Source organism: Perissodus microlepis, chromosome 19 (assembly GCF_051167445.1).
Source record: "Perissodus microlepis isolate ML-2025 ecotype Zambia chromosome 19, ASM5116744v1, whole genome shotgun sequence".
Taxonomy (NCBI): Eukaryota; Metazoa; Chordata; class Actinopteri; order Cichliformes; family Cichlidae; genus Perissodus; species Perissodus microlepis.
Window position 1 is genome coordinate 19,303,601 of NC_140479.1, and position 114,464 is coordinate 19,418,064.

At 40.2% G+C, this 114,464-nt stretch overlaps 10 protein-coding genes across 14 annotated transcripts; 5 read left to right on the forward strand and 5 right to left on the reverse strand.

The window, feature by feature from the left end:
• Positions 1–300: 300 nt before the first annotated feature.
• yju2 (YJU2 splicing factor homolog) lies at positions 301–4,367 on the forward strand. Its single transcript, XM_084914466.1, has 8 exons — positions 301–430; positions 697–797; positions 1,818–1,962; positions 2,074–2,208; positions 2,293–2,474; positions 2,650–2,800; positions 3,669–3,840; positions 4,024–4,367. Exons 1-8 carry the CDS (start codon positions 407–409, stop codon positions 4,134–4,136), a joined length of 1,023 nt encoding a protein of 340 aa, XP_084770592.1. The 5' UTR covers positions 301–406; the 3' UTR covers positions 4,137–4,367.
• A 1,963-nt stretch (positions 4,368–6,330) lies between these two features.
• Positions 6,331–12,606, forward strand: LOC146365867 (SH2 domain-containing adapter protein F-like). The gene is made up of 8 exons (XM_084914465.1): positions 6,331–6,558; positions 7,136–7,385; positions 7,583–7,684; positions 7,788–7,950; positions 8,125–8,361; positions 8,593–8,758; positions 9,547–9,666; positions 11,418–12,606. Exons 2-8 carry the CDS (start codon positions 7,140–7,142, stop codon positions 11,602–11,604), a joined length of 1,221 nt encoding a protein of 406 aa, XP_084770591.1. The 5' UTR covers positions 6,331–6,558; positions 7,136–7,139; the 3' UTR covers positions 11,605–12,606.
• A 73-nt stretch (positions 12,607–12,679) lies between these two features.
• On the forward strand, positions 12,680–18,541 carry spmap2 (sperm microtubule associated protein 2). Of its 2 annotated transcripts, XM_084914470.1 has the most exons (6): positions 12,680–15,833; positions 15,917–15,978; positions 16,078–16,135; positions 16,684–16,810; positions 17,320–17,473; positions 17,770–18,020. In XM_084914470.1, exons 1-6 carry the CDS (start codon positions 15,772–15,774, stop codon positions 18,009–18,011), a joined length of 705 nt encoding a protein of 234 aa, XP_084770596.1. In that variant the 5' UTR covers positions 12,680–15,771; the 3' UTR covers positions 18,012–18,020. The 2 variants fall into 2 exon arrangements, with proteins under 2 accessions (XP_084770596.1, XP_084770595.1); XM_084914469.1 differs by having other exon boundaries at positions 15,917–16,135; positions 17,770–18,541.
• A 2,216-nt stretch (positions 18,542–20,757) lies between these two features.
• On the forward strand, positions 20,758–38,299 carry LOC146365869 (interleukin-31 receptor subunit alpha). Its single transcript, XM_084914467.1, has 14 exons — positions 20,758–20,847; positions 22,389–22,536; positions 24,416–24,585; positions 24,663–24,823; positions 25,102–25,267; positions 26,607–26,689; positions 27,082–27,313; positions 28,921–29,109; positions 29,248–29,352; positions 30,709–30,855; positions 32,629–32,760; positions 32,857–32,953; positions 33,070–33,151; positions 35,056–38,299. The coding sequence occupies exons 1-14, from the start codon at positions 20,790–20,792 to the stop codon at positions 35,728–35,730; spliced, it is 2,445 nt and encodes an 814-aa protein (XP_084770593.1). The 5' UTR covers positions 20,758–20,789; the 3' UTR covers positions 35,731–38,299.
• Positions 38,300–39,397: 1,098 nt separating this feature from the next.
• LOC146365870 (phospholipid phosphatase 2-like) lies at positions 39,398–55,926 on the forward strand. The gene is made up of 6 exons (XM_084914650.1): positions 39,398–39,720; positions 51,726–51,877; positions 52,009–52,271; positions 53,250–53,307; positions 53,762–53,938; positions 55,054–55,926. The coding sequence occupies exons 1-6, from the start codon at positions 39,660–39,662 to the stop codon at positions 55,189–55,191; spliced, it is 849 nt and encodes a 282-aa protein (XP_084770776.1). The 5' UTR covers positions 39,398–39,659; the 3' UTR covers positions 55,192–55,926.
• A 1,367-nt stretch (positions 55,927–57,293) lies between these two features.
• On the reverse strand, positions 57,294–68,982 carry LOC146365871 (TLE family member 5-like). 2 transcript variants are annotated; one of them, XM_084914652.1, is made up of 8 exons: positions 68,568–68,982; positions 64,277–64,374; positions 63,578–63,641; positions 63,259–63,303; positions 63,101–63,163; positions 62,476–62,550; positions 61,758–62,015; positions 57,294–57,406 (listed from the first exon to the last, which is right to left on the reverse strand). In XM_084914652.1, the coding sequence occupies exons 1-7, from the start codon at positions 68,592–68,594 to the stop codon at positions 61,776–61,778; spliced, it is 612 nt and encodes a 203-aa protein (XP_084770778.1). In that variant the 5' UTR covers positions 68,595–68,982; the 3' UTR covers positions 57,294–57,406; positions 61,758–61,775. The 2 variants fall into 2 exon arrangements, with proteins under 2 accessions (XP_084770778.1, XP_084770777.1); XM_084914651.1 differs by lacking the exon at positions 57,294–57,406 and having other exon boundaries at positions 58,124–62,015.
• Positions 68,983–71,550: 2,568 nt separating this feature from the next.
• Positions 71,551–94,302, reverse strand: gna11b (guanine nucleotide binding protein (G protein), alpha 11b (Gq class)). 3 transcript variants are annotated; one of them, XM_084914127.1, is made up of 8 exons: positions 92,687–94,302; positions 82,611–82,795; positions 81,877–82,031; positions 80,441–80,569; positions 79,494–79,622; positions 77,117–77,246; positions 76,849–77,002; positions 71,551–76,505 (listed from the first exon to the last, which is right to left on the reverse strand). In XM_084914127.1, exons 1-8 carry the CDS (start codon positions 92,820–92,822, stop codon positions 76,315–76,317), a joined length of 1,209 nt encoding a protein of 402 aa, XP_084770253.1. In that variant the 5' UTR covers positions 92,823–94,302; the 3' UTR covers positions 71,551–76,314. The 3 variants fall into 3 exon arrangements, with proteins under 3 accessions (XP_084770253.1, XP_084770252.1, XP_084770254.1); XM_084914126.1 differs by lacking the exon at positions 80,441–80,569; XM_084914128.1 differs by lacking the exon at positions 79,494–79,622.
• Positions 94,303–95,141: 839 nt separating this feature from the next.
• LOC146365873 (uncharacterized) lies at positions 95,142–98,887 on the reverse strand. Its single transcript, XM_084914125.1, has 4 exons — positions 98,132–98,887; positions 96,401–96,949; positions 96,143–96,303; positions 95,142–95,730 (listed from the first exon to the last, which is right to left on the reverse strand). Exons 1-4 carry the CDS (start codon positions 98,294–98,296, stop codon positions 95,289–95,291), a joined length of 1,317 nt encoding a protein of 438 aa, XP_084770251.1. The 5' UTR covers positions 98,297–98,887; the 3' UTR covers positions 95,142–95,288.
• Positions 98,888–99,210: 323 nt separating this feature from the next.
• On the reverse strand, positions 99,211–101,727 carry tpgs1 (tubulin polyglutamylase complex subunit 1). The gene is made up of 2 exons (XM_084914129.1): positions 101,340–101,727; positions 99,211–100,233 (listed from the first exon to the last, which is right to left on the reverse strand). Exons 1-2 carry the CDS (start codon positions 101,675–101,677, stop codon positions 99,585–99,587), a joined length of 987 nt encoding a protein of 328 aa, XP_084770255.1. The 5' UTR covers positions 101,678–101,727; the 3' UTR covers positions 99,211–99,584.
• Positions 101,728–103,397: 1,670 nt separating this feature from the next.
• Positions 103,398–108,737, reverse strand: LOC146365875 (inositol-3-phosphate synthase 1-A-like). The gene is made up of 11 exons (XM_084915346.1): positions 108,549–108,737; positions 108,097–108,221; positions 107,854–108,015; positions 107,084–107,213; positions 106,474–106,667; positions 106,236–106,385; positions 105,455–105,673; positions 105,153–105,317; positions 104,947–105,060; positions 104,213–104,430; positions 103,398–104,085 (listed from the first exon to the last, which is right to left on the reverse strand). The coding sequence occupies exons 2-11, from the start codon at positions 108,208–108,210 to the stop codon at positions 103,890–103,892; spliced, it is 1,662 nt and encodes a 553-aa protein (XP_084771472.1). The 5' UTR covers positions 108,211–108,221; positions 108,549–108,737; the 3' UTR covers positions 103,398–103,889.
• Between the last annotated feature and the right edge of the window lie 5,727 nt (positions 108,738–114,464).

Genomic DNA, 114,464 nt, shown 5'->3' on the forward strand with positions numbered 1-114,464 from the left:
GTCATGATCCCTTTCACTATGTTGGAAAAAAAGACACAGCAGACAGCACCTGAGGGCCCCGTTCAATATATAAAGCTTATATGAGTCATTCAGGTAGAATGGCAGCAAAGGATAAAGGGATTTGGGGGTTTTTTGAAGGAGAGAACTGTAAAAATTCAAGTAATTCAAGTCGTTATACATGTATTTCCCTTGACAATGATTTTTTTAATAATAAATGTATTCGATATTCATTGTTAAAATATTTTGTTGTTGCTGTTGTTTCTCACTTATACCGCGCGGGGGCGAGCGCAATTTGGAGGAGGGAAGCAATTGAACAAGCAACCGGAAGCTTATCTTGCAGTTTACAAGAGGTGTTGCGACTTTCCAGCGTTTTTTTCTGTACGTCTGGGTAACAGCAACAGAAAAAATGTCCGAAAGAAAAGTATTGAATGTAAGTATATGAACTCTAAAACTGGTACTTCACTTCTGTTATTAAAAATACTATAGGACCAGAGCAGGTTGACGTTAGCATTGAAGCTAAGTGTGGCGTTTTTTATAGTTTCTGTTTAATTTAACTAAAAGCTGGTAGGTAGCGTTGCTTTTTCAACTACTGTTACTACGATAGTGTGTATCAAGACTATATTGTAATAAAATTAGATATTATTAGTCTAATGGCTACAAGTTTGTAAGCTAACCTATGTGTTTTACTATCCACAGAAATACTACCCTCCGGATTTCGATCCGTCCAAAATCCCGAAGCTAAAGCTCCCCAAAGATCGTCAGTATGTGGTCAGATTGATGGCTCCATTTAATATGAGGTATGCTTGTCTTACCCACGTATATCTAAGAAGTTGTTTCCTGGTTACACTACTGAAGTTTAACTTTCTTACAATGAAATGCAGCTGATATTGTAAAGAATGCTGTTATGAATACACAACCAAACAACATGCGAGAAGGCGAACAAAAACGCCCCCTGCAGCGTTATGAATGGACTGGTACCAACAGTTGTGGTCAGACATATACACTCATCATAGACATGACTGTCATGGTAATTTTGGGCTTTTAATGATTTAATTGAACCGTGCTTTTTTTTTCCAGGGTGGAATGATTTTCAAATTATATTTTTAATTATTTAAAAATTTTAAATTTTGTCTAATTTACAAAATTATAAATGCAGTAAAGGTGAGGCTGTCAAGCATGGCGGTGGTAGTGTCGTGCACTGCGGTTGTTTTTGCTGCCAGTGGTACTGGTACACTGCACAAAGTGGATGGAATAGTAAAAAAGGATGAGTACGCCCTAATTCATCGACTTCACCTCAGATCAACAGCTTGATATTTGAAACTTGGACACAGTTGGGGGTTCCAGCAGGACAATGACACCAAATAAACATCAAGATATTAAGCTTCTGGAATGGCCCCAGTTCTTCATCCAGCACATAATAATAATCTTTTAACATTTTTTCCAGTTTCAGAAAAAATGAGCGTATATCATGCTCTTGGAATGACTATATGACACAAACATTGTATTTTTCAAGTTGTTGGAGAAGGTAGAGCTGTTTTAGAGCTTTCTTTCCAAATAGAGACTTCCAGGTCCAGTTTAGTCATGGCCTTAATATATATTTCTGCTTTTTAGTGACTTAAGAGTACAGTGTTGCGGTTATTTCTGACTGTCAAAGCAGGAGTCTTGGTTTTTTTGTTTTATATGAATGTAAGAGTCTATTCATTGGATATAGGGCTTATTTGCAGTAAAACAGGGTTGCTGCTCACTTATAGGACCTTTTTTTGGCTTCTCTAAATTACTCCTGTCACTACAGTGTCATCATTTCTTCTACTTTGCAGGTGTAAAACATGCGGTGAGTACATTTACAAGGGGAAGAAGTTCAATGCACGCAAAGAGACCGTTCAGAATGAGACCTACATGGGACTGCCTATCTTTCGTTTCTACATCAAATGTACCCGCTGTCTTGCTGAAATTACATTTAAGGTAAGTGTGAATGATCTGATCATCAAAGTTGCAAGAGATATCTCAGAGATATCACTTATATTGGGCATAAAATACCCGTTGACAATGCTATATCTTATGATGACGTCATAGACTGACCCGGAGAACACAGACTACGCCATGGAGCACGGCGCAACGCGAAACTTCCAGGCAGAGAAACTCATGGAGGAGGAGGAGAAGAGAATCCAGCAGGAGAGGGAAGAAGAGGAACTGAACAACCCCATGAAGGTTAGTGTTTTAAAAGTCATCCTCTGTTCTTACTTAAATTGGCACATGAAACACAGAATGAATGGTTTCCCAATCCTCGACCAGGTGCTGGAGAACCGCACAAAGGATTCAAAGTTAGAGATGGAGGTTTTGGAGAACCTGCAGGAGTTGAAGGAGCTGAATCAGAGACAGGCTCTGGTGGACTTTGAGGGAATGATCGACCAGTACAGAGAGATGGAGAAGAGGGAGCGGGAACGGGAGAAAGAGGAGGATGAGCGTGAAATGAAGTGAGTTGTGCATGCTCAGAAAAATTGTCTGATTTTTTTTTTTTTTTTTTTTTTTTTTTTTGAACAATCTCAAGCATGTTTCATATTTAATTGAAAATGTTTTTTGCTATAATATCTAATACATAGTTAGATGTATATGTGGAAATTTAAAATTACACTGTGCTTTGTTCAACAGGGAGATGTTGGATCGTGCTCTCGTGAAAAGACTCAGAGAGTCTGACTCTGATTCAGAAACAGAAGAAGAGAGCAGCAGCAAACAGTCAAACAAGTCCAGCTCAGACAAACCAACAGACATCCTCACTGCTGACAAACCAACAGAGGCAGAGGTCTGTATAGCCACCCACATGTGACATATCGAAATATCTGTCAAGATTATTTAGTCATAATCCTCAAGGTTTCAGTGACTGCCTCTTCATTTTCCTGTTTTACCTCCAATGTTTCAAAGTTTGAATAAAGAACTATGATTTTCATTTTATAGTTTAGAGTCTGGAGATCAATATATTGAGCTGGGTTTTCATAAACCCAGTCACCTAACACAGACCTCTCATGACACATGTGAACGTGATCCAGAAATATGGCCATCTTCTGTGGCCCAAACCTAGCTTAAAATTGACTGAGGCAAAGTGAAAAGCAACAATGCTGAAAAGGTTTTAGAGTGAGCAACATATTCTTCCATCCAGACCGTGTCTTTCTGGGAGAGCTTTGCATATTTCAGCAAGACAATGCTGCATCTATTACAACAGCATGGCATTGTAGTAGAAAAGTTCAGGTGCGGAGCTGGGCTGCCTGCATTCATCAGTGGAAAACATCTGCACAATCATGAAATGAAAAATATGGCAAAGACTGCCAAGCAGCTAGAATCTCTTATCAGACGAGAACGAGAGAAAATTCCTCTCCTAAAAGTCCGTCAGCTGGTTGCTAACAAACTATTGTTAAAGACGAGGTGATGCTACACAGTGGTTTTCAGTTTAAATGTTAAATATGATGTTCTGTTTTCATTTACATTTTACACACTTTCTCAGCTTCTTTGGAAGAGGGTTTATATGTAAGGTTGTGGCAGTTAAGGCCAGTGACTTTCACAATGCTCATTGTCTTTAAATACAGAATTCCACAATCACAATGTACATAATGAGAATTTTCTATGTGTTGCTGACCGAAAAGCTTTGGGCTGTATTTTCCTCATCCTTTCTACAGGGAGCTTCAGCTGGAGGCGCAAAGAAGGCCAAGGTGGAGAGCTGGGAGAGGAGTGTCGGGACGCTGGGTGGTAAAGGAGCATTAGGTTCACTGGTTGTCCGAAAGAAACCAGCAATGACTGTGAGCAAACCCAGTTCAGTAACGGAAACTGCTGCTCCTATCTCACAGACAGGTAACACATCGGTATCCTACACACTTTGGCCTCTTTTATTTGAAGTCTCTGGCATTTTGTACTTGACTTTTGTTTTTCTCTCACCAAACTATGTCCTTCGTGTTGGTACTTGTTCACATCTTTAATCAAAAGTTAGCTTTTTCTTCATTGTAAGACACAGTCTTTGTTTGTCTTGTTTTTCAGATTCAAAGCCAGCGACGACAGGCGCTTCTAAACCCGTCACCACACAAAATGGGTCATCATCCCTCAGCCTGTTGGGGGCGTATTCAGACAGTGACAGCAATGACAGCGAATGAGAACAAGATGACTCAAGTGACTGACATACAATTATATGTATGGTGCAGAAAGGAATACAGTGCTTAAGCCCTGTTTGTAATGTTATACAGATATTGAAATCTCATATAAATCAGCTTAAGGATCTCCCCCCAGTTGTTTAAATCCAGTCAGATCCACAGAAAAATGGGTCTGTTTGTCCTGTGACTATACCACCTGTATATTTTAATGTTTATTAAAATGTCTGTACTGTTTGTATGTAGCATTTTTTTTAACTTGGTGTCTTAAAAGCATATTATAATGCTGGTGTTTCCAAGCCAGCAGAGACACATATGTGCATGTTTGGGTTATTTCTCAGCTTGTCCTTGGTCTTGAGGTCCATGCCCTAAACGCACCACCTAAGAGCCATCCAGGTCCAGGAGGTGGCATCCTAATCTAGTCCCCAAACCAATTCAACTGACGTCCTTCATTGTGGAACAGTAGAAGTTCTGCTCTTGTAAATGAACAAGCTCCCCACCTTGCCTCAAAGGGAGAGCCCAGACACCCTTCAAAGGAAGCTCATTTTCAACATTTGACCACAAAGCCAAGATAAGTCAGTAAATCAGTAATCCAAATTCATTTGTGTAGTTTTTTTCCCCTCCACAGACAGGATTAACTGGATTTAACTTTCATTTCATATACATAAGCTGGCTCCACCTCAGGCAGCCAGCATTATTAAAAATCAAAATACACACTGTAGTCTAACTCTCAGAGCCCAGAATAAATTAAGTAGTTGTGGAATTGTTCCAGGGTGGAATTATTGTACAGCATCTTTAATGATCTCTGCTAGCCATCAACAAGCTTCTGGCAAGATATTTGATCACTGTTTTTGGTAGAATTAGTGCAATGAAATTTGTTGATTTCCTCACACCAACCCCGCTTTTAAGCATAGTTCACAAATTTCCAGCAGGACTGAGGTTTACTTTGGGAAGGCCGTTCCAGAAGCTTAATTTTAGCCTGCTTTTTCCGTTCCCATAGGACCGTAGTCCTATTGGAACACCCAACTGTGTGTAGCTTTTGAGTTGAGGTGAAGTAGGAGAATGTGGAGGTAGGCCTAGTTCTTTGCACTTTGTGAAATGAACTAGTTCAACTGACAGCAAAACAGCTCCAGAGAATGAACCACCATCATTTACATTTGGTACCCTACAGTGTTTTTAGATTTGAAAGTCTCACCTCTGCTCCTCCAAACATACCTCTTGTATTTGTGGCCAAATCGGTCAGGCTTTCTCTTGCCTGACAATCCTTTTTTTTTTTTTTTTCAGAAGGCATTTGATTTGTTCATGTGGTCAGCTTCACATTTCAGTCAAGCTTGAAGGTGTTGATTTTGGAGTAGCTGCGTCTTTCTTAGTCAGCACCCTCTCCGTCTACAGATATGTAAAACTGTCTTCACTGTGGACCGTGACACTGTGTTTCAGCAGTTTCCAGTTCATGGCAGGCATGAGCCTAGGTGCTTCTTGGGTTGTTTCTAACATCTTAACCATTTTTTTTCTCATCTGAGGATGACAATTTTGGTCTTCCTCCAGTCCTTGGCGATTACGTACAGCTGTTTGAAGGGAAAATCTTGGAATATGCAGTTATTTTTAATTGGTTCCGAAATACCTTTGCCTCTTCTATGTAATTTTCTTTCTTATTTTCACTGAGTTCCTTGGACTTTTCTATTGTTATGAGAATTGATCAATCCAATGTGCGCTGTCAAATAAATCCTTTATATGCTGGCAAAGAGAAACTACCAGATGTAGTCGATTGTGATTACCAATGAGAACTTAATAGGCGAGTGTATTTATATATTTAAGGCTGTATGTATATTTTTGACCCAGTGTGGATTAGAAAAAGCAAAAATAGATTAAAAACTTTCACCCAATTTTTGTTTTTAAAAATAATTAAAGTTGTATGCAGTACAATCATTTAAAGCCCAATTCAAAGTTCAAAGATAATCTAAAATTTAGCATATGTGAACAATGTTGCAGGTTAAAGTTCACAGTGATACGTCGCACACTCTTCAGTGTAGAAAACAGATGAAAAGCAAAATATTCCACGATGGCGGGGATTATTTTTGAAAGAATGAGGATTATTCACAGCGCTGCAGCTTAAACAGTGGATTAGGCAGGGTTCGTATGACTTTAATGTCGACTCACAAAAATAATGAACAAATAAATAAATAAATAAATGTGTGTCCCCTCCCCTTTAATCCAGTCCGCCGTGGGTCTGAGTGGTGTGTCGGAGACGGTCTGCTCCAGTGTCTCCTCTGGTTCGGCTAGCATTAGCTGTCTGACCTGCTTGGCTCCGAAGCAAATTTTAGCGATTGCATATGTTTTACTTTGAGGCTGGACAGCATTAACACTAAAACCCGGATGGTAACCACAAAGACATAACTGGAACGGGTGACCGTCAATGCAAAGAAAAAGGGTGAGCCTAAAGAAGTAACGTTAGCAGAAACTGACGGTAGCTGCTACTCGGCTAACTTAGCTTAGACATGTTAACACTGCAGTGACTCATATTTAACTGCACAGCTCAATACTCCAACTCATAACTTCTTAAACTAAAAGACAGTAGGATTCGTTAGCTGTTAAGCTCTTTAAGAGTATTTTTTAGGAGGGAAATGCTACCCTTAATCCAGTGTTATGAGAAAGTGATTGATTGAACCCCTTTAATTTACAACCTAATGCTAACTAGCGATTGTCAGTGGACCCTGAGATCTGCTTTGCTGTTTATTAAACTAGAGGAAATCTTACGCAAGCTAACCACATGGGTTCAAGATTAGGGGTTAATCTTGCCTAACCTGTTGAGTATATTGTTGTAACAATAGCTCTCTGTTTTGGGGGTGACTTTGTCAGGGAATATAAAAACAAAGGTGGAAGAAATTTGTGCAGATTTGTGCATTTCTGTTAAGTAAGATGGTGTCCAAATGTAGCAGCTGAAATGGCCAATTTAATAATCACTAAACAGCCCCTATAATGTGATATTTACTACTTCATCCCCACAGATCCATGGCAAAGTGGCTGAAGGACTACCTGAACTTTGGCAGCAGGCGTGATCCTCCACAACCCCCGAGGCCAGATTACAGCGAGAGCGAGATTTTGAGGGCTTACAGAGCTCAGAAGGAGCTAGATTTTGAGGACCCGTACCAGCACACCGATAAGGAGCATCAGAATGGCGGTTTCAGCTCCTGTAATGCCACTGTGAGCCTTCCCTCTTTCCCTGCATTTGGTTCAGCGCTGCCTAATGGTGTAGAGGTATGACTTGGACTCCTTTTTTTACAGTCATGCGCACATGCAGCTTATGTTCCCTCCCCAAAAAAGCCTTGTGTCCCTACAGAAATTGTTTCCCAATGACCACTTTTAAATGCACATGCTCCAAAAAAGATATGCGCCTGTTTGGGTGATGTTCGATTCATTTTCTAATGTGTTCTCTATCCATGTCTTACATTTAGGTAAAACTTGTGTCTCCAAAACACAGACTGATTAAAGTGGACTCTCAGGAGTTTGGTCGCTGTAAAGTCCCTCTGAGCCCTGTGACTGTTCAGGAGGAACCTGTAAGCATTGTTATTTTAGACAATCACAATCTCAAAACACTGAGGTCCAATGTCATTGCATTTAATTTGTGTAATTCGCTTTGTTTCTATCCCCCCCACTAAGGTGGTTCCCTCTGCCCCAGCAGCGTCAGAGGCCGACGCAGATTACTCGGATCCTTTTGATGCACATCCACACCCAAGAGCCAGAACAAACTGGGAGCCCAAATCTGCACCAGCAGACTGCTGCAGTTACATGGAGCCATTTGAGGCCCAGCGAATCATTTCAGGTTTCCTCTACATAAAAGTTGATACTTGTATATGGTGAAATACTTACCGTACCATAAATAATTCACATTTATTGTGCATTTTATTGAGGTACAAGTGTTTTGGGAAGAATTACTTACCTAATTCTTAGGAGGGCTAAAGGTGAAAAGTTTTCACCTTCTATGTTTCCTGTGCAGAACTACAGCACAACATGATGGCCAACCGGTCTGGGAGTGGAGATGGCAGTCAGCTATATGACAACCCATATGAGGAGAGGACTCGGTACCACCATCGAGCTGGTCTGCCTCAGAAGGTTGAGGGTGGGGTGATAGACAGCAAGGAGAGCAGGCTGCCTCAGGATGACGAGAGGCCGGCTGATGAATACGACCAGCCGTGGGAGTGGAAGAAGGACAACATCTCTAAAGCCCTAGCAGGTAAATTGGGGATTTCCTGGTATCTGTCAGTGCGCCCCAGGGCGGCTGTGGCTACAATGTAGCTTGCCGTCACCAGTGTGTGAATGTGTGTGTGAATGGGTGGATGACTGGATGTGTAAAGCGCTTTGGGGTCCTTAGGGACTAGTAAAGCGCTATACAAATACAGGCCATTTATTACAGTTCTGTAGCTACTTGTCTTTGACTTATCATTTTCTCTCTGTGTGCCCATAGTTCAGTTTGAAGGGACTGAAAGAGAGCGATCACGAGGTCACACAGAACAGTCCAGGCTTACCATGACAGGCGCCACATCAGAGGCAACTACACTCCGTCTTGTAGGTGACACTCCTTCGCTCTTGGGAGAGAGGGTGGATCCATCTCTGCCGCTGGAGAAGCAAGTGTAAGTTGAGATTCACAGTCTGAACCTTTGATGTTGGCTCTACTAGTTTTTTTTTCTTTTTTTATTCTACTTCCAAAAAATAGCAGTCTTTCTTGCACAACATACCCTTCCACTTTCATCATGCTTCTAAGTAATTAATTGTCTTTTGTTTTTAAGTGAAGTTCCTCAAAATCTTTGTTTTTTTTGTTTTTCAAAATGGTAAAGGTCATTCAAATAAACCAAAACAAAAAACGGCCTTGTTTAAGTTCAAGTTCAAGGCCGTTGGTCCAGACATGCATCGTCTTGCATTTTTTTTTAAATGCAAGACGTGTGTGTGTGTGTGTGTGTGTGTGTGTGTGTGTGTGTGTGTGTGTGTGTGTGTGTGTGTGTGTGTGTGTGTGTGTGAGAGTGAGAAAGTAAAAGCTAAATCAGAAATGGAGGCTGGAGCTTTGCATTTCCTCTCGCATTTGCATCTGCAAAACACAACCAGCCGCACTCGGCTTGGCTTATTTTCTTTTTTTATTTGATTATAAAGAAATTGTGGCGATTACTGTCACATGTTTGGTGTTGTCTTGTCTTCTGCGTTTCACATCCTAAATGTGATGGGTTACCATCAGCAACAACAAAAGGAAAACAAATATTTTAAGTTCAAGCTGATATAAAGCTGGCTGATATGCACTTATGCCCATTGCTGTAAACAATGCTTGCTATGTATAAAATTTTGCAACTGGTTTATGAAAAGATTAATGCAGTTATGACTTTATAAAATGTTTAGCTTTGTGTTATGCTGTCCTGCTGCTTGCCTGCAGGTGGTACCATGGAGCCCTGAGCCGCGCAGAAGCAGAAAGTCTGCTGACTCTGTGCAAAGAGAGCTCCTACCTGGTGAGAAATAGCCAGACGTGCCGAAACGACTACTCTCTCTCCCTCAGGTAAACATGAGTGTCCCTGAATGCTTCGGTGTGGAGTGCATCAAAAAGAAGGAAAAAAACCCTTCATGTTGTCTTACTTCAATATTACCGCAGTCTGTTAAAGGGTAATTATTCCCTTGTGTACTACTTGGCTTTAGGCCCTTCCCAAATTTATGTGATCTGGTCCCCCACGCACCCACCCATTTGGGTATTGTTGCACATCATTTTTGTAGTTGCTCTGTTCTCACTTGGTTACAACAACCTTTTTTTCCGTCTTTTTTCTCTCAGCAAGTGTCTTTTTTTTTAGTCTCTTTAATAACCAACATGGAAACAGCTGCTTGGAAAAGATCATAGGCATGCTGGGAATTGCTCCCAATCTCACATCTGTATTATTTTGAAGCAGTGAGCTGAAAGAGCACAGGAATTTGTTTGGACTCCAGTGCAATGTTTTACCAAAATATTTGTGGATTCTCTGAGCATATGTGTGCTTAAACCACTGATCAAATTAGCAAAAGGGAAGAAAAAAAAAAGTGAAATGTAGCTGCAAAATGGAGGAAGGGAAACTTGAACAAACTGCTGCCAAAGCCATGTTTTGGTAATGTGATAGAATCTGATCTAAAATATTGTTTTGATGGAAGAAAGCCAGATGTGTAAAAGCTCAAGCTGAATTTTGCGTTCAGAATAAAAATGCATTTTTCAGATGCTTGAGTTTGCTTTCATACCACATGCTTGTTGGGTTAAGTAAGGGTATTTGTAGAAGGTGACGACATAACAAATACAAGGAAAACGAGAGGTGCAGGAAAGACCTGTTTGAACTCAAGATGTTATCTTTAATGATTGCTATCTTTACCACCAACGCACCAACAAAATTACAGGAAGACAAACCCAAGCTTCTCTAAGCGATGATTTTGGCCATTGTTTTTATCTTGGATCCCTGAACTTCACTTTGCAGAATGAATAAGTTGACATTAAAGTTAGTTCTGAGGGTGCATAGTGAGATTAATGGTACATTAATTATATCAATTAATAACCTATTCCCAATCAGATTTTCTGTTTCATAGACCCTTCACTAATACCACAGAAGGAAGCCGTGCAGTAAAAGTTACAGCAGTGTGTGTGTGACATAGTCCCAGAGACCTGAACACATTTGGATTAAATACCTATAAATGAGTTTAAAACACAGTATTTTTATACATCTAAGTTCGTCACGTGACTCTTTACGTTAGAGGAGGAAAAGTGAAGGATTTGTATTTATGTTTGACGCCAGTTTCAAAGTTTGACATTTAGAGATTGAGGCTCGGTTATATAAACAGTCAGCAGTGATTCACAGTGAGAAGGAATAAAACTGTCGGCAATTCATACCAAAATAATAGGCACAGATGCTGACTCCTGGTTGAATGACAACTCTCCAGTTCCCTTTACAGTTTTTTGTTGTTGTTGTTCCTGTTGAAACTTTTTAATTAAGCAAACCTGAATGGGCTGATTGTGTGCGGCCCACCCCAAGCAATGATGATAACACAATTGGTATGTTGATCTGAGACTGCAGGAATACTTTCATCACAGAAAGCTGTGTGGCGCTCCGATTGTTGTACGAAACATAACGTGACATATTTGTTGCAGGTGGCAGTTTTGATAATTATAAGGTCTTAAAACATTTTGTAATGCTCATGCACACACACAAACACACACTTTCATTCTCAGTCTTTCAGTGTACTAATTAACATTCCTGTCAGGCAAGTTGAGGCTCATCTGCACTGTCTCTTTATTGTCAGGAGCTGCAAAGGCTTCATGCATATGAAGTTCACCCAGTCCCCAGACGGCCGCTACGTCCTCGGAGAGAACAGCCCTCCATTCTTGACCATCCCCGAGGTCATCACCTACTACACGACACACAAGCTGCCAATCAGAGGAGCCGAGCATATGTCCCTGCTGTATCCTGTCCCAGTGCAGACCCTCTGACGGTGACATACACATCCTGATTTTCATGGTGCTACTGAATATATTCTTATATACATATATATTCTTAGTATTTACCTATTTCTACTTGTGTCCTACATGCTATGACACTGCCATTCTACCTGCACAGCTTGCAAGAGATTGGACCATCTGGTGCCATCTTTTCTGTTTTTACTTTAATCCCTGTATCTACACTGGCCGCTTACAAGAGAGCTCAGTGCTTAAGGAATCTGTGAAACAGTACATCACTGAAATCCCTCTATTTATCTGTCACGGACTCTTGAAAGTCAGCAATTGTTGATAATAGGATTGTTAGCTGAGTACTTTCACCTCACAGAGGAAAAAGACAAAATCTAGTCTTGAGACGGTAGAATTTATGTAATCTTGCATGGAGTTTTGTCTTTATTGCTGTCAAATGTGAAGCAGACTTAAAGAATATTATTGGTGGGGTCAGGGTGGCCTTAGCTTGTGCCAATAATCCAGTTTTTTGTTTGTTTGTTTTTTCTTGTCACATGAATTTCATGTTTTAAACTGACAAAAAAGTTCAAAGTGATTGGAGCTCTGGTGTGAGGATTGAGAACTAAGTTTAAAAGGTTGGAAATGCAGTTGAAATCATGCTGTGACTACAAGCAGTATTGTTGTTATATTTTTTTAAGTTTTAGTTACAATTATGAACCAAACACTACATATTTAAGTCGGACCATCTCTGCGCCCTGGGGTTTTCTCTCTGCGCGTTTCAGAGGCCCGCCAATGTCACTTGATGCTGTAGCCGTTTTGCCCTGCAGTGTTTTTGGCTCCTCTTGTTAATGTGTGAACAACACAAAGTTGACTGCGTCACACAATAACAGACACCTGCAATACTAGTTTAGAGAATATTAACTACAGTATTATACTGAAAGCTTGTGGCTTTGTGAACATGATTATCAAAGAAGCTTTGGTAGTTTAATTACTGTGCTTTTTTATAAAATTTTAAACCCTGTAAAAATAAAGGTTGTGGTGTTTTCAGTTTGTCTCTGCATTCTTTTTTTTTTTTTTTCCTTTTTTTTTTAATTTATTTATTTTTTTTTTTATATTTAATGTTTCATATGAGCTTCATAATGACTCCAGGTAAGGGGAGGTAAATTAAAATTTGGAATTGAATTAAAGGTAAGTTACTCCTCCAGCACACAGTTTAGCATAGAAAATTACACACGCTTCTTTTTTCTCAGATGGAATGATGGATTTAAAAAAAAAAAAAAAAAAAAAAAGAAGAAGAAGAAGAAGAATATGGTGCACAACTTCGAATTTATTTTGGATTTTTTTCTAATCCACACAGTGTCAAAATGAAACAAGTTTAAAATGGTAGGATTCCTTGAAGCTGAATTTTCTTTTTTCTTTTTTTTCCTTTTTTTTTAAAAAATTTATTTATTTTCTTATTTTAAGCAGTCCACAAATTGTCAACAAGGTTGAGGTTGTGGCTTTGGTAAGGAAATTCCGGATGTCCTGTGTTGGTCTGCTTTATCAATTTATGTGCAATTACAGTCACAGTCCTGTTGGAACCCCCAGTTGTTGGGGTTGGTTTTTTTTTGTTTTTGTTTTTTTAAGTGCCCTTTCTCACTTTCCTGTCCCCCAGCCCATGGCTGTCCCGTCTGTAACAACTGAAAATAAAATAAATAACAACAAAGGCTGATCCAATGGGCCAATATGGCAAGGCCATGATCAATTCTGGCGGCTAAAGAACCACAAGGGACAGGCAAAAAAAACAAAACCCACCACAATACCTGATAGCTGTTGATGTTTGTAGGTTTGACAGCCTCACCTTGTCATTCTAGTCAGCTCAATCTTTGTCTCGTCTGACCATCAAACATTTCTTTAGGAGGTTTTCGACTTCTTTATGTGGTCAGCTACAAATTTCAGTCGAGCTAGTGGACATTAACCGATTTCCTCTCATCTGACGATGACAGTTTGGGTCTTCCAGTCCTGTACAAAGTGGTGATACATCTGAATAACTTGTATTTATGCGCAATTGTTTGATAGTTGTACATAACTACAAAGCTTAACAATGTTTTACATGTTGGAATGTGCAGTTGTTTAGAAAGAGGCCTTTCCATCTTGTGCACAGTTTTCAGTCTTAGCTCTTCACAGAGTTCCTTGGAATTTCCCATTGTTGAGTATTGATCACTCCAGTGAGTGCTGTCAAACTTTTTATACCGATGATTTTGTTTATGACTGATAAGTCAGTCTCAATCACTGATGAGAAATTAATTTGCCTTGGCCAGGTCAGTTGTCTGGACTGGAGAAATGAATCCAAATTTGTGCATCTAATTCTTGTTTTTTTTAAAGTCTATGCTATACAGTCTTTCCAATATAGGGAAAAATGTTCAAAGGAATCATGATATTCATGCCCATTTGGAGTTTATGTAAATAAAAATATAGTAACTAAATCTTTAGTATTTTTGCAGTTGAAGAATGAATGAAGTATGAATGCTAGTTAAAGTTAAATGTAGGTCTTATCTCACATTGCAGCTGTTCACTGCCAATGACAAAGTGAGAAATTTATGCGAGCAGCAAGTGGGAGACGATCTCGCTTTGCCAAGCACATTCAACATAGGCAGGTGTACTGTCACCTGTTACTACAGCAACCAGCAGGTTTTGGTGTCAACACAGAAAGCTGCTACCTCAGCTGCAGGACAGGTAAGTATAGCTTTAAGGTAACTGAAAAAGTACTGTTATATGTTAAAGCTAATTGTGTGAATTGGTTTCTGCTATTTATAGTGTAAGCAGTTTTGGAAGGGTATAATGCACTTGGCTTTTATACCAATTATACAAAGGTATTAAAACTCTCTCGTTTTGCCTAGACAACTAATCAGGCTTGTTACACTACGTGGAAAAAGTCTTCAGTCATTCCTCATGCGTTATGTTTTGCTTCCAAACAGTCAGGCTTTTGGTTGTTTTTCAAAAGTGATTTCAAGCAATAGTTGATGCCAAGATTTTCATTGGGAGCGACAATCCCCACAATGGAGATGGAAGAAGAAGGATGAATGTGTGTTGTGGTTAAAAATATCAGACAACTTAACAAAAAACAATTTTAAATATTGTCTTTAGACACTTTCTATAAAAGCCGATCATTTGTTCCTATTTCTTTAGTTGGTTCTATGAAGAAAAAAAAAAAAAAAAAAAGCCAAAGAGAACATAGTTTGACAGGCATAAAATAACATTTATGCACCAACAAGGTGATTCCCAATGAAATATTGGCCAAAAACTTGGCATGTCTCAGCATGGTGTGTAATGTGTTCTTAAAAATGTTTAGGAAACTTGACAAGGGGAGGACAAACGACTATCTGACTATCTGCAGTAGATATACAGTATCTGAAAGTCATGTCCCTAATAGAAAAAGGGAAAAATCGATATGGATCTGACTCATGACCTATCAGAAACGGTCTTAGTGGAAAAGATGTCAAGAAGTTCTTTTTTTAGGAAGTGAAACGAGGAGAAAAGAATCTGAGTTTGGAATTTTTAAGCTGACAACATCAACTGTATGTACAGTAAAGGTCATCAGGGAGGTGCAACAGTTAGTGTCTACAGCATCAGTAAAACATCTGTAGAGCTCTGTCATTGTTTGGCGCCATTTCAGCCAGCGTTGTTGGAGATCTTTAAAAAAAACGACTCAATTATGAACACAGAAAAGTATTGTCAGGCTTTGATCCATCACGCATTATCATGGAAAGCATGTGATTGGCAACAGCTTGATTTTTCAAGATGATAGTGATCTCTGTCAGTGAAGTAAAAGCGTACCTGGATAGAAAAACATTATTAAAAACTATATTAACATTATTGAAGCATTGCAGGATCATCTTGATAGAAAATGGAGCAAAAGTTAGCCAACATCTAAAGACGAGCTTTGAATACCCTTCAAGAACACTGGAGAACTATACCAAAGTAACAATCATCCTAATGCTTTTATCCAGACATTGTGTCGTCATCTTTAGGCAACTAAAAGTTATGAATCCCAAGCCGCTCAAGCATTTCAGCTTTATCTAAGACTACCATTATGATAATGATCGACCAGAACTACTGACAAATGTGCTGTCTCAGATATAAAAGCATGTGGTTGTAATTGAGAAACTCTCTTTTGTTACAACTGAATCATTTTAGCAGCAAAGCGTTCTCCCAGTTGCATAAAGTGTTTCCATGGCGACTCGGATACAGCAGTTGGCTCAACCCAAACCAAACAGACTAAGATATCCAGACCGGTAGGTCTGAATCGCACCCTTTAACGAAGCTCTCTGTCTTTGTCGCCTTCTTTTTCACAAATGGGCTCTTTTCTGTTTTTCAGTCGGTCTGTTTACTGGCTGGATAAGCTTCCACCAGAAAGGAGCAGATTAACCACTAAAATTGGTCTGTGTACCAATCTTTTCCTTTTTTCTTCTCTTGGCAAACTTGATCTTTGCTGCCTTTTTGTAACACCGTGCATAATTGTTATTTTGTTTTCAACAGAGTTAACCCCCCGCTGGTCGGACTTGTGCATAAGTAGAAAGTTCTACAATCAAGTCACGTAAATATAATAGACTTCTAATAAATGCGCGACCCATTTTGGGCAGTTTCTTAATAACTTTGTTTTTTTTCAGAAACATTTATGTGCTCTTATACGTACGATATGAGTCAGTTTTCTAGTTTTTTGTTCCTTTTTTTAAAAGTTTTTAATGTTAGATTTTTCCACAGCTTTGTCACCCTGTCCCCATTAAGATATCTTATGTTGTACTAATATTATTAGCAAGATCCAGTAAACCAAGATAAGAAACTTGTTTGATTGGATTCAAGTGATGAAACTTTCATCATCAGTGTTTGCAATCAGACCTCTTAGAATTTTCTGTGTGCATATCTGCAGCAGAGTAAAGTGCAGACCTTCATGAAGCCTGAAGCTTCTGAAGCCTTCCCTTTAGAGGCCTTGGCCCTGACATAACGAGAAAACCTATTTATAGTAATTTTCTTGGCACTACACATGTCACAAACAAACACGTCAAATTAGGCAGTAGCTAAACTGTACCTGCAAGACCTTTTTTTTTTTTTTATAGCTCTCTCCATCTTTATGTCCTTCCTCAGAATTTCTCCCATATGGCAGGTCAGTGAATGGGCTCTTAAGGCCGTCCCATCCAAACGGGTGTGTCATCTGGCTCAACCTCGGGCGCCTGCAGCTGGTCGGCAGCCCGCCTGCCCGTTGTCGGTCCCTGTGAGTAACACAAACTATTTCCTGAGAGAAAATAAATGAATATGTGGTGCATTGTTAGATGACTGCTAGTTTACCATACCTGCCACAAAGTCTTTTAAACTCCACAGCCTACTGTGTTAGTTAGGCCAGAATGTCCGGTATTTAAAGCGCCAAAACTTTAAAATATATTATATAATTATATTATAACTTTCAACAGAGCCGTCTTGTGTTTTTTACTGGTTTTGTATTCTGAAAGCACGAATAGGTCCAGGTGTTTTGTGGTTGGCTTTGACTTTCCCTTCAAGGAAAGTTAGGATGATCGAAGTTAATAACTTCCCTAATCCTGAGACGTGTGATTGCCTGTACATCCTTTCAACTTAATTTATCTAATTAGGTGTGGTGTGATACATTTCAATTTAAAGTGTGTGACATGACTATAAATCCATGTTTCATATGGACAGGATGAAAAATACCTGACTGACACCATTCTTCTTTGTGTTTAATAGGCTTATTTACAAATTTGATTCCAGGTAAGCACACAGACAGCTGTTGCCACTTCACGGATCTGCCAGCTCGCCCAGCCAAAGCGAAGGCAGGTTCTGGAGAAATCCAGGCACGTATCTAAACATGTACAAGTAATCCACCTGCCCTCTAAAGCATCTGCACACATAGAGCTACTCGCCAGTAAGCCTATTTTTTTCCACCATGCAATTTTCACCTGCTTGCTTTTCTTTGCTTGTCTAGGCTCTCAGTCACCCAGGTAAAGGTTCTCTAGAGAGCTTGAAATAAAGGCAACTGGACTTCTTTAGGTTACTGAAGTGGTTCCACTTCTTGTCCGTGGGGGTTCGTCTGAATACAAATTTGTTTTTAGAATCGAGTTGCTTTTTTTTTTTTTTTTTCAAGCTGTCTAGACTTTTTTCATGTGTTTAAACTTGCATTGTATTGTCTGCTAGTTGACACAATCACCTTTGTTGCCCTAGCTCCGAAGAATGACCACCCCGAGTTCAAAGGAGACCGCCCAGTGTGCTGGTCCGTTTCCAAAGCTGCAAAGAGCTACATAACCAGCCAAAGACTTCTTGATCTGTCCAGTCCTAAAGAGAGGAAGGCTCTGTATGAGGGATATGACCCATACACGATCAGCCGGGGAGCCCGATCAGCCAGCCCCTCTCCCAGAATACAACAGCTCTGTTTGCCTCTGTCTCGCAAATGCAGCTCAGAGTAAGAGCAGTGACGGCAAACACCGGCCCCCAGAGAGCTGTTGATTGTTCCATTTTCCTTGCCGAAGACTGTAATCGTGATGAAGTGTTTTCCTTGTGAAATAATGACTAAGCGTTGTTATTTGTTCTGCTGCGTGAATAGCTATGCACATAGGTAAAAGACTACTGCAACATCTTAGTGTTTAAGCCCTTGGATATTTGCCACTGTGGACTTACTGTATTAACTGAAGATTTCCTGATTTTACCCGTCTAATTTTTGCCAGGATAAAGCTGCTGTTAAGCGTGATTATTCTCCTTATTTTCCTTAAAAACATGCTTGTGTGTGTGAAATATCTTTTTTTTAAAGACTATTGTTGTGCATCTTTGGTAATGATGAACAACATGCTTAATTGCAGGTTGATTAGACCAACTCGGGGGATATTCTTACCCACAGATGAAGTTTCTTTGTGACATTATGCAGCACATATCCTGTAGTACATCCTTCACGTCTTAATTGCTTTTATAGTTATTGTTAACACAAGCCCCATGCGTCAGTTTTACACACTGCAGACTAATTTCGAGGCTAAGAAAGGTAATAGCTGAAAGGAAGCGATTGTTATTATTATAGTGCAGATGCGCTTAATGGTTTTAGAGTAGTTTCTGTGTAAATTGGCCACAACATAGAATGCGGGAAAGTGAAACCTGTTTTTTTTTTTTTTTCTTTATAGAAAAAGTTATTATGAGTTATTTGTGACGTGTAAATGTCATGTAGGCTATATAAAAGTGACCGTTTGGGGGGACCTCGATCCGCAGTTAGGCAACAGCACGCCACACATTGGGCACGGAGTGGGGCGGCACTGGTGTGTTTACTTCGAGGTGACAGGCGGCAGATTTTGCGCAATCGCTGTAGATGAACTCTACGAGACGGGTATCGTTCGGCATAATCCGGTAAGAGGAGTTCGGATTTTGACATTTTGCAGCCGCTCGTTTCGTTTCATGAATTGCAACTTTGGTTGAAACTCACATAGTGCATGTTTGTTCTGCTGTTTAACGTGATTAACGCTTCAGTAAGCAAACAAAAAGACAACCTGTCAAGCTGCTCAAGTGTTAGCGGTTTATTGACGAGAAAATCTGCTACCACAATTCTTAATGAGTGATTAAAAGTGATTGTTGCTTGATTCCTTGAGCTCTCATTGGTGCTTTCGCGCATCGTTATTAGTGAGTTGGTTGAGAAGTTGGCTTTTTCAGTTCGAAAAAAAAATTATTTGCAAATTTCGAGTTCACTTCGTTGCGATGTTTTACCCAAATCTATTTTGATCAGCTGGTTAAAAACAAAGAATAAAAAGGAAAAACAAAAAGCATCGTAATCATTTCTCTATAACGCATTTTAAATTAAATTAAATAAATGTGGAAAGTGATCAAGAATGACCAGAAAGCCAAAGTACTCCAGCTGTTACTGTCCTGCTGAGAACCTGCTGAGTTACAATAGAAACAGATCGCGAGAGCCCATCAAATAAAAATTGAGTAACAGTGATCCAATAAAAAAAAAATGTATTGGGGTCATCCTGTAGTCCAGTGATTCGTTTATATGCATAATAATAAAAAAAGGAACACTTGAGCAATGTTTAACTCTAACTTCCAACCTTCAAAGATTTGATGATTTTGATTTCTACTGAACTTGTTTTATCATTTTGTTTTGATTAATAAAGATCCAGTGTGTGACTTAAGAATTTCCTGATTTTTTTTTTTTTCTTCAATATATTTAAAGCATTTTACGTTTGTTAATAATGCTATTCGTGCAAAGGTGGAATACTTGGAAAGCTATGCTACATCATTTCTGTGTTTAGAAGCACTAAACACAGTAAATCAGCGAATAGTTTATAATCTTCTATATATTACACACACTGTGCTTTAGCTGAAATTAAGCTTCCTTTAAATAATTAAATTAAATAATCAAACAGTTTTATGAACCCAAAACAAGTTGCATCTAAAACTCTCAGTCACTGTCTCCTCAATCTGAAAACTATGAATCTAGCACAAATGTAACTTTAGATTTCAGAGTGAAGTTTGTTATGGGCGATTCTGATTGGCACCTTTTTGCACATAAAAGTTCTGATATTAGTAAATCAATAAATGTATAAAGTTCATAATGTTTTTAAAGCTCAACATCTGGGCCATTGCTTACTTTGCTTGCAGTTTAGTTAGCAGTATCAGCATACTGCAACGACCCTTGACTCAGGCTGCTATGTATGCAGATACCAATATATCAGATTGTGAGAGATGTATTAGATGGGCTATAATGATAATCCATTTTAAAATGCTGTTTTCTATTCTGACTTTAAATAACCAAAAAATCTAGAGTGGCTTTGTATTGGTGTGCATCAACACACTGAGTAAGAGCTCCCACCCTGAGGGGAGCTTTGTTTTCTGTCAAGGGGAAAAGTCAGATGTCAAATTGTTTATTGTGATCGATCTAGTTACCACTTGCAAACTTTCACAAACTTTAGGAAGTCGCTTGCACAAACTGCTATGTGTCACATTGGTTGGTGCGTTTCCTATGGTGCAATGCCAAGGAACTCAAAGCAGTAAAAAATGTTGTAGTGAAACCGTTTTTAACTTACAGAAATGCATTCAATGGAAATGATGTAATCTAACCACTAAAGCTATTCATTATCAGGCATCCTGTGCTGACACTTCACAAATCTTTTTAGCAATTTTGCGGAACAGCGTGCAGAGTCCTTGAAGAGTCCTTGATTTGCATGTAGCATGATGGGAGTGAGTGGGTGAAAAAGCAGTTGGTCTTCATGGAGCGGAGTCCAGCTGTGATGTGGACCTGGCTGCTGGGGGCTGGACTCGTCCTGGGTAATGTTTAACTTTGTTATCTTTCTGCTGTTTGTTATCATCCAGAGCAAACTTTCAAACAATATGTGAGGATGTGCTGGTATTTCTGGAAGTGTCGTTAGTGGAACCGGGTAATAATTTGTTATTTAAATGACAGAATCTCACCAAGCATGAGAAAGTTACAACCACAACATGTCACACCACATCCCTCTACTTTCCTCCCAGGTTATTGTTTTTGGTTTTATACCACACCGTTTTGTTATTCTACTGTATAATACCCATAAAACACCAATTAGCAGACAAGCTTATCAACAAGTGAGTGAATGCAGTGGAGCACAACATTTTGTTATTTAAGCCTGTGAAGACCAAAACACGGAGTGCGTAATTCGGCAAGCATTTGTCGGATGACTAGAAGCATGTCATAAGTGGCACATTATTATCATTATTAACATAGGTGACAGGGGACTTCAATAGCAGTAAACCTCCTGTTGCAATGCAATGTTCCGCTTGCAAGAAATTCACGAAAGTGCTACTTGCACTAATGCGCACCCATCACACGAGCTCTGCCTATCAGCAGTGTCCTCCCCCAGCAGTGGAATGCATCCTGCCACTCCAGAAAAACAACTGAGGAACAGCTTGGAAACACAACTAAGAGCCCAAGGTGTTGAATCTCTCTGCAGTCTCCCCCTTAGCCCAGTCCACTCGACCATCTACACTGGAACTAGCCTGATCCATGCAGGCCCCAGTGTGTAACCCACTGGATTCAAAGGATCCCCGGTATACACCCTGAGGCCAGAAACTGCAGTTCAGCCCCAGATCCCCTATTTATGCATCATCGGTTTAAAGTTTTGCCTCTTTTTAGCTTTGATCTTGCAGTAGATTGGTGATTTTGAGACAGCTAAAAGTCCCCAAATGTCAGCATTATCATCATTCTGAAGAAATCAGTCCACCTGTACCAGCGTATGATTATATTGGCTTACGACAGGTATACCCAGCAGACAAAACAAGCTATGGCAGTAGGAGCCAAGAAAGGATATTGTTCCGTCTTGCCTGAACTACTGTTGTAACCTCAGGGAAAATAACTTATAAATGGCTCAAAGCTAATTAATTCCTCTCATCATCTCTATTTCACCATCCCAAATTTGAAAACAGTGAGTCAGACTTGGGCGGTGGAGGTTTTGCATACCTGAGTCACATGAAAGCCTTTCTCTGCACTGTGTTCAAACTCTGAGATGATAAAACAGTTGCGCTGATGCTTAAAATGTGCGTAGCCTCATTTTTTTTGAGCACACATAATCAATCGAAACTTCAAAAGAGACTGGCATCAGTATAAATCCTGCTAATAAGGATGAGTCTGCTTAATAAAGGTACCGCAAGGCACGAGTGCTGACATGCAACGACTGGCTCATAGATAAAAGGTCCTTATTTTATTTTATTTTTTTAAAATCCACTTTTACCCACCTACACCACACAATAAATTAAAAACCACACTCATCCTTATCAATGAACTGCAACATGTGCTTTTCCATGTCATTAACTCCAGCCACTCTCAATGCTTCCAGTGTTTTGCATTACAACATCCACGGCCTTCCCCCGACCCCCTCGGCTAATCGGCTGTGTGTTCATACATCGAGTTAATGTCACCTGCCACTGGGAGCCCGGAGACACGCCAACAACGAAATACACTCTGCAGGTTGAGAAGATATCTAGGTGAGACAAAATGTTCTTTTACATAAAAAGAAAGACAAAGACATTTGAATAATATGTAGATAAGGAAAGTGAAAAAGAAACAACGTAAAAATCTATTTTTGTGATCATGATTTTATAGATCCTAATCAGAGTATCTAATCAGAATCAGTTGTTAGGTTTAACACAATAGTTTGAAAAATGTTATAATACAGTATTTTAATTTTGGAAAGGCCATCACACACAAATCTTCAGTGTTGTTCTTTGGAGATCTAATGCCTGCAGCCTATAATTTACATCATTTTTCATATTCATCACCCTGTTGACTAGATCTTTTGTTTCCCATTTGTTTGTTTTTTTCTTGTTCTTTCATTCACTCAAGTTCTCCCTTTTGATGTATAACATTGGTAGATTAACAATGTCCACTAACCCCATGAAAAGTCCAAAGTGCCAGTCAGTCTTTTTGAAGATGTATCTTTTTAAAAAAAATGTTTGAAATTGATCATTTTCCGTGTCTAAAAAAACCCAGCTTTTCTCAATAAAAGAACTCGCTGTTGATGTCTTTTGGGGCAATGGCGGCAAAGATGAAAAACCCTTACAAGTATCAGCCTTTGGCTACACGGAAAACCTTTTGTATTTTTATTTTTTTAATCTTGCATCTTTATTCTACACTGCAACAAAACATTCAGTGTATAACAACATGAAAACATTGGGCATGTTATCATTAACCTCCAGGGGACTTAACACCTGAGCTCTGCTCAGCTTTACCGGGCTGTAAGGGAAAGTTTCAGGTCATTGTTTCACAGACTGACTCATAATTTTACTATTATGATGAACGCTTACTGCTCTTACCTGTCTTTCAGGCTACAACATGCAGCTGTTTGCAAAGAAAAAAAATGCCAGTTAAAGAAACAAAAACGTATAGCTAAAAGCAAACTTATACAAGTGTGAATGTTGCACTTTTGCCAGGAGACCAGTAACAGATCTACAAGTAAGCGATAAAGCTTGTCCATAACTGCTAATTGCGCTTGTCGGTGCGTTCAGCACTTGTGTGCGCTGTCTGTGAGTGGAAAAGACAGATCAGTTATTGCAGGTTTAATTTGTTAAAGATTTGTGCTACTAATCATTCTGTATGAGTTTGCGTCACCAGTGCCAAATCCTTTATCACTGTTATTATTAAAGAGAGGTCGTTATTAGAAAGAGTTTGACGAACGGCTTTAATTTAACGTTTTAATGACTGTGAAATTCAACTTGAGAAATGGCTTTAGGTCCTTTAAAAATTTCTCTACAGCTGCTGCTAAGCAGGAAGCAAACTGTCTGATACTGTCTTAGATGTAAGTTTGATATCTGTCATGGCAGGCTCAGTTTTGGGTTGTTGTTTTTTTCATTGCATTTTTCTTCTCAGTGAGATGTTGCGCATGCTGCTCGTCAACTTAACATTGATTTAGCAATCTGCAGTGTTTATCGGTGCCTGTGGTGGATTCAGAATTATCCATTTCAATGAGATTACCCAAGTCTCCGTTCAGCAGTGGTCCACCGTTGTGCTTTGGCACGCAGGCAGGTTTGCAAGTTGGAGCTGGTGTTGTTGTTTGATGGTAATTCATTGTGCCTATGCAAATCCTTTTGTGTGTAATCACCTTTGAAAATGACATTCGTGTGAGGCTTTGATGGGAGATTTGATATGCTTCGACACAGTTTCCACTTCCTCAGTGTTTTTTTTGTTCTAGGTTTTATAGCTGATATTACTGTTCAAGATGTATGCAAAACTGTGAATTTGAACCTGAGCCTGACACAACATGTTTCTGTGTGGGTTTGCGGTTTTATGCATTTTTTGGTACATCACTCTCTTTTCGTGTAGTAGCGCTCCGTTGACCTTGTAGGTGCATGTTTGTTTCTGTCAAAGTGCCAACAGGTTTGCAAAAAAGACATACACCTGCACCACGCATGAAACCACCTGCACAATAGGACTTAATGGTTCAACTTCAAGGATTGACTTTTGCATCACAGTCACAGCACACGGTGGAAGCGAGAGCTTTTCATCGCACCCTCGATGTCAGCCCGGCAGGACAGAAGGTACGGTAGTTTTGCTTTCCCTTTGCTTATCCCATCTCATCGCTCATGCCTCACGTCTCTCTTCCCATATTTCTCAGTGATGCTGCCTCCAGCCATCCTGAACAACGTAACAGAAGTTCGTGGTTCTCCTCAGTGTCTGAATGTAACTTGGAGTCGCGTATCATCGGACTTTCCTGTGTCTAACAATGAAATCCAGCAGGGAAATCTGAATTCACAAATTGAAACAGTGACTGAGCAGGTGAGCCGCTACTATAACTGCATGCACATGCAGAAATAAGATGTTCATTCATTTTCACACCTGCAGAAACCAAAACTTCACACATCCTGTTTTCTTCCTCTTCAGCACCACTTCTGTGTTTAGAATGTTACATTTTTAAGCAGCAGAACTTAGAAAAAAAAGTGCAAGACATAATAAGTCACTTTAAATATTTACTGATATTAAATTGTTTCACAGAACATCAGACTGTATGTATTGCTTCTTCGCAACCTCATTCTTTTTTTGTTTTTGCTATACAGCTTGATTTTCAGATCAGAAATGTGACAATGGAAGGCTACTCTGTCCTGGTTTGTCACCTTAGACCTGATACAGAATACACCATCAGGCTTCGCCACCGTTACCGTGGCCCTGCAAGTCCATGGAGCATGTGGAGCAAAGCACTTCAGGGAAGGACAGCAGAAGATGGTGAGAGGAAATGGTTGCTATGCTTCTGCTTAAATCCACTGTTGGATCCTAGTAATAATGATAACTAAAGGAAGATTATAAAAACAATCATAGGGGGAGGAAAAGACCCCTTTTAAATAATTATTTTCCATCTATTAACTACTCATCTTGGTTGTGGTAGCACGACAACTCCATCCCTACATATAATAATAATAATAATAATAATGGATTGCATTTATATAGCGCTTTGCGGGGCCCTCAAAGCGCTGTACAATTCCACTATTCATTCACTCTCACATTCACACACTGGTGGAGGCAAGCTACAGTTGTAGCCACAGCTGCCCTGGGGCAGACTGACAGAAGCGAGGCTGCCATATCGCGCCATCGGCCCCTCTGGCCATCACCAGTAGGCGGTAGGTGAAGTGTCTTGCCCAAGGACACAACGACTAATATATATATATATATATATATATATATATATATATATATATATATGGAGCACTCAAAGTGCTTTATACAACATGCACCCATTCAAGAAAGCACTTTTTCTATGCATTTTCTATCCATTCACACTCCGATGGATGGAGGTTAGTGGGGGTTAGTATCTTGCCAGCCAGGGATCAAACCACCAACCTTTCGATTAGTACATGACCTATTCTACCGAATGAGCTACAGCCACCCCACTCAGTCAGTCCAAAAACCAAATGTGGACCAGCTACACAAACCTAGATGAACCTTCTAGAATCTTTTCGTGTGTTCCTCATTTCAAATGCATTCATATGCTTTTTTACGCTCTAGTCTATTCTATGGACAGTGGGAAGCTGTCAGAAAACAAAGATGCAGAGAGACGGTTATTATTCATTTATTTATATTTGTCTTTCAGTACCAATTTCCAGGTCAGCGACGTGCAATCATTTTTTGAGATGTTTGACTCTACCTAACATGTAAATGGTGGACCAGCTGCCACTCAAATAAACCAACCAACCCTCAGTACCATGACCTAGAATGAATACTTGGACACCGCTGTCTATGCCAGCTTCCAGGCTCTGTTTCTGAACTAGATTTGATTATGTGGCAAAAATAACAGTGAAGACAGCTATGTGTTAAAGACATCATAGACACAGTTCAAATAAACTGTAGTATCACATCCGTCATGTCTCCCACCTGTGTTGTTATGTGTCAGCAATTGCTGACACAAATGGCAAAGAGCTAGATCATTCCTTAACAGGAAGCACCCCTGCTGTAGAAGACAAATCTGAAATTGTTCACTGCCAGCAGGTAGTTTCACTGTGTCCCTCGATGTTCTGGTGGATCTCATTCAAATTATTTTTGTATGTTTTCCCCTCTTTTCGCCTATCAGCTCCATCTGCAGCACCAGTATTCTGGAGACGAGTGAAACAAAATCACAGGAATGGATGGAGACTCGTCTCTCTGCTTTGGAAGGTGTGTGTGTGTGTGTGTGTGTGTGTGTGTGTGTGTGTGTGTGTGTGTGTGTGTGTGTGTGTGTGTGTGTGTGTTGAATTGCATGGGAGTTTGAGCTCGCTAGTTTAATATCTTATGACTATCACTCTGAGCTTTACTGTTTAATAATCTTTGGGATTCAATTTGTTTTTAATCACCATTCCACCCTTACGCTGTCTCTAATTTCTTTTATGTCTCCCTAAACTTACTCGTTTATTGCATTTAAGTTTGATTCAGGTTTAGAGTAAGACTGAGACAGCCCGAGAAAACGGAGAGAGAATTTAAAAATCTGTGTTTATATAACAGGATTGCTTAATTAAAATCTCAGTAATATTACATAGCTTTGAGTCACTGCTTTCTCTTTCTGTTTTTAGCCCTTACCTCATTTTCTGGCCAATGGCAAAATTATGTTTTACAACGTGACTTGCCAGACAGAAAGCACTCCGATCTTGAGTGATCATGGGAGCTGCAAATATTTGCACCATTTGAGTACATCCTGTAGCTTGCTCCTTCCTGCTGGGCGTTCCTTCTGCACTCTGACGGCCTCCACCTCTGCCGGCGTGTCACCAAAATCTAAGATTTTGCTGCATGGATCCTATGAAACAGGTAGGCATCGCTGTTTAGTAAAAGATGACTTTCTGCATTATTATCATTATCTGATAATTACAGAAGTTGCACACAGTGGACCAAATGCACTTCTAATACATTGTCTTTGAGGATTATACTAAAAGTAACTTGTTAATTATTGGTCTCTGACAAATTTTCCAATTAAACGTGACATGTTTATTGACATGCCATGGAAATGTCATGAATCTTACATGTTTCTAATAATGCGGTTCCTACTTATAATGACGACATTTGGCAGTTGGCTCCCACAAAAGGTTTTTGCGGAGTAGTTAAAAGATCTCTGTCCGTATTTTTATCTGTAACACAAAGCTGCCTGAGTTAGGAATGCCACCCCACCCATTATTTCTCTTTTCCCTATTCTTTCCAAGTTGTAGAGCAGAGTATTCATGTTTCACTCAAAAGAGGCAACCACATAATTCAGTCTAATTAAATGTTTATTTATATAGAGCAAATTCACAATGACAGTTGCCTCAAGGTGCATTGTATTGCAGGGTAAAGACCACCTGCTGCGACCGGTTAAGTGAGAGGAAAGAGAAGAGAGCAGAGGGGAGGACAAAAGACACATTCTGGAAGAGAGCAACAGAGTTTAACAATCGCCAACAATTAATGCAATTGTTGTGCGTAAACACGGAGGGGAGGGGGGGGGGCTTCAGTGCATCACTGGAGCAGCCTGAGCCTATTGAAGTATAACTAAGGGATTAGGCAGCTGTCAAAGACTTGACAATCTGATTCTCAGTTGCTGAAATTGGACTTGTATACATGGAATGTCCCTTCTTTAGCCTGAGCCTAGTACTTGAGGCCAAGTGATACCAGCTAGATATAGTTGGGCTCACCTCAACCCACAACTTGGGTTCAGGAACCAGTCTGCTAAAGAGGGGTTGGACTCTGGTGGGTATATAGAGTTCAACGACTGCACGTTGGGGTTTTCCCCACTAAACGAGAAGGTTGAATCCCTGCGCCTTTGGGTCAGTCGAGCAGAGTACCTGGCCTTCTTCAGGTCCCTGACTGGAGTGCTGAAATGTGCCACAGCCGGAGACTTACTTGTCCTACTTGGGGACTTCAGAGCCCATATGGACACTGACAGTGTAACCTGGAGGATGTGAGTGGGAGGAACAGCCTGCCTGACCTGAACCTGAATTCAGGAAACAAAAATACTTAATAAAGTGACACGCCAGATGTCATGTGGCTGATTCTTACTACAAAATAATAATAATAAAAATAATAACTATTTGTATAGGACTTTTAAAAAGACAGAGTTTATATAATATAAATATGACACAATATAAACAGTATAAAGGAAAGACTGAATAGTGTGTTATTATCCATGTTTAAAAGAAACAACAGACAAAGTTCTTTTGAGGAGCAAAGCATGACAGGGCCCAAAGAAGGTCTTTGAACCTTTCAAAGCCTTTTGGTGCATTTGTCATCCGCATTTGTTAAAAGTTAATTCGTTAATCTGACTTTTGGTAATTTATGACATTATAAAGGACCAATATCAAACAAGAGACGCCAGAAAAAAAATTTAATGCACTAACAATTGTTTTTTAAATCCCGTGGTAGTCATCTTGTTCCTCCTCGCTCCACAGAGCCACCATCCCCAAGCCACATTACTGCAACTCCTCTGAACGACAGTAGCTTGGAGGTTCGGTGGGTGGCTCTAAGTGATGCATCTGTGAGCAGCTATGTGGTGGAGTGGTTTGCGGTGAGAGAGAAAAATAGCAGCACGCTACACTGGGAAGAGCTGAATCGCTACCAGACATCGCTGGTTATCACAGGTAATCCTGTAAAATACAGCTCTGCCTGTTTAAAACTGCGGCGCCATCAATCTTAATATCCACTTATCAAGATGATGATTTATGAGGAAGACACAGAGCAGAGAAGTAAAGTGTATTTCACGTTTGATCTCTTTTCAGAGGGATTAAAGCCAATGGAGCGTTATGCTGTTTCTGTGAGAGCCGTGTATGGCGAACGAGGAGCGGGGAAAAACACAATGCTCTACACGTACACACGGCAAGGAAGTATGTAGTCTGTGCAACACTGCAGTTGTTTCATGCTGAGCTTTAAAGTAGCCTTTCAACCTCGATGTGATTGTTATTTGGCTTTTGAGGGTTGTGTATTTTTCTTACTGTGAAAAATACAGTAAGAAAAATAAAATACACAATGCTTCACAATTTCCCCATCGTGCGTGTGACTGCTACTCTCAAGGTCGTCTGTTAAAGATGAACTTTTTCTTTTTTTAAACGAATAATTTCGCAGATATAAGGGCGAATTTCAAGTTGGCTCAAGCTCCACCTCTTAAAAATGTTCTTGCAAATTAGTTCCTAATATTCAAAGTAATCCAACTAACAACTGAAGTAGTCTCTTTTACAAAATTGTGCAATTTGTGTGGACAATGAATGAATTGTAGAAATATATATAAATATTTTCTTTGAAGGTAAATCAGAAGTTGAATGGCAGCATTGATGCTTAAGATGAGTTGCACTATAATCTCTGTGCATTATGAAAGCCAATGACTTCGTGTTGTATGTCATGAAAACCATCATCACGCCATTGCTGATAAGGATGGTAAGGCTAATTGCAACACAAACAAGTCACTTTTAGCTGCTGTTTTAATTCTTGCTTTTGTTGGCTGAATCTGTGTTGGTGCTGATTAAGTTATGACAGTGATCTAGTGAGCTCAACACAGCATATTTTTCATTAAAAATAAATAAATAAAAATCTCCCAGTCCATCTTTACATATAGATAGGGTGACTAGACCCCAACAAACTAAATGTGTAGCAACAACAATGTGTAAACAGTTTGTGGATGTAGGCAGAATGTAGCTTTGGCTTACAATTTTATGGCATGCACACTTCATTTCACATTTTCCCTTGGTGCAAAATTAGAAAAATAACAATAGCAAAAAGGACAAAAACTCTGTTTTTCTGAAAATAGAGTTTCTGTCAGATTCATTAAAATCTGCAAAGCTTGTGACTTTATGGTAATTTGCAACTTTCACTGATTGGCTTCACATTAGATAGGCTAAAACTTGATTTCATTATAATAAAAAGGCAGACATTAGAAAAGTGCATGTTCTGCAGAGCCAGTCAAAATGAGGGACATTGTCTCAAGATGCTGAACAGGGGTAAATGGACTGGTTCTTATACTCTATCTGAACACTCAAAGAGCTTTAAAAGAATAGAAATGCTGCGCACTGTCACGGAAGGAGGTCACCTACTCGTGGGCAAGATGATATCATCTCAGTTTCCTGGTGCAAACAATTTAATCAGATTGGATGGTGTTGGGAAATAAGGGTATAGCCTTTTTCTTACAACATGTGGTTTAGTTATCATCGCCATCATCGCACTGCCTGCTTTCGTTTCTGTCCGCACAGCACCCTCAGCTGGTATTGACGTAAAAGTGCAGCAGATCTCAGGCGGCATGGTGGAGCTCACCTGGAGTCCTGTACCTGTGGAGCTTCTTCGTGGTTTCCTCCGTAACTACACTCTGTACTACAGAACCAGAGATCAGCCCGCAAGGAGTGAGTCCCTGACACACATATGAAGACACACCTTTACTTTATACACAGCCGCACAAAAGTGATCAGCAACAAGATGAAAATGGCCTTACATAGTATCTGATTTTTGTTTCATTTCACTCCAACAAGCTGCAATTGTGTTTCAGTTTAACATCCAGCATCTACTTGGAAAACATAGATTTACTGATAATGGCAGACTTTTTCATGAACTTGGCACATTTTTAGTGACATTTCCAAACTATAATAGTAAAAAATGTTGTGAAATGTAACAGCATATCAACCATCAGGGTGATTATTTTTGCATTACTTTGGTTTGTGCAAATACTAAACCTACTAAACATTGGGATGTTTTTATTGTCACCATTAGCACGTTAGCATGCAGACATTTAGTCAAATCACCGCTGTAGCAGACTCCAGCTTCACAGGTGCTTTATATTGTAAAGACCCTATACTTGTTATTTTTAACAACTTCATCCCTGTATAAATGAGTCAGCAGTTTATGAGTATTTCATTGTACAAAAAAAGAACGTGGTCCTGAGCAATAGTTCTCCATATTTGGCTGCAAATTGGCTGCTTTTTACAAATTTTAAGTTCGGTCCTTGTACATGATATGTTTTGTTTATATGAATTTTTTTTGGTATTGTTTCTCAAGCCATTTAATGCTTTTTTCCCCATTTCGTTATTTGAAAGTAAAAAAAATGCCAAAGATAACACAGTCATAAAATAATGTCTTTGCACCAACAAGGTGATCTCCTAAGAGGTATTAGCTGAAACTTTTGCATATTCTCAGAAAAAGGAGAGTGGGAGAGAAACCTTTGCATATTCTGGCATGATGTGCAGTGTGTCCTTAGGCATTTGAGGCAGCTGGACAAAGGAAGGACAAAAGAAGATGTGGCAGGCCAAAAAACCAAATGCTATCTACAGGAGATGAGCGGTATTAGTTTTGGTTCAACTGGTCATCAAAACATATGGAGAAGTTCAGGAGAGGTATAACAGTGAGTGTCAACAATCATCTGTAAAACACAGGAGGCTCTGTCACGGGTTGAGGCTGTATTTTAGCCCAATCTCAACGAGATTGATGAAATTACACAGAAACTTAAAGTCAGATTTTGATCTGCCTGGAAAGCATCTGATTAGGTGTCTTCATTTTGTCAATATGAGAAAAAAAAACCTCACACTGCCAGTGCAATATAAACATTCTTGGATAGAACCCTCCCCCCCCCCCCCCCTTCACAGTGGCTTCCCCAGAGCCCCGACCTCAACATTTACATAGATACTGTATTTCCATGTCTGTTTGCATATGTTTCAATAAATTGGTGCACCTGCTTCCCGTTTTGGTAGCAAATAAAAAGAAATGAGGGGTAAGACTTTTTCACAGTACTGTAAACTACCATAATCACGAAACAGCCACTCTCGGATTTACACAGCAGAAACACGACTAACAATACTAAACCTTTACTATGCAGCAGTCTGAGCCACTTCATGTCCTCAGACTCATAAAAAACACGCTACGATGCAAAAGGATATGTGAAGCATAGATGAAAAACTACAGATTAAAAACATCATGCATTTTTTTTTAAACACCACTTTATTAAAAACAATCCTTTTGGAAGTGCAAGGTTAAACCGACTTGTCTTTGTTTTCCTTTGAGGATGAAGTTAACCGAGAAAAAAGGGGTAAAAGGCTTGATGTTTGTTTTTCCTTCCATTTGTTATGACTTGATGGATCGCCTACCTTATCACATTTTGCCAATTATAGCTTCTCATGTTTATTTAGGTGTGTTTGTGCCTGGTCACGTTCGCAGCTACACGCTGCAGAATCTGTCACCCGGTAACTACGCCATCTTCATGCAGGCCAATACTGAGGCTGGTGCCGGAGAAACTGGGACCATGGCTAATGTGCACATACGTGAGGACAAACTTAAATGAACCTTAAAAGTAAAAAAAAAGAAAGCATAAAACACACACACACCTTTATCTTTAACAACTTTATGTGTTTTTGAAGGCTCTGAGGAAATCTCGGTAGTGATGTATGTGGTCGTTCCACTCGTGCTGACGATATTGGCACTGATACTGATGGCCTGCCTAGCACAGCATGGAATGTAAGATATCCATTTAAATATCTATCTTGTACAAACATATAGCTATTGCATGCAAAGCCTTGAGATGAATTTTTACGTTTTTTTATTTACTTATTTATATTTTCTGTGATGTTTAGTGTGAAAGAGAAGCTGTGTAAAGATGTCCCTGATCCTTCCAACAGTAGCTTGTCCCACTGGGCCCCTAAAACTACCTTGGAGGTAAATCAGGTTTTTTCAGCCAATCACAATAAAACCAATAATCAATTGATCCTTCTTTCATGTATTGTTTGAGTTGCAAAAGCCTGACATTTGTTCTGTTTGTTCTATGGAGCTTACCGCTATTCAAAAGGGCAGACTTTATTGTACCAATCTGTGGCTGGAAATACTGTAAAGCAAATCACTGCTGTTAAATAATGTTTGATGAGAAAAAAAATATGCTGCCCAATTAGTTGAAAGTGAAAATACCCGTTGTCGATCCATTTTAAGGCTACTGTCAGTGGGAACCAAGCCACATAATGCAAAGTGCCAAGAACTGCAATTCCTCAGATGGCCACTTGAGGCTGTCTCCCAAAGTGGGTCATTGGAGCCAAGCTGATAAACTCTCTCTGGCCTGTCACTTGTGTATTCAACTTTATAGATCAAAGGAGAGTAAAAAAAAAAGATTCTCTGGACAAATGCAGAGTTCATTGCAATGTTTATTGAGTTTCTACAAAAAGAGCAGAGTCAAATAAACGAAAAAACATCAGAACAGCGAAGCTAAACCCCAGGGTATCAACCTTTAAGCACATGCACATCAGCGGAAAAAGACAGAAAAGACCAGAGATAGACCAAAAACAAATTAAAAAAACAAAGACACACAGAGAGAGACAGACAGCTCTCCTGGGTGCTCACTTATACAGAGTCTTTGTTGTTACAGTAACATCCAGCATAGTCCAGCCTTTCCAGTGCACTCAGCATACCAACTACGCAACACCTGACACCGCCTCTGACTGTCATACAGTGTTGCCAACTTAGCGACTTTGTCGCTATATTTAGCGAGTTTTCAGACCCCTTAGCGACTTTTTTTTCTAAAAAAAAGTAGCTAAAAAAAGACGTGAAAGCGCGTATCGCTTTTACTCTCAACAAGCAGCGGGTGCTGTAATGCAGTCAGTTCTTCTTTTACTCGTTTACTCTTATGCTGTTTTGTGGATCACAAGGTTTAAAACTACTTATAAACACACACACACAAAGTAACTCCACCAGAGTGCCTATTTCGGGTCACTTTTGCCGGTCCAAGGAGCAGGGTTGGAATTGTGACATTAAAAAAAACAACATTAAAACATTAAAAAACATTAAAAAAAAACAATAATTGCTAAAAGAAATTTAATTTGTAGTTCTAAATAAACTCTAAATGCATTTAGGACGTTTTTTGCTCACTTTGTGTCTCTTCCACGATGTTATTTCTCTCTCCAACAACATAGGTTACAATTAGATTAGCATGACCAATTATGCAAATTAGGCGATGACGTCATTTAGCGACTTCTAGCGACTTTTAGGACAGCCAATAGCGATTTTCCTTACTGAGGAGTTGGCAACACTGCTGTCATACGGCCTCCCTTCAAGTCTAGTCTGCTGTGCTGGGGCCAACATATAATGATTACAACACAGCACAGCTTCCCAACATTATGCATTTTTACTGCATTTTACGTTAAACCTCGTTGTGACTAGCCAAAGTTAGCATCACAGCGATTATCACACTAGCTGATATTCGAGTTCTTTGGGATTTGATGTCAAAAAAGGAAATATAAGCATTAATACTTTTATTTGAACAATACACAACTACTCAGAGCCATTTTTTATGAAATTGCAGTTGTTTTGCCAGCTGAAATGACAACGACCCATTCAGATTAAAGAGTCTTTCAAAGTAGGTTAATTTCAGTTTGAATTTCTGTATTTCACATTTCAGCTGCCACATACGTGAACAGGAGACACAAGCAGACAGAGAAAGCAGTCTGTGCTTTTTCCATTTTTACAGTTCTTGTTCGTTCTGTTTTAAAATTCTAAAGTACGGTGCTTAGCAGTGGCAGTGCAAAGAGCTTGGAATAGAGATAGCATGTCTGACTTCATTGCTTTTTTTCCCACAGAGTATGAATCCTCTTGTGCTGCCGGAGAAGCCTGCAGTCAAATACTCTGAAGTCATTGTGCTTGGTGAGCTGGAGAACTCCAGCCTGGATCAGGACCACAGCTATCAGGGTGCCTGTAATCTGCGAACATATTCCAGTCTCCGGTCTCCACTTGACATTAGTAGATCAGGGAAAACATTAACCAGAAGGTCTGCAACTGATCTTTCCCCCTCCTGCTCAGATTACTCCAGCGTCATGTTATCCAGACCGCTCCAGAATACTCCCGGGCCTTTTGTGGACCTCTCCTGTGACCAATACAACTGGCAGACAGCTAACGTCAATGATGCTAAGTTGCAGCTAGGTGGAGCCAGCGAGCCATCTCAGTCACAGCCCAAGGATGAACAGAAAACCTTGCATCATTTTCTGCAGCACCATCAGATCCCCGCTTCCTTCTCTGACTTAAGCAGTATATCTTCTTCCGCTGTTTTACCTTCTCGCACAACAGAAATCAGTTCCCTCAAGCATCCTTTTTCTCAAAGCAGCTTTAACTCATTGCTGCAGTCTAACAACATCCGCCAGCCCAGTGATTCTTCAGATAATTTCACTACATCATTTTCACAGTTTCTCCCTTCTATCTTTGTGGATTTCTCCTACTGTCCTGTGGAGTGTGATCCTTACATTTCGTCAACGATTTAGTGTCACGGAAGGGAAGTACATAATATTTATTCATCAAAAATGTCATTATTATGTTTTATTTATATTTAAAGACACATTCATACATCCACCTTGTGCTTATCCAGTTGCCGGGGAGAGTGTTGGAACCTATTCCGGCTGTGTCATAGGGCAAAAAGGCAGAGTAAACCCAGTACAGGTCACCAGTCTAACCATTTACACTCATGGCAAGTTTAAAATCACCAATTAACCTAACCCCATACATATCTCTTGGAGTAAGCTGGAGTATCCAGAGAGAACATACAAGCTTCATACAGAAAGGGCCCAGGTAGCCAGTGGACTTTAATCCAAGGAACTTCTTTCTATGAGGCAAAAATGGAAACCACTGCACCACCTTGCTGCCTCCTAGTCATAAAATATGGAAAAAATGTTGTTGTTGTTTTTTTAATTTTTGTAGTCAAATGATTTCAAAGTCAGGATGTAGTAACTGTAATGAGTAAGGTCAGCTGACAAGGGTCCAGTTAACATTAGCCCCTTTCATGCAACTGGGAATTCTCCAATGATGGGAATGTTCTCAAGCTTTGGCTGGGGAATCTTTCCCATCAAAAAAGATGTGAACAGGAATCAGTTTCCATTGACATTTAGGGAAATGCACTTATACGAGTTCTTCCTAAGAAGGAGATGAGAATGTGGATACCACTTTTCTACAGTAAATGTGAAGCTATACTCTGCAGAAGCATAGAAAGTGAAAACAGAGGGTAACAGCTGGCCTGGCTCTGTAAAGAACATCTTTTTCATTTGACAAGATAAATATGAGCAGTCAAAGGGAGGATGGATTATTTTTATATATATGTAAACACACTCATTTGTGATTGGTTGGTTACTTTTTTGTATATGTTTTGAGGCATTATGAAGTTTTTTTTCTCATCTTACTAATATACACGCCGCATGTTTTGGCTGTCAGTGCTGAGGAATGTTAACGCAAACTACTCACTGTATTTTACTGATGTTTGACTTGGCTGTTATTTTTCTATTTTTAGTGAAGTGATTTATTCTTGTTGCTTATATAGTTGAAATCAGGTATCTGAAAGCTTTATGTGTGTGCCTATGAAGAAAAAAAAAAAGCATACACTCACTGGGCGCTCTTTTAGATACACAAGTTCAACTGGTTAGTCTATTTAGCCAGTTCGGTACATTTAGACACATAGATGATAATCTTCTGAAGCTCAAACTGAGCATTAAAATGGGGAAGAAGGGAGATTCAAATGACTTTAGTATGTATGGTTATTGGTTTTAGGGTTGGGCTGGTGTGAGTATTTCCAAAACTTCTGATCTATTGAGATTTACAGAGAATGGTCCAGAGAAAAAGAAAAGCAAAGAAAATATCCAGTGAGCAGCAGTTCTCTAGGTAAAAATGCCTTGTTGATGCCAGAAGTCAGAGGATACTGGTCAGACTGCTTTGAGCTGACAGGAAGGCAACAGCAACTCAAATAGCCACTAATTAGAACCAAAGTTTTCAGAAGCATATATCTGAACGCACAGACGTTACACCTTGAAGTATGCATCATACCTCAGCAGAAGACCACATGCCGTGCCAAAATGTTGCCTAATCTGATGAGTTTCGATTTCTTTTGTGAGATTCACATGGTAGCATCAGAATTTGGAGTAAGAAAGATAAAAACATGAATCATTCCTCCATTATATCAACAATTTAGCCTGGTCATGGTGGTCTTACGCTTTTTTTGGCACACTGCACATTGTTTAATTACCACCTGAATATTGCTACTGACGACATCCATCCTTTTATGGCCATATTCTGGTGGCTGTGTCCAGAAAATAACATGCCGTGTCAGAAAACTGAAATCATCTCAAACTGATTCCTTGAACATAACAATTAGTTCACTGTACTTAAATGCCCTCTGGTCACATTCCAGTAGAGAAGCTTTTGATGTAGTGGAATAAAAGATTAGCATCATTGGATGTGCAACCAACAAATCTGCAGCAGCTGTGTGATGCTCTCATGTCAGTATGGCCCAAAATGTTTCCAGCACTTTGTTGAATCTAAAGACCAAATGAGGCCTAACCCAGCACTAGCAAGGTCTATCTAATAAAGTGCCCAGTGAGTGTATATATCTATATCTGTCTATCTAAGTAGGAAGATATAGATTTAGTTATATATATATATATATATATATATATATATAAAGGACTTGAACTAGTTATAAATACTTATAAATACTGTGAACAAAGACTAACTAGACTGTCCATTAACAGCATTTCTTATCTTTCTGGTTTGTTACAGCTAGTCTAGACTCTTCTGCTACATGTTACCTATTTTCTGTTACACGCCTGCAGTTTGGAAAGTGGGCTCATGTTTTAAAAATGTACATGTCTCAGAGTCAGACCCCTCAAAATGCTGCTGCTGACTTGAGTTTATCGTTACAGTAGAATGAGCCATCTTTGTAACTGTGAATACTTCCGAGCTGAGTTTGTATTTGGTTTACATAATTTGTATGTTGTGAGAATTTAAATATCCACTTCAATGTATGAACCAGAATTTCAAGGGTAAAATATTAAATTTACTGTGTGCTAATTCTGTGTTTCGATTCATCACTCCAACAAAATATATATATATTCGTTTTCAGCAAACCACATTATAGTTACTGTAAAGGAATCTTTATTTAGTCTGTGTGTAAATTGTGTGTAAAATTAAAGAGACTAACTGAAATTCAGCCATTACGACAAGCAACGAAAGGCAAGAACATAAAAACAGAGATAAGAAAAACTTATTAGGGCCGAATTGTGAGATGGAAGCTTTTTCACATTAATGAAATTAATATTTAATTAGATACATTTTGATAATATAAATCACTCTCTGCAAGCAGCCTGCAAATCAAGCACGTGGTCAGAATTGTGCACTTGTAACTGTTTAAATAACAGCACTGTATCCTATTTTTGAAGCTGATTGTTGACAAGTACAATAGTACCGAGACAGCAGACACACCTCATCTGTGTCTTAAGGCTCAGGTGTGTGGAGACTTGAGCTGTTATAGTTTAAAGTCTAAGTGCTGATTGTGATTAAATGTGGACACCAAATGTCCCAAAACAACCAACATCTGGATCATACAGGGTGGTGTCTGTGTTCCAGTAGCCAGACCCACCTTGAGTTTAGTATAAATGTAATTTAACCTATAGAAAACTGCACATGTAGGCCATGTTTGGGCCAACCGTTCATCGTTATCCAACTTAGTTTACAGCACCTAGTGTTTGCCACTCATTTTAAGCGCAAAATAAAATAAATTTAAAAGAAATGCGTTGATTCCCTTACAACTGTGCGTCAGCAGGTCACAAATCCTCGGCAAATGTGGTATACTTCACCTAAGTGACTCTCTGTTAGTGCGAAACCAGGCCAAAGTTGGGTGAAATCGCTGCACTCTTTATTATTAGTTTGAAAAAAATAATAGGGTGTCATGATTTTACCCAAAAAAAGTCTCAGCACTGGAGAGAACATTGCCGAACTTTTAATTACCCTGCAAACTAAGCAGAGAAAGGAAAGCAGAGAAAAAGTCGGGGAATTTCCCTTTTTTCAACATCAAGCGTTTTGGGACGATAAATTATCTGTTAGCTTTCTCTTTTTTTCTGTAAAGACAGACGCGCCCCCCGTGCGTAAAAAAGGCAGGCTAAACCAAAACGTGCTTCCTCTGCGACTTACCTGCCAACAGCGAAGTGTATAGAAAGACAGACGGACAGATAGACAGGCATAAAGGGAGGCGGGCAGGTAAGGATCACTGGAGGCGGAAGAGCGAGCAGGTTATTCTTTCCTGTTAGTACTTTGTCCACAGTTTCTCCAGGTGTTCAGTTTACAACCTTCCTGCCTGCTTTTTCTTTTCTTTTTCCCCCCAAACGCGGTTTTTATTTATTATTTATAAAAGTGGCGAGCCGTCTGAAGAAGCATGGCAGAACATGGGAAGAAACTGATTCTGGTTGCGGTGGATATTCTGTGCGTCTTTGCCGGTAAGTGAAAACCCCCGTTCTGCCCTCCTCCTCCTGACAATATGGCTGAAAACGTGATTAGTTTCTGGACGTAGGTTATTGGCTGTGGTTTAATGTTCACTGGTGATTTTTGTATGGACGGAACAACAGCATAGTAAGTCCACATTAAAAGTTGAATGGCCTTCAAAGTGACGCACAGGGGATTGCACAACCGTACGCACAGGTCTGATTTATATATCTCTGGTAGATTACCCACATGTTGCTTCATGGGTCGCTGCAAGATTACAGAAACTTTTAACGCCCCTTTAAGATTTTACTCACGGATTCGGGAAAAACACCAGGACCATGACTGGCAGTGGTTTTAAAGTATGCAATACTGTTAAACTGTGCGAGTCGGTATCGGTCTCTACCTTGTTCGAACAAGCCAAGAATCTTTCCCAGGACTGAGTGTGAATGCTGCCTGGACTTCTGTTTATCTCTGGGTGTCACTGCACCGATTTCTTCACTGAAATGATCGGGGTTAAAATAAGACACGCGCTATCTCATATCACTGTCAGCCAGTTGGCGACAGTTCATGCACGTCAGTGTATGCGTGCGTGCATCTCTACCTTCCCTTGATTGCATTCATACTGCCAAGAAGTGCAGGGTTGTTCCTCCTTTTTTTTAAAAAAAAACAAAACTTAAGGTTAAGAGGAAAAGCAAAGATCAGTGTCACTGAATCTCTGTCTCTCTCTCTCTCTGACAGTTAAAATCCTGTCATGGGAACTGCTGAAAGGTGTGTTTATTTTTGCGTCTTCATGTGTGTATGTGAAGAGGGTGGGCTCCAGAGACTGAATATGCCAGTCTTGAAAGACTAGAACCAAAATGGCTTGTTGCAACTTGCTGTGATCTACCACAAGGGCACAAATCCATTAATGAAGCTGGTATCTTCCAGCTGTTGGTGTCACACCTCTCACAGTTTGTACCACATGGTGGAAGAAGAAATCTGGACACTGATGTTGAATTCTCATGATAGTAGATTTTTCTGGAGTGAAATATGAGGGAGCAACTGTGTGTGTGTGTGCGTGTGTGCGTGTGCTTTTTCAATGTATACATCCAATTGTGGACCCATCTGGTGGCTGAAAGGGAGGAATGATGATAATAATGATAACAACCATTCTGCATCCTGTGTGTGTGTGTGTTCGTGCGCGTGCCTTAAAGAAGTTCCTTGTAAAAAAAAAAAAAACCTGGTGGGGTGAGCTGGTGGATCTTATTTCATTATTTCGCCATAGTCTTTTTCTCTTTGGCTGAAGATCTTATAAACATGTAGAATGAACTTTTAAAACATTGAATCATTCTGTTGTGAAATCCCAGATGAAGCCTTTCTCAGGTCATAATTATTATGATTAATGCTGACCAAGGTTTCTATCATTTTCCCTTTTCTCCTGCTGACTAATCATGGTATAAGGATGATTAGTCAGGACTGTGAAAGTGATTATGAATTCACATGAAAACATGGTTATAAATCTGCAGTCGGTTCAGGACTAAATGCATATAAAATGTGGTGACTAAACTAATAACACACAAAGACTGTACTTCTCATGTATTTATTGAACACAAAATGAATAATCCCCCACCACAGTCCAGCCTGCAGAATATAAGTAAACCTTTAAAAACTAATTTATTAGAAACAACCTCAATTAGATATTTCCTCATAGGTGCTTGTGAGGCTCTCACAGTGAAGAGGAAGATTTTTTTTTTTTTCTTCCCACTACTCTCCTGAAAAAATAAACAGTGTTCAACATTCCTATGATTTACTGAGAAAAAGTCTTCCTTCAAATCAAGCCTCAACATTTTAGTAAAGGTCAGCATTCAGACTTGGTGTTCCCCATTCATTCATGTATTTCTTTTTAACCATTTTGTTGCTGCATTGACAGAAACCTGTAAATGGTGTTTATGCAATATTCAAAACAGCCTTAAAACATGATGCTCCCTCCACCATGCTTTAAAGCTAGGTTGAGGTATTGGTGTGTGTCAGATATTGTCTTGTGCATTTTCACCAAATAGTCCATCCTCCCTGTACTGCTTCATTTAACGTGCAAGTAGTAATTGGGACATGATTCAAACCAGAAAATGCGTTTATTTATACGGAAGGGAACCTTTCCAACATCAGTGTAATTCGACCTCAAATAGCCAGAAAAACAATGTTTTAAAATAATAATCAGTAAGATAGGATTCCCCGGCTCGCCTGTATTCATGTTTTCACAATAACAAAAATAGATAGTTTGTTCATCAAGATAACACTAACACTTGATCACCATGTCTTCAGTCTTCCATTCAAAAAAACAAAAATGTTTTTAAAATTACGTAATCTGCCATTGGTCTGCGAGTGACTGCAAGTGTAAACTACTATAATAAGGTTTCATCCTCTTAATTAACTTGATTATAGAGGGTTTTGAAGTGTGTGCATATGTGTAATAGCGTACATGTCCAAATTAACTGATAGGGGAGTAAACTAATCCATCTGAAGGAAATGCCTGAACTCACTGCTTTTATCACTGACACTGTTGTAATGTTGTCTCACTTAAAACACTGTTTGTACATGAAGAGGATCTCGAGTTGTAGCCTTTCCAGCTGCCCGTCAGCAAGACAGCAAGAGCTATCCCAGCTGTTGCTGACCAGCAGCTTTTAGCTATCTAGAAGTTGCTTCGGTGGTTCTAATCACTTTTCCCCCCTCTCTAAAACCAAAAGAATATCAAAACCCATTCACCGATTTCAGACTGAATCTGTTTCAGAAGCTTGAATACATCAATACACATCCAGTCAGTTCGCAAATAAAGGGGGAAAACCTAAGCTTTTGACCCCCTACAGTGAGGGGATCTGCTTTGTTATGCTGAGGAAGAATTTTGCTAGCATGATCTGGGTCCATCTAGTTGTCCCTTTTTAGAGGGAAAAGTCATTTCAAATCAATACGAAGATGTTCAGAGTGATCACCTTTACCCCATCATCAAACACTTCTGTCCTGCTGGGGGTGGACTCTTACTACTACTACTACAACAACAACAATGCCCCCACCCATCTGCTTAGTCATACTGATATCCTCCATATCGTTCAGCAGCTGAGAGGTTCTTAGCATCAAGAAGCTGATGAAAGCAGTTCATTTAAAAAAGTAGTTATTGCTGCCCATGAATTGGCAGTGGAATTTAAAGCCCATTATGCTATAGTGTGAAATGTGATTATTTGGGTTTGTTTTGCAGCAAAAGGATCTGGGCACCTTCAGTCATTGGGTCCACCATAAACCCCTCTGCATAGCAAAGTACTCTAGAGTCATCTATCACTATAGAAACTCTAGAGTGAGGCCATCTATCTGATAACTAAAGGCTTGCCCAAACTGGATCATTCAACAGGGCCCAAGCACAGCAGGAAAGCTACAACAGAGTGACTGAGCCATTGCAACACCTTGAGTCTTTTCCCTTTTCAAAGACCAGACCTTAACAAGACTGAAATACTGTGGGGAACCTTAAAATAGTGATGCACAGACTCCTCAAAAACCTCAAAGAACAGAAACAGCGTGGTAATAAAAAGTGTACCAAAATTCATACAGAAAATGATCACATCGCATTACTATGGCTAAAGGTGGTTTTACAAGTTACGTGGGGTGTACTTCACTTTTAAAATTTTGCTTCTGCATTTTAGCTCAGCTTTTGTTCAATAAGTAATCACCTAACATAAGTCGTGTATTGTTGTCTCATGTTGTTTGTTTGTTTTTTACCCAATTTTTAAATTATTCTTTTCGTAATGTCCAAGTATGTAAAACTTTACATTTGACAGAGGGTGTATTTTTCTTTTCTTTCAAAAACCATTGGAAACCCAAACTTATTCAGTTCCCTACCACATAAGACTTCAAGCAATGCAAAGACAGGGCAGATTTTTTAGTTTTTGTATCGATGACTTATGGTTTCATACCTAAATGTATCAGATGAAACTGAAAATGCTCATGTGATACCTTTAACACAAACTTACATTCTGTGTTTAATAAGCGTGAGCTATAAGGAACAGAAACTATACGTGCTTTTTGTTTCTAGGGTCCGAAGCATAGAAGAGCTGCAGTATTGCGGAAATGACAGCCAGTGACTGCCAACAGCTGTTTGGCTCGAGAGCTGTTATTTATATGCCATTTTTGACAATTTGTTGACATGTATGGGACACACACACAGTTGTGTTTTCATATCCTTGTGGGGACATCTAATTGACATAATGTGTTCCCTAGCCGCTTACCCTAACCATCAAAAATGAATGCCTAACCCTGACACTAAAACCACATTTTGAGTCTCAACCTGCCTTCAAACTCATGGGGACATGGATTTTGTCCCCATAAGAGCTGCCGGTCCCCACAAGTATAGTAAACTTCCAATTTTTGGTCCCCACAAAGATATGACAATGTTGTGTACAAAACACACACACACACACACACACACACACACACACACACACACACACACACACACTGTATCTGCTTCTGCCAAATGCATGTCAGAGTCAAGTGGGAAGTGCTGACCTCTGCTCTCTGACATTCCTGTGTGAAAATGGAAGCGAGATATGATTGTTGTGTTGGCATACATAGTACAGGCTGTGTGTGCGTAGTTACATTGTCCTCTGTGGTCGTTTCATAAAGGAAGAATTATTTCTGTGTGTGTGTGTGCGTGCGTGCGTGTGTGTGTGTGTGCAAGCATTCTATTAAAAGGTCAAAGCCACAGATCTGTAAGATGAGAGCTTTACGAGTGTGAACTAATAAACTATTGGCTTGGATATCATGCAAACTAAACTAAAAAGTGTAATGTAAATCAAACGCATGGTAAGAACAACCAATGGACAAAATTACCAGATTCTTATGAAGGTTTGTCCTATGGGCAACGAAATCTAATGGCGTAATTCATGCTCTGTACTCTTCTTTTTACAGACAAGTTTAAGCAAGAAAAGAGGTGATTTTTTTTTTTTTTTTTTTTTTTTTTTTTTTTAAAAAAAACAAAACGCTAAAAAAGCCACTAAAAACATGATCCAACATTATTGCACTTGAAATAACCCTATGAAGTGATATATTACAGGCTTTCCGTATGTGCTGTTCCTGGGAATTCAATCAGAAGATTAATCCCGCTTTTGTAGAAATGCACCGATTGTGAAATTGTGGGCTGATATCGATATGTTCAAATATTGGTATTTGGTACACATACAAGAGCCTGACTGATTTTTTTAAGACACCAATATTTGGTTATTTTAAAAATATAATATTCTGATATAGCCACTGATATATATCTTTTTTTCTTCTTTTTTTTTTTTTGTCTTTCAGGTGCAAACAGATATAACATGGCAATTGTTATGCGTGGTTATTTATTTACTTGTGTACCCTGTTGCTGTTGGTTTTTGGCCGGCAGGGAGCTGCAGAGCACCCTGTTTCACATGCCTCTTCTGCATGTTTACAATACATTTTCATTTATTGGCTGTTAAAAATGGCTAAAAGCAGACGATAATATTGGCCTGCTGATAAATCAGTTGGCTTCTAGTACATATTTTTTGTGTCTTTGAAGAATATCTGAAATATCTAAATGTGACTGAGCACAGGAAAAACTATATTTCAAACATTCAGCCAGCCAAAAACTGATAAATGATGTCCACTGACATTGTTGCAAATTAAACATTAATCAATCAGCCATATTGACCAATATCAGAATTTGGCCAATATGTATCATACATCCGTCACATGGCAGACAGTAAGTCTGGAGTCGATTTAATTTAGCACAAAGACTGGAAATGAGGGGAAACTGTCTAGCCTGACCCTGTCTAAAGGTAACAAAAGCAAAATTTTATCAGCTCTAAAACTCAAAACAGACAGTTTGCTATTTTCCTCTTCTTTTACAAAATAAAGCTTTTATCAGCCAGTGTTGTCTAGGACTTTCCCAGGAAAATCCCCAGCCTCACAGGAAGTGATCCACTTTCTCTGCAATTTCAGTTTTCCGGGTTTATGAAGAAAAAAAAACTGAATAATGCTGACTATTGCAGACAGAATGGATAAAAACATGAAAATGTTACAGCATTGGACTGCTGATTTCACACTGTTCTCTTGCTGTGCTGACTTCTTGGGAATGTATCGTAGAGAAAAGTAACAGCAATGAGAATTTGAAAAACTTGCCAATATAAACAAAAGTTAACAAGTTAAATATTGCTTTTAAGATCACCTCCACACAACCCCTGTTAGCTGACAAACCATGAGGTTACTCAGAAGGCTCACAGATCTCAGTCATCTGCTGAGATGTGCAGATACATGTTCACAAACGTTGCTGTTAGCTGTTAGCCGTTTGTGGTTCTGTTCCCAGCAAATGTCTCAGTAGTTCAGTTCTCAAGATGAGCCACAGTATGGGCTTCCGTCACTTATCTTGAATGCTAAATAACAGGAACATTTTCCCCTTCCTGCTGGGTCAGAGGTCAAGGGGAAGTTGTACTTGTGTCTGATCCCAAATTCCATTATGTTTATTTTCTCAAAGTAGAATCGGGGTGCATGCTCGCCAGAAGGGATTATGAAAGCCTAAAACAATACTGTCTCCTCTTCCTTTTTTTTGAATCTCCTGTGGTATTTTTTATTTTTTTTTTAACTAAAGGCAAAAGTTATCAGAAACTGTGTGTGTGTGTGTGTGTGTGTGTGTGTGTGTGTGTGTGTGTGTGTGTGTGTGTGCGCACCTCTTTTAGCAAAGAGATTTGAACAGTTATTACAGTGTTTGCAGCTGTAAAGGTTTATGGACAACATAAAACTCGACAGCTACATGTAAAATTTCGGAGTAGGATGATACAAACTTTCAGTCGACCAAATAACATTTTACTGCTATACTCAGATGGTTTCCTTTAGTTTAAAATAAAAAAGGAGGGAGAAGAGATCCAAAAAAAAGCAACGTTTTATGATCTTACATTCAAAACTGGGTACATTTTATGAGTAAAATGCTTTGTTTGCAGTTTAGTTTCACTTTCACATTAAAACAAAACAAAAACAAAACCTTGAGTTTACTTGAGTTTAAACATTAAAATAAAGAGGGAAATGGGTAACATGGAGATGAATGGAGGGGAAAAATTGAAGAAAAAACAAAAAAGCATAAAATGTTTAGGACAGCGCAACTTTATTGTTAAATATATGTTGCTGAAGTGCAACAAAACTGTACATAAAAGCTAACTTTTTTTGAAATGGGAGATGTTTGCGTTATGCTAAAATTAAATGGGGGATGTTTGATTATATAAAGTAGTAAGTAAGTAGAAGGAGCTAAAACCTGTATCTATTAAATTAACTGCTGGAATCGACGACGACCGCCCCAGTGCACGTTGGAGGTCACTGCCTGAAGAAGCCAACCATCATACACAAAAACCAGAGAGCTGATCCAGGGGCCACCAAAGTGGAGCATCTTCTCCACTTGACTATGCCAATGAAATTCTCTCCATAAGTTATGAACAGGAGTGACAAACAACAATCTTGATAGAGGCCAACTCCCACTGGGAACAAGTTTGACTAACATCTGAAAGCACCATATAATTTGTAAGGTATTTGCTTGAGAACCCTAATAGTCAGACAGTCTCCTATGAGCAAGCACTTTGCAACTGTAGGGAGGAATAACTCCCTTGTATGTCTGTTGGAACTGAGTCAGATATTTTTGTCCTCAAATACAGCTAAGCTATAAAATTAAGACTCAGGATCTCAAGATTTGCTGTGCATGTAAGAACAGAGTAGGTAATACTGTTGATTACTGGAAGTACATAAAGTGTATAAACCTCTTTACTAATGATTTCTCTTCCAAGTACCAAGAAAGGGGGGTTAAATTAAAGAAATGAGATTGGAACCAGTTACTGAAACTCCTTAAGACCGGTGTCATTTTTTTTTTATTGGACGCTAGAAGAAGCAGTGTATAAGGCCCAAGTGTAAATCAGTCTATAATGAGACGTTGCCTTGAAAGGGAGGCTCTCTTGGAGTCCTGAAAAGATCTCAAAATTGCACACAAAGAGGTGAAAAAGAACCCAGGAGTAAACACAAAACACTAATAAGCAGAAGCCTTTTTCACGTGTCCACTCTAAGAAAATTGTTGAAAATAATTACGTTAATTTAAAGACACCACAACCATTTAAATCCAAGAGTATCATATTTGATACATGGGTTTTTGAGACTTCTACATGAGTTTGCCCCCCCACCCCCTTTCCCCCACAAAAAAACCCCAAAAATTGCGACATGCTTTTATTTATTTATTTATTTTTAGAAATAAATTACAAAACAAATGCAGGATGCAGCAAACATGATGCAAATGAAAACTAATTTGCAAATTAATATAGGTCATCGGAAGAGTCGATAAACACACAAAAAAAAAGTGTTGCAAGGCATTTCAGGCTTGCAGCTGTGAAGCATGGTGGAGGCAGCATCATGGTTTGTGGGCATACTTTGCTTCCTTAGAGCTGGGATGCCTTGCAGTCATTGAGGAAACATCAATGACTTGAATTTCCAAGCTCTTTGATGGCATTTTAAAGGAAAAATTCAGGGAGGTAATCTATAGTCTGAAGCTTGGGAGAGGTTGGGTGAAGCAACAAGTAAATCAAGAGGCTGGAGTCCTGACGTCATGGTGCTGTCTTGAGGTATGTTCAAGCAAAACATACTGATGAATTGAAAGAGTTTTCTAGGCGTACTGGACAACAATTCATCTTTTTCACCGTGCTAGTTAAATAGGGAGCCAGAGGAAACGCCTACCGAAGGCATTCGCGTCTATAGAAGGTTCAACAAGTTATTCCAGACGGTTTAAATAAGACATTAAAAGCACATCTGTTTGGATTATTTTTCTAGTGACATTGTTTTTCTAACCACATTTTACGAGTAGCATTTCCTACCTCAAATGCAAGAGAAGCCATCTATGATGACAACCACACTCAATGTTGGTGCTTATTTTATTGAGGTTTAAAGTTTTGTGATAAGAATGTGGGTTGCTAAACCATACAAGTAACCATGTAATTAATAACTAGAAAGAAAACAAAAGGTTGTTAAGATCTTGAAGCGAGAAATGTCCTTTTACAGAATGAAGAATAAGAAATATAAAAATGTATTTAAACAATTCCTTTTAAGTATGCCTTACTTTTGCAAGTAGTTTTGGTGCATGAAAAATTGGATTTGGGATAAATTTGAGCTAGACTCTAGCATGGGAGGCCGCCCTGCCAGCACAAGCCTACAAAAACATGTCAGGCCTTCTGTAATAACAGAGCCAGTCCAGATAATAGTTTCACCCCCAGCAACTCGGAGCAAGTCTGACTTGGGTTTCCTCACCAAATCTGTTAAGCAAGCTGACCAGTGGTTTTAAAGATCATTGCTCAACACATCTCCACCCTGGCAATGCGTAAGCCACTGGAGATTTGTGTCAAACAAATAGTCTCTTATCTAAATGTTATCCTTATGCTCTGCAGAATAAACAGTGGCTTGGTTTGACTTCAAAGTGGAGCTGAAAGCATGCTTGACCTACAGGAACAATGAATATGAGCGAAGGGAGAACTTTCATGAAAATAATTTCTCCTTAATGAGGAAACTGCTTGTCATCAAATACTATTAGTGGCGCTTGTTCAGACTTGTAACAAATGACAAATCAGGCGTTAGGCTATTTAGCTCAGGGAGACTTAAAGTGTCCCTTATATGGTGACAAAGTAGGAGGCGTGGCAGACCAATAGGTGTTTAAAGAGATAGACAGAAGAACAAAACGTACATGGTGACATGAGCAATTCAGTGTTACGTTGTTAAAAATGGCCTACAAAAACAGTCACTTCAGTGACCTGCAATCGTTTTTTGTGTTACTAAACTGCAGCGGAGTTCGAGATTTGTCACAAAAAGCATAACTTAAATGGTCGAATTATCTTCACCCATATTTTTATAATCAGGTTAAAAGGTACTTTGACTTGTATGTGTTTGCTCTTTAAATTCCTTTTGTGTACTTTTCATTTATATATTTTAAGTCATATTTACTTGTACAGAACATGCCCCCCTGTGGTCTGTGTTTTCATCAACTGAATTGTACCTCATTTTGCGCAACCTTAGTATATATATTTACAGCTACAGATATGACGTTGTGGTGCCATGTAACAGGGTCCAGCAGCTTTATGGTATAATAGTAGTGATGCACCATAAGGATGTAGTTTTCCCTGGAAAAGGCACAGCCCAGTTTGGACAAACATTGTTCAAACTATGCATTTACTAGTAGAACAATAGCATCTTACCTGTTTTTTAAAATTTTCAGCTCTTCATCACACAATTCTTGAACATTTGGCCAACATATAATTGAAGTAATCACACAACACATAATACCTTCTTATCTGCAGACAGACCAATGTCCATCAGCAAGGCTGGTATTAGCCCATATATCAGTGTATCCCAGGGTTAATCTTATAAATAATGAAGATCTTAAAGTTTGTGGAAGTACCAAATCTGTCATGCTTTGGGGAAATGTGTATAAAAGATGCACAAAAATCATCACAAACAGAGCCACATTCAAGAACTGTATGAGCTGGCACCGGACAGGGGTAGTCGGGATGTGACACACATCCTCCCAAACAAGAATAAGACTACAACAAACAGCTGCAGAAGGGAGTCTAGATAATTTCCATCAAAGTTTATCTGTGCTTTTAATGTAATCTTATGTGAATTGTCAGGCCCATACAGTAGAGGAAGGAAGCAATCTGTCAGTGGCGAGCAGCTCCAAACCCATAAATATACAATAGTTTTTGAGCAAACAAACAGCATTTATCCATCTCTTGCTGTTATTATATTCAGCAGGAAGCTCTTGAAAACAGGAAAACGATTTAAGTGTTGTGGGGTAGAAAGTTTCTGACATTAGGCCTTTAAAGTGGGCTATTGTCCTGCTCTGATTTAGGAGACAGCTTTATGTCCTCCTGCAGATGCCCCACTCTTCGTCTTGTTTGCACAGACAGAAACTGCTGAAACCAGTTTTCTTTTTGTCCTTCGCAGCTCTTTATAGCTTTTATACATGTATGCATGGCTTGAAATAACCCATTTATATCTGTCGCTGGTGTGCATGAGCACGTGCGAATGTCTTGAAGTATGCAAGTGTGTGCCCCGCTCCAGTCGTCAGTTCCCAGGCCCCTCACATTGTGAACGCTGCCCTGGTGTCAAAGGTGTTGGCTGTGATGTCGCGTGTGTTGCCATGGTGACAGTCAGTTCCTCTAGTAAACGTGACTTGTAGAGGTGAAGCCGTTGCCACCGATGACAAATTCATTTACCACGTAGCGCCGCGGCTTGTGCGCAAAGCCAAAAGATGAGTCCGCCAGTGTGTTTTTAGCTGTTTCCTGAGTTGCACCTTCACTGTTCACACTTTAAGACTACAGTAGTAATTTTCCAGTCCCTGCAAGGGTTTGCAAAAGCTTGATGAAAACCCCTCTACAGCAACATGCATCACCCCAAACTAGCCACAGTTTCCATTTTTTTATTTTTGATATGGCTTTTTGATGTCCCCTATTTTCTTTTATCTGGCCAATGTGAAAACCATTTGTGTGACCGTAAGTCACCAGGAAATCATAATAACATGAGAAATTTCTCTTGTGGTGAGAAAAGTAATTGGATTTCTGGTGCAGATTTAGAACAACAGCAGACAATGGGGGATTTATTTCAGTATAAAAATGAGTGTGTGCTGTTCATACTTCCTGTTCTTTCTTGCAATTGCAAGGACATTTTCACTGGAGCAGTTTTCACACTTAAACTCAATACAATATCAGGAAAATGAAATTATTTAAAGTTATCCGTTTTCCACACGCAGCACCCAACAGGAAATGCGTCATTACTACTGGAAATACTTAAATGTGGTTTAAGTTCAGCACACGTGACTACAGATAATCACTGTGAATACAATGAACAAGTAATAGTGCTATCTCCACTGCATCATTTGAGTTAATACTGTTTTGAGCAGCAGAAAGCATACTGCAATTTTAAAACAAAGCTCAAGGTGTATTCTCTCTCTCCCCTTCCCCCCCTTTTCCAGCGGCTCTACCCTCAGCCATTCTCACATTGATGTTCAAGCCTTACCAGAGAGGAATCTACTGCGATGATCAGAGCATCCGTTATCCCTACAGGAGAGACACCATCTCTCATGGGACCATGGCTGCAGTCACCATCACCTGCTCCATAGTCATTGTAAGCCCATGTGTCTGATTTGGCTCAGCCCCTAGTTACTGAAAAATAAGACTAACCTCATGTCTTTCTACAGGCAATCTGCAAAGAATCTTATTTTCCAAATGATAAATCTTGGCCCCTTCCTTCCACAGATCACAACAGGAGAGGCCTACCTGGTGCACACCAATCGTCTGCGCTCCAATTCCCCATTCAACCAATACCTGTCAGCTCTCTACAAAGTGGTGGGCACCTACTTGTTTGGAGCTGCTATCAGCCAGTCGCTGACTGACTTGGCAAAGTTCACCATAGGCCGTCCTCGTCCAAACTTCATAGATGTGTGCAAGCCAGTGGTCTGTAATGGATACATGTTGGAGATCAAGTGCAACGGCAGCCACCGCAATGTGACTGAATCCAGGTGGACACTTTACGACACCTATCAGATTTGTTATACAGTGCAGTGCAAAGAGCTAGAAGTAAATGGATGATTTGAAAAATGCCATGAATTTTCATCCCTTTGGATGTGTGAGCTCCTCAACCTATTTCTAAGGCTGAGCCCAGCCACTGTACGGAGGAAACTCATTTTGTCAGCTTGTATTACTCTTTGAGTCATAACCGGGATTTCATTCTGGCTGGGAAGCAGATGGACTGGTAAATCGAAAGCTTTGCCTTTCGGCTTAGCTTATTATTTCTTTATTACTGCTGAGGCCGCTTCAGTCCTCAATCCATTTTCCCATCACTCATGAATAAGATCCCAAGATGCATCCTGGTTTGAGGCAGCCTCTCTCTCAAAACCCCAACTTACTGACAGCTTAGTTTAAAATCTTTGAGATCTGCTCTCTCCATGGCCTGATTTACCAAGTTTGACTTTATCAGTTTTATAGCTGAAAAACTATTTAGATTAGCAATAACAGGTTTAATTTCATCTCGTCAGTGAAATATAATATAATCAAGAGCCTAAGCTGACGTTTACAAACTAATTAACAAGGATATCGCTACGTCATGAAATTCATATTTGAAAATCTCTCATTTGTAATTCTTCTGCATTTAGTTTTTAATATAAAACTCGAATATCTCTTTGGTTTCTGCTGGAGTGTTGGAGTGTCCACACTAATGTATACATGAGGAAGTGGATGCTATCAGTTTTATCAGGTTATTTTAAATAGACTGCAACGTGCATGTTTCCATTTCCTGGATGACTGTTTATTTGTTTAGTTTGGACGTAATACCAGAAATAAAAATATTCAAAAATGTAGGCTGCAGATTGCCCAAACTGTTAAGATTGTTTTACCTTAGATTAAATGGTAAACAAACTGATAAGTAGGCCTAGTTTTAATGCTGGTTCCCATTCATATTCACTGAAAACCATTACTAATGCTGCCATTTTGCTCCCTAGGTTATCGTTCTACTCCGGACACTCGTCCTTCGGGATGTACTGCATGATCTTCCTGTCGGTGAGTGTGTCCTCATAGCGTGAGACTTTCTGCAGCTCTGAAATGGCTGTTTACCAAAAAACACACACACGACTAAGCCAAACAGGAGAATGTGGTCGACACAGACAACAAAACACCATTGTTGCTATACCACACGTGGCACAATGGCCGGAAGGTGACAGATTTAATGGTTTGATCCCTGTTAGGGGTTTTCAGGAGTGAATTATGAGCTGCTCAAACTCCACAGGAATCAGCATTCTGCATTGGGGGGGGGGGGCTGGATAAAGTGGGACAAATTTTAGATTTAAAAAAATTGTATAAATATTTTTTAAGGGGGGAAAGTCAGGATATTTGCTATAGGTAAATGGCTCCGATCTTAACCTTAATCTTGTATTCTTTTTTCCCACAAAAAAATTGGTTCTTTAATGTGCGCAACCTTCGAGCTGAATTCGAATCTGTACTTTTGTGTGTAAAGCTCTATGTCCAGGCCCGGATGCAGGGGAAATGGACGAGACTGGTTCGACCCACCATCCAGTTCTTCCTGGTGTCGTTCTCTCTGTATGTGGGATACACGCGCGTCTCTGACTACAAACACCACCCGGGCGACGTCGTGGTGGGACTGCTGCAGGGCGCTCTCATCGCTGTGCTCACAGTGAGTGCATTTCTGCGTCACGTTTATTGATGTTTATCATTAAAGCTGAGGACATTTATACGATTATATAAGGTGAAAACTGAAATCCTCTATTTTTAAAGTGTTGATAAACATATTTTTCCACTTTTGAATCATTACTTCTGAATCCAAAGGCTGGCTGAGCAGCCTCTTCCTAAAGTAAAATGGTGTAGATTGACAAGTACAAAGACCTAATGAGGGATTTTGGTGAGTTTTGCCAGCTTTCAGGTTGGCAAAGAAGTAGTGGGACCCACTTCTTAGAGCTTGACTGAGTTTCTTGGACTTTCCCACTGTTCTGAGTATTGATCAGTCCAATGCAGGGGTGGGCAACTCCAGGCCTCGATTGCCAGTGTCCTGCAGGTTTTAGATCTCACCCTGGATCAACACACCTGAATCAAATGATTAGTTCATTATCAGGCCTCTGGAGAACTTTAAGACATGTTGAGGAGGTAATTTAGCAATTTGAATCAGCTGTGTTGGATCAAGGACACATCTAAAACCTGCAGGACACTCGAGGCCTGGAGTTGTCTACCCCTGGTCCAATGAATGCAGCTGAATGCAGCAGAGCCTTTTAATGATGGCAGAGAGGAACAACCACTTGCAGTTAATCGTGATTGCCAGGGAGAGGCGAGAGCTCTTGACCTTGTTAAGACATTGTAGAACCAAGGGGGGAAAAAATCCAAACTAAAATTTAATTTCTGCAACCATCTTTAATGACTTTTTTAAAGCCATTAAAGATGTACCCTGGAAAAAGTTCAAGTAGCTTAGCTTGCACAACATCATGATCATCCCTGTAAGAATGGGCTGCAAATGACAATGGTTCATGCCATAAATGTGACTTACATTTGGAGGAGCCTCTGTACTTGGGAATAGCACCTGGCTATTGCAAAGAACACCTATTGGCGTTTTGAGGCTATAACTGTTAATTGTGTGTTTGTGACTTTACTCTGTGGTATAATATGAAGCTGAATACCAACATCTAAAAGGTATAATTTAGACTGACTGCTGAACTAGTCATTTACAGTGTAAAGCAGTAGCGTCAGCTGTAAGCAATGCTAACGCTTCTAGCCTATAATTGTTACTGTTTGTTCCCAAAGGTCCGATATGTGTCTGATTTCTTCAAGCAGCGCCCTCCAGTTTCTGAGCCGCAAACACCAGAGACTGAACAACTCGAATGTAAACCGAGGCCTTCAGATTCAGAACACAGAAATCACAGCTACAGCGGATCAGTATGAGCGCACCACCCTACAGCTACTCTCACCGGCCCGGCCCCCGCACTCTATAACAGCAGCTCCGTTATCAAAGAACGTGCACAGAAGAAAAAACAACGAAAGCAGCAGAGCACAGTCTGCTATTAGATCTCCCTAACACTTTCACAGCTATGAAAACTCCAGGGCCTCTATAAGTTTGTGTTTGTATGCTGCAAAGATGTGATTGAGTTGTTGTTTTTTTTATGTTTTATAATGAGTGGGTTTTGTGTGAGTTCATTTTTTTCATTATGTTCATTTTTTTAAATTTTCTTAATTATTTCTTGCAGAAAGATTCAGATTTGTCTGAGAAATTGATGCTGTGAGTCAAACTTAAGAGTGACTGACAGTTGAAGAGATCGGTCCGATTTCAATTCCAAAGATTTTGTTCTGCCCTTGAATGGAAGAACCGATCCTTGGAGGCTGAATAATGTTATACACTTTGCTACAGTCTGATAAGACTGTTGATGTTTTACCTACTCTCGAGCTCGACTGCCTCTTTGTGACACCCATTAGTTTTTTTTTTTTGTTTTTTTTCTACAGACATCTCTTTATTGTCTTTAAAAGATATGCAAGTGTAATTATGGAGTGCTTCCACTGACATAATATACATACAGGATGATTTGTAGCACTAACACTTTTTTTAAAAAAAAAAACTTCTATATCTAATAAATTGTGCAATTTTTTTTTTTTTTTTCAAGAATGTATGACCACTAATTTACTGAAGTTATGGCGATATTGTTCCTTCTGTCACTTTTTCTCAGACTTGAAAGGGACGGCCAAGGACAAATGGAGATGTTCCTGAGGCATCTTCATCCTATAACCTTCCTCTTTTGATACAAAGTAAATACACCTTCATGGACCTTTTCCTTCCCCATTTATAACAACGTGTGTAACCTATTGTGAAATTGTACATAATATAATCACTTACTTCCTTTAGCCTTCAGGGTGTTTTACAGTTTTCCATAAATACTTGCCAGCATATTCACCTTCCGTGTGTGATTATTTTATCAGCATGAAGAAAGACATGCAAAGCAGTCTTTTGTGTGGATTCCCACAGAGAGAATGCCTTCTTTTTCGTTATTTCCATTGAGCTATTCTCTGCTGCGTTCTTAGCGAAAGCTCTGTACAACACAGTGACGCAGGGTTCAAGTCAGAACCTGCAGCTCACGGCCCTTTCTACCAGAGGAATGAAGCTGGTGAGCCAGTGCATGAAACAGGAAGTTGTTTGGGTTTTTCCCCCCCTTTGTTAGCAATTATTCATAAATTGTCATAAGCAAAGAATCTTTATTACAAAACCATGTTTAGCGTCATTTCAGCTAAATTGTACAAAAGGTTCCCACTTGCCCTTAGAAGGTAGTCTGATAGTTTTGATTTCATTATCCCGGCTGAGCCGTTATGATTTCACATCCATGCCAGTACACTGTCAATTAGATTTATGGTGCACACAGTAATTAAAAATCCACAAATATTTCTCCAGAGACTGGTTAGGCTACATGATATGCTAAATCTACTTGTTCACTCAAATGCTGCTTTAAAGAGATTTGGGGGATTCTGATTAGAAACAAAAATCAGTTGTTTGGCATCAAACTCAGAAATGGCTCAACTACAGCTACAGGGGTACTAAGTCTGGATAGAGATGTTGCAGATTAACTTTCTAATACATTGTCTAAGTAGCTTGGAAAGGAAAAAAAAAAAAAAAAAAAAAGCATCTGGACTTCTTTAAGTTGTTTGAAGACATTTCACTTCTCATCTGAGAAGCTGCTTCAGTTCTAAGGTCAAATGGTGATGAGTCCCAGATTTAAGCCCTATGGGAGTGCCCCCCCCCCAAGAGGGACATGGACCCCCTATTGATCGTCTACCTAATCACACGAGCCAAGGTGTGAAAACGGGTGTAGGTCACCATCAGCCAAGGTTTCAGATGAACTCATTGTGAAACCTAGCCCCACCCTATCACGTGATTTCCTGAGGTCAAAGGACTCTTGTTTTATGGATTTCAAGTCTATTGTAATTGAATCATTTGCTCTTTTATACAACCAGCAACAAAAGCATTTCTTTTCTGTTTAATTCATTTTAACTTCAGGGAAAATGTTCACTTGGTCTGCTAGGCAAGAAGTTTCGGCAGCTTGCTCGTCTGGAGCATTCAGGTCCTGCCGCAATCTTCCCAGAAGCGGATGTTCCCACAAATTCATCCCAAGAGAAACTGACAAAAAAAAAAAAAAAGTAAAAATCAATATCAATAGGCCTCAGTTAGGATGGAAAATGTTAACATTCATGGTAATAATGGGTGATGATTTGGGCAGTAAGAAAAAGACACAAGTTTACTTGTTTAAAAGGGTTGCCAGGAGAAACATGGCAACACAGCTTAGGTTTGCAAAACTGCATCTGAAGAAACCACAAGACTTCTGGAACAATGTCCTCATATGTCCAACAACTAAAGTTCAGCTGAAATTGGGTCGTGAATGACCCCGAGCCAGGTTTGCTGCTAAAAGATGGTATAAAAGCTATTGAATGATGGCGTGTCCTGTGAAAACTTTTCCCCACAAAACTATAATTTGTTTTTTTTCTTCAAATAAGGAGGATCAGACTAACAGCACTGAACCATTTCAACAACTTTTCACATGAGAAATATTGATTAGACCAGCTTCAATCTGACCTGGTCAGTTATACCTTGACTCATCCAAGAGGAATTTTTAGTTGAGTCACTCCTCAAAACGCCAACATGTATCTCAGTGGACTGGGAGTACAAAACACTCATGCCTCAACTATTCCATCAAGCTGCAGAGGAGTTGACTATCAAGCAAAACACAAATGTTTCATTTCAGCGCTGACTTAATATGTATCAGCGCGATAACGACAGCGATGCCCTTTACTGTTTTTCCCTTCCCATGTGCGTTGCCACCAGAAGAAAAATGACCACTCTCAATCACATCTTTTATTTGTAAGGCACCAGAGACGCTTCCTTACTGCTAAAAGGTTGATTCATCCTCAGAGTACACAGTTGCTTGTTTACATCTTTTTTTTTTGTTTGTTTTTTTTTGTCCCGGGTATTTTGAAATGAGACTGTGTTTGTAGACACATTTAACAGTTTTTCATTTGCACAGAAAAAAAAGGATAAAACATTTACAAATCTAGAAAACAAAGTTAAGTGTTACAGCCTACTGAGAGAGAATGAATGGAAGAGAAAACAGGAGAAAAAAAAAAGACAGGATATACAACATTGTGCCTCTCGTAGCGTAGGCTTGTAATGCACGCGTACAACAACGAAGTCCTCCATGATACACACACATTAAAAAGCAGCTTTGAAACATACAAAAATGCTTTAAAAAATATGTATATTGATATATTCATATGTATACAAATTGGCCCTTCACAGCAAAACAAACACACATACCATTCACATGTCTGAGTTTTGCCAAGGGAGGATTTCTACAGAGGCTGACGTCAGTATAAAGAGTGCTAATGATTAAATGATCTGTTCTCGCACTCGATATAGTGAAGTCAGATCTCCAGGGAGGGAGATACTCCAGCTCCCCAACACTTGCACAGACAGGAAGAAGAAAAACAAAAGGAGCAGTGAGCCACAACTTAAGTGCTTTTCAAATTAAAACAGAGGGAAAAGGGTTATGCTTGGACATTAAAAGCTGGGTTATCAAAGCTCTGGAAAGCACTCACATTACAGGGGAGGGACAGCTGACACACCTGCAGTGTACCTGTGGTCAGCATACAATCATAAAAACGAAAAGAGAGGAAAGCAATAATGTGACTGAATACGACAGATAAACCTGGGGCTGTTTCCATGCTTTTTATAACCCATAATAAATCACTGGAAGAGCACTGCTGCCCTCTGCTGCCTAAAAAATGAACATTTCTCAGCCATAAACTTGAGCTGTTCACCAGTTTTATACCACATACCAACTGCAAACATTATGCATGCAAGTTTTGATATATAAGATCACAAAAATGGGAAATTATCAACACGCATATAACCTCCTGGGTAGCATTTTCGAAAACGGTCATCTTCATTTTCTTAGATGTCACTTGAATCATTTCCCTATTATTATCGGTTAAAGTTGAAAACATCTGTGTGCAGCTGCTCCTTTTCAGATATAACAACATAAAAATCCAACAGTCTGCTTTCTGCTTTTACCTCTAGGCCTGAACCTGCACTACTAAACTAGCAGGTTTGGAGTTGTTGAGTGTGTGTAGCCTGGATCGTATTTACTAAAGATTCATTTTACTGTTATTGTTTAACACTGATCAACTTTTAGTCTAAATTAGTCTAACATGGCTAAACTACCAAAGAATGCCTCCTGATGTTTCCAACATCAATACACTACATTTAAAACATATTATAGTAATTGTAAGCCACTTCAAATTACAGTCACCAGCCACCTTATTAGGTACACCTTACTAGTATTAGGTTGGAATACCTTTGGCTTTCAGAACATTTGTCATTGATTTAACAAAAAGCTGGAAACTTTGCTCACAGATTATGATCCACATCGACATGACAGCACCACACAACTGTTGCAGATTTGTCGGCTGCACTTCCATGACACGAACGTCCCGTCCCACTGCATCCCAAAGATGCTCTCTTGGATTGAGATCTGGTTTCTCTGGAGGGCGTTTGAATAAAGTAAACGCGCTGTACTCTGGGAAAAATCCCAGTAGAACAGCAGTTTTGGAAATACTCAGTTTAGCCCGTCTGACACCAACAACCGTGCCACGTTCACGGTCACCTTTCCTCCCCATTCTGATGCTTAGTTTGACCTTCATGTGACTGGTTGGAAGTGGTCAGCTGAACTGCTGCTCTTTAACACTGCAGATCCAATTAATTTTAATCATGCTTCTTTCAACAGTAACATTTTGATATCTTAATAATCTATATTAATGAATGAGTCAAACGGTTAATTGCTATTTGTACATAACATCCTTATTTATATTAAAGGTGATAAAGCTATTTAAAGCTATACTGCTCAACTTAATAATAATAATAATAATAATAATAATAATAATAATAATAATAATGAAAGTGAATTACAGCTCTGTTCAAAAATCACATTTGTCAAAATTCAAACAAAACTGGGAGGAAATGACTGTCCAACAACAAGAAATTATACGTGGGAGCTGATCACAGGTAGAAAAAGCCGAAAACAAAATCTCGCCACATCTCCATGATGGTAACAAAGCTAAAAGAAGTCACTCTCATTAATACAAAAACAGCATATTTAATTTTTTTGCACATTACCTACATGAAAAGCTTGCTACCCATAGTGTATAATGAAAACAGTAAGTATGTGGTTGGAATACAGCTCGTGTTTCAAAATGCTGAGAATGTCAGGTTCGTGTAGTCACAGATAAAAAGAAAGGTGGTACTTAACGCAATCTCAAAACTAAAAAGCTCTGCTAATCTATAAAAACACAACGCTTGGCTATATGTCAAAACCACACTGTTTTAACATTTAGATCCTATTTTGGGATCAATTTTATGGACCCGCAGGGGGAAAGGGCAGGAACAAAAGAGGGGGGGGGGGGGGGGGGGGGGCAAAGGAGAACACAAAAGGTGCTTAAAAGTAAAGTTAAAGTGTTTTCTTCTTTCCAATCACATTCACTCTAACACACAGGAATCTTTATGGTTTTATAAGAACCTGTCTCAGTTTACAAAAACAAGATGAGTTGGGGTTTTTTTTCAGAGCATCTATTCTTATCATTTAAAGACGCGGGGTCCATGATCTTATGTCACTGGTCCACATCCCATGTGGAGCTCACAGGAGCAGCTAGGCCTACCTACCACATATTAACTTCCAAGCTGGCTACTTTACCATTTGTACAAACTAAAGATCTTTCTAAAAAAAAAAAAAAAAAAAAAAAACTTGATTTATGTGGGACTAATGCACACAGCTCTGGTAATGCATCCAACGGTTGGGAATAATGAAGAACATAACACTTAACAGAGTAAATTAATGGAATTACTGACAAAACTGCTCCAGTTAACGTTTTGGAAAAAGATGATTTCATTTTAGCAAGTCGTGAGCAACAGTGAAGCAGTATGTGGGGAGTGGAGTTGTTAAAACTGCTTTTTATGACTGGCAGACTGCATTGAGACTCAATCAGAGGGACTACAGAGGACGTGGAAATAAACACTAAACAGATCTGATAACAAAAAGATGGAAGAGAAAATAAATCTGACGGTTATCTACCAGGGTACTGCTATTGTGTTTCCTTCTTAGCTCTCTCTCCAAATGGGAAAACATTTATCTTGATTAAGCCTAACAACAGCGGCTTGAACAAATTTTTTTTTTTTTAAAAAACCCCACACATCTATTAAAGTCTAGAAGCCTGAACCAAGTCTATTACCACTAAATAATAAGAACATTTACTCTCAGCCATTCAGGAGTTTCATCTTCAGCACTTACAAAAGTTTAAGCTCGGTCCTTTTGCTAATCATCCTTGCAATTAATCTTCTACATTGACACTCAGTAGACAGGCCTCCAGACACCCTTTCCTTTTTTTGTGACATTTATTACACCCCATACCATCCCTCTCCAAACCTCCTCGCTCTTTCTGCACTAGTCTGACTTGTCTCCATCGTCCCCTCTAGGTGCTCTCTCTGCGACATCTCTGGCCTTGTCCTCCTTCGCTACCGGGGGCTGGCCGTGGGAGTAGTTGGCCAGGATGGAGGAGAGGGACAGCAGGCCGGAGCTGGAGGAGACAGCGGGCAGAGTGGGTGGGGTGAGGCCCAGGGGAAGCGGGGCTACTGGCAAAGCCAGGCCCTGAAGCTGGGACAGGTGTTGCACCTGAAGCTGTTGCTGCAAAAACAACACATTAGATAATATAAGTTTACCATCTGTAAAAAAAAAAAAAAAAAAAAAAAAAAAGAAGTGTGAACACTATAAAACTAGTGTGATTAGTTATCACACTTGCAGCACAAACTCCAAGCACGCAGGACTGTGGTGATCATTATGCTAAAGAAACCCAATGTGGCATTTTGTCTCTGTTTCATATCTCTATTTCTCCAAATTTGCAGAAGGCAAACCCCACCACACCATTTATTCTCTTGCTATTAATACGGTTAAACAGAAGTGACACAAAAACAACAATGTGGTAAATGTTGTTCACACAGCCAATAGAAACCTGACAATTAGAAATAAGCGTTCACAGACAAATTTCCATCAATGAGGGAGCAAAACGGGCCCATCCCCAGTCAAAATTACCTAACCAGCATGCTACGAAGCAACATCTGGTGGACATTACAAAAGACAAACTCACACGTATGATGGAGTTCATCTCAGGAGGTGTGACCTGCTTGGCTCTTTCAATAGCGCCCATGACTTGTTGTTGATGCTAAAACAAAGATCACAAGTTCAGAGACAAATATGCACAAGGAAAGCTTGGACAAAAACAGATTTCCTCTTTAAAGTTGGAGTAAAAAAAAAAAAGAAAAGAAAAGAAAACTTTTTCATCAATATTATAAGAACATACACTCATTGACCACTTTGTTCCACACACTAGTTCAACTGCTTGCTAACACAGCCAATCACAAGGCAGCATTGGGCATTTAGTTATGTAGACATAACCAAGACAACCTGCTCGAGTTCAAACTGAGCATCATTTAGAGGAAAAAAGGCCACTTAAGTCATGATTGTCGGTCTGAGTATTTCAAAAACTGCTGATCTACTGGGATTCTCCCAAACAATCGTCTCTAGGGTTTACGGAGAATGGTGGGAAAAAGAGAAAATATCTAGTGAGCAGCAGTTCTCTGGGCCAAAATGCCTTGTTGATGCCAGAGAAGAATGACCAGACTGTTTCCAGATGGGTCCAATCTGGTACTCTCAACGTGTACCAAATAAAAGGGCCAGTGGGTGCAAAGTTTAAGTAAAAGGTGAATCATTACCTCCTGTGACAGGTAAGGCAGCACCTGAGCACAGATCCCATTTAGTCTCTTCACTATTTCAGCCTACAAAAGAAAAAGAAGAAAAACAAAAATGGTCAGACCAACACACAAAGAAAGCCGGGTTACTAGACGGATGGATGAATGAAGACGATGATTACCTGTTTGTGCATTTCAATGTTCAGCCCGTAGGACATTTCATAGTACTACAGTGCACAGAGGATGACAAGTAAAAGATTTAGAACACGCCTACACAAAGACACGCGCACACACAACAACCCTTTTTGATTAATTACTCTCTCTTTCATGTATGTATTTTAGACTCTATTTTGAGATGTGTAGTCATTTTTTATCTGTGCCTCATCATGCGGTGAGTAAACCTGAGGATTTCTGCGTATCTATTGCGACACTATGAGACTGTGGTGGGAGATTTAAAAACTAAATACGCAGCATACCACAGAAATGAGTTACCACACTTACCATGATATAGTGACGCTGCATCTCTGACTTTTCAGAAGCCAGCTTATCGCACTCCAGCTTCAAACTGGGTAAGAAGTATAGAAATATAATATGAGAAAGAGCAGCTCGAAAGCAATGTATGTATTCATCCTGTTTGGGGATAACTGCACTTTGGGGGAATTATACTAATTCCACAACTTGTCTTGTTTACTCTGAGCTAAGCTGACAGCCTGCTGGCTTAAGCTTCATGTTTAGAATACAGACATGAGAATTATATCAATCCTCTCATCTACTTTCCAGCAAAAAAAGGGCATTCAGCATTTACTGTAATATGAAACCATTTGTTTAAATAACCTTACAATAATAAAATGAACATTCCTTAAATATATTTATTTACCGGATACCCATATCTAGGACAAATTCATTTTGTTTCACCAAAATCTAGAAGGAGCAGCGGTTCTGAAAACAGAAGCATGCCTATAAAATGACAAAAATGACTTTGAGGATAGTTTGAGTGAAGAAAGTAAGTTCACTAAAAGCTGACTGACATTACAGGAGGTGAGGAAAGTCCAGCTCAAAATGAAATGCATTTCTGAATAATTAGCTGCCTTAAATAAAGCCATTTCACAAAAGACCGTAACAACAAAACACTGCAGGAAGAAAGTGTGTGACTTATATTAGAGATTAAATTAGGTGTGTATGGATGTGTTAAATGAATACCTGTGGTACTGTGCTTGGAGGAACTGGAACTCGTCCTTGATGCGGTCACAGGAATCAGAGGTGGTGAACTTGAGAGGTTGGCTGGACTGAGAGGATGCCTAAGAAACACAACAAGGTATCTGGTTGATTTTCAGCTTCGAGAAGGCGACTTAGAAATTCTAAGAAAAAAAGCTATCATCATCCTTTACATGAACATATGAGAGCTCCCTGCTGCAGAGCATGTGTGTTTTAATGAAGGTTTGTTTAGGTTTGTTTGAAAGCAGCAGTTTGACCTTGCAGATTAACCCTTTGAGAGGATAGCTAAAAGAAAGCTCAGACTTAGCCGTACCATGTACACACAGACATGCGTCCTACGATGTACACATGTCTGTGTGCACATCATAAAATGAGATAAAGAAAGAAGCCGGGTGTTTGATTAACAGCACACAACTGTGAATTGGCTACAGACAGTCACGGCTGTCTTAAAGGTACAGATACAGTGGGGCAAAAAAAGTATTTAGTCAGCCACCGATTGTGCAAGTTCCCCCACCTAAAATGATGACAGAGGTCAGTAATTTGCACCAGAGGTACACTTCAACTGTGAGAGACAGAATGTGAAAAAAAAAAAAAAAATCCATGAATCCACATGGTAGGATTTGTAAAGAATTTATTCGTAAATCAGGGTGGAAAATAAGTATTTGGTCAATAACAAAAATACAACTCAATACTTTGTAACATAACCTTTGTTGGCAATAACAGAGGTCAAACGTTTACTATAGGTCTTTACCAGGTTTGCACACACAGTAGCTGGTATTTTGGCCCATTCCTCCATGCAGATCTTCTCGAGAGCAGTGATGTTTTGGGGCTGTCGCCGAGCAACACGGACTTTCAACTCCCGCCACAGATTTTCTATGGGGTTGAGGTCTGGAGACTGGCTAGGCCACTCCAGGACTTTCAAATGCTTCTTACGGAGCCACTCCTTTGTTGCCCGGGCGGTGTGTTTTGGATCATTGTCATGTTGGAAGACCCAGCCTCGTTTCATCTTCAAAGTTCTCACTGATGGAAGGAGGTTTTGGCTCAAAATCTCACGATACATGGCCCCATTCATTCTGTCCTTAACACGGATCAGTCGTCCTGTCCCCTTGGCAGAAAAACAGCCCCATAGCATGATGTTTCCACCCCCATGCTTCACAGTAGGTATGGTGTTCTTGGGATGCAACTCAGTATTCTTCTTCCTCCAAACACGACGAGTTGAGTTTATACCAAAAAGTTCTACTTTGGTTTCATCTGACCACATGACATTCTCCCAATCCTCTGCTGTATCATCCATGTGCTCTCTGGCAAACTTCAGACGGGCCTGGACATGCATTGGCTTCAGCAGCGGAACACGTCTGGCACTGCGGGATTTGATTCCCTGCCGTTGTAGTGTTACTGATGGTGGCCTTTGTTACTGTGGTCCCAGCTCTCTGCAGGTCATTCACCAGGTCCCCCGTGTGGTTCTGGGATCTTTGCTCACCGTTCTCATGATCATTTTGACCCCACGGGATGAGATCTTGCGTGGAGCCCCAGATCGAGGGAGATTATCAGTGGTCTTGTATGTCTTCCATTTTCTGATGATTGCTCCCACAGTTGATTTTTTCACACCAAGCTGCTTGCCTATTGTAGATTCACTCTTCCCAGTCTGGTGCAGGTCTACAATACTTTTCCTGGTGTCCTTCGAAAGCTCTTTGGTCTTGGCCATGGCGGAGTTTGGAGTCTGACTGTTGGAGGCTGTGGACAGGTGTCTTTTATACAGATGATGAGTTCAAACAGGTGCCATTCATACAGGTAACGAGTGGGGGACAGAAAAGCTTCTTACAGAAGACGTTACAGGTCTGTGAGAGCCAGAGATTTTCCTTGTTTGAGGTGACCAAATACTTATTTTCCACCCTGATTTACGAATAAATTCTTTACAAATCCTACCATGTGGATTCATGGATTTTTTTTTTCACATTCTGTCTCTCACAGTTGGAGTGTACCTCTGGTGCAAATTACTGACCTCTGTCATCATTTTAAGTGGGGGAACTTGCACAATCGGTGGCTGACTAAATACTTTTTTGCCCCACTGTATGAAACATCTGTCTGGGCCACAAAGTGTGTTGATTGAGGAAATGTGTTTACAGAAGTGTGTCCATGCTGACCATATGTGAGAGGTATTTAGAGGCTGCATTAGAAGTCCGGTTATGTATAGACTACACTTAAACCAACAGTCCAAAGCTGTAATCCATGGTTTATCTGGTTCTCTAAACCTTATTACTCTCTAAATAAGTGGCACAAGAGCAAGAGGTTTCCAGCCGGATTATGGGATTGAAGAGAGAGGCCCGATGCAGCCGGTTACATGGAGATCACAGAAATCACAACTCTGCACGAATGCGACCAGTTTCAGGTGTGCAAAAATGAAGTGATGAAACTGGCTAGATCGGAAATGGGTGAACCTGCATGAAACGATCAGCATTAGCTCAACCTGTAGACATGAAACAATTAGTCAATTCACTGATTGAGCTACATTTTTTTGAATTTGAAAAAAATGGAAAAGCTCCAAACGTATGAGAATGTGTAACGGTAATTGAAGGAATCGCTAGGTGGGTCTGGAGAAGTAAAACAGAAGCACAGCATGCAAGTTGTTCCATGGTCACGTTCAGAGAGGAAGGACATATGACACAGCCCACCCCCCTCAGAAAGAGGAACAGCAAAGAGCAGTCACATGTTGAAACTAGCCAACAATCATGCACATGTTCTTTTTTTGAACAGAACTTGGCATATAAACATATATGAGGCTCTATGCCCGCTTTCTTAATTTGTACTTGTTTCACATTCACTAATAGCTATTGCTAACTATTAGTGAAAGTAGACACATCTGTCTACATTTAATATAACATTAAAAATATAGTTGACTAAAATGATTTGAAACTAACTGAATTTAGATTTTGTTTAAACAAAAATGCCAGGCACACTCTGGTTTGAGTTTCTCCAGTATCTTTGTTTTTAAATAAAATCTGCTCCCACCTGATTTTTTTTACAGTAACTTAAGCATATTTAATGAATTGGTGCATAATTTTACATTCATACTATGAATATTTTCAGACAATCGTGTACATGTACAATATCAAAGTACATAGGAGCATTTGAGCCATGAGAACCTCCAAAGTACTCAGAAGCTTTGAAGCCTTCGGTGCTTGTCTAAGAATTTCTCTTTTTCATAATGCCAAGCCCTTATCTGTTGACCTGCTTCTATCATCAGACTGTGAACAACAGCAATGACTGAAGATCTTAGTATCGGATACTTGTCATTTCTACAGGGCCAGGACAATGACTGGCACAGAATGTCTAGATGAATATCTTCATTCTCTTCTTTTCATATCTAAAACTGTGCATCATAATAGGCAGTGGTCACATACTGATCAGTGATACCTTTAACATCGCTGCTGTTTACGCAATAATGTTGCTCATGTGGACAATGGCTGTACATTCTTTTCAGCATTTCAGCTTTCATGTACTTCAGACGTTATGGGGGCTTAAAAGTGCCTTAAAAATGATAACTTATTTCAACCAATCTGTACGCACTTCAGGGGATTTAACTCAGAAAATATCGAGAGTATGAAAGTAAGATTTTGCATGGCTTCAGTTGAGGTTATTGAACAAACACAGGCACACAAAATCAGCTGATCCTGAGGAGGGTCAGGTGGGACATATTTTTTGTAAGAGTCTGACTCTACACAACAAGTAATGTGCCATTTAATCTAGAAAATAATCAGTACATTTGTAAATAATCACACTTTTATGTACTCACATATTTATGCACTTATTATTACACATTATTATACTAATAATAGCAATTGATCGTTTTAAATTAAAGTGTTAATTCCCCAAAGTCGCCAATAAACAAAGTCCTATAATAGTTAACAAGTGTTCAGTGAAAACCTGCCCTATTTTTGCAACATTTAAAATATATTTTCTCAAAATGAATGCATGCTTAAATGTGCGTTGTGGTTTGCTGCAAGTAGCAAAAGGGGTGTTAAAACCGTCTAAACAACGCACAACATCACTCCAACTTTCTCGGTCTTAAGAGAAGCTAACTAACGATAGACTGTGTCTGCACATAAGTGAGCCGTGTAGCTCGCCGTTTGTTCGAGGTAAAGAGCTAAGCTGCCACAGTGCCTGCACTATGACGATGACAGCTACCTGCAGGAAGCAGCGATATGTATCAGCTGTGTGTTGCTAGCTAGCGTTAGCTCAGTTTCCACCCGGGGAGAAGTTCAACCGGCCAACTTACCGAGTGCCTCGATTGAGGAAACATCATGTCAGCAGTGTGTTTCGCCGCCTTTCCTCTGTCTAATCGAACTACCAGGCTAGCTGGCTAAGCTAACGTTTCCCCAGATGTTATTAAATGACTGGAGACGCTATTCGCACTTTGTACTCTGTCATCCTTTAAAATAACGTTAGCTAACGTCAAAGCAGCAGGAGCCTTAGGTCGCCTTCTAGTCTTTGAAGTAAAAAAAAAAACCGATACTTCCGAGGAGTAATTTGTTAACAAAAATAAAAGGTTCTTCAAAGCAACATCAGGCGTTTTTGAGTTTTGTTTTGCTTTTCTTTATTTGGAATAACGCTAATGCTATTCCTCCCCGGGGAAACCCTGGATGTTGACACATGAGCCCCTGACTTTCCTCGGCTTTGAAGAGAAGAGCAGCATCACGCGGAAAACAAAGTGAGCCGCGGAGGAGCGGGCGCCCCGTGTGACACAGAGCTGAACTGACCGGCTCGTGGCTGCAGCCAGGGCCGGAGACAGGGGGGCTGGGGCCGGAAAATAAGGTCTTAGACCCGGGACTGGATTACTAAAAGGGCTCCCTAAAAGTCACAATTTGTCTATGTTTGTGTCAATAGATTTTTTTTAATTAAATTATTTTTTTAAAGAAACATTTGTGCTGAAATGTAGCATCTACAAAGTTGTTTTTTATTTCATCTGCAAAATGTACAGTACTATGCAAAGTCTTGATCCCATCTAACTCCTACGAAGATATATACATGTCAAACTGTTACATTTCTGGCTTGTTTCATTCAACTAAAGAAATATGAACAAATTGTGTTTTTGTGACAGGCTGCGAGTAGCAAAGCTGGTAGCCACTTGGTTATGGCATTCTATGCATGCCCTGCCTGCTGCTGGCATACAGCAATGCATAAAGTGATTCGTGTGTCTCACAGAAACAGCTTACCACTTGGGGGCGCCAATCTCTACACAAGGTGAAATTGTTAAATTAGAAATTACTGAATTTGACATCATTGCCCAGCCTTGACAGACAAATGTTGTTCCAGAGTTTTTGCTCAGTTTCATATTTCATACTACAGTGGTCTGATTTCATTCCTGGAAACTTTTAAAGGATGCAATTGTTGAATTATGCTAAAAATTGTGCAATTATGAATGTGTAATAAAACAACATAACTGCTTAGATCAATTATCCGAGATGGGTCTGGAGGCACTTTTTGGATCTTTGTAACTGACCTACTTCTGCTGATGACACGCAGCACTGACCCTGCAGGATTCCTCCTGATGTGGATGTGATTTGATTTGGGTCTGTTTTTTTTGGGAGCTTAAACATGCGCATACCACCTGGTAGTGGGTGTGATGCTGACATTCGGACAACTAGCCGTTTAATTAGAACATGTACATATTTGGACTTTGTACTAGAAAAACATCCTTACTGAGGACAGCTATGTGTAATGCTAGGGCCTATGGCCTATGAATAAAAATGTCTGTATTCCTAAACAGTTTTACCGAGTGTCTTGAGTTAAAGTTGAAAGTTTCCACTTTAATCACATCTTGACTGTATGATCCACTTCGTTGGTGGTGTACAGGGGCAAAATTACAAATCATCTGCCACTGTTCAAATACCTAAGGACATAACTGTATTTAAAAAATGCAAAATGTTTTTCTGAAGATGGAATGAAGCCTTTGGTTTATATCTGCAGCAGCTTTACTGCGACTACAGGTGGAATCCCATTTATCCCACCTTCCTCCCATTGGTCCTCAGGATTTTAACACAAGTTCTATGACTGCATGGACAGTCCCTCTGGAGGTTAGGAATGCGGCCTTTCACTGTGCACAGACTTCCTTAATATTACGCTGAACAGCTTTTGGCATCTTACAATGAAACCAGAATATGACATAGGAAGGTTTAAAAAAAGAAAAAAGAAACCACAAAGGTTTTAAAATCTAGAAAAAAGTGAATGTGGTCATTTCACTGTCCAACAAAATGTTCATTTTCATCCTAAAGAATAAATGAAGACATCTAAACTGGGATTTCTGCTACTACACTGTACAGGTTCCAGACTTAAATCATATAGAAAATCTGTAGAGAGAGTTGAAGCATCAAGTTGCCTTACAGCAGCTAAGAAAGCTAAAGGATTTAGAGTTTTTGTAAAGTATCTCAGGTTTGCACACATCTCTCTTGGGTGTTTGGAGGAAGAGCTCTCACCTGACATGTGTGCAAACCTCGTGAACAGCTACAAGAAAAGTCTTACCGCGGTACTTGTCAACAAGGGTTTTTCCACCAAGTACTAAGTTATATTTTGCTTTTTTTTTTTTTCCTGAAAATTTGTAGGCAACTAAAGCCACAACATTACTGTAACATCAGGCTGAATGATTTAACTCAGCGGTCACTGTTAGAATGTTACATTATTAGTTACATGTGACAAAGCCACTTTGCTGCCACAGTAACACACTTGCACATCATGAGGAAAATATTAATCAGCTGACCTGTCTAGTAGTAGTTGTGGTAAAAACACATTGCTTAAAGGCTTTTCCAAGTATGACATGGGTTTTCTCTTCTAAACCCTACATGTTAACATTGGGATGGTTTTCCTACAGGGAAGTCTTCAGTTGAATCAGGCTGAACATCTATCTTCTTCATCATCATCATCATCATCATCGTCGTCTTCTAGGGATGCACAGTCCCTAAAAACCTGTGACTGGTCAAAGACCCCAGGCAGGAAACCCATGTACCTATAATCCTGGGTAATAGTCTGGGTTCAAGTTTGTGACACTCACCTTCTCACGATCCCATTTAACCTACATAGTCTTGTCTAACAAAGCCTAATATGCCCCTAAAAATTAAGTAAGGAAGAAAAACGAACCCAGGTCATGCTCTTTCAGATCTCAAATAAATACTGACTACCCCGGCTTTAATCATCAACTTGACATTCCCAATCAGAATTAGATTTTTATTCAACTGAAGATATAAAATCCACGCAACACATCATCAGCAAGTATAGGAACAAATTTATTTCAATTTAAAACAGATACCTTGTCATTATGTTTCTCTCTTAGAAGGCGGCAATGATCATATGTCATGTTCATGTTTGAATGAGGATCAGGCAACAGTGGTTGAAACAAATACATGAAACACATAAAAAAAAAAAAAAAAAAAAAAAAAAAAAAAAATATGGCAAGAGTTATGTAAATCAATAAATCGATAATAACCAACTGATTGAAACCCCTTCGTAAAAGGGCTCTGCTTCAGTGAAAACATCCAAGCCCTCACTTCCAACACAAAATAAACAGCACATGCAATTATAATTACAGTTTCTTAGAAAACAGCAGATTATCTCCTAAATCTTCGATCTTAAATACAGAATAAAGTCTTCGTGTGTACTTAAATCATGGATCCTTTTAGTCTCTGGTGTGTTTTATTTAAAAAGGGGGACCATCTCGGGTGGTGGCCCTTTTGATAAATGACCACAGCGTTGGCACTTGGAGAGAGAGCCTGGCTCTAGAGAGAGTGGGGTTGGCACACTCAGTATAATACATAATTTACATTTGGTTTACATACAAAATAAAGAGAGAAAGAAAACAAACAAAAAACAAAACAGCATTTTATACACACACACACACACACACACACACACACACACACACACACACACCACTACACAATTGACCTTCAGGTTTCACTGGAGTGAGGGAAATTAAATCAAGTGGTCCTAAAATAGTGTTCTGGTAATGTCTTATCATACAGAGAAAGAGGAAGAAAAAAAATAAATCATCAAAAAAAAAAAAAAAAAAAAAAAAAAAAAAAAAAGGGAGGGGGAAACATTTGAGTATGCACCAACTTCACACTGATGTCCAAAAGATACGTTTGATGCCCCTTAGTCCAACAACGAGCCCATGGGAGGGGGCGCCACACAACCCTGATCGCCCAAACGTGGCAAAAGGAAAACCGCACAGGGCCAGGTTTACCATCTCTTGTTAATCAAGGCAATGAAAGGCAATAAATAAGTGTTGTAGTGAAAACAGTCCTTTTTTTTGTTTTAACAAGTTAATGCTAAAGACAGGAGAATTATTTATCATAACAACTGCCTTCCCCCTTTCCCGCTCATATGTTGAGAAAAAATGTGTCACAAAAATAACATGCTGTGCAACGCTGGCCTGCTAACAAGCTAACAAACCCACACCGACAGCCACGTGGCCCTTCGCCATGTGCCAGAGTTGAAGAGTCAAGTTTGAAATGGTTCGTCACCAATAAAGTGAGCTGTACTCCACACACAGTAAATAATAACACAACTACTGATAAATACTTGGGGATTTATACAGATTTAGTCATCCCACTTCATTTCCTCCTTAAGACAGCAGACCAAATAGTTGGCTGTCACCACAAAAGCAGGGTCATTTTCAGCAGACAGAAATGGCCATTAAGAACCACACTGGTGGTTTTTTTTTTTTTTCCTTTAAATATATATGTATACATTAATGTTCAGACATTATTTCACCACTTAGCACTTTTGAAGCATACCTACATTTTAAGTTGAACTACTGACTTGTGTAGCCTTTGGTTTCCGCTCATTTAAAAGAAAAAAAACAAAAAAAAAAGAAAAAAAACAAGTCACTTCAGAGAAACTGTAAATTTCCACAGACCTCTGCTCTTGGATAATGGATGAGGATTTCAAGAAACTTAAATGTTAAGGGGCTTTAAAAAAAAAAAAAAAAGTTCCCACTTCTCAGGGAATATTTAGTGTTGTCTATGTAATTACGTGATAACGCAGCCGAGTCTGACAATGCAGAAAAGTTGCCCAAGTTTATGTGCCCAAGTCCATGATTTAAGAGGTAGCTATCACACGGCAACAACTTCTACGCAAAGAAAGGCCAAATTCGGAGCAAATCAGACCCCTCTACTGGCTTCAGCTGACAGTAATGGCTGCCTAGAAAATCAACATCTAGATGTGGACAGGTGAAAATATGCACACGCGCACACACACACAAAAAAATAAAAATAAATTCCTGGCTATCATCTATAGCTCAATAGTTCAAATACTCTGGAAAACACACAATACTTGTCCTGGTAGTTGTGTCTTTACTGATAAGTGTTTCTATACTGCACAGGGCGTCACAGGTAACTCTGCGATACCAATGCAAACAAAACGTAGTGAAAATCAGGTTGGTCGTAGGGCCCGATACTTAAATGCATTAAGAAAACTGCTTAGTGGTGGTAAACTCTCTACACACACACACACAAACACCCTGCCTATACTTCTTAAAGCACATACTGCAAGTAATCTCCATTTATAAACACATTAATATTGGATGACTTGGTTCACTGTGGTCCTGTACTCCCACTCCCCACTGTCTGATGCCTTATGCACTGTGATAGCCCTTAATGAGGATGAAGGGTAAGTCACCTGTAGAAAAGGTCAAAGACACTGGAAGGGAAAAAAAAAGGAAGTATATCCATACTTCACTGGCACTACTCAAGAGCCAGACCCGCCCCCCCCAAAAAAAAAAAGAAAACACAGAAAAATATGAATTTCTTAAAAAAAAAAAAAAAATTAAAAAATTTAAATGTGAGGGCTCCTAAAGAAAAAGTTTCATCATGAATGGAGATGTCATCGCAAGTACAACTGGAAAGGTCTCAATAAGAAAGAGAAAGCAGAAATAAGATCCTTACTATACCAGACATTCATTTTTACAGCAGTTCAGACTCAAGTTAGGCTCCGCCAGGAGAGGAAAAACAAAACAAAACCCAAAAAGGAGCCTTTAAACTCAACAAAATCGAAAGCAGTCAAATTATCAACACCTTCAAACCTGGTCCATAAATTATATAAATAAAAAAAAAAAAAAATCTTTAATTACTTTTAAAATTATCTTGTCCCCATACTGTGAAGATTCTTTTTTTAAACCAGCCCTAGTTAGAATAACTCTGGAGACAGAGCTAATGCAGTAGTGAGGTGTTCTGAGGCTGGTTGGGAGAAAATCCCCCTTTCCTGCTCCCTTGCCGCTTGTTTCCTAAACACCAATCAGCTGCGTGTAGTCCTATTAATCAAGTGAACAAAAATCCATAATCACAGTATCAATACTACCATAAATTCATAGGAAAAACACAAAAGAAAAATATGTATGCTAATACTTTTTTTTGTACGTTTGGTTTTTTTTGGCCAAAGATGGTGTACCACAGAGCGTTTCTGTACAGGAGTGTTTTGTGTATATGTATTTACAAACAGATATACACAAACATTTGCAGACTTTAGTGTGTTTTCTGTGAAAGGTTCATAACCACCCCTTCCTCTAAATCACTCAACATTAAGCAATCTTTTTTTTCTTTTTATAAACAAAGTGACTATACAGTTTAAAAAAAACAAAACAAATTAAGGAAAGTAAACAGAAGCACCTCCCGTTATAGGAAGTGTGTCTGATTGGACGGCTGAGTGATGTCATCAGATGTTACCGCATGGATTCTACTCGTGCCTTAGAGTGCGGGCACTGCAGCTTTTTTTGTTTTTGTGGAATTAAGCTACTCGCAGCCCGAGCTGCAGATGTGCTCTGAACACTGATGACATCAGCTCCCCTCCGCATCCGCTTCCACCAATCAGAGCAGAGCCTCATTGAAAGCAGCTGTCCTCTCACCCGCTACTTAGTGTTTCATAATGGGGCATTGGGTGTGTACCAGTGGAGTCAGATTCACTGATGATACTTTGGAAGATTGTTCCTGTGAATCCATATAGATAACATCTGGAGGAGGGAAGCATGTGATCAACTTAAACATAAAAAAGAAAAAGATCTTAAAAGGATAGCTATTGTCAAGTAAATTTCTGGTTGCTTCTTTAAATTTTTTTTTGTCGCCTTGCAAAATTTTCTTACAACCACTCCATTTAATCATACTTGTTAAATACATTAAAAAGTGTTTTTTAAAAATCTCAGCAATTAACAGATTTTGATTAGCCATCTCCTGCTCCCTGACCCCCTCCCCCCTTCATGTTTTAAGTGTTTACATATGCATTTACTTCATAATATTTTTTTTTTCTATTTTTTGTGATTGCGATGCTCACACTGGTGGGTACATTCATAGACGCAAGATGGAGACAGAATCCTCAGTCCCGTCCCCCACCGAGTCACTCTGAAGTATCTCTCAGGTCCTCGGATGGTGTCAGAAAATATGGAACTCCGTCTCCTTTCCACGCTCCTGCCAGTGTGGAATTAACAGAGGATCTGCTCTCGCACCGCTGAAGGTAAACTCTGAAGGGCCAGGGGGTATGATGCCGCTATTCACCGAAACACAGATCCTCTCTAATCAATGATGCCCCCAATACACAAACACACACACACGCACTCACACCAAAATCCCCTCCAGTCACTGTATAGCTCGTGTGAAAGGTTTGTGTGCCAGAGCCAGCAGCCGGGGCCAAATCCACACCCACACACACAGAGCAGCTTTGGGAGGACTGAAGACTAACACAGCAAGCTGCCGAGAGGAGGAGGAAGAGGCTTTGGTGAAAGAAGAGGGGCAACGTCTGCAGGTGGGAGGATCTGTGGGTTCACTGTACTGGGAGAAAGAAGAAGAAAAAGAAAAAAAAAAAAAAAAAAAGGTTCTGTTGGGGGAGGGATTGTGTGCGTGCATGCGTGCATATCTGCGGCTGTGTGTGTTTGTGTATGTGAGCTGGAGTGATGTGCTGTGTAATGCATGTGGAGCTGACGGCACATTCCCAAAGAGGTGTGCATTTGTGCAGTGGGGGAGGAGATGTGCGTCGCATTTGAGCCCTCACACCAGGTTGTACTCTTTGAGATTGAGCTGTAGGATGGTGTCTTTGACAGCTGCAAACACAAAGCGGATGTTCTCAGTGTCCGTGGCACAAGTGAAGTGAGAGTAGATGATCTTGTCGCTGTCTGGGTTTAAGTCCACAAACATCTTGAGGATGAACTCCCGCGCCGCCTGTGCATCTCTCTGGGGACCTAAAATGCAGAAATGGGTGAGGATGTGCGAGTGTGCATTGTACTTCAAGTCACCTTCACAACTTCGGTCCACACTAAGGAAAAGTTGCTTCAAACTGATTTGTGGATTAGCTCAGCTGAGTCAAACCCAGTTTTACTAACATCACACTGGCACATATGTTGCTTATCACTTTATTAACACTGCTATCATCCATGTTTTTGACAGAATAACCAACACAGTGCACATCTTTAAATCCCTTATCTGAATATCAATCGAAAGCGATGATATTGTGACAAGTCTGATTTCTAGCAGGAACCAAACGCATGTGTTAATCACTCAACACAAACACGTAGATGATCTCACCATCAAACTCGGGAAAGTAGTCCACCAAGTGCGAGTAGGTGATCTTCTCCTCTAGCAGGTCTTTCTTATTAAGGAAGAGGATGACAGAGGAGTTTTGAAACCAGGGGTAGGTAATGATAGTCCTGAACAGAGCCTTACTCTCTTCCATGCGGTTCTGATGAGAACAGTGTGGAGCAGAAACAGAATGTTAATTTGGCGTCAATATTGAAGTCATCTTCAGACTAAAATATCCAAAATACTCTAAATACAAACCATTTGTCGCACTTACCTCATTGTCTGACTCCACCAGGACCTGATCATACTCACTCAGCGCCACAAGAAACATAATGGAAGTGACATTCTCAAAGCAGTGAATCCACTTCCTCCTCTCTGACCTCTGGCCCCCTACATCTACCATCCTGATGGCAGGATGAAGGCGAAGGAGGATAAAAAGTGAAAAAAAGAAGGGGGGAAAATAAATTAGCATGCAAGTTTGGGTGGCCTAGTTTATGGTAAGTGATTAATGGAACTAATAGAGTGCTTAGTGTTAAACAAAAGTTTAAGCTCTCAAGAGTCCTCGCGCTCTAGCAAGGCTTGAGAAGCTTATTCTTACAGATTCTGCAAAGATTTTGAATCCATCAAGACGCATTTAGTGAACTCACACAAGTGTAAATCTTGCATATTCTATGAATTACTAATACAACTTAATAACCTGGCCTTTTCAACAAGATACACTTTTGTTTCATTCCATTTTGTGTAACAGAAGAACTCTGTCTTACTGGAGTACATCCCCCTTAAACATTTTCTGCATATGACCTACATAAAAGATTCAGCCTTTCATCCAGGGACCCATCAAAGCATATTTTCACTGTCATTTAAGAGACATCAGAAATAGGTCCAACATTTATTCTGGGTCCTGACCATTTGTTAAAAGATCTAGTCCTATTAACTTTATTTTAAAGTTGCTGAAACAAGAACCCTGATGGATTCAACATCTTCTTTGAAATACTTTCAAGTGTATCAGTGTACAGATCTCTCTATACAGGAAAAAACAAAAACAAACAAACAAAACCCACACACAGACACATGTGGAGTGTGCACGTGTTTTTGTTGTGTGTGAGTCATGCACACCACCAGGCAAGCTTTCCATTTAAGACAGACAATAGAAACAGGAAGGAACTTAGGAAGTTGTGTTACTTTCACTGTTTGCTAAATGCCTAAATTACAAACATGAACCAAAGAAACTACAAAAACAGTCATTTCAGTTATATCCATACAAGAAATTGTTGCCTCCTCAGTATTGCTAACACCACCCAGTATGTAACAGGTATTATAGACCACTAATATGCACAGGTGGGTGCATAGGTGAATTTTAACTGTGTTCAATAGTCTCATATAGTTAGTAGCGTATTGTGGCATATTCACCTGAAACTCTTTATGGCCCTAGCAACAGTTAACTGTTTTAGCTCATAACAGATTAGTCTGTACTTCTGTTTGTGTGTCATGTTGAAAATAGAAGCTCATAACACATTTTTCACTACTACAAAGCTTTCTCACCCTTCCCCAGTGTGTGCGATAGAGTAGAACATAACAGTTGTAAATGCTTTGAAGCACAGTTCAAGACAAAAAGGACACCAGAGAGACATAAGACAAAGGATAAAACAAGAGCTGGGGAGGGGGACGTGACAGAGGACAGGAGGCAGAGCCGAGAGCGTGTTGGAAGCAAAGATATGGAAGGCAAATTACAAAATAAAAATATTTGCATTTCAGTTTGATTTCAGCACATGTGCTGGCAGTAGGTAAGCCTAAATAAAAAAAATAAATAAAAAAAAGAAAGTCTGAAGCCAGTCATAGGCATAGCTACTAAGAGATACTCTGAGTCCTCATGTGGTTTCAGGTTTCTTGAGCTTCTCCTTGACAAGGTCAGCCTTCACTCATCTGGGACTGTAGGTCCCAGTTTCATTAAGCCCCTTTGTGACAATTGATTAAATTAAATCTTTGAAGTCAAGAACATTTGCCTGATGAAACAGCAGATAAATGGCATCTCTCCATTCTATATCAGAGTATTTTCAAGCACCTCTGGATGCACAGGTACTTGCCTTCAGAGCAGTCGTACAAATAAGCTTAAAGTCACAGCTCACTGGTGCCCCCTGGTGGTGGCCCAGTCCACAGTGGTCCACAGAGACCCAGGGCCAATATAGGCCCTGCAGGACCTGCTGCCCAAAATAACATTCCTCCACCGCGGAGAGGACGACCTCGTTTCTTCTGCCAGCCGGAGAGGAAAGGAGGAGAGGAAGAGGAATAGAGGAGGTGACCCATTTACAGAGACCGGGCACCAAAATGTAGGACTTTGTGTTCATTAGGGGACTGTGATTTGTGTGCATGTGACTGTTGTTCATAGCGCCAGGTAGGTACGCAACTATGGGAGACTGTAAAAAGATGACAACTTCTACTCTTTAATGATTGAAGAGAGTATGGGATGGGATACAGACAAAGAACCCGCATGGATAAATCAAAAGTATTGAGTTATTTTCAGTCATTGTGAGGAAAATTAGATGGTTTATTTGGGACTTGGGGGAGAAGAAAAATAAAAATAAAACATCAAATGAGTTAATGACGTCACGACAAAACATGAATGGACGCAGCCAAAACAGCCGTCTTTCTACCTGAAAATGATGCTTTGCAAGTCGAAGGGGTACTCTATGATTCCTGTAGTGGGGATGCGCACCCTGAGTACATCCTGCTGTGTGGGAAGATAGTTGGAATCTGAAATACGATCCAGATCCGAAAGATAACTACAAACGAGCCAGTCAGGAAAAAGGAATATAAAAAAAAAAAAAAAAAAAAAAAAAAGAGGGAGGGAGGGGAGAGACAGGAAAACAGTTATATAAAGCGTGGCAGGCAATTACCGCAACACCACAGCCATTCCAGGAAAGTGTGGATCAGTCCTGTTGAAGAAGACTCACAGAAAAGGCCGCATCACAGAAACAAAAAGGTGTTAGTGCCACTGCTCCACCAACACTATTCCCAGAGCTTTGACATTAGCCGTTTATCTTTAACTGACCATGGACACTGAGGTCAAGACATTTGTGGAATATGGTGGTGCAGACAGTGTAGGTGGCGTCAGTGACAGCAGCAGTGACTTTAGCAGCGGAAACAGCAGCACCTGTATCAGATAAACAAGGATCGGACAAGTCTGACATCAAGGACAACAGGAAACATATTCCCCTTTGTTTCCTTAAAGGTTACATTCTTCTGCCTTTCAATGTGCATCCAATTGTCTAATATTTCATGACAAATTCCTGGAGAATCTTTGACATCTCTGCCTAATCCTTCTTTATCTGTACTTTGTTGCTGCTCCCTTCAGTGCAACATGTCTGGCCTTAGGTTCTTCTTTTCCCCTTGGGGCCAGAACTAGAAGACGATGCTACACACAAACCACTGATCGCCTCATAAGACAAAGCAATCTACTCATGTTAGTATCCTTTGTCCCAGCTTTAATCTTTTTTTGGAAATAAATGATTCTGAGCTACTTCTTTTACACTGACAGTCATCAGTGGTTTGTGTCCTCTAGTCATGGTGACGCTGCAGTCCTGGTGCCTTGAGGGGGTACCTGAAGATGACGTTCTCCAGGTCAAACGGGTACTCTATTATACCCGTGGTGGGAACACGGACCCTCAGTACATCTTGCTGGGTGGGAACATAACCCTCCGCAGTCACACGGTCTATATCACTAAGGTAACTGGAGATATACACGAACAGTGTGGATAACACTGAACTGAAGACATCATTCAATAATTTACTTGCATTTCATTCTGTCATACGCATGCTTAAACAGATACAAACGTTACACATTTGATGTCAAACTGCAAACGCATCTGCATGCACACAAACTTGACCTGCAGTACAGAGCAAGCACAACCAGGGGACACTAAAGAGTGAGCGATGGCCTTCGGCTTTGCACCCTGGAGTCATGTATTGTGACACAAAGGGTGTACACCTTACCAAGTTCTTTTTTTAAAAACAATTACTAGCAGTGCATCTTTTCTCTAAAGACAAATAGCACTGTTTCTAGCCAATCTGGGCACAGAAATTGGAAGCTACTGTAAGACTTACTTTAGTGTGCTTTCACTGATGACTGCATGAAGCTCAAGCTCAGGGTAAAATAAGGGGCTCCATAGTGGTTTCAGCGTATCCGTTTATTCTTATTTAGTTGGATGGGCCAGTGAAATCAGTCTCTCTCCAATAACAAGTCTTTTTTTTTCCCTCTTACAACTAATTACACTAATATCAATTATAAGCTAAATAGTGCCATTTTCATGAGAGATTGTCAAATAAACAGGAGATTTTTGTCATTTGTCAGCCAAATTTTCCAGTGGACAAAAGGCTAATGTGCTGCTCTGCCCAGCATATACACCGAAACCCACACAGAACATGACACCAACCCCACACATCCAACCACACCTTAATTACTCTGAAAATTAGCATCTTGACCTCTGAAGACAACTGTGTCCCTGCTACACACAAAGTGTCAGTTCCCCCCCCCCCCAAAATCATGAAATATATATTTTTAAACTTACGTCAGGCTGAACCTAGCTTCGCAGAGAGACAAAATGACCTTGAATTTGGTGAAACGGTTCTTTATATTGCAGCTGCTCAGTCTCACATTAATTAAGCACAGGCACACCCGCATCATATTTCTCGTTTCTTGGTTGGTCTCATTTCATTTTCACATGAGATGAGACCAACACAACATTTTTAATGCAGGTTTGGGAACAGATTTTTATTTTTCCATTTAAAAAACAAAAAAAACAAAAAAAAAAACAAAACCATACATCAGTCATTGACTACACTTAAATTATAGTCATTTAAAACAGATACCAAACAAGATGGGTCTTACACAAGGCCAAAAATAAAATGGTTAAATAGGTGACAAATGTTCCCAAACCAGCATTACAGACAAAAATTACAAGCAGCTCATAAATAACATTCTTAAACATTGCACAGATACCATGACCATCGTCTGCAAAGCGAGGTGAAAAGACGTACTATTTTGTGGAGTCAGAGAGCTGGTATTCTCTGCGACGGTCGTAGGCCTCCTGGATTCCTGGATCAGCCCACAGGCTTTTAATAGCTGTGATGTATGGTTGCTCAAAACTATTGATCTTCTCAATGTCCACCTCCTTCACAAGCATAGCATTAGCCTGGGAAGACAAAAGGTGAGGTAAGTAACAAGAGATCTGACATGCATGGCCACAACACAGCAAACAGAAATATAGATCTATGTTTTTTAAAAACTACAAGAATTATCCAGTCATTTCAGTTTTCAGCTGTAGACTTTTGATATTTCTGCAAACAGCAGATTTTTTCCACTGTCTGTTTAGACCAAACATCCGATCCCAACCACCCACCTATTCTACTTTTTCCAAAGATAATGTTTCTGCTAGACAAACTAAATGCATCACTTCTTGCGTGCCAGAAGTTCTTTCTTGGAAAGATTTTAAAACAAACACAGTTGGTCAAACTCTGAGAAAGAAAATGGCATCTGCACTGAGGATGTCGTCAAAAAAAAAAAAAAAAAAAAAAGGGCTACACTGCTTCAGTTTCGCTTTTGACGAACTAATAAGTTTCATTTCTGACCCATCCCTATAAAAGAAAGCAATATAAATAAATCTGCACTAGTCGATTTCTTAGGGAATCTTACAAAATCCTCATTGCACAGAGGCATGGAAGCTCTTTTAAAATAATAAAAGTTAACAGGAGAAAACCACAATAGCCCTTACCCGGTTGTCTTCATATTTGTAGGGGATCTTGAGGGTCTCAGTGGCGCGGATCATGGACTGCATGGAGGTGAAGATGTTTTGGTAAACAAGTCGAATGAAGCCTCTTTTATCTTCATCGGAGTATCCAGCTCCATGGATGATCCTCATCTGCTTGATGAAGGTGCTCTTGCCACTTTCTCCTGTACCTGAGCACAAAGACACAGGATCATAGTTACAGTGTGGGTAACACCTGCTGTTCAAACCTATCGTGAGGGTCCCCAATCAAAGCAAAATTGCAACAGTAAGCAGACCGAGGCTCGATCAAGACAAAGTGAAAGATGAATTGGGATTAGTTTGAACTTTAGATCATGCAAAGCTACTCTAGTATAGTCCAAAAATGGCAACACCAAACTGGTAAAGAGCACAGTAAGAGAAAGTCCCACATGTGCCAAGGAAACAAAAATCTTAGCTTTCCTTCTAGTTCTCTACCTCTGACTGAACACAAATTCAATCATACCTGAACATAAGATATCCAGAACTGACAGGTCAACTATTTATTTGAAAATAGCCGATGGCAGTTAAGGATAATGAGCCGATGCCAATGCTCTGCCAATAAATTTGTGCAGTGGAAGTTGATAAGTCTTCTGTGGACTTCGAGAAAACATTCAACTGTGTCCTTTAAGGTGTCCTGTGGGAGTATGGATACTTGCTTGTTGTTACCAACCAATTCCTCCATGTTCATCTGTCCTAAGAGTCTGGTTCACATTGGTACTTCTACCGCTGACGCCATGCTTCTCAGCTGGAAAAAGGGTGGACCACCCAATCTAAACCCAAGTGGAAGAATTAAAGTAACTTAGGACCGTGTGTAAGAGTGAGGACTGTGGAGCGGGACACTAAGTGATGTATTGCTATAGTATCAGCAATGATATGCAAGTGGTGCCGATCTACTGTGGTGAAGAAAGAGCTGAGCATGGACATGAAGTTGCCAATTTACAGATCAACCTATGTTCCCACCCTCACCAATTACTATCAGCTTGCAGATACGAGTGGCATAAATCAGCTTCCTCCAAAGAGTATCTCTGCTCTCCCTTTGAGACATGTTGAGGAGGTTGATTGTTCGGGAGGAGCCGAGATTAAAGCTGCTAATCCTCCACATTGACATGAGCCGGGTAAGGGGATGCCTGATGTGCACTTCCTTAGGTGAGGTGAGGTCCTATCAGGAAATGGCCCGGGGGTAGACCCAGGACACATTAGAGCTCGCTGCTGGGTACGAGAGCTTATAAATTACTCATCACAGTATACACTACTACTTAGCCTACATTCATATAAACGTGGCAGACAAGAAATGAGAAATAACAGGGGAAAAAAAAAAAAAAAAAAAAAAAACCAAATCCACAAGACAAGATGTTATGGTTCCTTCTTCATGTGTCACCACCACAGCAATGAGCTACCAGTGTGTTACACACAGAAAGCCGCAAAGATTTTAACAGTAAAAAACAACAAGAAGAGGAAATGTATTGTGAATAAAATTGCATCTGTTGTCACTGAGGTGTTAATCTATATCACTACCCAGTCCTATTCGATGCCACTGAACTGTCCCATTTTCATATTGAAAAATCAGACCCCTCATTTCTGCCAAGACCCAGAGCCGAACCTGTAATATGAACTCAGACATGCTGCAGTCCGTTTTTCTGTTTAGTTACTCGACATTTGAGGTAATTAATAGGATAGACAATGTTTTTCTCAAAATTATATTAATACAGGATGCTCATACGAGTCCTTAGTCAACTTGTTATAAAATCCCTTGACTGACATTCCAAACTGATTAACTAAACTCATTAGGGGTGCACATATGTCAAAGCTTCTTTGTCTAGTGTAAGGAAGTTGCTCCACAGTTTGCCAAGTAAACAATTCAAAAAATATTTCTAGGAAAAAAAAAGGGGAGGGATAAGTGAGGGAAATATGAGCTAATTTAATGAAGACGATTAAGACAGCTTGCCCTACTATATCCAGCATCTAACAGTGAACTGCCTCTGACAACGACCCCTGCTGTCATCTTTTGGCAAAGGGTGAAACTCACTCAGTGATTCTTTCCTGCCCTCCTGATTCCATATTTGGAAGTAAAACTATTACAATATTTCAAACATCATAACAGCCAAGATAAAATGTACATTTTGATACCAAAACATCCCTGATTTCACCGTCAGAGTCGCATACTCTTCCTTCAGTTAAAGCCAACAAAAACAACAAACACTTTAAGCCTTTCTATATACCGAAAAAAAAACAAACCCAAAAAAACCCCACTCGATTGGTGGTCTGTTAGGCCTAACCTACATTTCACAATAGCCCTCTAAGGTCTGCATACCGCCTAAAAACCTTACCCTCAGGCCATGAAAATAAATAAATATTAAAAACAAACAGGCTGATGGCATTTGAGTTCTCAGTGATATCAAACAGGATCCAGCACATCAATGATATCTGCAGAACTGAGAGGGAAAGACGAGGTGGGAAAAAAAATAAAATACACACATAGGCTACACTCATCTCACCACCACCTACATTCAAGGTTTTTGAAGAGCAGCCATATTTCCGTTACCATAGCAACCCCTCCTCTGTCTCCCTCTTTTTTCGTTCCTGTGTTTTTTTTTTTTCCTCTTCTTTTTTAAACCCCTCCCATCCGCCCCTTCTCTCTCCTCTCTTTCGTAGCAGACAGTAAATATAACTGCGAGCCCCTCAGGCTCGCTCTGTGCTCTTCATATTTTGGTTCACCGCAGAGAAGAAGGGCCTCGGTTAAGCAGAACATTTGGGATGGGCGGGAGAGGGGGTATGGTCTGAGGTCAGGGGGTTCTGACACCTTAGGACAGTGAAAGGAATGGGAGAGATAATCACTTTCCTGTCAATGGAGAAGAAACAGCTTAATCTCAAAAATATATTTCTTATATCTAAAGTCTTTATCCATAAGGGGAAAATGGCTCTCCTCCATCCATCAAAATGCCCAATTTAGGATAACAGACTAGACAGGCTTTATAGTTCTGTGTTTTTTAAAAAAGCACCATCTTCATTTCTCCTGGATGAATCAATGCACTGCAGTGAAGGCTACACGCTGGTCGGCCTAACAAAAGAAGTCAAACACAGAGAGCGTATTCTTTGCAACAGGGCTGCAGTGGCAATGACTGCAGACCGGCTCACCGAAGGAGCAAGAAGATCACTCTCCAGCCTAATGTCTGAATTATTTCTCGTGACCCCATCACAAGATCTCCCTCCGCTGTGTTCCCTTAACTATCATGTCCCTCTTTTCCCCAGACAACACACTACAAGCCTCTGTCCTCGCTTTTTCCTCCCCAAAAATTGTACTAGTGCCAGCCACAGCCATTTCCATGCCCTCATCAACTCTTCCCCACTAATACGCCCCCACCCCTCGCTCCCCTCATAACCTCCCTGAGGCAAGAAATATGCCTCGCCATTCTCATCCCTCTCTGTCAAGAATTTTGGATATTCATAACTAGAATCCATCCATTCTTTTTTGGTAATGACCTAGAAAAAGGAGGTCACCTTTTAATAGCTCACGCGCACACACACACACACACTGAGCTCTCTTCTAGGTACTGTGAGAGAGAGCGAAAAAGAAAGAGTGGAGATTGTGTCCCAGCGCAACAGTGCAAGGTACACTACACAGCCCACACACACACACACCAACACTACTCTCTTCGCAGAACCGATGAGCTTTGTTCCAAAAAACCAAAGTCTCACTCGAGGGTAACCCAATGACAATAAGCACACAACAAAAACTTGCTCTGAACACCAAAATTACAAAGAGGCGCTGAAATGATAACAGTACGCAAGCAGTACAGCTCCACATCAACTAAAAAGGCAGCAAGCACTACACCTGTATATTCCATTGCCAGGATAGCTTTCATAAGCCTTTACATAACGCAACTGATGTCAGCTTGTGACAACCCCTGATAGACTTGACACACTGCTGTCTTGGTGCAGCAGTTTTGGTTGAGCCCCGGCTGCTACGCCGTCTATTAGGTTATAAGCGTGTGCACGCACACCTACACGAAGGCATTGCTTTGTTTACACAGTCTGCTCATCTTATAAATCTCCCATCCTGCTTCAAACGCAGCCGCCACAGGGCCTTGTTCGCAAGCGCGCCCATTTCTGCTAAACCTGACCTCCCCATGCAAAACGAGTCGCTGCTTTCGATGAACAGGAAGTCATCAGCATTGCTGTAAATTTGCATGCAAAAAAAACACACACGCCGAAATATAACTGTCCACTGCTATGAACAGCACTGGTGTATCTGGGTTTATGAACGGTCCTTTCAGTCAGCACGTGGCAATCAAATCTCAGCACGGAGAAACCGTCTGCATAAACACAGCCAAGGTTAAAATACTGACAAAACTGGCATCGTGTAGGCATTATACGTTTTTGTCAGCACCTGGGAAAATTTTTAAAAAATGAGAAGGCTAAGCAAAAATGTAGCGAGGGTCTTAAGCTTTCACATATTCATCTTGGAAATTGGCCTCTTTCAGGCGTACAAAGGAAAGGGACTGAGCCAAGGCAGCCTGCAGCTATGCAACACACACACCACCTGCTTAACCAACTGTGGACACACACACATCCTGTGGTCAACCTCAAGGCATGGATGTTACCTCCACTGTGATGTCCCATTTCTACCCCCTTTCCCTGCAAAGACTTCAAAAAAAGGACACAGCAAGGAGGGCCATTTCTCTCTGTCAGATATATGGCCGCTTGCTCTGTGTTCATTGTGCTTCCTTCCGTCAGAATCTCGGTATAACTCTACGGCTTTGAGCCGATGCCTCTGCATCTGCCGAGTGCTCCGCGTACGTGGGTGTCGGAGCTGTAAATCGAACATGCATGCTATAGCAAGCGCTGCACATAATACACACAGTCTCATGCGTCTTCATCTCACCACCTTAGGATGGCCTTGTCTGTTTACCAGTGTGTATGCAATGAGTGTTGAGTGGCAGAGTGGGAGTGAGTGAGCAACAAAAATGGAAGGAAAAAGAAAGAATAAAAGAAACCTCGCTCGACAAAAGATTCAACACTTTGCAGCAGTATTTTTTTTTCTTTTTTTAAATCTACAACACACAGTGTGCTCAGCTGCTCCAACTAAAACCAGCCAAATCCTTGATATCGCTTCTTAAGCTGTGGTTCTTATTTTAGGGAATCTCATCACAGACCGAGAGAGAACATCACTCTGTCCACACATGGGCAGTAAACGTACGCCACGGCTATTTGCTACAATTATTTAACAAATCCACTTTATGCAGAGCGTAAGCGTGGCACAGCCTTCCAAATCCAACTCGAAACAGAAAATTGAAGTGACAGAAGTTGAAACGGTGCGATGAGGGAGAAGTGTGGGCTTTACTGTACGTGGCAGCTGGTGGGAGTAAACAGGAATGAACATGCCACTCTGTCACCACAGAGAGGACTGAAGATTCTGGCAAAGAACAGAAAGGCAGGCTACGTACCCGTCCTGTCTGGGGACTGTGGGGGGAAGCAAGCAGTATGTGGGACAGCCTCCATCTAGCCTCAAATCTCTAGAGAACCTGTCATGACCCTCTTTTAAGAACGTGTGTGTGTGTGTGTGTGTACTTTCATCTGCGTGCTAGAGAGCAAAATGTGTAAAAGACACGGTGTCATAGAGCGAGACAAGGAACGTGTGCAAGGCTGGCTGAGAAAACGGTGAGAGGAGACACTATCCAAGTTCGACGATGGTGAATTTGTGCATACGTACGTCTCTGTAAAAGATTTAAACTGGGCATCCTAACCAGGCAGGAGACAGAAAGGTGCAAAATTATACAAAACATAATATGTAGCCTGACATATACTGCCTCATCAACTCATCCCACTGCAGTTTTCTGAGACCTGGCTGTGAACCTTTTCTAAAAGACATCGCATAAACAAGACAGAAAAAAAATGATGAATGGAATGAAGTCTGGGTGGATTTCTCTTTATCCTCATATCTGTCTTCTTTACACATTCACAAAAAATATGATGAAAAACACTGAAAATAACAAAAAATGTTTTGTCAAGTACAATTTGGGGTCTCCCCACAGAATGTATGAGGCCTTAAAGATGTTTAGCGAGAACTGCTTTTGCTTTCGATCTTTTTTCTTGCAAGTAGATGCGTCAGCCTTGCAGGCGATGAGATAAAATGAAGAACTGTCAGAGAGAACAATTACCAATTGTCAGATTTTAAGGGTTTTTAATCGTGCATATTAGTTTATCTTACATCTCTGTGGAAAATTAATCGCCTAAATATGGTAAACAGATTTTTCGAAACTCTCAGATACGCAGAGCACGTCTTACGTCGACCTTCATATTTGAAAAGCGTTAGATCTGACCATGATAAAGGGGATTTGAGGAAACGTGCGCACACACACACGTGCGCACACACACACACGCGCGCGCACACCTATTGCCATATATGATCAAAATAAGATGGCTTGGCAGGAGAAGTAAGGTCAGCAATAAATGTGAGCCTAACCCTTGATCCCCTTCCTGGTTCAATCACACTGCTCATCTAAAAAGGATGCCTTAACCTGGTATAACAAGATGTACTGCTGACACAGGAAAGAACAATGAAATCACTGAGTACTTGGCAAACGACTTAAACAATGCCTGGAATGATATGCCGTAGAGAGGGCCACAACTTTTTGGTGTCAGAGTTAACTTTAGCCCCAGCCAGATTTGATTTATTTTTAAGGATGTTTTTCACTAATCAGGCACATACACAAATGCCAACTGACAGCCTGTCTGGGAGTTTGAACTCTGAAAAAAATCCTGGAAAAGCACTTTAGGAAACCTTAAAATGTTTAACCTAACAGCTCACTTTACTGACCGTTTGCTTGCTCCAGCAGTTCATTTACCCGATACAGCAAAAGCCACAGCTCTTAGTTCACTTTGTTTTGACCAAGTAGAGGCAAACCATTGGTCTGTGGAGCAGGAAGCTGTCAGTATGGCCTGATATGGCACTCAGCAACAGGCAGCCACACTGTGGTACTGCTGCAGCCCTGGCAGGGCGCTTATTCTCCGAGTTAGCAGTTTAACAATGATAACATTTACCATCCCTGTATTCTTAGACTGGAAACTTTGTGCTTGGGTCTGGTGTAAGATGTAACCAAACCACATAACTGTTCTGGCACATACACGCTGGCCATGCAGCAAATCCTGCCAGTAAGCGAGTGGCACAGAAGGAGGGTGGACCGTCATTAGTGAGAGGAAAATCAACGCTGTTACAGGAATGCAATATGCAGTTATAGTAACATCAATCTAGAGTTAAAACAATTACAAGACTTTACCAATCTGCATTATGTGGTTCCAGATCTACAACAAACATGAGAAGCTGCTACAGTGGTTAGCACAGTTGCTTCGCAGCAAGAAGGTCCCGAGTTCAATTCCAGGCTGGAGTTCTTCTTGCATGTTCTCCCTGGTTACTCCACAGACATGCACGGGGCTAGGTTAATTGGTGATTAGCCAGTTATTATTAGACTAAATTAGCTGTAGGTGTGAATGTGAGCAATCGTTCGTCCCTCACCCTGTGACAGAGTGGCGACCTGTCCGGGGTGCCTCTCACGCTATGACAGCTGGGATAGGCTCCAGCCCACCTGCGATTCTGAATTGGATAAGTGGGAGAAAATGGACTGATGGAAGGATGGAAGGAAGACCTTACTGGTAACGGAATCATCTTAGACTTCTGGGCAGGCAAAAATCTATTTTAAGATTGGGCTTTAGGACGGTAATTTGCCAAGTATTTGCCGTTTCTTATGTCAGGCTGCATTTCATTGTCAGTAAGCTGGAGTTTTCTTGCACGCAAGCACAATTCATCCACATTTTTTTCTGGTAAAGAGTCTGCTACTTTGTTTTACAGAAGTCTCAAGCATCTTCCTGACTGTACTGGACATTTGATAAACAAAATGGACAGTAAGCCTGGGTAAATTAGACCCCATTTACACACACAAAAGTTACATTTAACTTGCAGACCTGATATTTCAGTCAGTGGAGGGCAAAAAATCACTTCATTTTTTAAATACACAAGGAAATCTGCTGCTCTATTATGTTAAAGCTCAAATAAGCAAAAAGGTTGTGTGATATTTTACCTAATAAAGCATATCTACTAATTTCATGTGTAACGCTGCAGGAGTCTGCAGTTGCACATTATATATTAAAGCTAAAGCTGTGCACACTGAGCCGTGGGGTAGAAGATCAACTGACATGTTGAACACATCCCGTACGTGCTGAAATCCAGGGTAGCCAATTACGAAACGAAAAAAAAAAAAAAAAAAAAAAGAAGGGAAAAAACTTCTCAATCATGTGAGATGGTGCTCAATATCATTCCACCTCTGCTGTGCAGTTTCTTGGCAAAAATTCCCCAGACTGTTCCCAAAGGTCAGGGCTGGGCTTTGCCACAGCAGGTTCCTGCGATCAGTATGTACAAGCTGGTAAATGAGTGCAGACTGTAAGGAGCCTTATAAAAAAAAAATTTAATAAATAAATGCAGCCATTTTGAAATGCGATGGTTAAATGTTCAAAAACGGAGACCGTCTCCATCCTCCACTGAGGTGTGGAGAGGCCGAGATCGCACGGAGTGTTGTGGGCTTGAGAATTATGCCAGGGGATAATAGGAGTCAGTGACACCTTAAAAAGTCTGAGCAGCAGATGTGTTTAACCAAGCCTATTAAAACCAGGACTAATCCTGCCTTACACGTCCTTATCCAGCCGTCCACTGACAGCTTTAGCTTGCACAGGACAGTCCACTTACAGCGTGACTGGTTTCCATTTGCGCTTGCTTTCAGTCCTTCAAACTAATGCACACATAAAAGTTTGTTTAAAAGACTGCCGTTGGAATCAGCTCCATTAATCCAGCTCATCACCAGGCACGAGTAGCAAACGCCCCTTCTCACCTGCTCACCTTGGCAGCCAGGTAGAAGAACGTGCAGCAGAGACGAAGATGTACGACACACGGCAAACTATGTCCCATCAATGGCCTACTTTACCTAGTTGAGGTACTCACCAGGGAAATAAAAAGGAGACACACATGTCATATAACCAGGGCTGCTTTTAGTGAGCGTGAAATGGGAGCAAACGTTTTGAAACTAAGGATGCAACCTAGATAATTCCAATTGTCCTAAAAAGGGAGATTCTTTTATCACCCCCCTCCCCAAGCTCTTACACCAAGCATTAGTTCAAGTAGCCATGGAGGGAAGGGGGTGGGTCACATAATGGACAAGAAGTTAGTCTGTTATAATATGGTAGGTAAGCGAGTACATTCGAGAAAGCACAGTCCACTGTTTCCTTTTGTGTCCACAGAACTATGAATCAATGCAGTACAGAGCAACTTATCCAACAGCAGCTCCCACCTGCCCACACACTTGCTATAAAAATAGCTAACCTACTCAGCTAGACTCCAGGATGAGGGGGCCAGCCCCTCAGTATCCTTGTCCTCTGCAAGTGTAGATTTGTGACACTAGTTACTCATTAAATAATAACAGAAATGTAACAATGAATGAGTGGGCACCATACAAGGTCTAGCTGAGGGATCTGAAAGGTCTTCCAGTTGTACAAATGTTATGCAACCTATTGAAATCAACTCAAAGCCCCCCCTCCTCCCCCCGATTAAATCAAGTGGCCATCTTCACAGTTAACCAACGCCTGCTGGCAAACGACAGTAGCGGTTTTGCAGCTGGGAGATGAATCAGACCGTCATAACTTAACATGTGGTCGCCTGCAAACGGTGACATCTTCGCAACTTCGATGCCAAATGAGCCTGTTGTCTGCACGCCAATGCAAAATCCACTCACACACACACACACACACGAATAAAGAGACGGATCCGCTGGTTAGGCATGCCATGCATATTCGCACCTGCACACGCCAGATAGCCAAATCCAACGCAAGTTGCAAAAACAAGCTCCGCATTTCGGAAAACACCAGGCTTCCAGCTAGCAACCTTAACTAGCAGCATATCTGCTAGCATCGCCAAGAAGGCCCAAGGAGGTTGGCTGTCCACATAAACGACACAAACATGGCTATTAAAAAGGGCGTTTGGGATTTAGCATGCTACATACCGAGCAGCAGTAATTTCAGCTCTCTCCTGGAGTCTCGTTTGTCTCGGCGGAGTTGTTTGTCAATTTCTGCATTGATTCGTTTCGACTCCTTCGCCTCTTCGCTCAGGCAGCAAGCCATCATGGACTCCAGAGTCATCCCCTCTGGTTTTTGGCAGCCCGGTTCAGGCGGGACCTAACGAACACTTGCCCACGGTTTCAGCTTCTCCCGAACCCCGGTTTCCTCGCTTCTGTCTCTAGCGAGGAGGTGGTGGTGGTGGTGGTAGTAGTAGTAGTGTCGGACCGGACGAGTGGATGGATGGATAGGACTGGGGGAGGGGGTGGGGGGGAGACTAGCCAAGGGGCCTCGCTGTCAAGTTGTCCCCCCGGCCGAGAGCAACTGCGACTTCAACCGGGCGATCTCAGCAAATCACGGGAGATTCGGACAGGGAGGAGGGAGCCAGGAGACGGTGGGGCCTCCCCGAGATGCTCTCAGCCTGCACGCCTCTTAATACAGCTAATATTAAAATGACTCCAGCTGCCACAGATTAGCCACTTAATACCCGTTTATATCATTAACCCCTCGTGTGTCACTGGGAGATCCAATTCTACCTTCTTTAATTTAATCTTCTCAATCCGCTAAAAGTGGTTTAAGACCGCAGAGTCGCCACATCCGAACCCGTAACAGCTGATATCTGTGCACTCTCCCCAACGCTAGATAAGCCCGTTTAGTCTGTAAAAGTAAAGACCCCTTGTCAGCAGGCTAATATAAGAGTGGTAATCTATATTGCACTATCCACACCGCAGCACTGCGCCTATTTTCCGAGTAACAACATCAGCTAACGCTGGCTAAATTAGACGTAACGGCTACGGAGGCTGCCCTGCTAGCTCACTAAACAGCGCCTCGGCTAAAATGTGTCAACCCGCAGTGATTGAAGCAGCAGGCTGCTGGTTGAAGGAATTTGACTGCCTAGCTAGCAATAACTACACAGCAGCCTATTACATCTTGGCTCATTTTGACGATAAAATAAAAGGCTACGACAACGGCCGAAAACAAATCTGAAAAACGCGTGCCGAGCCGGCGGCTTTTGCTAGAAATATATTCACTTCAAGCAGAAAGCTTTCGGGTCGTTCGTCGCTGGAACTAGGTGGGCACACAACAGGATGATGCCAAGCGAGGAGGAGGATACAGTAGTGTTGACTGACAAACGGCGGATTTCACCAAACAGGTTCGTGGCAGACCAATTGAATGAACGAGGCGGGTCTCTGGGTGGGCTCAAGTTAGATCCATGATATATGAGGGCTAAACCTAAAAAGCATGACCAGATAAAAGCTGTTTTTTATTGTCGTCCAAGTCAGAGCACCTGTTGCATATATGCTATCTCCAGCTTAATAATATGTTAGAATATATAGGAACGCTTAAATATGTAAGCACTCCTTATCCTTCCATCAATAACCTGCAGGGTATTGGAAGCGAGCGTCAAGTGTGCTGGAATAACAGCGGCATCTAGTGGCCTTATAGTAGAATTGCAAGTGTCGCCTGTTAAAACTGTGTTCATTCATTCACTGAGTCCATGAAGCAAATGAGGACACTTGGCATTCATAAATGGGCCATTCTGCAATTGCGGGACAATTTCTGTCCCACCCATGAATTTCAAAGTAACCCCTGTACAAAATACTAGAACACGCATTTGTTGTGTAAATTAAACATGTCCCGAGGCAAGTGTAGAAAAGGGGTTCCAAAATATTATTTAAAATACAAAATATCTCCAGGGAAACCTTCAAAAATTGTCACTTGTCTCTCGTCACAACTTCTTGACAACCAAATTGCATGTCAAATACAACAATTAACATAAGTTATAAATCCACCTTTTCTTTTTGACTATGCTGACACGTGTACTTACTATACTTGTTAAACCATTTTATTTACATCAACATATTTTAAAGAAGACAATATGATATTATGAACAGATAAATTCATTTCTTTCTTGTATTTCTTTATTTCTGCTATTCTAATTTTATTACTTTTTAATAAAATAATCATAAATGTTATTATTAACTCACAAGGGTTTAATCTATTGCCTTTGTAGTAGTTTGAATTATTGTATTAATAGTGCATTTGAGCAAAATATATACAGGAGTTTCTCTTTACCATTAAAAAATAATAATAAAAGGAACCCATTCACCAAAGTGCATCATAAATAAGTGTAATGTTTAGAAATGCTTGCTTTGCCTCTGCCTTTTATAAGATTGTTGCCAACACACAGTATGGGAAATGTGACATTTTAAGGCTAATCTGGCAGATGGATTTAAAGCTGAACATTGATAAAGACTCTTGGAAAAGCATGGTCTCTAGTGTGGGTGGGCTCACAAGAAGAGCTCAGGAAAAACTGACATGTTATAAGATACTTCACTGTTTTTCAGTTTAATTCTGTTCTGTTATCTGTACTGTTCTCTTTGAAGAACAGTTTGAAGAAAATTCAAGAGCCCAATAAAAATTTTAATGACATAAATGTAAGTAAAGTTAGGTAAATATAAAAAAAGCAACAGATTGAGATTCTTATTTCAGTAATCCAGTCATGCTGGTAATGTAACAAAAGGTATAATTGCACATGGAAAAAAGTGTTCAATTATTTAGCTTATTTTGCTCTTCAAAATAGTCACAGAAGAGCTGCCTGACTTCCTCATTATTACTTTGGTTCATGCTAGTAGAGAGAAGCTGTTTGTGGCTGGGTTGGGGACTCTCTGCCTCGGCCACCTCCACCTGCCACTCCGCTTTAAATGCGTCCCCGTGAGACTCGCACATGTTGTGCAGAATGCAGCAAGCCAGGATCATGGTGGGCACCACGTCCAGTCCGCAGTCGTTCCTCTTGCTGAGGCACTGCCAGCGTGCCCTCAGCCTCAGCAGCGCCTCCTGAGACACGCGCAGCGCTCGGGCAAGCCGTCCATTAAACAGCTGCTGCTGCTCCGTCAGTGCCGCGTGACTCGCCGTCCTGCCCTGTTCCTCAGGATAGGCCTTCATCAGCCAGCTCTGGAGCGGGTAACAGGCCTCACCGAGCAACACATACCTGGATGTGATAAATGAGTGTCATTTATTTAATACCTGGAACACCTGAAATACACAAAAACACTCAACACTACTACATTTCACAGTTTGCAAATTTGCATTATCTTTATTGGCCAGCAGGTGGCAACATTAAAAAGATGTGCAGTTGTACAGAAGTTTATAGGAAAACAAGCTTAGGTTTCCTTTGCCCTGTGACCTCAGTAAATATAAGAGTCAGAAAAGAGGATTACAGTGTCCTTGGGTTCAAAACATCAATGTGGCAACAATTAAAATGCTCATCCAACTAAAGGATGACATCACAGTGTCTACATTTGCTTGTTACACAAAGGCCATGTGAAAGCCTGACATACATGAGGAAAAAAAACAACTTGAATGCCTGAAAAATGTGACTGAATTTCTTCTGTTAACTCTACCTGAGTGATTTTCCCATGAAGGTAGGTGGTGGGGCAGGTGAGAGTCCACCCTCGGCGGCTGTTGCCCATAGCGAAGAGTTCTGTAAGATCTCAGCTGGATCTGTCCCGCCTGGGAAACTGGCACATACATCCCAGAAGTGCCCCCGACCGCTAACAGCCACCTAAAACAGTGAAGGCACACAGAGGCAAACGGTCGGACTCTGATTGGATAACCCGCAAGCTTGTAATTGCAGTGACATAAATGGGCGCTTTCGTCACCTGCGACATGACTGAGAGCCAGCCGGCGGGGTTGGCGTAGTCAGACGCGTTGTTTGATGGGGTGATAATAGCTGTGTGGAGTGTTGCTATAGCAGCGACGCAGTGAGGGAAACCCCAGTGAGACAGGAACAGCTGAGCTGAATCCTCCAGCTCCTGCTCACCTGGCGATCGGAGGTAGATGGAGCTGAGGAGCGCCACGATGGCGTGACACATGTCTCTAACGCACCTGCACACGGTCGACTTCCCCACACCGAACAAGGCGCTGATGGTGCGGTACTCGATGTTGGATGCCAGGCGCCACAAAGCTACAGCTACGCGCTTCTCCACCGGCAGTGCCAGGCGGAAACTGGTGTCCCGTCGAGCCAGGCGGGGCCTCAGCTTGTCGCAGAGGTAGAAGAACGTCTCCCGGTTCATGCGAAACTTATCCAGCCAATCAGAGGGCTGGAATTCTGTCATGACAACCCGCTCCCACCAGTCTGTGCTTGGAGTGGTGGTCCAGGGACGAGTGCGGATGCGGGCATTGGAGCGGATACCTCCCGCTATCATCATCTACAGAGAAAAAGATTAAAAAAATTTTTAAATTACTTCCCTCTGAAATATCCAGAATCTGTCACATTTTTTAACATAATGTTTGGTTTTTTGATCCCAGCAGTAGTTATTCAATCAGATCATTTTTTGAATTCATATTTACCACAAAGGTAATTTTAGTGATCTATTAAGTCAGCACCTTTTTGGCAAGCCCCTTGTTTTAAATATGCTGCCGTTGATATAGCAGAAAATTTGAGGATATTGTTTTCTTGGACTCATGTAATAACATGTCAACATTTAATATGGTTTTGGCACAATCAAATGGTTAAACTGAGTTTACCCATGTAACAAAATATTATTTTCCAGTAAATTATGTAATAACTGGGGAGATATGAAGTTGGTCCTAGTGATGAAGTTTACAGATTTTTTGATAGTTGTCAAATTTAAATTGTTGCTCATTTGATATACAAATGCAAATGGTGAATCAGAGTTTTTAGAAATATACACTATAAAGCTTATTACATTATTATTACATAACACATTTATTAGAGCACCACCCAATGTAGGTTTATGCCACAGCTATGCTACATTAACAGTACTGGTAAATATCAAAAACATAGACATATATATTTAATTTCTTGCAAGGGTTAATCCACCAATATGCACAAGCTCTTTCATCAAAATGATCGATTTACTTTGTAATATTATTCTAACCAGAAATTCTGAGTTAGAGATGGCAAAAAAACAAAAAATAACACAAAAAAATTCCCAAATATACCATAAAAACAAAAGTTTACAGGGGGAAAATCCAACAGCTGGTATCTGCATATCTAACTGTCTTTTTTTTTTTTTTTTTAAATGAATTGTGAACATTTCAGAAAATTTAACACCCTATTTAACAAGAACAAAAACCTGCATATAACAGACCTAATTTATAGCTAATGGACAGCTTTTAGCAGCTTGACTGTGGCTGATCTGACATATTTTCAAGTTTAAATGCAGGTAGGCCCACAGTCTCTGGTTTTAGTGCTTTTATATGACTGTAAATGTGAGATTTAAGAGTTTTGAAGTGTTGGTCGTGTACAAGATATTGACTTTATTAAAAGCTTTGACGTTTTGCAGACAGATAATACACTATATTAGTTAAGAGCACTTGACATGTTGACGTGTTATTATTTTAAGCCCCTATGGAGGGGGACTGACCATGAGCATCCTCCTCTGTCTCTGGAAGAAGTACTGGCGGTGTCTGATGCGTCTTTGGATCTCGTTGCGTCTCTGAATGTTTGCGTCGTTTATGTCTCTCATGCGCTTCAGCAGCATGTAAGTCACGAGAAACATCAAAGAGCGCAGCTGCTCCTCCTCTTCCATTATTCCAGCTTTACCCGGGAGGCGACACTACTGCGGGTAACATGTCAGCCTGGTTAAAGCACAGCCTCTGTCATTCCACTTCCGCTTTCTGATTGTTTATGTCTGGGTGTGAGTGGTGCTGCCATCCAGTGGCTGTCAAGACGAGTAGGGTACTGCACATCTCTCAGTGCTGATGAAGCTCTGTATATTGTTTTAGCATTCAGGGTTGTAGTGCTTTGGAAACAGTGATGTAAGCATCTGACATTCTTCGAGACTGACAGAAACTGGTTATTATTAAATGCGTTAGGTACTAGATGTCTCTTCCACACTCTTGAAACTTTGCAGAGAGACATGGAAAACCTTCTTTTGACAGGACATGCAGACGTGCCATCCTGGAGGAGCTGGACTACCTGTGCCGCATGAATCCAAGTACCGTCTCGTGCTACCACTAGGAGCGTTGATAGGAAGGATAAGGAGAGTGCAATAGTCTGTGGTCACCACCTGCAAAATATTTCATATTAGGGGTTGTCTTGTTGCTACTCTGTGCAACTGTTGCGACTTTCATTTGCACCAAAGCAGGTGAAATGGACTCACAGTGGTTTATAGTTCCTAACTGGACAGAATAATATCCCTAAAGTTTAACTGACTTGGTCTTATACTCTGATGCACTGTGTTGTCTCTCTACACTCCCCAGTGATCTTTTACTTTGTAATTTAAAAGTTCATTTAACATCAAACCTCTTCAATGTGTAGACAGCTTATTTGATGCTTTACTGTTATCATCTGGCAATGTTTTCTCTATGTAAGTCATACATGATAAATGATGTTATATTGTGTACACATTAAACAAAAATAGTTCAGTACTATCCTAAATGCTTCTTCCTGCACTGCCTTTTGTGCTCAGTATAGCCTCAGTGAATGACAAAAAGTGAGCCATTTAAAAGAGGACCATTTATTACAGCAGTGTTTATTTCACTAGTAATGCTCTCTGCTCCAAGCATTTCAATAAATAGGTTCAAAAACAGTGACTCTCCGTCAGAAGAAATACTGATTTCGAGGAATAGGAACTCCTGTTTTGCAAAAAGAACTCCAGTGTGCAGTTTCTCAATAGTGCTATGAATAGTGAACAAACAACATGTTTTCGACTGGACTTGCTGAGTGTAATGTGAGCCTTAAGAGGAGATGATGTCTGTGCAGGTGTTTTTTACTGGATGACAGTAAGGTTAGAGGTTACAGAAGGTGAATATTAGCGAATAATTTACATGTGGATATGCTTTAGATTCTTGTACATTCTTCAGTCATACAAAGACTTAGGACACAACTTTCACTCGAGTGATGAACAACTCTGCAGCTGCGTTTTCAAACTCTTTTGCATCCATGTTTCCGCCAGGCCCCCGTGTCTGTGCACCAGCCATGGCCTGAGCCAGCTTGCAGGGAGAGATCTTGGCACTGGCCTCGAGGTAGCGGATAGCCTTCACATTAGCTTCAGGGCAGGAATTCACTTTAGTGTTTGTGTTGGCACAGTAGTTTGTGTCAGAGCCCTGGGAAGTCTCTAGCGCTTCTTTCAAGGTCCCCAGTACGGCCAGGCACAACGCCCGAGAGGCAGTACCCTCACCTGGGCAGCACACCTCGGCGTAAAGCCTTTGAGCCTGTCGGATGTAGTCTGAGAAAACGGCACACGTGAGCACGCCATGACGGAAGACATCATAGGGGACGGCTTCATGGTCGTGACAATGGAGGCGTCGCAGGAGGGGAGCAGAGGTGGATGCAGGGACTCCACCCTCGCTGCACAGGCATTGCAAGGTCTGAGTGTAGAGGCCGCCTCTTACTCCTCCTCCTCCAGCGGGGCTGTCGGTGCAGGGGCCATCGGGGCCTTCAGAAAACTCTCCTGCACATGTTTGAGGTCCAGTGAGGTTTAGGAGGTCGTAGGCCACACGGACATTGTTGCTGAATGCTGATCTGAGGAGAAAGGTGGAACAAAAGAGATCAAATTATTCTTTAGTCTGTAGCAGAGTTATTACAGTTTCATATTTTCTGATTAGTTTTTATTTTTATTTCATTTGGATTCTTTGTTTTTAATTCAGTTTAGTTTTAGTTAGTTTCCAGAGTGGAAGTTGTTGTCTCAGTTTAGTTTTTATTGTTTTAAAATGTTCACTTTAAATTTGTTTTCTATTACCTTTAGCTTTATTTTTAGTCTTTTTAATTATTATTTTGTGGATGGCATATGTCACAGGAAAGACTCGGGGAAAATCAATACAAATATTACATTAAAAACATTTTTGAAAGCAGTTGACACACAGTCTCATAGACATCCAGACTCTGAATAAACATGCCTATCAGTGCCTCGTCAGGCAGGTTGTAATAACATTTTACCAGACTAAGAAAACTAATGATATTTTCTCTATATATTTCTTTTATTCTAATTAATTTTCCAAATCCACAAAATTGTTTCAATTTTGTTTAGTTTTCCTTTCATTTTATCACTGACAGGAAATAAATCATAATCAGGAGAGAGATGATAGAGCAGTTTCTTACGTCTCTAAACCAGAACACTACGGTGGGCTGTAAGGACTAATGAATATGCAAATAATGGATATACAGCATAAAAAAAGCCTGTTTCTGGAGAAAGATGACTTTTCAAATATTAGTTAAAATCTAACTACTTCTAAAGCTGTTGAATAGAGCTTATATAGGGAAGAACGTTAATGTGAGGAACAAATTCGTTTGACATGTATGTTCCACCCTGTTGCTGAAAAACATACAGCACGTTGTCCATCACCATACTTTTACTTACATTCATTTATTTTTAAAATTCCAAAGGAAAACAAAATCAAGAGAATAAAAGAGAACATGAGATTCAAACAGACTATTAAGCATTAGTCAGTCTGATAGTCTGACAGAGGTTTTTCCCATAAAAATAATATAATATAATACAATAGCTGCTCTTATAAATACTGATATGTTATGTTATGTTTGAAAATTCAACAGTTCTCCGTCAATACACACTGCTTTCATCCGCAGTGCTGTCGAATATAAGACCATAAACCTCTCTATTTTGTCCGGACCTCTGGGAGTGATGGGCCAGCCGCAGGTGCCACAGAGCCCGGTTGAGACGCTGCTGCTCCTGCGCTCCTGCGCTCACAGTGCCGGTGTTCACCTGCTCCTCGTCGCCGCAACCACTCGAGCCGGCGGCTGTCACGGATGCGAGGTTGCAGAAGTGGTCTGCAAGGAACCCGATGGGATCGTCTGATCTGGCTTCGACCATTTTGAGGATAGCCCCGCGGAGCAGGTCTCCCACCCCTGCCTGTGACAGAAACTCCCTGTCGCTGTCCGATTTGGTGGCTTTACCCGCGGACATCCCCGGAGGATTAACCCCGGACCGGCGTTTCTCCTTGTCCGCCATTACTGTTGACGTCCCGTGTCGCAGCAACGGCAGCGGAAGTGATGAAAACCCGGTTGGCGTTCAAGAAAACGTCGCAAAATTAAACCACCTCTTTGTCTGGCTCGTTGTAAACAATATACAAGTCGACTGTTTATTCTACCATTCACATCACATCAAAAGGCATTCTTAAAACAAAAATATAAACATATTCAAAAAAATATTTAATTAAATTCCACATGCACATATTCAGATGTGCAAAATTAGATGCAAAAACCTTTGAATTATTGAAAGTAAAATTTATGCAGTTTGTAATTAGCAAGTTAAACTTCAATCAATTCCGAAACTTCAGTCAAAGAAACAAAAAGTAATGCACTAAGAGTTTAACGTGATTATCAGTTTAATGGTCTTAGGTGCCATCCTCAAGAATAGGGTACATTTTCAGTTGGCTTACAATGGGATTGTGATTTCATGTATAGGAAAAAGGCACACATATGATTGCATGTGTGAATGAGACCTGTGGTTAGAAAATCCTCTGAGTGCTTATACAGAGTGGAAGAAGTGCTATGTAAGTAGTGCTTTAAATGTTTATTTTAGAGTTCATTTTGCTACTGGTAGGTTCAAAGGAGATATCAGCTGTTTAGAAATGACAGCCAATAAAATTATTCTTGATGTAACTGAAAAATTTGGCTTGATTTATATTATATATTATAGTATATTTATATTATTTATTATATATTTATATTTCGGTTCCTTCAATGGATGTGACAAGAACAGAAGTCACATGACCATTGCTGTACTCACCGAGTGACCCAAAGAGACAGGTTTGTTTTATGAAAATAGAAAAAATGCTGATATATATTAGAACAAGTGATGCAGTTTATTAAAATAGATGTCCATGTATTATTTTTATTTAAAGATAAGATTAGTTGACCAATAAATTTTTAATTTTCCAACACTAAATGTCTAAAATATGGCTGTGGGGCAAAGCAAATATAACAAAACATTACATTAAAAAGTGTAGTTTTATGTAGTTTTTCATGTTAAAAAATAGCAACTTATCTGTGATTACATTTTTTGTGCTTTGCTTCATATATTTAATGGTACTTTTGTATTTTAGTGCATGTGCAGCAGATTTGATTTTACTTTGGCTTTACGCTAATCCACACAGAGATAAAAGTATACATACCTGCTCAAAAATAGACTAATATTTCGATAAAGGTTCCAAGCAAGTTGAATGCTTTTGGTAGTCATCAACAAGCCTTTGGCATTATTCAGACTTGATCTTTGGCCAGTCTTCTCAGCAGAATTGGTAGAGTTCATTTAAATTGCTTGGTGAAGAGAGACCTGAGCGTAGAAGTGAAACTCTGGATTTCCTGGTAAATCTACATTCCTACTCTCACCTGTGGTAGTGACTGAAAGAAGGATGTTGTGGATACAAGCAGAGGAAATGAGTCTCCTTCAAATGGTGGCTGGACTCTACCTTAGAGATAGGGTAACGAGCTTGGTTATTTGAGAGGGACTTGGGAGGGAGCCGCTGCTCTTCCACATCAAATGGAGCCAGTTGAGGGGATTTAAGTATCTGATTAGGATGCCTCTTGAACACTTAGGCAAAACAGTTTGTCCCAGGACTGAAGAGATTATACATCTCTCAGCTATAGACATTCTCTCTTTTTCATCTATAAAAGTTATATGTATAAGTATATTTGAAAATCCAAAAATGAATGACTCGAAACAATATAGGTTCAGATGACACCATCCAGGAGTTTATTGTATATAAACAGTTCAAGACACTACAAAAAAGTAGTGATAGACTGCACTGTTGTACAAAAAAACAGTAAGGTAAAAAGATGGTCCAGTGTAATGTTAATTTAAATAACAAATACAGCAGATACTACATCTGTTTTTCACAGGAACAGCTGTTTCACAGATAAACGATAGTGTACAATGTGCAAATGTAAATTACTTTGAAAACTACTGTGATTTAAACACAAGCAGCTAGAAAATGTACTCAAGTTTACAATTGTAAAGTTAATACTTTAAAATATGTAAACAAACTAACAAACAAACTTGCCTTTTCAGGGCCCATATAAGTGCTGTACGTGGGCTTTATAAAGCATACTGAAACTCAGTAAATCTAGTTAACTGGGCCAAATTGATGTTGCAACAACAGCTTAGTCAATGAGGGAACTTGTTCTTTTGATTCAAAGTTAAGTTTGGTTCTGCAGTGTCTCAGTTATAATGCACATGCTGTGTGGTCCATGTGTGCATATACGCCATTTGTTAGAGGAATGTGATTTCCGTTGACTACGGGAACTTTCTTCAAAGAAGCCACATCATTGTTGACACAGGTTTCATGTGGGGGCAGGAAGTTTCTCTGCAGCTTGTGCTCCAGCAGCATGTGGTTCTGAGGAGGAAGACCAAGGCACGCCCTGAAAAGAAAGGAGATAGATACTGTAACTAAATGAAACTGAGGAATATCAATCGCCTCATTCCTGAAAATCCCTCTGTTGAATCAACATGCAGCCTTTTAGACAGAAATCAAACAGATCAACTCACCTCATGATGTTCTCAATCGAGGCCCTCTGGCGGAAAAAGGCATTGACAACTGGAGTTCCTGATGGGACAAGAGGAGCCTTGCATAGGAAGGAGAGCAGTGATAAGACGCTGTGGAAAGACTGGAAGTTCTCTTCACCCTGGGGCTTTACAGTCACACGCTGGCAAAGCTCTGTCAGCATCACCAGGTCCAGGATGATTGGGCTGGCAAGTAGAGAGTCCTGTTAGAGAGGAAGCAAGAAGAAGTGAGTGAGCACTGTGTTCTAGAATTAGAAGGTATACATATGTATAGAAGACAAACACCATTCTTTTTAATGACTGGACCAAAATATATGCACAACTTTGAACAATAAGCTAAATAATCATAATCAAAACCAAAATAATTTAAATTATATTTTTTATCATAAATAATTAGTCATAGTAACACATCTACAGAAGATTGGTGCCGTCTATTAGTTTCTAAAATTGTCTGTCAATGTGGCTTTTTTTTGTACCAGTAGAGGGAGCCAAAGTTCTACATTAAAATATACTCCATTACATTTTGTTGCTATAAATTCTTAATAACAAGTAAAAATGAACCCAAATGGACTGAATTAGTGGGAAATATTATGCTCGTAAACATAAACAAAATCGATGTGATGTTTTTGTGTAGGGGGGGTGAGGAGCTTCATCTGTTGAACAATTCAGATTTGGTGGAACCTCTTTGTTTCCGATGCTGTCAACAGAAACAGACTGACCTCACAGGTATTGTGCAGCGCAATAGTGTTGATCCCTCCCATCATTATTTCAGAAGTGTATTCATCCATGGCACGCTTGCTGTCTCCCACATATGGGACATATTTGATAACCACCTGAAAGAAAGTAGAGACAGTCTGTCAGCTGATGTCTGTAAATACTGACACGGAGCTTGTCATCTGTCTGTGTTTGCGTCGCTCTCACTTACACAGTGGTCAGGTTTCTCTCCTGGCTCGTACAGTATGGGGTTGGACTGGACCATGTCGTCCACCACATTGCTCTTAGAGATCTCTTTGGAGCGGAACTGCTGTGGAGCCGACAGGTTTTTCCCATCGTTGTTGCCAAGGTGATTGTAGCTGACAATGGATGTTGGCTGTCAAAAGCAGAGAAACTTATTAAGTTGTGGTTTATAAGATAAAGTTACACTTTAATTGTATATACCTATAATATAACAGATGCTAATTCTCTTTGGAGAATTCAGACAAGTGGCTCAGTCTCATTAATCCTCACCTTGATCCCTGCACTGACCAGGAAGTCCACAAACACTGACTTGATCTTAGTCTGACCAGACTTGAAGTCATCACCGCCGATGAACACGCCTCTCTGCATAGCCAGCTCTACTGCTCCTGGGACAAACGTGTTCTGTGGGGAGCCATTGATGTAGGCGCAGCCCTCCAGTATACTGGCCACTGCAAACAGAGTGGAGGGGGAGACCTCTGCAGCTCCGGCCTGATGGATGAAGGGAAAACAAAGACACGATAGCTGTTACTGAGCATGTATTACGCTTTAGTAGGAAAGCTTGACTACAGTTCCCCCGAGACTCTTTACATCACGTCGGTAAAACATCTCTCTTGTTGACTTCATGACTATCTTAAATTGAGCTATTTGCTGAGGGTCAGAAGTCTGTGAAATAGACTCTTATCATTGCTGACAGCAGTACAAGCATGCTCAAGGAAGAAGATAAAATAAGAACTTGGCCAAGAGGGGCGAATCATAATTTTCTTTCCCCTGATCTGATATAAAAGGAATTGCTGTCTCTTTCAGACTCATTAAGACATTTCATTTACAAATCCAAAGTGTGTTAGAAGGGCTAATCTTTTCATCCTCTAAGCTTCATTAATCACTAAATGTAATGAAGGATTACTGTTTGGTCCTAAGCATTAGAAAGAAATTAAAGTTGAGTGGGTGATTGATGATAACCACTGACCACCAACACAGTTTAAGTTGGCTCATTATTGTGATTTGCACTCAAACTTGATTCTGTATTTATTCTTATGGCCATTGATCTCACCTGGATTGCAGCCAGCAGGTTCTTGGCAGAGTCGTTGACCCCTGGGATGATATCACAGAAGCGCTCGGTGTTGGCGGTCCACAAAACAATGACTTTGTCCACACCACTGGCCTGACGGAAGTCTCTTATGTCAGCTGTAATTCGCTCCATCTGGAAGATCATGTACTCTTTGAGACAAATTGCAAGAGGAAAAAAAGTAGACAGATGAATAAAAAGGGGAGTGAGAGACTTTTATTACCTGCTCCGCCATGGTGCCAGTGAGGACATTGTCTGCGCGACTCTCCTGATTTGCAGCAATGAACTCTGGAATGTAGATTGATGGTCTGGGTTTCAGGCAGCTCATGTGTGGTTGCAGCTGCTCTTGTAAAGACCAGTCAAGCACCTGAGCTCGCTCCATTGCACTGCCCAGATCCAATGAAGAGATATCCCAACCTAACAAAAAAAAAAAAAAAAAAAAGAGGGAGAAAAAAATTATTTTTCAGAACTAAACAGGAAGGCTCACCTCTTTCAGCAATCCATTTTATCCTAAACTAGATTCTAGCATCTCTATGAAAGTGCTGGCTGTGCACGTGCTTCCTATAACATCATATGCACAAGGCTGTAAGTAATCCTGTTAAATAATCATAATAAATATTGACCAAAATAACTGTAATAATTTACAGAAGATCAGTGCAGTAACTTTTAGTTAAAACCTTCACCTTATGGAGACTCCCTATCCCTTTGATATGTTCTGGGATCAGTTTTCACAGCTGTCAACACTCCTGTACTTGTGTGAACTTTCTCTCACACCCACACACCTCAGTCTTGAGTGTGTACACCCTGAGACGACTGTGTGGAATTGTTCTTACCATCAAACACAATGTCGTTAGGGTGCACCATGGGCAGGAGGTCCCGGAAGGGCACGTTAACCTCGCCCTCAAGCCCTGATCCCAGACAAACAGTAGAGGACTGCAGGAGGGAGCCGAAATAGTTCGCTTTCTGAGGGCAGAGAAAGCAAAAAGAATGTGATTTTAATCTCTGTATCGAATGTAATTCCCCATTTTTGATGGTAATTATGAATATATTAATCAGTAATAACCAAAAATAGAAGGAACCAGCTCATAAATATTACTACAGATGTCCTTATAAGGGAAAATCCCTAAGTAAGTTAAGCCTTTAACCCTCCATTGAACATGTCAGTATAATCAGCTTATAATGAGGCTGTACTTCTGCAGCAGGGGACATACAGCACACTGTGTTTATACAACAGGACAAGAAGATTTGCTATTCATTTTGCAGTGGTAATTTTCACATCTCATTATAGCGTGCTGGTGGAATTCATTCAATCTCTTAAGTATTTGTATTTCTTTTATGTTATTAAATGGACCATACTTAGCATATGTCATATTCAATGAAATCGATTATTTGTGCAGCATGCGATCTATTTCAATGCAATAACTCACACAAAGTTGATTGGGAGGAGTTATTGTGCAGCAGGGACATCATATTACATTTTCTATTTGGTAGGTTTTTACTAATGTGTGGCTTCTTCATTTCAAATAGTAATACCATAAAAAAAAGTCTATGCAAATCCTTCCGGAGCATACACATATGTGCGTATTTGTGACACCCGTCTCACCTTTACTCCGTTTTTGGTCTTCCAGGTAAGACCCAGTTTGTTGGCCAGTACGGCCGCTGTGACTGTGGTCCCGTTATTGCCTCCCCAGCCCACCAGCATCACTCCCAGCCGAGGCACACGGCGCTCGGTGCGGATCGTCATCTCAGTGGTGCGGGGGGTCACCTGTGACGGACAGAGCGCGGGTTAGCTGGGGGCTAAACGCGCACAGACGCACACACATAACTATAAATGTAAATCACTTACCGTGACTTTGTTCCCATCTCTGTGCACCGACGAGGTCTGGTAAGAGTACTGAGCCTCAATGTGAGAGTCAGTGTACTTCACATTAGGGCTGTTGACCTGAACGTTCACGGACATGGCTGCAGAGTCTGAAAGAAAGAGGAGGAACAATTACATCATCTCCACACGGAAATGAACCTAGCGGAAAACGCTGCCTTTCACTAACACATCACATTTACTCGACGATACTGGCACACGTGCGGAAAACAACAATTGGGTGTTATTATTATAAGCCTGAGAGCTCTAACGCTTTCTAATAAAAGCCGTTTTTTTCTCCTCTGCCCTTCGATAAACAGCTGGTAAATTTTCTACGAAAATCCTAACAAACCGGTTTTTGTGTTTGGTCGTTTGATGTTGGAGCAGTCAAATTAAGAGAAAGCGGAAAATAAGTGAACTAAACCGGTAAACTCCCTCACCTTTGCACGGAATAAGTGTAAAAGTATCTAAAATGAGACTGCTTCCCGGCGTATAGCTGACAGCTCTTCGCTTCAACGACTGTAAATTTCCGCTCTCTTTAATTTGAAAGCGTCAGTTATGGTCTTCGTCCAGTTGGTGTCAGCCACGAGCTCGAGAGGTTCCCTCGTAGGACGGCTTCAGTGCCACGAGCCAATCCGAGCGCTCGGTCGCTCTTTTATAGCTGATGCTGAGGGAGACGTCTGAGGACATCAGCAAATGGCCGGGCTTGTTTCCACTCACGTTTCTTCACATGAGGTGAAAAATTTCCATTCCAGAAACCACTAAGGCCGGTGGTGAGGATTTGCTGGCTTATAGATGTTTCTCGATTTTCCTGCAACTTCCCCTGCAGCGTCTAAGTATTTTTCCATAACATGTAGTGGAATAAAACAAAGAATGATATTGTATCGTTCTTATATATATATAATATCGTATTAATACGATACAACATCAAGCATATTTCGGCTGTAATTGTTCATTGTAGTTCATAAAATACATTTGATATTTTTGAATATGATAAATTACAATAGGTCACAATGTTATGCTTTTATTTTATTTTGTTTCTTCTTCCTAAAGGGTTTTGCTGCGAATTTTCCTACATTCTTAAATGCAAAACATCTTAAAACGCAGAAATACCGAGTTGGGAAATTGCAGGACGTTTAACTGAGAATAAAACAACGATAAAGAAAAACTCCACTTTTAGCAAAAGCAGTAGGAAATTATGAAATTGTTTTATACACTGTTTTATACACTTTTATACAGTGCTAAAAAAAACAAAAAAACAAATAACAATAACAGCAACAAAACCGGGGATGGTCGATCATCATAGAATAACACAATCTGTTAGAAAGCATAACCCACTCTGAATCTATTTCACCTGCTTCGATACACCTCAAAGTAATAATATCAGAGGCAACAATAAGACCCCCCCCCCTCCCCCAAAAAAAAAAAAAAAAACCCCAACAAAACAACAAACAAACAAAAAAAACAAATGAATGAATTTGCAGGTGGTGGCCACAGACCATTGCTTTGCTGCTGTGACATGTTACCTCTAGCACTTTTAGCAGGGGCGTACCAGGATTCGTTACCCCCTTCAGACTTTGTGTATCCCCATTCTAGAGCGGACATAGGAGGGGGAGGAGCCACAGCTTGGTTCACTCTATTGTGTTCTGCAAAGAAGGACAGGGCTCCTCTCTGAAATGAAATGCTTTCATTCTTACATAAGCTGCTTGTTATCGAGATGTATTTGTTAAAACAAACCTCTTAGACTTTAAAAAGCAAAAACACTAAAAAAAAAAAAAAAAGATCCCCTGGGGAAAAGCTGAGTTCTTTAAAATGAAGTTTACATTGTGCAGAGCCAAATAAACTAAGGAACAAAAGCAACAGCAAAGCAGCAAAGACTGGATAACTTGGACTCTCCCGGACCCTTACGTGTATAGAGCAAAGAACCACTGACTCTGTCCATAATGCAACAAAACCAAAAGTATTGGTACACAACAGCAACCAAGTATTGACATGTTTGTTAGAATGTGAAGCACCTTTCTCATTGCAAACATTTCCGGCCTGACCCGGTCTTTCCAGTGCATTACAGTCTGCCTAATATACACACATCTCCTCAGTGTTGAGCACTTTCAGTATATTAAGTTTGCTTCCCAGTGCAAAATGCCCATTGACTGTATGTCAAAGCATCTGCAAGGCCAATCTACTAGTCTCTAGGGCCCCTCCTTTACATTATGCTAGATGCTTATATCCACAATGCGCCGGTAACGTTTAGGTCATGGTTCTGTCTCGTGAACTGTGTTCTGTCTTGTGTATTTACTCAGTCATTTTACATTCCACTGACTTAAAACAGGCACCTTTTCTGAGAGGTTTTAATGGTGGAGGGGCAAATATGTTGTTAGGAAATTTAGTAGATGTACTTCCTGACCTTGCTCCTCGTTATTTGATGAAACTGCCTGCAAGCCTGTTGACTTTGCAGAGTGCAAGGCCTGAGAGATGAAGTTCTGATTCATGAGTAGTTTGCGTTGTTGTAAAGAACAGAAACATTGTTACTGTCACTTACGTGTTGAAAATATGCAGTTATGTTGTTATATATGTATGATTCTATCTAGACCAGGGGTGTGCAGTTTTCCCACGGGGCCAGGACTGTTATAAAGAGCGGTGCTAATAAGCTGAACTCAGTTCTGCTAATGGTACTGAAGCAGATGTTACAATTACCCAATGAAGGTCTTCTATGTTCCTCCGTTCTTTGTTTTTTTCTTACAGGTGCACCAGTTGACGATACATCGTGCTTTTCTATTTGTGTCTATTCTTTTATTATGCTTTCTCCTATTGTCTCCATCTTCTTTTTTTCCCCTGCCTGTAAGCTTAGATGTTGTCATACTAAACATATAATGTTATTACCTGAAATAACACTAATAGAAATTGATAAATAAACAGGTAAAAGAAACACACAAGCAAGAGGAGGCTATAGAGAATTTATAGAGCTCATCTTGGAAAAGCAAAATGTGTTTGGCACAACATTGCATTCAGATCATAATTCTGATTGCAAAAGCTGCAAGACAAGACAGGTTTAAAAGTAAAAAAAAGAAAAGAAAAAAGAACAATTAGGCAATCTAAAAGTTACATGGGCATAGTAAAAACACCAACTTTTTTTAAAATCACTATTTAATATTTCATGCATTTAAGTCAGGTTCAATGTCTGTGGTGGAAATATAAAGGACAATAGACATGTTATCTTTACTGAGAGAGGATCTGGATTTCTTAAACTTTATCCAGGCGAATGCTGTTTCACATATGAAGATAAAAAGAAAAGAAAGGTCCTCATGTGGAAAATTCTCCTCTTTGAGAGAGAATTAAAAATCTAGCAGTAATACTGAAATGAAGAACTCTACCAGTAGTGAATCAGTTTGTGATTCAGTGCTCTTGCCCTGATTAAGCTAACCATTTTAGTTACATCATCAACAACAAAGTTTATTTTCAGCACTGACTTACACAACACCTGGTGTGTAATACAGTGGAAAAATACCAATGTCACTTCTGTGTTCATTTCAGTCTTTTTAACTTGCATCCGTTTCAAAAGAAAGTTGGAAAACCTATCCAAGCATGCAGTTGTCCTTGTGAACAAGTCACTCGATGTCACAGTCCCTTTCACTAAGTGCATTGCTGCCAGCATCATTGTAATCTACCATGTAAACAGATGAGCAACTGGGCAGTGTTGCGGATATCGCAGCTCTCAAGAACAAAAAGTTATATTTGTCTGCTTTGTTTTTCAGATAAGACTCCAGATTTCCTGCAGTGTTTGATCCATCTTGTTAAAGTTTGCCTGGAGATGAGTACATTGTCAAATGCTTCTTTGAGTCCATCAAACAGTTTTTGATAGACTTCCCATCAGAGAATAGCTTACTGTTCTTTTTGTGATTTTAGTGGAAATCACAAAGTGGGTCTTGGCTGCTCCATTTCTGGATGTGTACTTGATAAAACTTGATAAAAAGTCCTTGCAGTTTTGCAAGCAAAGCCAATGATGCTACTGCTCTGCATCAGTCAAGTTCTTGTATTTCTCTGCATGTGTAGTCTCATTAAAGACGATTCAAATTGTAATCGTTAAACAAAGAAATTTGTTTTCCACAAAATAAGTACATGACTTTGGTAAATGGCCTGTATTTGTATAACACTTTATTTGGTCCTAAGGACCCCAAAGCGCTTTACACTATACACAATCATCCACCCATTCACACACTGGTGATGGCAAGCTACAGTGTAGTCACAGCTGCCCTGGGGCGCACTGACAGAGGTGAGGCTGCCGGACACTGGAGCCACCGGGCCCTCTGACCACCACCAGTAGGCAACGGGTGAAGTGTTGCCTACTGGCAAGGACACAACGACCAAGACTGTCGGAGCCGGGGCTCGAACCGGCAACCTTCCGGTTACAAGACGAATGCCCAACTCTTGAGCCTCGATCGCCCCATTAAGTATTAATGAATACTTAAAAGTCCATGTCTCGTTAAATACTCTGCATTCAGATCTGCTTTTAGGTCTGGCAAATGCTCGTAAACGTGCGTTCCAGTGCATTTAGAGTGAAGCTGACCTGTATTGTGATTTTCCACAAAATCACAGAAACAAGGCATTCTCTGATGTGGAGTTTATCAGCTAGTGTTTGGCGGCTGAAATGGGACAAACTGCATGATGTGTACTTATTTAAGTCTAAATCCTAATTTGGGCTTTTGCAGATCTGTGACAATCATGATGACAATATGGTCAGTGACCATCTGGCAACTTCTGGCCTAATGGGCAAAAATGCATATTCCCTGACCAGTTACAACTGGTTGTTGCAGGTTGATTCCAATCGCTGGGAAAATGACTGCTAAAGTGCCGTTCACACAGATCTACAGACCACTCAGTTACCCCCTGGGAACCACCTATCAACAGGGAAAAAATGGTGCATTCCCCAATCAAACTCTTTGCCATTGGTTTGGTTGTTAGCATATTACTGCAGTTGTAACTTGAATGGATGTGGCAGACCTGTCTACAAACACTGGCGAGCTATTCTCTGAGCTGTGGTGAAACTCATAAAAGTGCGATTAAAAACTAGCAATGGAGACTGTTTGCCTTCAAAGTAAAAATTCTGCCCTAAAACACACTTGTTAGTTTGAAGGCAAACCTCTTCCATTTCTGGTTTAAGTTGAGCTTTTTCAAGTAGTAGTAGCCTGAGATTAACCTCAGCAGAGGTTGAGGTTTTTGAGCTTGTGGCAGCTTAGGTGAAGCAAATGGTGTGAGTTTTTTATAGCATAAGCTTAGATAAATATGTCCATTCTCGTGACCTGTGAATGTCATTGTGATTTAGCTCTCTGTAAACAGCAGCTCCTACGAAGTTACAAATTAACAGGATGAAAACTGAAAAGTGTTTGTTGAAGACACACAACAGACCATGACTGACACTTGGTCTCTAACTGATTTTCATTGATTGTTGCTATATGCCAATTTTTTGCACGTATGATGAGTGTGAGAAAAGAAAGAAAGAAAGAAAGAAAGAAAGAAAGAAAGAAAGAAAGAAAGAAAGGAGTGGTAACTTGGCAGTGAAGGCTTGAGGAAAAAAACAAACGCTAATTAGTGAAGACAAAGACAAAGATGCTATTAAAATCTTGAGATCCTCCTACTTTAACCGTTCCTGGGCTCTTCCAGGAATGGTTCAATTACTTTCCCAACAACTCATTAGTTGGTATAGCTGGTGATTTCAGTTGTGTTGATTTCTAATCTCCATCATATCGAGAGGCCTGTACTATGAAGCAGGATTTCATAACTTGAGAGTTAAACCTGGATTTTCTGTACTATGAAACTAGTTCATTTGTCTGGGTATCACCTATTATTCTCATCTCTAGATTAGAGGTTAACAGGTACAAAATCTTGCCTATCCAGTTCTCAGAAAAATAGCTTCACAATTCCTGGAAGATACCGCAGAGAGTATGACAGGGCTAAAGTTTTTAATAGCCTTTCAAGTAGTTCTCCTTCCCTGATATAAAGTTTCTTAGATGAAATTTTATTCCTTGATTGATTCTTTGAGTACAAATAGATTTGCATGTAGACTAAGCCTGCATTTCAAATCTGTTTTTATTTTTATTCATTACTTGCTCTCAAACTGATAGACATCACTTGGGAGGCAGCAAAAAGAATAGGTGTTGTCCAGTCTTACTGACCAAAGCATGCAAAGCACTAACATATTGATACAACACCTTTAATAGAAAACTATTTAAGAGAGCTCTCTTATACTCATACTGATCTCTGAAAAATAACTGAATAATTCCTGGAAGACCATACAAATGTTGAGCGCGCCTGAAGGGCTTTTACAGGTCTAAACCTATACTGACTAATCGGTTTTCTGT

Bases quoted from the DNA above. Each gene is read 5' to 3' on its own strand.
- LOC146365870 (XM_084914650.1), top strand. From the start codon at position 39,660: ATGGCAGAACATGGGAAGAAACTGATTCTGGTTGCGGTGGATATTCTG. The intron at 39,721-51,725 runs GTAAGTGAAAAC...CCCCTTTTCCAG, and splicing joins TATTCTGTGCGTCTTTGCCG to CGGCTCTACCCTCAGCCATT. The intron at 53,939-55,053 runs GTGAGTGCATTT...TTGTTCCCAAAG, and splicing joins CTCTCATCGCTGTGCTCACA to GTCCGATATGTGTCTGATTT.
- gna11b (XM_084914127.1), bottom strand. From the start codon at position 92,822: ATGACTCTGGAGTCCATGATGGCTTGCTGCCTGAGCGAAGAGGCGAAG. The intron at 77,247-79,493 runs GTAGAAAGACGG...TCCTGCCATCAG, and splicing joins TTGCAAAGCATCATTTTCAG to GATGGTAGATGTAGGGGGCC. The intron at 77,003-77,116 runs GTAAGTGCGACA...TGTTCTCATCAG, and splicing joins TGGTGGAGTCAGACAATGAG to AACCGCATGGAAGAGAGTAA.
- tpgs1 (XM_084914129.1), bottom strand. From the start codon at position 101,677: ATGGCGGACAAGGAGAAACGCCGGTCCGGGGTTAATCCTCCGGGGATG. The intron at 100,234-101,339 runs GTCCGGACAAAA...CTTTCTCCTCAG, and splicing joins CTGGCCCATCACTCCCAGAG to ATCAGCATTCAGCAACAATG.
- yju2 (XM_084914466.1), top strand. From the start codon at position 407: ATGTCCGAAAGAAAAGTATTGAAT. The intron at 1,963-2,073 runs GTAAGTGTGAAT...ATGACGTCATAG, and splicing joins TTGCTGAAATTACATTTAAG to ACTGACCCGGAGAACACAGA. The intron at 3,841-4,023 runs GTAACACATCGG...CTTGTTTTTCAG, and splicing joins TGCTCCTATCTCACAGACAG to ATTCAAAGCCAGCGACGACA.
- LOC146365867 (XM_084914465.1), top strand. From the start codon at position 7,140: ATGGCAAAGTGGCTGAAGGACTACCTGAACTTTGGCAGCAGGCGTGAT. The intron at 7,386-7,582 runs GTATGACTTGGA...TCTTACATTTAG, and splicing joins CGCTGCCTAATGGTGTAGAG to GTAAAACTTGTGTCTCCAAA. The intron at 8,759-9,546 runs GTAAGTTGAGAT...GCTTGCCTGCAG, and splicing joins CTGCCGCTGGAGAAGCAAGT to GTGGTACCATGGAGCCCTGA.
- LOC146365875 (XM_084915346.1), bottom strand. From the start codon at position 108,210: ATGTCCGTGAACGTTCAGGTCAACAGCCCTAATGTGAAGTACACTGAC. The intron at 106,668-107,083 runs GTAAGAACAATT...TTTTTTTGTTAG, and splicing joins TAACGACATTGTGTTTGATG to GTTGGGATATCTCTTCATTG. The intron at 105,674-106,235 runs GTGAGATCAATG...TTCATCCATCAG, and splicing joins ACCTGCTGGCTGCAATCCAG to GCCGGAGCTGCAGAGGTCTC.
- LOC146365873 (XM_084914125.1), bottom strand. From the start codon at position 98,296: ATGGAAGAGGAGGAGCAGCTGCGCTCTTTGATGTTTCTCGTGACTTAC. The intron at 96,304-96,400 runs GTGACGAAAGCG...TCACTGTTTTAG, and splicing joins GGCTCTCAGTCATGTCGCAG to GTGGCTGTTAGCGGTCGGGG. The intron at 95,731-96,142 runs GTAGAGTTAACA...TATCACATCCAG, and splicing joins TTCATGGGAAAATCACTCAG to GTATGTGTTGCTCGGTGAGG.
- LOC146365871 (XM_084914652.1), bottom strand. From the start codon at position 68,594: ATGATGTTTCCTCAATCGAGGCACTCG. The intron at 63,642-64,276 runs GTATTCATTTAA...CTTCTTACCCAG, and splicing joins CTCCAAGCACAGTACCACAG to TTTGAAGCTGGAGTGCGATA. The intron at 63,304-63,577 runs GTAAGTGTGGTA...TGTGCACTGTAG, and splicing joins TGCAGCGTCACTATATCATG to TACTATGAAATGTCCTACGG.
- LOC146365869 (XM_084914467.1), top strand. From the start codon at position 20,790: ATGGAGCGGAGTCCAGCTGTGATGTGGACCTGGCTGCTGGGGGCTGGA. The intron at 29,353-30,708 runs GTATGTAGTCTG...CTGTCCGCACAG, and splicing joins CACGTACACACGGCAAGGAA to CACCCTCAGCTGGTATTGAC. The intron at 30,856-32,628 runs GTGAGTCCCTGA...ATGTTTATTTAG, and splicing joins CAGAGATCAGCCCGCAAGGA to GTGTGTTTGTGCCTGGTCAC.
- spmap2 (XM_084914469.1), top strand. From the start codon at position 15,772: ATGGCGACTCGGATACAGCAGTTGGCTCAACCCAAACCAAACAGACTA. The intron at 16,136-16,683 runs GTAAATATAATA...GTCCTTCCTCAG, and splicing joins AAGTTCTACAATCAAGTCAC to AATTTCTCCCATATGGCAGG. The intron at 16,811-17,319 runs GTGAGTAACACA...ATTTGATTCCAG, and splicing joins CCTGCCCGTTGTCGGTCCCT to GTAAGCACACAGACAGCTGT.